Source organism: Sceloporus occidentalis, unplaced genomic scaffold (genome assembly GCF_023333645.1).
Source record: "Sceloporus occidentalis isolate IW3139 unplaced genomic scaffold, rSceOcc1.0.p SCAF_107, whole genome shotgun sequence".
Taxonomy (NCBI): domain Eukaryota; kingdom Metazoa; phylum Chordata; class Lepidosauria; order Squamata; family Phrynosomatidae; genus Sceloporus; species Sceloporus occidentalis.
This window is the reverse complement of record NW_028317087.1, coordinates 1,048,660-1,192,838: the sequence shown is the minus strand read 5'-3', so window position 1 is coordinate 1,192,838 and position 144,179 is coordinate 1,048,660. Positions and strand designations below refer to the sequence as shown.

General features: G+C 39.9%; 3 protein-coding genes across 6 annotated transcripts in view; 2 read left to right on the top strand and 1 right to left on the bottom strand.

Annotated features, from left to right (window-relative positions):
* The window catches only part of LOC149283244 (DCN1-like protein 4), a 25,891-nt gene extending 11,192 nt beyond the window's left edge, over positions 1 to 14,699 (top strand). Inside the window, exons 3-11 of one of the 4 annotated variants that reach the window (XM_089497773.1) lie at positions 1,045 to 1,084; positions 1,300 to 1,387; positions 3,259 to 3,350; positions 5,715 to 5,785; positions 6,313 to 6,404; positions 6,912 to 7,020; positions 12,289 to 12,393; positions 13,875 to 13,977; positions 14,644 to 14,699. In XM_089497773.1, coding sequence (XP_089353899.1) covers positions 1,045 to 1,084; positions 1,300 to 1,387; positions 3,259 to 3,350; positions 5,715 to 5,785; positions 6,313 to 6,404; positions 6,912 to 7,020; positions 12,289 to 12,393; positions 13,875 to 13,977; positions 14,644 to 14,699 — 756 coding nt within the window. Of the gene's footprint in view, positions 1 to 1,044; positions 1,085 to 1,272; positions 1,388 to 3,258; positions 3,351 to 5,714; positions 5,790 to 6,312; positions 6,405 to 6,911; positions 7,021 to 12,288; positions 12,394 to 13,874; positions 13,978 to 14,643 lie in introns of those variants that run through there. The other 3 variants (XM_089497772.1, XM_089497774.1, XM_089497775.1) reach the window with 3 other exon arrangements.
* A 13,425-nt stretch (positions 14,700 to 28,124) lies between these two features.
* Positions 28,125 to 45,740, bottom strand: LOC149283243 (beta-sarcoglycan-like). Its single transcript, XM_089497814.1, has 6 exons — positions 45,720 to 45,740; positions 39,567 to 39,773; positions 31,890 to 32,075; positions 30,292 to 30,483; positions 28,836 to 28,967; positions 28,125 to 28,328 (listed from the first exon to the last, which is right to left on the bottom strand). Exons 1-6 carry the CDS (start codon positions 45,738 to 45,740, stop codon positions 28,125 to 28,127), a joined length of 942 nt encoding a protein of 313 aa, XP_089353940.1.
* A 7,104-nt stretch (positions 45,741 to 52,844) lies between these two features.
* On the top strand, positions 52,845 to 128,324 carry LOC149283242 (mitochondria-eating protein-like). The gene is made up of 16 exons (XM_089497785.1): positions 52,845 to 52,931; positions 55,846 to 55,951; positions 56,507 to 56,616; positions 57,545 to 57,663; positions 58,156 to 58,251; positions 58,832 to 58,960; positions 59,482 to 59,716; positions 59,884 to 60,042; positions 60,343 to 60,518; positions 60,626 to 60,749; positions 60,949 to 61,023; positions 61,776 to 61,862; positions 65,056 to 65,157; positions 68,621 to 68,689; positions 122,283 to 122,702; positions 128,265 to 128,324. Exons 1-16 carry the CDS (start codon positions 52,845 to 52,847, stop codon positions 128,322 to 128,324), a joined length of 2,154 nt encoding a protein of 717 aa, XP_089353911.1.
* The last annotated feature ends 15,855 nt before the right edge of the window (positions 128,325 to 144,179 follow it).

Genomic DNA, 144,179 nt, shown 5'->3' with positions numbered 1-144,179 from the left:
TTTTATATATATATTATTTTTACACAGAAATGGTTAGAGGTCCTCCTAGGGACCTCCTGAACATGCCAGTGATGTCACAATGACATCACAGCTCACATTATAATTTTTTTTTGTATTATATATATTATTTTAATGATTTATTTAATATTATTTTTTAAATGAATTAACTTTTTTTTTTTTTCTGCTTTTCTCTTTCAGGACGGGAGGGGGAGTGAGAGAGATGGTTTCTCACTCCCCTCCCCGCGATCCCCCTGCACCGATCACACTGTGATCTCTATGCAGGTCCTCACAGACCTGCATAGAGATCACACCGTCTCTGTGCCTCATCGCAGGGGATATCCTGTCCTCCGATGACCTTCCGGGTTACGTCAGCAGTGATGTAACCCGGAAGGGAATGTCCGATCGCGCGTTTGCAACTGCGCGATCGGGCACTTTCAACCGTAACAGCTTACCGGCTTTCATGCCGGAAGCTGTTACGGGAGATAGGGCAGCAGAAAGCCGGCGATGCCGGCTTCTGCTGCCAGGGGGGAGTCCAGGCTGTCAAACGACAGCCTGGTCTCCCGTGCAGCGGCAGGGATGTGTCCCTGACGCTGCACGGAGTGCTGGACGTACCGGGACGTCCATAGGGGTTTCTTTTTGGGCGTTTTTTGGACGTCCCGGTACGTCTATAGGGGATTGAAGGGGTTAATACAGACACGTATCTGTGATAACAACAAGGCATATAAACAAAATTATTTGAGGCTTGACAGGCAATTCATTCTGGATCAAGAAAATGATTAAGATGAGTATTAACATCTTAAAGAAGAAAAGAAAACCTTGTAAGTTATCATGACCGCAGTGCACATTCTGGTGAACGTAGGGAGTGGGAAAGCGCATGAAGACGTCTCATAGATATGGCATTTGCTGTTCCTTTTTAACCATTTTGGATTAGGAGCTTCCAGATTAGTTTAATTAGTTTATTGGTTCTTGTTTGTGATAAAATCAAGAGTGTTAGATTTGTAATGTAATTGTCTATTAAAAATATCTGGTATTTTTCCTCTACAGAATTTGACTGAAGACGTGGGCCAAGACGATCACCAGACCGGTACCTCAGACTGTATTTTTTTTTCTTAAATCTAAAATTTTATCTGGTTCTGATTTGCCACATGAGATGTTTGGATTGCTGCAATTTACTATTTTCCCCCCTAAAATATGAAGTGTCTTTTTCTTGTTTGAAAACACTGGTAGAAATCCACTCCTAAGTCTAATTTTATGCTTGAATTCTCTTTTCAGGGAATCTTCGCTCGTGCAGTTCATCAGACTGCTTTAGTAAAACAATGCCGCCAAGGAAAAAGAGGAGACCTGCTGCAGGTGATGATCTCTTAGCTAAGAAAAGTAGACATGATGGGTAAGAGACTTTCCAATTACATTGTACCCAGTCCTTTTAATCCATTATTAAGTGTAACTACTAGTTGTTAGTTAACCTAAGATCTTTGTAGGAGATTATTCTGTCAATGGCTTAGCCTAAACAAATGTTTTGTGCTGCTAGAATAGGTCTTATTTGTGAAAGTCTTAAATTATTTCTGTGTGTCATCATAATGCATATTCCAAAATGAGCTGTAATATACTTAATGAACAAAATCAGGATGTAGGAGTTCTGTGCAATGACTTTTCACTTCATGCTTTTCAGCTCAATAGTGCTGGATATGCTGTCTACAGTGCTGTGAAAAAAGTATTTGCCCCCTTCTTCTGATTTTGCTTGATTGTTCCATTTAAACATTTCAGATCATCCAGCTAATTTTAATCAAAGACAACGTGAGTAAACACAAAATGCAGCTTTTAAATGATCATATCATTTATTGACGGTAAAGAGGTTAATAAAGACCTACATCACGTTTTTGAGCATGAACTGCCTTTTTTTAAGGTCATGCCTCAGCATCTCAATCTTATTCAAGTCAGGAGTTGGGCACTCCAAAACTTTCATTGTGAGCCATTCAGAGGTTGACTGGCCCGTGTGCTTCCGATCATTGTCCTGCAGCAGGCAAACTGATGGCCGGACGTTCTCCTTCAGGAATTGTGAACTGATGTTGACTGAGGAAAGTGAGGCCTGCAGTTCTTTACATGTTAGTCTGGGTTGTGTTTTCTTGTGCCCTCCAGGATGTGCTCTTGGAGGAACTTTGATAGGCCGGCAACTCCTGGGAAGGTTCATCGCTGTTCTAGGTTTTTTCCATTTGTAGATGATGGCTCTCACCGTGGTTCACTGAAGTCTCAGAGCCTTAGAATGGTATCCCTTCCCAGACTGATTGATGTCAAGGACCTTGCTTCTCATCTGTTATTTAATTTCTTTAGCTTGCAGCAACATTTGCTGCTTTTTAAGACATTTTAGCCAACTTCACTTTACAAGACATGTTCTAATTGCTGTTTAGATTCGACAGGGCTGCCAGTAATCATGCCTGGTATGTCTAGTGAAATTGAACCCAATTATCTATTATATTTGGTTAATTGGTTTAGTAACTAATGGGGGGGGGTCGCTTTTTCACATAGGGCCAGATAGGGTTGCCCATTCAATACATACTTATAATTTAATAACTGCATTCAAAAACTTATATTAAAATTTGTTCTGAAGCATCTACATGTGACAAATATGCAAAAATAAATTAAATCAGTAAGGGGCAAGTGTTTTTTCACAGCACTGTATAGGATTGCATTTATATTTTTTGTATGAACTATATTTAAGGGAACAGTAGACATTTACCTGCAGACCTCTGCTTTTAATATTTTATGTTATTCTGGTATACCCTAATCAAAAATCACACCGAGTGGTTTATGGTAAAGCCTTTAAAGTCATTTTTCTCCTTAGGCTGTCATTAGCTACAGGTTCCAGTTGTGTGACTCTGGATACCACGAGACATTATTATAAGGACTTTTTTTTTTGTCTAGTAAATTAGGTGTTGAAAACAGAACAGGAACATGTACATAAAGCTAAATATATAGGTGTCAACATCAGAATTAATGAATGAAACCTATAATTGTTTGAAGATGGGGAAAACAGTGTTTTGAGAAGCTGTTTTGTGAGATTTGCATGCTGTAAATACACTGAAGTCCAAGTTGCATAAACATCATCTAATGCAGCGGCTTCATTTTCTAGTGTTGTATGTTGAATTTTTTTCCCTTCCAAATGAAAAAAAAAGCTGTACGCAGGTTTTATAAATATTTCACTACTATGCTTTTGACCTTGTCATCTTTGATTAAGTGATACATGTTTGTTATTAATTTAAGAATGTATAAGAAATACGACTCTTCCAGAATAAAATCTGAAGAAGAAGCTTTTTCAAGCAAGAGATGCTTAGAGTGGTTCTATGAATATGCAGGTATGTAACCTCTGTACATCTTCTTGGAAGTCACACTGACTTATGCATTATATATATAATATATATATTTGCTACCAACCAGCTTTTCTGAAGGTAACAAAATAATCCTCATACAGAGTAAGGATTGCAACAACAGGAGCCTCTCATGACACCCACAATATGTGTTCTATATGCCCACATAGAAGTAAAGGTCCCAAGATTTACCTAATAATCCATGGCCCAATGTCAGTTTCACAGGACATATACCATATTGGCTCGAATATAGGCCGCACCCTAAAGTTAGGTGCTTTTTTAAAGAAAAACATTTCTGCCCCCCCCCCCGAGATTTGCTGCCACTCTATCCCCCTTGAGATATGCTGCCACACTGCCCCCAAGATGTGCCCCCCCCCCGAGATATGCTGCCACTCTGTCCCCAAGATGCCCCCGCCACACCAGACTTACCGGTGCAGACTCCGCGGGGCCGGCGGGGGACATCTACGCATAACGCGTATTCAACTTCCAGTGCCGGCACTTCCGCCGTGGGAAGTACCGGCAAGGAAGATTAACGTACATCGCGCAGACGTTCACAACCTCTGTTCCGTGGGAATTCCTGGCAAGGGAGATTGTTAAAGCACATCGTGCAGACGTGCCGGCAGCAGAGGCTGTGTACGCGCATTGCCGGTTAACGTCTGCACGATGTGCTTAGACAACCTCCCGTGCCGGCACTCCCCCCATGGGAAGTGCTGTCAGGGAAGGCTGTCTGAGCGTATCAGAGAGTAGGATGCAGGTCCCCTTCACCGCTGCGGGGGATCTGTACCCTAACCCCGCTGCCTGCCCGGCACTCGGAACTGCATGTCCCGGGCGTTGGGCGCTAGACCCCGAATATAGACCGCACCCCCCACTTTAAAGACTTAAAGTGGGGGGGATAAAGTGCGGCCTATTTTCGGTCAAATACGGTACGTCTTTGCCAGATGAAACTGACTCTGTTCATGTGCCATCAAACATACATACATTTCTCCCCTTTTCAACAAAGGATGGGGCTTGGCCGTTGTAAAGTCCGACTGATATGGAGTCATTTGGCCCTTGCTGAAGCTGGCGTGTACAGGGAAGCACACATCATGCCGTGCGTTAATTCTTGTTTCCAGTAACCTTGTTGCAAGGAATATCAGACGGGCTCTTGGGGTTGCATTTTCTTGCTTTGAACAGCGATAGAGAGCTTGGTGCAGTCACCCATCCGAGATTTAACTAGTGTTAGCATTGGCTGAAAATCAATGAATTGGGATTGCAAGAGCAAAAAAGCTGCATTGAAAGCAAAAGAAACGCAATATACCAATGGAAATGGGCTGAAGCCAAAGAATTTAGGTCTATTCACAATTCACTATTTCGTTATGAAGAGCCAACCAAAGTGAGTTTGGAAGTGCTTGCCTGGGACTGTATAATGTATAGTTATATGGTCTCCTCACACATTGAGTTATGGATTATACAAGGCTGGTTTAGCCCTTGCTGCAGAAACCTGCCAGTGTTGACCCCTCGTAATCAACTGTGAAGTGAGAGAATGAAAAGCTCAACTCTTCCTTTAGAGAATAAGCCCTGTTAATTGTAGCATAAGAAAATAGCCACTATGTTACACTCCCTGTAAATTATATGAAAAATAATTATGTATTTGCAAACCACGTTGTCGGTCTCTTCAATAAGCATTGCTTCTTATCCAATCATACATTTACACTTTTTTATTGCAAATTTTGACACATAAATGTAATTATTTCTTTAGAATTTATTTTTAACTGCATTGGTTGGTACATCTTGGTTGGAAATGCATACATGTATTGTATTTAATTCGTATTCTTTTAAAGAGGCATCAAAAAAGAATCGATGTACTCGCGTTGCAGGCTGCACCCCATTGGCTGTAATGAGTGTATGTTGTGCCGATGTCGATTAAACCTTTCCTTTTAAACTTGGGGTGGTTTAGACGTGGAATGGGGATATGCTGGTTGTGATTATGTCATATGCTTGCTAAATGTGCATTTAAGCAGCCTGCAATCATTTCTTGACTTTGTTCCTTAGAAGTTGAATTGCTTACTTGTAAGTGTGACCTTGGTGTGGCAGTTTTACTTTTCAGGGTTAATTTAAACCACTCCAGGGTTTGGTTAAATATCTCCTGAATGAAGTGTGTTAAGTCACATTGTGACTTAAGATGAGAATTCTAGTGACCCTGGTGAGTGCATGTAGGGTAGGTTTATAGATTCTGCAGTCCTTTATTTTTCTGTGGCTCTCACACTCAGTTCCCATTTGCCTTCTGCTCTGCCCTGTTCTGTTTTCTTCTAACATTATTTTCTCTGTGCCACCTTCACTCTCTCAGAAAGCAAAACATTTATAATTTTTTAGGGGCAGATGATGTTGTTGGTCCTGAAGGCATGGAGAAGTTTTGTGAAGACATTGGTGTTGAGCCAGAAAATGTAAGTCAAAAATCCAAGTTTGAAATGTTTTTCACTTATGGTCTTATTTTGCAGCTTGTGGTAAAGCACTAGGTATTTATGATTAGGCTGTCCGTACAGCTTGATGGTACTTCCTGGTTTAAAAAAACACTTGACAAAAAATCCAATGATACCAACTGACATTTAAGGTGGGACAGTCTTGTCAGGTAGCTTGAAGACTAGACCCACTGAACTTTTGTTGTACTGATGTGAGCCGTTTTCTCAATCCTGATATTTTACCAAGATCCGTCCTGCTGACCAAGGTGGGAGAAATTTCAAGCACTTGTAATCCCCCTTTACCACATTAAAGCCCTAAACTGAGCAAGTGGGGGAAGGTGAGTTGGCCAATGCCAGCCCACCAGCAAAACGTAAACATTCTTTCCTTCAGTTATTTTTTATAGAAAACTCTAAATATAACCCTGTGCATGATTTCAGATGTCCCAGTGCAGTTATGGTGTGTATTCAGTGCTTATAATTCATTACATCGTGTGTTCTATTTCTCTCGTTAGGTAGTAATGCTCGTTTTAGCTTGGAAATTGGATGCACAGAATATGGGTTACTTTACCCTACAAGAATGGTTAAAAGGAATGACATCCCTACAGTAAGTCTTTATGTATTGTACTCTGATCATTTACACGATACCACATGGTGTCTTCTGTTAGCAAGCATAACCACCCGTTAATGACGCACTGAATGTCTACGTAGAGCCACCCGTTTCATGTTTTAGTGTGTATTTCGGTTTTTTTTTTTTAAGACTGTAAAATATAAAGCACTGATGAGATTAAATAAACTCGTAAAGAAACCTGAATAATGTTAGTTTATCTAAAGTACTTGTGCTCACAGCCACTAAGATGTTGTTCCACTTATTTTAAATACAGTGTTGAAAAGTGGATTTTTGGTACTATTCTATACCCAAATCTTTACCAGAAATAACCCTTTAGTGCATTTTTGCCTCATTCAAGTGACACAAAAGCCAGTACTGAAAAAAGCTTCTTAAAATTAGTGGTTGTGAAAAGTCCTTCAGAGAAAGTAATTATGTTTTTCTCAAGTCAGGTTACATATATGTAGCTTTTTGTGTGCTTTTTTAACTAATTTATTTTTTTCCCAGATGTGATACAACGGAGAAACTACGAAATACTCTGGATTACTTGAGGTCTTTATTAAACGAGCCAACTAATTTCAAACTTATTTATAGATATGCGTTTGATTTTGCACGGGTGAGTAAGATTTAGGAGGCTTAGCTTTTGCCCTGCAGCGAACCTTACATTCCTCACCATTGTATTTTATATATAACGGATTGTTGTGAGATTTGGTTTTGGTTAGTGTTATTGCTGAAGTCCCAACCTGTTTAATAGGGTAAGCAAACAAGCAGAATTACGGTAAAACGTTTTTTTACTTTCGGTCACATGCATATTTGCTTCTGAGAAAGAAGCATCCATGATACTTGGCCAGAAACTGTGCAGCTGAGTGTCATAGGGGATATAGTTCCACCGAGCTGTAGCGTTTTTATATTACAAATTGCACTCTGTAAAGATTTTCCAGGCCAGACCAGGGATTCTAGTGAGATCAGATTTGACAGGGTTAAATGGAGTTCTAATCCACGAAACTGATTACATGTGTTGTGCTGTGAAAAAGTATTTGTCCCTTCCCAATTTCTTCTATTTTTGCTTATTTGACAAATTTAAATGTTTCAGGGAAAGACTTTGTGAGTAAAAACGTAAATAATCATTTAATTTATTGATGGTAACCTACATCACCCATGTGAAAAAGTAATTGCCCCCTAAACCTAATAACTGGTTGTGCCACCTTTGGTAACTGGCATTGAGTCTTTTACCGTGCTTTGGAGGAATTTTGGTAAGGTGGACTTACTCGTGTGCTTTGGATCATTGTCCTGCTACATAACTCAACTGCACTTGAGCTTTAGGTCACAAACTGATGGCCGGACATTATCCTTCAGTTTTCTGGTAGGGAGCAGAATTCCTGGTTCCATCAGTTATAGCAAGTCGCACAGGTAATGAAGCAGCCCCAGACCATCACACTACTACCATTGTGTGACTGTTGGTATGATCTTGTTTTAGAATGCAGTGTTCGCTTTACGCCAGATGTAACAGGACCCGGGTCTTCCAAAGAGTTCCACTTTTGACTAATCGTTTCACAGAATATTATCCCAACTAATTGGAGGTCACCAATACGTTTTTTTGGAAATGTGCGATGAGCATTTGTGTTTATTTTGGTCAGCAATAGTTTCCACCTTGCAATTGTCCCATGAATGCCATTTTACATATTGGATGAGTCGTCGATGTCCTCTTGGGAGGAATATTGGTCGGCGGCCACTCCTGGGAAGGTTCACCACTGTTCCAGTCAATGTTTAGATTTGACATGGCTGAGTAATCATGCCTGGGTGTGTCTAGTGAAATTTAACCCAATTATCAATGACTTCAGGTAGGGTTGGATAGCTTTTTTCTAGGGCTGCAACAACTAATCGATAAAATCGATATTAATAGATAATGAAAATCGTTGCCAACGAATTTCATTATCGATTAGTTGAATCGATTTTTATCGATTATAAAATGAGGGTTTTTTCAGAGCAAACGCTCTGAAAAATACCCCTCATTATATAATCCGTTTAGTCTGACTCACAGCAGCAGCTCCTACTTACCAGCCCCTCCCTGTAATCACTGTGACAACTGGCCCCGCCCCCTACCTTCTCCCAGAAGGCCAGAACCACATGGCTGTGACACTCATCTAACTGTAAGTATAAAATTAATATTTGGGCTGCTGAAAGTTAGGGGAGGTGGGGGTTAATTTAGGGGCAGTTATGGTTAATGGGGTGTTTAGGGTTAATTTAGGGGAAGTTATGGTTAATGGGGTGTTTAGGGGCAGCTATGGTTAATGGGGTGTTTAGGGGCAGCTATGGTTAATGGGGTGTTTAGGGTTAATTTAGGGGCAGCTATGGTTAATGGGGTGTTTAGGGTTAATTTAGGGGCAGTTATGGTTAATGGGGTGTTTAGGGTTAATATAGGAGCAGCTGTTGTTAATGGGGTGTTTGGGGTTAATTTGAGGCAGTTGTGGTTAATGGGGTGTTTAGGGTTAATTTAGGGGCTGTTGTGGTTGATGGGGGTCTTTAGGGTTAATTTAGGGGATGCTGTGGTTAATGGGGTGTTTAGGGTTAATTTAGGGTAGTTGTGTTTGATGGGGTATTTAGAGTTAATTTAGGGGTAGTTATGGTTAATGGGGTGTTTAGTGTTAATTTAATGATGAGGACTGAGGGTTAATTTAATTAAATTTAATAAAGTTAACTTAAGGCGCAGTTTGAGGTAAAGGGGGGCAGACTAAGGGGAATCTAAATCCTGGGGGCAGTGAAGATTAACCCAGTATTTATTTATAAAAGTATGGTGTCAGTGTGATGCGAACAGGTCTGTGACTCTGAGGGGACTATGAGATATCTGGGGGTATAAGGCATATCTGGGGAGGATGGAGTGACATATCTGGGGGTATAAGGCATATACAGTATATAAGGCATATGTGGGGAGGGCAGCGTGGCATGTCTGGGGAGGATGGAGTGGTGTATCAGGGGGTATAAGGCGTATCAGGCACAGTGGCATATGTGGGGGTAGAGTGGAATATGTGAGAGGCAGCGTGGAGTGGCATATGTGGGAGGCAGCATGGAGTGGAATATGTGGGAGGCAGCGTGGAGTGGTATATGTGGGAGGCAGCGTGGAGTGGCATGTCTGGGAGGCAGCGTGGCAAGCCTGGGCTCAAATGTGCATGTGGGAGGCAGCGTGGCATATGTGGGAGGCTTTTGGGGTTTTTTTTGTGCTTCTTCAAAGAGCTTGGCCAGAACATCTAGAAACTTCTTTCTGCCTTTAACATTACAGACTGGGAGAGACCTTGTGTCTTGTTACTGTGCTCAGTCTTGGCATGACTTTTGATGTTACACTTCAACCTCAGCTTGTTAATGAGTTTGGGTGTTAGTCACGCAGTTTTATTCCTCCTTCACATCTGTTTCAACCTACTTATTAAATTGATCATCTTTAGCACCTGTTTGGTATAATTGTTTAAACATATACCCAACTATATGCCAACAAAAAACTGACAACATGCAAGTGTGAATAAATGCAAAAGCCAGCTCACCTCCCTATATATTCGTCTGCACGGATCCGCACGGACTCGATGCGTGGAATAAACACAAAGGAAAAGAAGGGGTCGATCCAGCACTTGAATGAAAAAACTTCCAGCTTTTATTTTACTTCAATATTAAAAACATAGTTCACACCTGAGTGCACCTAGGTGCACAGGAGACCCGAAATCTGACAGATGCATGCAAGTGTACCAAGACTGTCTGTTTTTGAAAGCATTCTTAATTTATGGCATTTTTTCCCTTTACCTGCCTAAAACTTTTGCACAGTAATATGTGTGTGTGTGTATATATATATATATATATATATATATATAACACAAACGTGGAACTAGGACTGTCCTTGCATTGGAAACTAAAAGATCGGACCCGTTCTTTATTACCATAGAGAATACTCTAGTGTAGGGCTGAAACAACTAATCGATTATTAAAAAGAGGTTTTCTCAGAGCAAATGCTCTGGAAAACTCCTCTCCTTTATATAATCCGACCTCGAACAGAGATCGGATTATAACACTAGAATCCAGATCCCCCGCAACGCTGCAGGGGACCCTGATTCCCCTCACTGTCGGCCGGTTGGTGTCCGTACGATGCGCACAGACAACTTCCGTCTCTCCCCTCCATTTCCATTTCCGGTGGGGGTCTGCATTGCACAGACAGCCTCCTTTACTCACCTTCACTTACACTGAGGCTTCTATGAAGCTGCAGTGAAAGTGCCTGTCAGCAGCGGAGGTTCACAAAACACCAGAGAGTCGGGAGAGAGGCAGAGCGGTGTATGGGAGGGGGGAGAAATCAGAGGGGTGTATGGGAGGGTGGCTCCCATACACCCCTCTGACTCCTCCCCCTCCCATACGCCACTCTGCCTCTCTACCCGGCTCCCTGGTGTCTTGTGAACCTCCGTTGCTGGGAGGAGGCACAGTGGAGTATGGGAGGGGGGAGGAGCCAAAGTGGTATATGGGAGGGGGGAGGAGCCAGCGTGGTGTATGGGAGGGGAGGAGCCAGCGTGGTGTATGGGAGGGGGAGGAGCCAGCGTGGTGTATGGGATGGGGAGGAGCCAGCATGGTGTATGGGAGGGGGAGGAGCCAGCGTGGAGTATGGGAGGGGAGGAGGCAGAGTGGTGTATGGGAGGGGGGAGGAGGCAGAGTGGGGTATGGGAGGGGGGAGGAGGCAGAGTGGGGTATGGGAGGGGGGAGGAGGCAGAGTGGTGTATGGGAGGGGGGAGGAGGCAGAGTGGGGTATGGGAGGGGGGAGGAGGCAGAGTGGGGTATGGGAGGGGGGAGGAGGCAGAGTGGTGTATGGGAGGGGGGAGGAGGCAGAGTGGGGTATGGGAGGGGGGAGGAGGCAGAGTGGGGTATGGGAGGGGGGAGGAGGCAGAGTGGTATATGGGTGAGTTATAGTGGTGTATGGGTGAGTTATAGTGGTGTATGGGGGGTATAATGAATTTCAGGGAGGCAGAATGGCATATCTGGGGGAGTTAGAGTGGTGTATAGGGGGAGGTAGAGTGGTGTATGGGGGTATAATGAATTTTAGGGTGGTGCAGGGCGTGGCATATCAGGGTGCACAGTGGCATATAGGGAGGTATAAGGCGTAAATGGGGGCGAGTGGCATATTGGAAGTTATAAGGCATATCAGGGGGCACAGGGGCATATAGGGGATATTAGGCATATCTGGGGATAAAAGGTATATCAGGGGGGCTCAGTTGCATATCACTGGCATATAAGGAGTATAAGGCATATCAGGGGGCGCAGTGGAATCTGGCATATAGGAGGTATAAGGCATATATGGGGGAAGAGTGGCAAGCTGGGGGTCAGATGTGCATAACTGGGGGCAGTTTGGTAAATAAAAGAAAATATAAACGCTTTTTTCTCATAGTTTTTATTAAATATGAAAAATAGTTAACATATGAATTAATATTTACTAATAACTTTGTATTAAAACCTAGTTTGAGAAACACTGTGTTTGGGTTCTTGTAGCTTTTATTATTATGTCAGTAAAATAAGAAGGTGAATAGAGAGGCCATTGTGATAAAGAGATGAAAGTGTAAATTGTACGTTTTTTTTATTACATTATTTTAAATTTAAAAAAATTGCATTTTTTTTTATTCTATTAATCGAAAAAATAATCGGCCAACTAATCGATTATTAAAATAATTGTTAGTTGCAGCCCTACTCTAGTGTTATAATGTGAGATTTAAAGCTTTCCCTAGTTGAGATGCCGGTCATGTTTTTAATGAAGTCCTATCCTTTTGTGTGTGTTTTGTTTTACGTGCTCTTCCATAGGCTTTTGTAGATGTTTCAAGGGTGTATTTGTGGTGCATGTAACACTGAATTAGTATATATTTCTCTATAGGAAAAAGACCAGAGGAGCCTAGATATGAATACAGCAAAGTGCATGTTGGGTCTTTTACTAGGAAAAATGTGGCCACTCTTTCCAGTGTTTCATCAGTTCCTAGAGGTATGTCGGGCTATCCTACCGCAGCTGCTAACCTTATCTGAAAAAAAACATTTCATTAAATTTGTGGCAATAACATAAAGAAAAACAAAGGAACATATTAAACATTAGGCAACACATATAATTTACTGATATATTTTTCAGCAGAGCTAGCCTTTAGCATCTACAACTAGTATCATTGTGATCCATGTAAAGAAACGCCGGAGGTTACAAAGAAAAAGTGATTCTGGGGGAACGTTTAAAGTGGTCTTACCTAATTTAGTGTTTCGTTAGTAAGGCCATCCCAGTGCACCACAATCACATTGTATTTTACAGAAGGTGGCTACTAAATGTGGGGGAGAGACGCAGAAAGTAACTTGACATGTATGAGATTTAAAAGGTGAGGTCCTTTTCAAATTGGGCATAAAGTGCAATGTTATATACAATGCTATGTATGTTGGATTTTTCAAAAAACTTTTCTTTTTTCGGATGGCTTTCTTTGTGAAATCAGCACTCAGTTAATTCTTAATGGCAATGCAATGAAGTCTGTTACCGACTTTCATTAGTCTGGTTTGATTTAAACTGAGCCGTTCTATAATTTAGCACAGGCAATATGATAACTAGTCTCTCGTGTCTCATAGTTTGGGTTAAGATAGAGCTAGAACATTATCTTCAGGATAAGTGTCATGCTACGTATTCCCACTAACCCTGTAACTAGTATTCATTTAGATTTTATGGTTAATGTATATTAATGTGTGTGTATATATATATATATAATATATATATATATATATATATATATATATATATATATATATATATATATGATACACGTTGCACTGGATATGCCATTCTTTATGGAAACTACCCAAGTAGCTATATGGTTATAATAATGTATTGTAACCTTGATTGTAGAACTGGCAGATACTTAACATCGATAAAAAAGTTCTATGCAAAAAGGTGCAGTGATGCAAACCATGACTCCTTTACTGCATTGTTTCAGTAATTTAGCCATTGAACCCATTCATTCAGGAACATCAGGCGTTGTCTGTTAACCCATTAACGTTATAAGCATGCTTGTGCGTATATCTATTTGCCTTTGGTGTCAGAATAAACAAGGAGGTGGCGAATAACTGCTATGCGTTGCGCTTCTGTTGGGAATATTATAGCTTCATTTTAATTAAATAAAACAGTAGTAATAAAAAAGAGAGCTAAAGCACATCCAGATGACTAAAATGCAGTTGCCTGAACACATTATATAATCTGACTGGAGGTGAGTACATCACGGGCAGGGAGATGCATACGGCTGAATGCATCTTCTTCTTCGGGGCATTTAGCTGGGGGTGGGGAAAGGGGCAAACGTTTTTCAGGGAATTCTGCGGAATCCCGCCATGCATCTGCAAAAGGACCCAGCCCTTGCAAAAAAAGGTGGCTTTTTCCTTTGAAGCAGAATGTGAATGTATTCTTAAGATTAATAACAAGCATCTCATAAAATGTCTTTTCAGCAATCAAAATATAAAGTGATTAACAAGGACCAGTGGTGCAATGTACTAGAATTCAGCCGAACAATAAACATGGACCTCAGCAATTATGATGAAGATGGAGCTTGTAAGTAAACTTTACGTGCTCTTTTTATTGGCCCCGTTATACCATATTGGCTGGAATATAGGCCGCAATTTTTCCACCCGACATTCGATGGCTGCCAGAGAGGAGGATTCCCTGCAGCCCTGCAGGAGACTTTCATCGTCCTCCATCGCAGACAGCAAACGTCCGTGTGATGCGCATAGACAGCCTCCGCTGCTGCCGGGGCTTCTATGACAGAGAATTGTCGAGCAGAGGCAGAGGTTGTGTACGCGCATCGCACAGACGTCCACCGGCTGCCCCCGCTAGACACCAGGGAGTCTGGGGATGCATTGGTAAGTCGGGGGGGGGCAGAGGGGCATATCAGGGCATTCAGATGGGCATATCTATAAGTAAGGTGCATTATTAATTAAGGGGGACCTTAAAACGGCTATTGGTTTTCCATATTTCTGTTTTTATATAACCTATGCTGACTAACTGCATAATAGATACCAAAAATGTTAAAATACATGTATTCCTGTTCATTAAATAAAATGTTTTACCATTCCACTAATGTGTATTTTTTTCTCTAAAAATAAATTTTCTTTAAAATAGCACCAAACTTTAAGGGTGCGGCCTATAATCGAGCCAATACGGTGTTTGTATGTATGTGTATGTATAAGTATCACTTATTACACTTGCTTGTTTCCGCAGGGCCAGTGTTGCTTGATGAATTTGTTGAATGGTATAAAGAAAAACAGATGGCGTGAGAGATGTACTATGCATAGCAGCTGAAGAGTCCTTGTTAACACACTTTAACCATTAGACATAAACTGCTGTTTGCATCGAGGTGCATGTTGCTTTTTTGCACAGTTTTTCCCTCTGTTTGGGATCCCGTGGGTGTTCTCTGTTTGACAGGCCATGCTTTGTGTTGCATTGTTCTCTTAAAGGCTGCTTTGCATTTTTTATTCACGCTACAGATTGGTGTACTTGCCAACGTCCTCACTGTGATATTGTGTATATTGCTGTTCATTAATGTTATTTTTTTGTATATGCTTGTATATAAATGCTCCTCTTAGGGATTTTTTCTTTCAAAATGTATTGTAAAAACTAATTCCTTGCACATTTCTAGTTTTATATATATATATATATATATATATATATATATATATATATATATATATATATTTCTTTTCAAGGAACAAATCTGTTTAACCTAGTTACAAGGAGTAACTGTGGCCAATTTTAGCATCTTTTTAAGTCAGAATTTGTGGTTTCAAAAACACCTGTTCACAAGTAAATACATTCTCATCATGCCTGTCTAACTTTTTTTTCTTATTAACTTTACCACTCCTTCTGCTCTCTTAGTTTGGGCTGCTAAAAGCTGCCAATCACCAAGGAAAGTGCTCACTTTGGAAGCAATCTAGTTAAACCCCCCTTGGACTCTCATTCATTTGAAGGTGTCACTACTTGTCTTGTTACTTACGGTGTTGTTTGACTGGCTTAGAAAAATAATGTGCCCCTTAATTACCAATTCCAAAGCAGATTTCCTGAAGCATATACCCCCTCAGAGAAATATATATAGAATTAATCCCTAATGAAGTATAAAGGCAGGCTAGGATTCAGGCGATACATCGCCTCTAAGTACTCTATGTATGGGATTACAAATTGTGAGAGTGGTAGTGGGTACTCATACCTTGCAGGTATTTGAGGACAAAGACGTCCAGCTTGACCCGCTAGGTAGCCCAGACAAATCTGGGAATAAGTGAAAAATTGTGTGAGACCTTGTTAACCTCTTAATGAACAAAAAGGTACCACTTATATAGATAATTACTACAAATGTCTCTTTGTTCAAGCTCCTGTTTTGTTGGGATTCTGTAACTTCTGGTACCCTAAGAAAAACATTGCAAAGAGCTCCCAAAACTACATAGGGGTATTGAGATAAACAGGGGGTGTTCTTAGCTCTGCAACAAGAGGAGCTTCTGGCAGTAAAATGTAGAGACAGGAAGGATGTGTATGTACTGACCTCCATCCACAACGATAACACGGGCCTATTACTGACCTGCATCAAGGCCTACAACTTCTGCAGCCATACCTCAGTATAAGGAAGACTAAAGCCTGGTATGAGAACGTTCTGATCTACATGATGCAGATGGCAACCTATAATGTATTTTTTTTATTTTTAAAAAGGCAGATCACCAAAAAAAACTTTTATATTTTCAGCATCAGTTGGGAGATTTTAGCACAAGATGATCCTGTCCTTCACTATCTCCAGGAAATCTTGCAAATGGGGCAAGACATTTTGCTTTCAGATTCCCTCCACAAAAAAAAAAAAACCACGGTGCAGCGTGTGCAATGCTAAAGGATACAGGGAGGACAAAACCTCTTATTGTCCTTATTGCCCTGATAAGCCTGGTCTGTGCACTGGCAGCTCTTTTAAAGAGTTGTCAATTACAGAAAATGAACATTTTATTTAGTTGATGTATTCCTTTTACTACACAATCATATGGTTAATGTTGTTTGTTAGTTTAACGTTGCTTCTTATGGTTAAGGTTATACCGTATTGGCCTGAATATAGGCCGCACTTTTCCCCCCCACTTTAAGTCTTTAAAGTGGGGGTGCGGTCTATATTCGGGGTCTAGCGCCCGAAGCCCGGGACATGGAGTCCCAGGTGCCGGGCAGGCAGGGGAGTTAGGATACAGATCCCCCGCTGCGGTGCAGGGGACCCGTATCATACTCTCCGATACGCTCAGACAGCCTCCCCTGCCGGCACTTCCCACGGGGGGGTGCCGGCACGGGAGGTTGTCTAAGCGCATCGTGCAGACGTTCACCAGCACCGGCGATGAGCGTGAACGACCTCCGCTGCCGGCACGTCTGCTCGATGTGCTTTAACAATCTCCCTTGCCGGGAATTCCCACGGGGGGAGTTCCGGCAAGGGAGATTTTAAAGCACATCTTGCAGACGTGCCGGCAGCAGAGGTTGTTTATGCTCGCATCGCCGCTGCCGGTGAAGGTCTGCGCGAACAATCTTCCTTGCCGGTACTTCCCACGACAAAAGTGCCGGCACCGGAAGTTGAATACGAGTTATGCGTAGATGTCCCCCGCCGGCCCCGCAAGACCCCGTGCAGTCTGCACCGGTAAGTCTGGTGGGGGGGGGACATCTTGGGGACAGAGTGGGAGCATATCTCGGGGGGTGTAGAGTGGCAGCATATCTTGGGGGGGGTAGAGCGGCAGCATATCTTGGCAGGGGCAGAAACTTTTTTCTTAAAAAAAAGCACCTAAGTTTTAGGATGCGGCCTATATTCGGGTGCGGCCTATATCCGCGCCAATACGGTATTTTTCAGCTTACAATTTGCTATTAATGTTACCACTATGAAATACACACTCACTGGCCACTTTATTAGGTACACCTGTTCAATTGCTTGTTAACAGCTAATCAGCCAATCACATGGCAGCAACTCAATGGATTTAGGCATGTAGATGTGGTCAAGACAACTTGCTGAAGTTCAAACCGAGCACCAGAATGGGGAAGAAAAAGGAATTTAGTGACTTTGAACGTGGCATGGTTGTTGGCACCAGACGGCTGGTCTGATTATTTCAGAAACAGCTGATCTACTGGGATTTCCATGCACAACCATCTCTTGGGTTTACAGAGAATGATCTGAGAAAGAGAAAATATCTTGTAAGCGGTAGTTGTGTGGATGAAAATACCTTGTTGATGTCAGAGGAGAATGCGCAGACTGGTTTGAGATGACTGAAAGGCAACAGTAACTCAAGTAACCACTCGTTACAGCCAAGGTATGCAGAATACATCTCTGAACACACAACCGGTTGAACCTTGAAGCAGGTGGGCTACAGCAGCAGAAGACCACAGCGGGTGCCACTCCTGTCAGCTAAGAACATGAAACTGAGGCTACAATTCACACAGGCTCAGCAAAAGTGGACAATGGAAGAACGTTGCCTGGTCTGATGAGTCTCGATTCCAACTGCAACATTCAGATACGGGGACTTTGGCGTAAACAACGTGAAAGAATGGATCCTTCCTGCTTTGTTGTGGTGCCCTCAAAAGGGATCTGCTGCACATGAGTGCTTGCATGCAACACTGAAGATTCGCCACTAGAAGGCAGTAGAGGACCTCCACCAGGTGTCTAATGAAGATCCCCACACTTGGTGTCTATACAGCAATGCTGAGTGGGGATTGAGCCCTGCTAAGGAGTCCTATGGCAGAGCCATGTGAGCTTTTCAGTATGACCTATTCTACTGACCACTGTGGTTCTTGAGGACCATTAGTGGGAAGCTATTGGGAAAGTTAGGTAAAAGTGAGGAAACATTTCCCTGTCTCAAATAGTTTTTTCCCATAAGAAGATCCTAGAGTAGTGGCACAACGGGGACTGCATTATCTTCATGTATATAAATAAGCAAATGGGCTACAAACATTTCGGACAAATTTTTCGGTTTGTTTTCCGGCAATACATTTTGTTCCCTGCTCCCCAGGACACAATGTAAAAAAAAAGCCTGTATCTGCAATCCACTCAAGAGTTCCGGGGACAATAGATAATATTTTCTAAAATGGCATGTCATTCACTGACTGTAAAGCTAGATGATATATCACAGTAAAAGTGCAAGAAATTCCACCAGAGAATTATTTTGCGCGCACACACAATTATAGCACGCATTTTAAAATGTGCTGGGGGAAAAAAACATCGTCTGGCAGACTTTATCCAAAAACCTGAAAATAAATGCAGAGACAACTCCTTTATTTTTATCACAACTAATTTTGATTTAATAAAATTTCATTAATTTGAGTTTATTACATTATAATAAGCGTTACATAACAGGGATTGTTTGGCATATTTGTAGACAGTGGCACAAAGATCTATCTGTGTATATATGTTATGAGTATGAGCTAAACCCCCAAGTCCAAATGGGAGCTTCCACAGAAGGTTGTGGAGAATAGCAGGGCTAAGATCCTGTTAGACTTCCAGATTCAGACAAGATTCAGATAGACAAGAAAGCACTGGCCAATCAAGACGACATTGTGGTGGTAGACAAGGACAAAAAGACAGCCGTGGTTATAGATGTGCCAAGTGACAGCAACATTAGGAAGGAGTAGTATGAGAAGCACTTGGGGTTGTGACTCCTAAGCAGGGGGAATGGCTACAACAGATTCCAGGAACAACATCAGAAAACTTTGTCCAGAAGAGTGCAGCGCTAGGAACAGCTAAGATACTACGCAGAACCCTCAACCACAGGTTGAAGAAGACATACTACCCATAGGGGTGGGAAGGGAGCTATATATATATTTATTAAATAGGTTACATTTTAATGCATATAAAGTGCCACCATGTGACTTTTAGACCAAGTGAAACAAAAGTTTATATTAAGTTCTCTCCGGTATTCAGAGATGCAGAAAATGCATCAAAAACCTTCCTCCTTTTTACAAAATATGCACCTGAATTGTCTGTTGATTTAGTAGTAGGTGCCTCCATTTGCATATAAACAGGTAGGGGATTCACTGATCCACCTATATATTTGTCCAAACCCATAAACGGTGTCTTAGTGTTTGCATCATATTCCACATTTTTGTAAGTTTTGGGCTGAGTAATGTTAAGGGTATCAGAAGAGTCTGCTACGATCTGCATTGTTTTTCCTTCATGGGAGTTGATGTTGAGTAAGTCCTCTTTCGCAGAGGTTGTGATCAAAAGATCTTCTCTGTTGGATATAACAGGTGGTATTAGCGATTCATTTGTAGCATTTCCACTAGTAGCTGTTTCCAGCCAATAAAGTACAGCTTCATTTTTACAAGGATTTTGACCAGCGTCTGTAACATCATTAGTTGGAATCTGCAAGTGATGTGGCACATCAGGTTCATCAGGAAATTCGGCAGTATACTCACTAGATGTACTCAGATCTGAATAGTCGGTGGCTCTGTCTAGGTGTATTTTATTATTTGACCGCTGTGACCAATCATGATTGATGACAACTTCACTGTTCCCTTCTGACTTCTTTGAGAATGAACTGGTATCTGATAAGTTGTCTGACGAATAATTCAAAGGATCTATTGGCTGTATGTTGGTTTTATCATATAAGTTAGATGCATCTAAGTCACTTCCAGTCAAATGATTATCTGTGCCTTTGTTTGATTGTGATTTGGAAAGGTCTGACACAGTTTTCATTTCACTTTCTTTGGTGAGTGTTGGAGTAGTTTGCCTTGAGACTGTAGGTGTGCTAAGATTACTAGAGCTGTCACTGGTGTGTTCTCCTGCAGAATGTGAAGGCATCATGTTTCCTCCTGGTACTTCTGCAGTGGAGTGCTGCTGAACATCAACTTTTTCATCATCACTGGGCAAATCAGGAAAATCTGTGGTTTCGGACAGTGAATTTGAAATACTAAAACTGAAGATTGAACCGTCATCGGTTGAACTGGTGTCAGATGGTGTAGTGATGCGTTCTCTGTTCCGCTTGTGGACAACAGCTGTGTGTGAATACTGTTTATTTTGGATAGATCCCGAATGTCTAGTGCTTAATGGTTTATGATTTTCAGCTGTGGGCATATCATCATCTGCATGGTATGCTGCCCCTTCCTGTGTGGTCTCTGGTGATGGAGATTGATGCAAATTTCTAGATGAGAAGAGTGTCTTAGGGCTCTTGACTATTTCAGTGATGGTGGTGGGAGCAGCAGGTTTTTTAATTGTGGCCTCTGACTTAGGAGTTAATTGAGGAATGACATTTTCATACAGCAATTTATCTGTATTCCAGGCTGTACCATCTTTAGTTTTATGGAGACCGGCATTGAGTGTAACAATCTCTCCATCTGAACCTTGATCATTGTCATCTGTTATTGTGTAAGTTCCACGTCTCTGCAGTTGAGAACTGGTGTGGGCAGGAATATCTCTGGAACACTGATGGTTTCTAGTAATATTTTCCTCACTTTTTGGCAGAGTAGGATTGGCATAATATAGTTCTTGGCTTTCACTATCTTCCAAGTGATTTCCGGTTACATTGACTGCTACCTTGTCTTCACGGGGTGTACTACTTCCAGAGGAAGACTCTGTCTCTGATGCATCTCTTGATTTATTTTTTCCAACATATTCATGTGTAGAACACCAGTCTCTTTCATCTGTAAATCCCTCATTGTCATAGACTGTTGTAGAATTTTGTTTTTTCGAGCATCTTGACTTACATTGTTTCTTCCACAGGTTTTCAATAAAAGGCCTGGCAAATAAACCAAGGCAAAATGCAACTATGAACGTGATGATCACTGAAAGGCAAACCGCCACCGTGAACTCTCCCTGTGTTCTCCCTTGAGCTCGCTCAGCTAGCGTATTTCTGGTTCTTCTGATAGGTACTGACTCCCTAGTATGTACATACACTTGGTACAAAATCCTGTTCTGAGTGACGTCAGAAACACAGATGTATAATCCTTCATCAGAACGATCAGGCAAAGTGAGAACCAGGTTTTTCATGTGGTCAATGTAATGAGTAGAATACTGATCATCTTCAAATATCCATCCCTTTGGAGTCCACCAACGCACTTTATGAGTACCTTTAAAAGTAGGAATAAAACACATGAAAACTTTCTTCTATACACATGATCCACATTCACAACAAAGAAAATGTAAATAGGGGCAAAGTGTAAGTAGTAGAATTAAGCAAACAAGCAGTTATTTGCATGTGATTCAAAAAGAACACCACATTCTAATTAACTAAAGTTAAAAATAAGAATATACCCTTAAAATTAATTAACATAAATTAATGTATACATTGTATAACTACATTAAAATATCAGTTATAGCTATAGTATCTAATGAGATTAAAATATATTCTCTATGGCAATCATGAAAGAGGAACATGTTATGCTGAAAAACACCCAAACAGAGAAGGGAAACACACACACGCATATATATATATGCATAGTAAGTCTACAACTAAAGCTGCAAGATACTTTACATTACATTACATTTATTTATAAAGCGCCGGCCGATTCCGTAGCGCTGTTACATTCATGAGAACAATTTATAAACACATACAATAACAAACTTTACATTGAGGTTGTTTTTATTAATGTGTAATACATATCTACTCTATAATTGGCCTAATGAAAATGTGGGGGTGTGTTTTATGAGTATTATTATGGCCCACCTGGCATTATTTGTATGGCTGGTGGGCCTGCTTGGGCTTTGGCAGGGCTTGAAGTCTGGTCTGACGCATCTTTATCGCTGGGAACTCTCCGGGTTTCGCCCAGAGACTCAGGAGTCTCCGGGTCCTGACACGCCCAATAACCTGCCCATTTTTTCCTTTAAATGGGGGTGTTTCCCGTGACAACAGCGGAAATGCCCACCGTCGTCAGCGGGCAGTACTGGCCGGGTCACGCAACAGTAGGCTCTGGGTAGCCAGAGCCCACGAGGTTCCAGGGATGCCCATCTTGTCAAAGTGGAGGAATGAGATATGATGCCAAGCCAACTCAAACTCCTCTTACATATCCGGCCTGTATGGATACATATGAGGACTCTTGTCAGGAGAGTGCCTTGCTCAATGAGTTGCACCTCGGGTCTGGCTTATATTGCACCACTGGACAGCTCACTCACCTCTAATTATATGCCAGGTTTTACAGTAAAGAACTATTTTTCATCAAAAGATTGATTGAAAGAGCTTAGGTAAATCATATTCCTGTGATATCGTTTAGTTATTATTATTAATATCAACATCATTAGCCCATATCACATACCAAAGGAGTCAGGAACATCACAGGATAAAAGTGTCTCTTTTCCAGCCACAATCATTTCTGGTCTCGCATTGGTGGAATCCATAGGCTTCACGCAAGTTGAAGGAAAATTAATAGTAATAAGGTGTTGTCCTTTGGTTCTTGGAGGGCTATTGCAGGTAACGTTCCACATTTTGCCCACATCCTTGGACTGGATTGAAATAAAGTGCTTTAAATTGCGCATTCTGCAGTCACATGCCCAAGGATTATATGATAAATCAACTTCAGCTTGCGTGACATGTGCATACATGAAGATCATCCATGTGATGGTAATCATAGCGTTACTTCTGAGGCTCAGAAGCTGAAGAGAAACACAACATTGCAATTAGAAATAGAAAAAGCCCCCTTTTTATTTGGGGATATATTTTCTGGAAGTGTCTTTGATCCGGATAGAAGAATGGCATGCTGCTTTTGGCTGCCTGATATATAGGACGTTGTTATATGTTAAGTATATGTTCCATGTATAAGTTATATGGAATGGAATCTAAACATATTCTTTTCAAAAAAATAATAATACTGAATATGAATTACAGTTTCTTTAAGAAACAACCTGAAGATTCTTGGTATCTCTAAATGCATCTGGGTGTATCTTGTAGATCCTGTTGTCCCCCAGATCGATTGTCCTCAGTTCAGTGCAGTTTGCGAAATCATCTTGATGGATAAACTCAATTCTGTTGGCTGATAAGGAAAGAGTCTGTAACGATATTAGCTCCTGCAGTCCTAGAAAGTTAAATAAATGATGTTATTAGTTCAGAAATAAAAAACTCATTTAGCTTTTTGACTCTATGTTTAAAGCGTATGTTGCACTATTTTGCAGAGTAATCTAATGTATGAATCACAACAAAACAGAATATTTGGATGAGGTAATGGTTGGGATTAAATGTATCTATACCATTCCTATATATATATATATATATATATACACCAATTAAGATCCATATAACACATATGGAGTTTTTTGGTTGAAGTTGATACCTTTTATTGGGTTCACATATGTGTCCAACCGCCAGCATCAGCATGCTTGTCAGCCAAACTATTGATCACCGTTGGAGACCAGATCATTGTCTGCAAGCAGAAAGTACTGGCCGACCTAAGAAAGCTGCTTGTAATTTCTAAAGCACAAGCCGCTTTCTCACAATTTTGGAGGAATTATGGTGTCATTTTAACTTCACAAATCATTCCAGGTAACACAACTCACTCACATATGTAATGCAAAACCAGGTCTTGGAAATGCTAAACCAGGTCTTGGCTAAGTTAAACAGTATCTCCCATTGCTTTTTTTGTCTGTATACTATATTTTATATAATACTCCCTATATATATTACATACTCTATGCATACATGTGTGTAAAAGCGCTTCCCTGTTTCTTACCTTCTGGAACAGATTTTAATTGGTTGCCACTCAGCAAAAGGATTTTTAGTGATGTTAGAAAACCCGTAGACACTTTGGCATCCGTCATACCAGGCAATCTATTTGTTTTCAGCGAAACACTGTAGATGTGATTATTGCTCAAATTCAAAGTTTCCAGTAATGAATAGTTGTACAATGTTCTCAAATGGAATCTTGAAATTGTATTGTTGCTCAGATTTATATGTTTCATGGTCCTCCAAAGACCCACTGAATGGGGCCAGAAGGACCTGCTTATACCAGGTGGCCAGACTACTGTGATACCAGTGGAAGAACAATCCAAGGTCGTTCCCTTATCCCAACGGCATTCAGAATCAGGAAAGAATGACAGCTCAGTAGATCTGGCTACAATTGTAAAGGCAATCACAAAAATGAGGCTCAAACTTGTCATGGTACCTAAATCAAAAAAGGAAAGAAAAATGTACAAAGCAAACTAAACTTTGTGCATAAAAAATCAGTGCAGCCAGAGTATAACACGGATATCTGAGAAATGTTCCTGCTGATTAGATGATTGGGTTGCTATTAGGACAAGAGTACTTATTGTATTAGCTCTAGAATCCCGTTGCATCAATACCCCAAACTTTTATGTAATCACAACTTATTGGCAGCCTGAAAATAATCAATGAGTTTTTATAGAAAATGAAATCGCTTTACGCTATTTTCTGGTTGCAGAACATATATTTATTTGATTTATATAGAAACCTGTATCTTTACAGATCCTACACACCAGTTCTGCTCAAAGCAAATTTTATCTAAAAAGATCCGCTTCTTACCTTTAGATTTTCTTAGATTTAACAGCAATTGGCAATTAAGCAATCCAGCTGCTTAATTCGTACACATTCAATACATGCAGCCCATGAAAGTATTATGTTCGAAATAACAAAAAATATTCCAGGAAAAGAAAATGGTTGTACGGAGCGAGCGGAGCTGGGGAACAGGTTGCACCTTTAGTCACAATTTCTACCCCTGCTTATTTTACTGCTGATCAAAGTCTAAAGCACTAATTACTACAGGATATCTACTGAATGTGCAATCAATTGCATAGTTTAAGCTAATAAACCACCTCATACTCTGTGTGAATCACGTAAATTCCTCCTTCATTAGTACATTAGCTTGGTTTAGAGCCAACTGAAGCTACTTAATGCGTTGCTAATGTTTATAGGGAATCCTGGGATATACTTCAGAATCTTGTACAGAGAGGTGTATATGTGACATTTAGCACTTTAGGAACATATTTTTAGCCCAGCTTTTTGTTACTATATTAAAAAGATATGTCTCAGTATGGATGGTCTTAATCTTTGCTGTGTTTGAGTGAAGAACACAATTAATTAAGAGCACCCAGCGGTCTTGGTTGACATTCAGCTCCCCACTTGTTTGCTGAACATCAGTTAATGCAAAACACTTCCTTATTTATGAGTTAAGTATGGAATGTATAGAGAATGAAAATGTTCCAAATGTTTTCATGAACAATTGTCAGTTTATTTTATAAGCATTTTTACAATAATAGAAAAAAACAACACATCAAATTAGACTTTAGCACAAAATAAATATAATAAAAAGGCACACGTAAGCATCAATGTATACACAATTTACTGTTAGGCTGATGTCCCTAACCAGTGAATATGTTAATGCTGTGTCCAAAAAATACTGTCAAGGGTAAACAATATATTTTCATACAACAATCATTGCACAGGATCTATAATCCCCAAAACACACAATAAAACTAAATGCATAATAATACCATATTACATATAAGTGTTACTCAGATTCCTGATGAGGATGGCCTTATACTGAAGTTGGAGAAAATCCAGTCCCTAGGAGGATCTCCCCAAGAATGATTTGTGATACGGAGGTCTGTGCCAGAGAAGGCTCCCTTTTGTGCCAAGAGGTAGACAACATAGTGGGGGCTCCAGAACTTATTTTTATTTTTAAGTAGGAGGAGTAGGAGTGATTATAAAAATGGTACAAAACAAGATGGAACCGGATCCAAAAAATATTAAAGGAGTGGAAGACAGAGGAGGCACTGAAAAATGAGGGTCAAAGAGTGGGGAAAAAGGGGCATAAAAAGAAAAGTAAGTACTAGGGCAGGGGCAGAGAGGGATAAGGAAAAGAAAGGTGGGAAGGCAGACAGTGAAGCATTTACCTCCGATATTGCCCCTCAGCTGCCCTCTCCTAGACTGCTGGTAAGTTGGCATGCAGCGCCTTTTGCCGCATACAATGGAGGCTGTGTAAATGGGCCATTTTGGAGAGTTCAGAGAAATCCCTCATAGCTAACCCATTGAGCAGAGGCAAAACGGAGAGCCTGACTGACCAAGAGGGCAATCTGTCCCTTAATTTAGCTGCTCCCCTGGGTATAATATGGTGCAAAACAGGTACGTAAAATGTCTATCTGTAAATACACAGGTCTCTGCTAGTGCGCATGTAATGTGCAAGTGAGGACTGTGGAGTAGGTGTGTAGTGTTTCTGTTTGAAAGGGCATTTGCTCAAATAGCCCTTTTGCGCGTATATGTGCCTTTGCTGCATATGGTAGTAACTGGCTGCTTTTTAGTGATAAGCAGTAATTGCTTAAAAAAATTATATATATATATATATATATATATATATACACACACAAAAATACATTTGTACATACTATAATGGCTTCATACTGGATGTAGCCTAAAACTCAAAAATATATAATGCAACAAGATATAATATCACTTTATCAAACAAACCAACATAAAATTCAAAAATGGTGAGTTTTAGCAGAATAGTAACAAATGCTCCACTGAGAACAATAGTGGCAGAGTGCGATATGTACATGTCATCGGCAGCTCACAAGATTCTGAACTAAAACAAATAATGTTGGACTGTAGTGGCAAGATTTGCATCCTTGTCTGGATAATCCCTAAATATGCCTTTGAAATGTAGAGGGTTTCAGGGTGTTCACATGTGGCACAGGTTTTTCCATGAAAGCCAGTGATTTATCCCCATTCAGTGTGTGAGGGCAAGAACAAAAAGTAATTTTGTAAAAAATCAACGAAGCTGGTCTTTGTGAAGCCTTATTTTGTTTTAAATTCTTAAATAAAGCAAATTACCTTAGTGCAGGTACAGCCAAAATCTACATAAAACAATACATAATTTAGCTGGATGAATAACACTGTCAGACCCATTCACCCTTTTCAATCCATTTACACCGGGTACACCTTAACTACTCCAGGTTTTGGTGTAGCTTTATAATGAGTAGGAGTGTCTAAGAGGAATAGCTGGCTATACAAACTCTGTTATAAATTTAATTCCCCCCCAACCTCCCCATCCACAGTGTTTCTACTGATAAATACTCTCAGAACTCTTAAAAACACAATTCAGCAAAGTGCCTCCCCAGCTTATCATTGCTAAACTGAGTCCCAAGGGGGAAAAGCTTTAAAAGTATAGGCACATGCTCCATTTGTACAGATACCCAGATATCGGCAGAAGCATTACTTACTAAAACAGGGATCAATGAAGCAAATGTGCTTTGCTTTACTCAACCAAGAGAAGAGTGACTGTCCATTTAATGGAGACGTACAGTCAACACAACTGCACATTAAAGATATATAAAGAGTGTACAAATTGGGACATTTAACCCAATAATGTATCTATCCCACTTCCATTGTGTACTCAGCTGATCTTTCTTTAAAACTCCTTATCACATGAACTTTAATCATTCTGGCCTCATGCAATTTTTCTGTTGACATAATTTAGTAGCGCTATAATTTATGTATGAATAGCCAGTGAGACAAAGAACCAAATTGGATTAATAACGAATAAAGAATTTGCACATGACACGGAGCTGTTGGGATCACTAAATTAAACTGCAAATGCATTTGGTTCAAAAGTAAGTGATAATATGTTTGCTTGCATAACTCGACTTGCAAAATATATTAATACTGTGGTTAAAAATGTTGGAAAGACACATATCCTTAAACCGTTGCTTTAAAAATACATTAACCTATAAGCACTTTGCATACAACAGAAAGTTTCATGAAACAGCTGGTTTTGTTTTTTTAATATATCGCCCCACATGGGTTATTGGATGTCTGGCACCCCATGTTCCGGCTTTCCACCCGAACTCTAAACAGAGTCCCATCTGCGCACATGCACAACTTATAGCGTTCCCATCCATCATCGTACAGCAGGTCTCCCGCAGAAGAGCTAGGTAAGCGCGAAGTACTGACCATCACTGTGCCATTCAGGATTATACTTTCCTCCTAATGAGAGAGAGAGAAAAAAATAATGGTACTGATGATCAAGATTGGCTCGTAGAATCATCTGACATATAATAAATTAAATAGTTTCCATCAAGATCATGCCTACTTGTCAAATTCTGTGTATTTGATATGGTGTTAGGCTGTTAACTTCACTTATGCAATATAACAAAATCTGTATAGAACATGGTTGAAAAAAACTCGACAAATATTTGGGGTTGCTTGTGGAATAGTATTTTGACTTACCCTGAGTTGGGTCTCAAGATGGACATATCTGCCCAGACAAATACAATCCATTTACTATTAAACTTGGATTAGATTAAAACTAATAAAAGGCAATAGTTCTCAGCCTGCTGCCAAAGGTGAGATAACCGAAAGCCCAGTAAGCAAAAGATCTGTTGAATTTTTTTTTAAGGGTGATAAGGAACATTTATTTTAACCCAACATTTATTTTTTAGACAGCCCTTTAGTAGACTTGATAGAATACCAAGGCCCACTAGGTGGACTTACTGCTTTCAGCTCCATGTCTCCACCCATGCGGAACTCAATGGTCTTTCCCATAATATATACACCTTCGTTCCCACGTACAGTAATGCGCCCATCAACTTTTATATTAAGGTCACTGGTAGCATTGCTGGTTATCTAAAGGAAAATAAAGAGACAGTAAGAAAAAGAGTGACAGTTGCGATACTGCAAATTGAAAGGATGTAAATGATTACATTTTAAAAGCATCACTAAGTCTCTACCGTTACACATTCATAAAAGTATGTTAGCTATTTGATAACGCTACAATGTGTAATAGGTACATGCTTAAAATTAACACAAAAATAGCTTTGAGGTACTGGATTAGAGCAAGTAACTGTATAATCTCCATAAAAGAAAGGATCACTTAACCTACATCCACAGCACAGAATTCACATAGAATAAGCGCTGCGTAAATTGTTGGCGCTATATAAATAAAAGATAATAATAATAATAATAAATCAATGCAGAAATACATATAAAATAAGCCACTATTAACACAGAACATATTGGAGTTCTACAACTTATATATTACCTTAGGATCACTGCATGTGTAACATTTTGTTAATGATTTTACATATTGCTGTCAGAACAAACATACTATTAAAATATATGTAAGATTTTAATTTGATTCACACTTTCTTGCAGATCTGACTGCAATACTATTAAAGGGACAAGGTAACTGGGTGGAGGAATCTAGTTAATACATCTATATAATAGAAATCCAGTATTGTAAATGTAAAACAATAAAGCTTCTTAGACATACTGAACCAAGATCTGAGTGTGAATAAAAAAAAATATAAGATATAGTGCGGACACAAAGGTTAGGATAATACCCACGTTGAAACAGTCCTTAAGATGCTTCTTCTAAGTACTCAGTTTTAGTAAGTAAACATATTAGAAACATAATTCATAGTACTGTTGAATGCACAAAGCTTTCCCATTAATAATATTTTTATTTGTAAAATTGTGCTTCGTCCATAACACTTTTTATGTGGGGAACGCTTGTCATGTGACATAAAAGCAGGCACCCATAGGTTGTTGCCATAGCACCTAAAAAAGCTTGTTAAAAGTTTCTGTGCTGCTTTTATGAGACTAATGCATAAGACAGGACATTTCAGAATGTACCTGCTTCTTTCCTCTTTACATTTTATTCACAATGCATACATTTACTGTCGAATGTACAGACAAATGTTGCACCTTGATAAATTAATAGGTAGTACAGTACATTAGCGACACTGTCAATGCGGTTGGCATCGCTTTCTTGGTTAGGTTTACAATAGCAAGACAGACCACCTAGAGATGCCTAGAGAATGGCTCTTTACAGTTTACTATATCTAAAGAGGTAAGTGAATTTCTCTTCATATAACATACATGACTTCCAGTCGGCATTAGAGATATGAGAGAAAGCAAACATTAACCAGATTTTCCCTCGATCTCTTACCCGTTCTGTAGATGCCCGGAGGACATTTAAGGTTTTCACGCCTTTTGGTAGACGGAATTCATGCTTCTCATAGTCTGTGCTGAACAGTGTATTCTGAGTCCGAGGATCAACAAATTCCATGCCAACATCGCTTGTGATTGAAGTCTTATCTTTACCTACGCTAAGTTTGGTTGAACCCCGCTGAAAAACGACCTAGGGCAGTGGGAAAAAAACCGGAGTTCATGATATCTATTTGCAGTACTCGCTATGGACATCGAAAACATAGAATTTGACAGCAGATAAGAACCATTTGGCCCATCTAGTCCGCACGTTTCAGATGTAAAGACTCGGACCTTAATCAGTCACTGTGTTAAAATGTCACACTTTTGTTTTTAGGGTGTGTTACAGCCATGGCTAAAAGGCAGAGTTTTAGTAAGACTGTATACGTAACTTTGTGACTGACTCTTGACTAGTTATGTAAATAAGTACAGCATTTAGGAGAAGAACAATGCAAATGTTTTTCTAAAGATTATTTTGTAGAGAATTGTTCCATTATAGCATTGTGCAATAACAACAACAGATCAGATACCGATTTTTGTATCGGTTTGTCTTAGTCTGTCAGTTCTCGTCTTGTCATACCCTTTGAATATATGAATTGTATTAAGGGCTGCGTAAATGGTTGCCGCTATATAAATAAAAGATAATAATAATAATAACTACTGACCATGCACACAAGTGATGACAGAGTTTGCCTACTGCTTGTGTTACTAAAATGATAACTTTGCAATGCAATGGACCAAAAAACCCTATTATATCTAAGACAAAGTGGAGTGTCAATAACTGCAGTAGATTTAATGATTTAATTACTGTATTGGCTCGAATATAGGCCGCAATTTTTCCCCCCACTTTAAGTCTTTAAAGTGGGGGTGCGGCCTATATTCGGGGTTAGGCAGCGGGGTTAGGGTACAGATCCCCCGCAGCGGTGCAGGGGACCTGCATCCTGCTCTCTGATACGGGAGATTGTCTAAGAGCATCGTGCGGACGTTCACCAGCAGCGGCGATGAGCGTAAACAGCCTCCGCTGCCAGCACGTCTGCTCGATGTGCTTTAACAAGGGAGATTGTTAAAGCACATCTTGCAGACGTGCCAGCAGCAGAGGTTGTTTATGCTCGCATCGCCGCTGCCGGTGAACGTCTGCGCGAACAATCTTCCGCCGTGGGAAGTACCGGCACCAGAAATTGAATACGCGTTATGCGTGGATGTCCCCCGCCGGCCCCGCAAGACCCCGTGGAGTCTGCACCGGTAAGTCTGGTGGGGGGGGGGGGGGACATCTTAGGGACAGAGTGGCAGCATATCTCGGGGGTGGGGGGGGTTAGAGTGGCAGCATGTCTCGGGGGGGTACATATACGGGAAAGAGTGGCAGCATATCTCGGGGGCGCAGAAACTTTTTTCTTTAAAAAAGCACGTAACTTTTAGGGTGCAGCCTATATTCGGGTGCGGCCTATATCCGAGCCAATACGGTATATATATTTTTCATGTTTGAGCCCTCTTCACATGGAAACAGAATGTGTGTTGTGTGTTGCGGGAAATAAATGTATTTGCATGCACGTACTAACTTACAGGCTGGTTGTTGCCGGTGATCACAAGATCTTCATTCTGTCTTCCTCCCACAGTACTCTTATATAACGGCTGTATTATTCCCATGTCAGAGACTTGTTTAAACCGGAGCAATCCACTCTCATGGAACTCCATGCTCTCACAGCCATTGGGACCAATGCGTATCACAACCCATATAACCAAGGTGATCTGGAACAGCAGCAGAATCAGGACGATTTATTAAGTGCTCTAGAAATGACAACTTAATACAACATTATTTTGCACAAAACAGGAATGCTGATGTATTAAATCTACTGAGTTATTGGTCTACAAGTAGTTTATATCTCATGAATTCACTTCACTCAATGTCGGTGTTACAGAGGTATGTTTATTGCCTGCGTTACACAAAGCCTCTTCAACTGTCTCTATTGTTATATTTTTTTAGAACACTTAGTTCTCTGCTCCTGTTTTTGGTTAAAGCTTCCCATAATTTTGCAATTTGAGCGCTGGTAATGTGTTCATCTTTGCTTATATAGCACAGTACACCACCTTTGTTACATCTAAGCCAACAACAACATATTGTGAAGAGTTCCATACATTAATACACAATCAAATTTGCACAGTTTTGAATGACTGCATTTTATCTACCGTATTTCCCGGCATATAAGACGACTTTTTAACCCGTGAAAATGTTCTCAAAAGTCGGGGGTCGTCTTATACGCCGGGTACTGAAACGTACTTACCAAGCCGATTCCCCACAAAGCCACGTATCTCTAGGGGAGGGGCGAGCGGAGAAGCCGCCTCCCCTGGGCCGGTCTTTAGGGCCGTGCCGAGGTAGGTGCAAGATCATGATCTCCCCAACTAGCCCTGATTAGCGGGCGCCCGATGAGCAGGGCTGGTTGGGGAGATCACGACCTCCCTCTAACTAGCCCAACATTAGGGAGCACGAGGTCTGGCACTTCAGACCTCAGCTTCCCTGCTCCCTAATCACTACGCGCCCGCTATTGATGCCGAGCGTGGGGATGACATCATGTGTGTGTGGGTAAAGGCAGGGGTGTGTGGTGAGGGCAGTGTATAAATGTGTATGTATGGACAGCCGTATGTTAGTATGTGTATGGACAGGTGTGTGTAAGGGCAGTGTATGTGTATATGTGTGTTTGTAAGCTGGTGTGTACGTGTATATGTGTGTAAAGGAAGGGGTGTGTGAGGGCAGTGTATGTCTATACATGTGTGTGTGGACAGGCATATGTTAGGGAGAGCTGACCCACCTAATCCAAGCAGGCTTTGTATACAACAACCAGCCAATCACCGGTAAGGTACATCGCTTGCCGTGATTGGCTGGTTGTTGTATACTGCGTAGAGGGGTAGTCTTATACGGCGAGCATAGCCCAAACTCTATATTTTAACTGGAAAACTTGGGGGTCGTCTTATACGCCCAGTCGTCTTATACGCCAGAATATACGGTAACTGCTCTGTAATGCTTTCTCTGGTCTTATCTGAATTATGTGTTATAGAATAAAAGGTCACACATGTGCTATTCGGGGTGTTATAGATAAGGTATAGACAAGGCAGACTTGGCACCTGTTGGCTTGGAGGAAGGTAACGTCAAGTGCCCCCCTACTGTTACGCTGGATCAGGCACCACAGGAGGTGGACCCACGATGCAGAAATGTCTCCGAAAAACAAGCCGGGATCGAGACAGGCAGCACAGGAGCGTGGTAAATACAATAGCCGGGGTCGGGGCAGGCAGCACAGGATCAGGTTCAAATGACAAAGCCGAGGTCGGGACAGGCAGCGCAGGATCAAGGTCAAATAACAAAGCCGAGGTCTGGTACACGTGGAGATCAATCAATAAACAGGAGCACCCAGAGAACATTAACATGGACTCGTTGAACGGGCAAGGAAACAAGGAACCAAGGAACCAGGAAGGTTTAAATAGAACCAATGGCGGGAGAGCAGGTAAGATGACGTCATCGCGACCGGCGCAATTAGCGTTGTCGCGATGGCAACAACAAACAAAACTTCCTGCCTGTGTTACCTCCGTGAAGGACACGGAGGAGCCACACAGGCAGGGGAGGAAAACAACCTCCGTGGACATGCAGCGGCGATCAAACACTTGATCGCCGCCGGCATGCCCGCGGCGGTACCCAACGAGATCCTCTCTGCCTGTGTTGCTGCCGCGAGCGACGCGGCAGTGCCACACAGGCAGGGAAGGTAAAACCACCTCCGTGGACATGCAGCGGCGATCAAACACTTGATCGCCGCCGGCATGCCCGCGGCGGTAAACTACGAGTTCCTCTCTGCCTGTGTTGCTGCCGCGAGCGACGCGGCAGTGCCACACAGGCAGATGAGGTGCTGGTCGGGTACCGCGAGCATGTAGCGGCGGATCGGTTTTCCGATCGCCGCTGATATGCTGCGGCAGCCCGAACAGAGCTGTCAGGAACCGGGAGGCGTGCCTGCTCAATACGCACGCCCCCTCGTGTGCGTGTAGAGCGCACGTCAATACACGAGGGGGACGTGCGCGAGGGACGCCGTGGGACCCCGGCCGGACAGGTAGGTGTTACACCTACCCTGTGTACATATGTACAAACCTTATTATCACGGGGGAACATAACATCTCTAACAGTGGTAGAGTATAGACACAAAGGGCACAAATAAATTAGGTGAAAGATCCTGCTCACAAAATCATTAATTATTCCACTTTCCTTTCGAAAAAGTTTCAGGAAAAAAGGAAATTACATTACAAATAAACAAAGTTCAACTTGTGAATTTGGCTGAATGTAAAATTTCAGTGCCCTTTCAATCTCTTAATTGAAAAAAAAGATTAGTGATTAGTTCACCTATGACCGTGCACAACAAAATGATACTTTCAGTAAATCCTATTTACTAATTCACAGTGTGTCGCTGGGTTTGAGTTTTACGTGGCATTCATAACTATCATTGATTCATGAAAATATACATTATGACTGCGGATAAGAATTAATTGGATCTAGTTTGCTTAGTTCTCTATTTAACTTAAAGCTCAATCTTTGCAGCACATCCCTAATTCCAAACAGACACTAAGTATTAAATTACAAAGTAGCTTTGTACGCAGCTATTGCGAAATACTTAATTCATTGTCACCTACAGCATGAAGTAACAGAGGCGTACCTAGAGCATTTGGCACCCGGGCGGATCTTGTATGTGGCACCCCCTAACAAAAAAATTAATGTAGGCTAGAATATTTATTCCACAAATTATCTGTATGTCAACTGGAAAAAACTAGAATTCTGAAAAAATAATTAACATAAATAAATTAAAATGTTGAAATAAATAACATTATGGAACAGATATGGTACAACAACTCCCATCTCTATATACTGAGCCAGACAATATCTATACAAACCCAGAGTGTTCCCAGGTATGTTTATAACAAATAAAACAAATTTGAGATGCATCAACCAAGATAGGACAGCTGCTTCATAGCTTGGGAACATCTCAAGTTTTAGCTCTCGTGCCATTGCAGAGGAAAAAACTCCATCTACATGGGGCGGTCAAAAACCCACATGTGACTCAAGGGAACCCACAAAGAGCAGACATATGTTTTGGCCTTCATGGTCTCATCAGTGGGGTATGGTTGGTATGGTAGGCACAAGAGAGCAAGGAGCTCTCAGTCTGGGCTCCATTTGGAGTGGCCCTTAAAGATCCCAAAGAGCAAAATATCAACAAAACAGATTAGAGACACATCCACTAAGAATGCACAGCCGCTTCATAGCCTGTCCTACGGTGTCCCTGCTGGGGAGCATGTTTAACAAAAATAGGGATAATGACAAATACAGATCTCAATACAACACAGTAGGGACACAATATGTATATAGGTTGAACTTGATGGACTTTGGTCTTTTTTCAACCTTATGAACTATGTTACTATGTTATGAACTATGTTACTGGTTGTTTACTACTCGGGTATCTAGACCAACATATTATGAAAATAAAAGCCACACAGGTATAAACATTTTGGGAATTTTTACAGCCCTGGTGCGATGTTAACGAAACTTGGTGCCGTAGAAGCGTTAATGTAATAATAGTTGTCATAATCTGGAACTATAAAGATTTCATCTCAAGGTAAAGGACAGATTAAGCCAGGTTGTCGGGTCTTGCATAGGAAATTCTGGACCATTGGTAGCTATGGCAGGCAATTACTCTCAGAGCCGGTCACTACATGCGTGTCATCTCTAATTCTAATATAATCTTTTCATGCCAATAAAATATAAAAGTTTTGGTAGAAACACACACGGTAAACTAAACTGAAAATACAAATCTAAAATGTGTCTATGATTTAATCTAAATGTTGTTGCCCTGCTTTTATAACAAAAAAAAGCCACATAGGAAAGCTGGAGCTTTAAATATTTATTTATGCAAGCAATTGAATCTGTGGGTTTGTATATGGAGCTCTAGGGCCGTAGAGAACTCTGGAGAGCTGCATCAACCATTTATGGAACTGGAAAACAATGGGTTAAAACACATTTTATTTCCTCAGGTAAGAGACACTTAAGCCAGATGCAGTTTTTCCATTTAAGGCATGTTACAGCCACACACACATTACATCATAATGCTCAGCAGGTAACCATATAAGGCATGTTACAGCCACACCCACGTTACATCATAATGCTTGCTCTGTCATAATAGCTCACCAGCTGTAAAAGCAGGTGCCTGAAGCGGGTGAGCACAGTTAGGATAGAGGATCATGAATTAACTAGACCAGCAACGTCTTAAGAGGTCCGCTTCTCAGCTTTTAGACAAGGTCAAGAGGATGCCTGTGAAGGTGCGAGGCTAAGTTAGCCTAGAGATTGCTAGGTGCTTCCAGTCCATGGTCCGAGTCTGGGTGCAGTGCATGGGAGGTAATTGTTAAACACTTTTCAGTTTTGTACTTGGCATCCTAGACCCTTCTAAGCACTTTTATTTATTTTTTTGTCACTAGTCTTCAATGCTGGACCTCTGCACCATTTCTTTCACAGAGTGATGATTTTTTTATTTGCATCAGATGAGCAACTGGGATTTTTTTGTTTTGAAAATGCCATAGTGGAACCAAGAGTTTTTTTTTGTTTTTTTTTTATCAATTGCTGATTTCAGTAGTCCTTCCTATTGCAGGGAGGGTCAAGGAAGATCCGGCCTTCCCACAGGCCTTCTGACTGAGGCAGAGAAGTGGCCGCCAATACCTTCAGTTAGTGCAGCCCCCCCCCTTGACCTGGTGTACGGTGCATGCAATGTTTAATACACCAGTGTAAAGGGCTGGGGCTTCCATGATGGAGCTCTGCACTGTTTTTTTCACAGAGCACTTTTTTTTTGGAGTGTTGATTTTTTATTTTTACTGATCTAACGGCATCAGACGAGCAACCAGAATTTTGAAAATGCCATGGGTTACAATGTTTAATACACCAGCATAAAGGGCTGGGGCTTCGATGATGGAGCTCTTTATCTGCACTGTTTCTTTCACAGCGCACGTGCTATTTTATTTTTTTTGTTTGAGCGATTTTGTTTTATTTTATTGATCTAACTGCATCAGACGAGCACCCGGACGATTTTTTGGCTTTGAAAATGCCATGAATAGCAAGAATTTATGTTGGTTTTTTTTCTGTCGAGGAGCGCACTTAAGAGTTCTGTGGTCCATTTTTGATTCAGAGAAAAGTAACCGATCGCCATTTCAAGGGTTCAGGAAGGAATTTTTTTGCTTTGACTACAGAAACAACCTTTGTCCTCCAAGTTTTTTCACCTTCCTCTGGATCACTGATAAGGACTGCAGACTAGGACTGGAAAGATTTGTCCCTTTTAGGGCTATTTAAGTGCACTAAAGATTTTTTTGTTTCCTTCCTTGTCACTATTTTCTGTTATAACTTAAATAAAATTTTTTTTTACAAAAATGTAAACTCTCTTGTGATTTCATTTGAATCTGTTAACATTAAAATAGTGTGCAGGATAAACATTATTATGATGTCACAGTACTTATCACTGTCAGGGAGTGAAGATTCCACTCATTACAAGTAACCCCTGGAAAGATAATTGATGAAGGCACCGATAATATATTTTCGTAATTACTATGTCATTGAGTGTCATTTTTATGTCATCAGCTAAAGCACATGAGAGGGCAAACAATTTGGAAGAACTTTATCTTGGAAAAAAAGACTAATATTCATAATGAATGGGGGATTAGCAAACACTTTACTTTGCTTTAGAGATAAAACCCCACTCTAAAAAAAAAAAGAAAAAGAAAAAAAGGCCAGGATGGCAACAGTTTGCAGTGGACTGAAAGACTTATGCGGATTTTACTGAAGGCTTTCACAGTGGGAATGCTGGCAGCCTACTGGAACAAACTTGTTCTCTTTAGCCCACAGCTAACCACACTGTTCATTGAGAAGGCCTTTCGGTAACTGCATCCATTGCTTCTGCCATGGGCAGTGAGGAAGGAAATGGAAATACAGAAAAGGTTGGAATCTCTACCAACATCAGCTGTATACTCAGAAATATAAATCTGTTCTTTTTCCATATGTATCCTCTGTGCAAATTGTATGTTGTGGCCTCGGGGGGGGGGGGGGGGTTGTGGATCATAACTGGCCTTCAATTTCATCAGAATCAGAGCTTCTTCCCTAAGCATACAAGAGGCACACACAAGACTACCCTTGATGAAGGCATTTACCCAAAAAGTTGAGGTTCTCTGTGTTACCGCTCTCTTCTCACAAGTATTGCTTTTTATTACCATTTAGGGCTGCAACAACTAATCGATAAAATCGATAATAATAGATAATGAAAATCGCTGCCAACGAATTTCATTATTGATTAGTTGAATCGATTTTATCGATTATCAGAGCAAATGCTTTGAAAAATACCCCTTGTTTTATAATCCGGTTCATTCAATGTCACTTACAGCAGTTACTACTTACAGTCCCTCTCTGCAGTCACTCTGATGATTAGCCCTGCCCATTTCTGCTCTCCAGTCCCTCCCTGCAGTCACTCTGATGATTAGCCCTGCCCATTTCTGCACTCCAGTCCCTCCCTGCAGTCACTCTGATGATTAGCCCTGCCCATTTCTGCTCTCCAGTCCCTCCCTGCAGTCACACTGATGACTGGTCACGCCCCTTTCCTTATAGCATCCACACTGCTCAGCAACTCATCTAACAGTAAGTATAAAATTAATAGGGGAGGTGGGGGTTAATTTAGGGGCAGTTATGGTTAATGGCATCTTTAGGGTTAATTAAGGGGCAGTTATGGTTGATGGCGTCTTTTTTTTTTTTCTTCTTCCCTAGATAAATTGGAGGCAATGTCCTGATATCTAAGTAGATAAACTCAAAATGGTCTATTTTATTCTACCAATAATCAACAGATAGAGAATTTATATTTTCTATGAGGCCAAAAATAAACCTTTTTGAGTTTATCTACTTGGCACCCCAGCCTCATTTTATGTATGCTATTGTGAAGTAATACTGTATATGCTACCAGTAAAATCTTTTTCTAATGCTAAATAGCTTTTCCTGTGAGCTCCTGGCAGAAATTTTTGTTTACACCATGACGAAAAAAATGTATCGTGTGTACCATAACCAGTGTAAGCATGGTAATTGTTCCAAAAACGTTCACCCTACCTTTCTAGGAGTAACTTAAGGCCTACGTTAGAACTTGATCGCTATCTATACAACTATACCTCCACAGCACGGTGTTGACTTGTACTTACAATTAAGTTTATGACAGCCAAGATAAAGAGTAGGACAATCACACAAATCGCTAAGTTGCCCTTCCGACCTCGCAGGCCAGTTTTATGCAGACGATCTTCATCGATGGGAATATATCCAGCTTTGAAGTTACTGTTGTGCTCTTTATTAACATTTCTGCGTTCAACAGCTTTCTCTCGCATTGATTTCTTGACTGGGCCATTAGAACTCTGCCAAAGCAAGCAAAAGAAAGCAACATTAATTTCCAACAGAGTGACCATTTCTCATTTGCAACATGTTATCGCTAGCCTGAGATAAAAATAAAATATATTGTTAATATCTTCCAACTCATGCTACTGTGTCTCTGAAACTGTTACCTGGATGCCATCTCATTAAAAACAGCTGAACACCTGAATGACGGCGCTACTGAAGAGTCTTGGGTACCTGGACTTTCCCTCATCTATCTTACCACCTCAACACATTCCCTTCCTGATATCCTAATGGCCGCGTACACGTTAACTCCTCAAACATCTAATTACTGAATCCAGTGCCATGTGCCTTCACAATTTCTTATCAACTGTCTTTAAAGTCTTTCATTCAAATATTTATTCACTCCCTTATATCCTGCATGGTTTACTTCCAAATGGGCCACTTTGTCCCTTCCGTACTAATGGATGAAAAACAAAATTTTTAACCCCTTCGTGACAAAGGCTGATTTTACTTTTTGTACCCTTCGTGACAATGGCCGTTTTAACATTTCTGCGCTGCTCGTGTTTAGCTGTAATTTTCTTCTTTCCCGTTTACTGAACCCACACACATTAGATATTGTTTTTTTCAGAACAAGAAGGGCTTTCTTTAGATGACATTGTTTTGATTGTATCATATTATTTACTATTAAAAAAAGTATAAAATATGGTGAAAAATTTAGAAAAAAATGACTGTTTCTAACTTTTAGTTGAAAAATCTTTTACTCATCTATAAAAGGTAATAAAAAAAACCTGCTAAATAGATTCTACTATTTGTCCTGAGTTTAGAAATACCCAATGTTTTTATGTTTTTTTGCTTTTTTCTGCACGTTATGGAGCAATAAGTACAGGTAGCGTTTTGCTATTTCAAAGCCATTTTTTCCAAATCTGGTAATTCTTCCCCCCATGTGCCATTTCGGGTATCTTTGAAGCCAGCCAATGCAATTTACCCCATCAAATCATATATTTTTGAAAACTAGACAGCACAGGGTATTCCAAATGCTGGTATTTTAACCCTTTCCAAGCACGTATTCTACCATCAGCCTTTGTCAAACTTTATGGTAGTAATTTTTTTGCATTTGTTTTTTCACACACATTTTACTTTAGGTATAAATAAACAGGTTCTGGTATATGTCACTATCATAAAACACCCCAATATGTGTTTAGCAACATCTCCTGTGTACAGCGATACCGCACATGAATGATTTTGCCTGGCTGGGGGCAAAAGGGCCACATTTGGGGCATGCACATTTTTCAATGTTGAACTTTGGCATTTGGGGATCCACTGCCCATGCCCTATTTGGTACATCTTTGAGCCGGGCCATTTCAGTGTGCCCAATAAAGCTATATATTTTTGAAAACTAGACACCCCAGGGTATTTCAAATGCTAGTATTTTAACTCTTTCCATGCACCATATCTACCACCAGTCTTTGTCAAACTTTGTGATAGTCATTTTTTTCCATTTGTTTTGTCACACACATTTTACTTCAGGTATGAATTAAAAAGTTCTCGTATATGTCACTATCACAAAACACCCCAATATGTGTTCAGCAACATCTCCTGAGCGCAGTGATACCCCACATGAATGATTTTGCCTGGCTGTTTGGGGGCAAAAGAGCCACATTTGGGGCATGCACATTTTTCAATGTTGAACTTTGGCATTTGGGGATCCACTGCCCGTGCCCTATTTGGTACATCTTTGAGCCGGGCCATTTCAGTGTGCCCAACAAAACCATATATTTTTGAAAACTAGACACCCCAGGGTATTTTAAATGCTGGTATTTTAACTCTTTGCATTCACACATTTTACCACCAGCATTTTTTCAAAGTTTGCAGTAGTATTTTTGTGTGTGTATTTTTCCCACACACACCTACTTTATGTATGAATTTACAGCTCCTGGTATATGCCGCTGTCACACGACACCCCAATATGTGTTCAGCAACATCTCCTGAGTACAGTGATACCCCACATGCATGGGTTTGTCATTTTTGGGGGGAACTAAAAGGCCACATTTGGTACGTGTGCATTTTTCTAATTGGAAATTAGATGTGTGGCCATCCTTCCCCCCGTGTTAATTGGGACCTTGTTGAACCCGGCCAATTCAATTTACCCCATCAAATCATACATTTTTTAAAAGTAGACAACCCATGGGCATTTTATATGCCAGTATTTTAACTCTTTCCATGCGAGAATTGTTTTAAGCTAATATGCTAATTTTAGGACTTGCTCACAAAAATATATTTTTTATATATATATATTTTTTTTTTGCCTTTTTTTTAATTTTTTTTTTATATTTTTTCAACTTGAAGGTTCCCCTGATAGTGACATCAGTGGGAAATTATTTTTACATTTTACTGGTTTTTTACTATTTTTTTTCTAATTATTATTAATTTTATTTTATTTTTAATTTATTTTTTCTAATCACACTGTGATTAGAAAGCTGAGCTCCATTGACTTGCATGGTTGAATGCAGTACCTATATTCAACCTGCAAGTGGAGCCAGAGTTCTCTAGAGGGTCTGGAGACCGTCTAGCGAACTTTTTAGACTTTATTGTTTTTCTGTATTGAATTTTCCTGGACCGCCGCCATCTTGCAGATGGCGAAGATCACCGGCAGCTGCGGCTGTGACCGCTCTCCGGAGCGGTCACAGTCCATCCCCAGGTAAGTGTTTGGTGTCACTGGATGCCTCCTGATCGAGGTAAGTGTTTGGTGTCGCTGGATGCCTCCTGATCGAGGCATTCCAGCGACACCATTTAAGTTTAGGAGGCGATCGTTGACAGGTTGGCAAATAAACAAAAAATTTATTTTTCTCAATCATAGTTTTTATTAAATATGAAAAATATTTTACATGTGAATATTTACTACTAAAACATTCTCCTATAGGGTCAGGCTTTTTATTTTTTCCCCTTAGTTAATATTCAAATTTTTTTGGGGGGGGTCGTATAATCAGGGTCGTCTTATAATCATACTGTATATTATTTTAGATTGATTTACAATTTTTAAGGTCTGGTTTTGCACTGTTTTCTGATCATACTTCAGAATGAGACCAACGGGGCATATAAGGTTCTCCTTCTGGGTATGTTTACATAAGGTTCTCAGGATTGTTGACACATTACTTCCCTTTAAGTGTTTCTGCAGACAAACCCAACACTACTTCAGCCAGTCTGCGTTTGTGTTAAAGGTACTGCTCCACTTGGTCTGCTGAATTTTTCACCTGAATCGTCATTCTTAGTATCACTGAATATCCCTCTTCTCGGTAAACAACTTGTTTTATTTTGTCTCAGTCAAAATTGTTGCTGGGAACACTTAATTGTCATGTGACCCCAACGCAGGCACTGATAGGTTGTTACCATACAGACTGAAAAAAAAGCTTCTGTTTTGTTTTTATGTTATTAACCCTTCAGGTAAAATAACAAAATGGCAGATCTGTTATGGTTTATTTGTGTAACATACTAGAGTTTAACAACTATTCTTCACTAAGAGGAACGGCATAGTTAATGATTTATCTGTATGCACTAGGAAGGCAGTACTTTTTAAAACTAAAGAGGCTTAATTTCCATCAGACTTTACGTTAAAAACGTGTGTAACAAGACAATAAAACATAGAATCTTGTACAATTTCCTACAGTGAAAACAATAAAACAATGGTTTCACATCACAAGTTAACTATTATATACATTATACAGCCCAACGCAATGAGTTAAGCAGAAGCATTAGAAAATGAGCAGTTCTGAGGTTTAAGAGAGCAGACGTATTAGACTGCTTAGAAGATAGCACTTATTGTATTAAAGGTTTGCCTGATTCCCGTCTGGGCAAAGGGAGCCTTATCTGCCCAAGCTAACACTATGGTAACCCACTATACAAAGTCCCTTAGCATTTCCTGTATAACAGCATTGCAGTGAGTCTAATCCAATGCCTCTTTATGGTAACAATATCTAAATGTAAATTAACAGAGATGTCTACTGCAATCATGCTAATTTGTAGTTTGGGCTAAATCTATGCTAAAGAGAGCTTTTAAAAGGTAAAGCGAGTGTAAGTTTTCCTGCCAAAAGTTAAAAGATCAGAACTTTATGGAAAGAGTTAAACTGGTTGCTATGATATCTGGAGCTTTCAAAGCCCTATGTTCAACATTCCAACAAAATTCATCAACAAATACGATGAATCTTCTTCCACCAAGGATCAGCATGGTTACACAATATTTTCAATGGAAGCTGTGATCTGCAATCTACTAAAGTATAACCAAGCAATACACATATTTACAATATAAGTTACACAAACTACAGAACGCCTCTTAACAAGACCTGACAAAATGTATACACAGTGCATTCTCCCACGAGGATGGTGTTTAACTCATACAGTAGGTGCAGAACATTATACAAATGATAAAACATAAAACTGAATGACTAAAACATAAGTGTGATAGCTGATAATTACCGTCCATTGTGCTTAATAGGAGCCTAACTTACTCTGCAATCAGAGCCAATACGAAGATTTTAAGAGACAAAGACGAGAATTTTGTGTCTCAGTAAGCTTTCGACCCAAAAATAGTGTATTGATCTTACCAACGGCTTGACTTTTTTTTAATTAAGAAATGGCAAAATACTAAGAATTTACATGACTGTTTTTAATAAACTGCAGCAAAGGTTACACAAAACAGCATTGTAGAGAAAAGGCAACACAAACGTATTAAAACATTGAAACAAAAGTATATTACAAGATTTAGAGGTTTATGTATAGCACAGTAGCTCCAACAATTAACAGACTGTTTTAACTATTTTGACACTTTGATTAACCCCTTCAATCCCAGGGGTTTTTGGTACCTCAAAGCCCGGAGCAATTTTGCAATTTTTGCGCTATGTCGGTTCAGCGATGATTATCTTTTCCTGTGAATAGTGCACCCATGTAAAACTATATATTGTTTTTTCAAGGAGAGATAGAGCTTTCCTTTGATACCATAGTTGGATGATTAGCTGAAAATTTTGAATTAGAAATTTTAGTAAAAACTAGCAAAAATTAGAAAAAAACATCTGTTTTTTTTACAATTTTCCCTCTGAATCCTCACAAAATTAGGTAAATCCAGATTTATCAATTCAGGTGTCCTGATTTCAGAAATACCTAATTTATATAGATTTTCCATATTTTCCCAGCACATATAGGTAACATACTATAAGGTGTACATTACTTTATACAAAGCCGTTAAATTTTTACATTAGGTATGATGGGACTGCAACTCTAATTTGAAACAAATAAAACAAAAACACCCACAAAAGGTATATATTTCTGTAAAGCAGACAATCCAGGCTATCCTATCAGGGGTATTTGGCCACCAATCACTGTCAAAGGTGGCCACAGAAATTAGTTACTGCACTTTTTTAACCAACGCGTCTTAGTATTTTGTAGTATTCTTGGGATTTTTTGTACAGGGTATGTGTTACGGCAGAGAAATCTATCCTAAATTGTTCAGCCGCCTCTCCTGATTACGGAAATACCCCACATGCCTAGTTTTTTTGTGGTTTTCTGGACTTTACAGGGCACAAACGGGACCATGCGCGTTATAGATTCCAAACGTGAAATTTTCACATTTTGCTTTAGTAGACCTATGTTTCATTTGGGGCTGCTTAGCACCCCCCTAATTATAAATACCCCCATAAAAGTATATATTTCTGTAAAGCAGACAACCCAGAGTATCTCATCAAGAGCATTTGGACAATTTCCATGCAACCATTTGGCCGCTAATCACTGCCAAAGTCAGCCGTTGCTCTAATTTTGTGCACTTTTTCCACAAACACTTCTGTGTTGCTGAGGATTGTTGGCACAGGGTATGTGTTACGGCAGAGAAATCCAGCCTAAAGTGTACAGCCGCCTCTCCTGATTACGGAATTACCCCACATGCCTAGTGTGGGGTAAACAGACCCTGCTGGGCACGAAACGGTTTTCGTGCCGGAAACCATTACATCTCCCTCATCTGAGTGATGGGGTAGCCCAGCAGGGTCTAGACAGACCCTGCTGGGCTACCCGATCCTCCCGTGAACTTCCAGGTCACGTCCGTAGTGACGTGACCTGGAAGGGAAAGCCCGATCGCGCGATCGAGCATTTCTATCTGTAACAGCTTTCCGGAGATCGGGCAGCAGAAAGCCAGCGACGCTGGCTTCTGCTGCCAGGGGGGAGTCCAGGCTGTCAAACGACAGCCTGGTCTCCCGTGCAGCGGCAGGGATGTGTCCCTGACGCTGCACGAAGGGCTAGACGTACCGGTACGTCCATAGGGGTTTCTTAGTGGGCGTTTTTTGGACGTCCCGGTACGTCTATAGGGGATTGAAGGGGTTAAAAGGTCCAGGAGGACTTGTGTTTTTGTTTTATATACCCATATCGATTGATGGCTTTTTCCGCTTCTTATCCAGGAATGTTTGCTGCCTTTACTCTCTCGTTATAGATTTCCCTATAGCATGCATAGGCATTTCGTATCAAGCTGTTGGTCCTAGTTCTGCGTTCAATGTTGGAATCTATTTCTTCAAATATTGCCATGGCAGCTTCCAAATGTCTGAAGGCTTCCCCCAACTGACCAGTTGTCTGGCTTTCCAGAACAGGCAACTCCTCTTCATCTTCCTGTTCCTTTAGTTTTTGCTCTTCAAAAAGAAGTTCTTCACTAGTCAGCTCCTCTGAAGATGATACAATAAGCTCTTCTATATCATCTGCATTAACTTCTAATTTTAATTGGCTAGCCATCTGCACAACATCAGCTGCAACCAGATCCATTGGATCTTCAATTTTTTGGAAATCACAAACAAATTCTGGACATAGTTTTTTCCAACCAGCATTGAGGCTGGATTCGTTCACTTCCTTCCAAGATAGTCCTATGTTGTTGACTGCATCCAGGATATTGTAACGCTTCCAGAACTCCTTAAAAGTATGTCCACCTTTGTTTTCTGTTGCACGGATCGCCTGCGCAAATGTTCTCCTCAGATAATATGTTTTGAAAGATGAAACAACACCCTGGCACAAAGGATGCAAGAATGACGCTGAGCTCGGGGGCAGGAAAACCAGTTTGATGTTGGGGTCTATGTCTCCTAGGTGTGCAGGATGACCTGGTGCACTGTCTACAATTAGCAATGCCTTATATTCAAGTTTGTTCACCTTACAGTAATGCCTAACGGCTGGCAAAAAATTGTCAATAAACCATTCTTCAAAAAGGGTACTGGTTACCCAGGATTTACCATTTGATTTCCAGATGACCGGAAGTTTGTTTTTATCATGCCCTTTAAAAGCCCTGGGATTCTCTGAATGGTAAACAAGCAGAGGTTTAAGCTTGAAATCACCAGTCGCATTTGAGCCCAGTAAAAGGGTAAGCCTGTCCTTCGAATCTTTCAACCCAAGTATGTTTTTTTCATCTTCTGCAACGCTTGTCTTAGAAGGCATTTTCTTCCAGAACAACCCAATCTCATCAACACTGAATACTTGCCTGGCACAATAACCCCCTTCTTCAATGGTTTTGGCAAATATCTGAGTAAACTCCAGAGCTGCAATCCGATCAGCATTAGCAGCTTCACCATGCGCCATGATGTTGTGTAAGGCATATCTGCCTTTAAACCGATGGAACCAACCTTTACTGGCCTTAAACGATTCATCCTTTGATGCTTCACCGTGCTTTTCCTTTATTTTGTTAAAAAGGCTTAATGCCTTGGTTTGAATAATGGCTAAGCTTAAGGGCAGACAGTGCTGATTTTGCTCGTGAATCCACAAGATCAGAAGTCTTTCCATTTCGGCCACAAGTCCAGAACGTTGTCTTATAATAGTGGACTGTAATGGGGCGGCGCTTCTAATTTCACTATTGATCTTATCCTTATTAATAAGGATAGTTTGCACAGTAGTACGGGAAAGGCCCAGCCGTCTGCCTATCTCAGTCTGTGACAAGCCTGTTTGTCTAAGTTTAAGCACATTTGCTTTTACCTCTAGTGTAATGGCTTTTCTCTGTTTCTTAGACATGTGATCACTAGGTAATGTTAACTTTCTTTTATCAGCCATGGTAGCATACAGTAGCAGTATGAAAAGTCTCAATATATTCAAGCTGTAAAAGTGCCAGGGTTATTTTTACATTTTTTGAGACCTCAGGCAAATCCTTGACTGATGCTCCCCGATATCATGGTATTGGAAGCAGGTTTTTCATAAATGATATTCAGGGATTAGAGGCTGGGCCAGATACGTGTCCGCCCAACCTCCTCCGGGACCTATATTGCCAGGGTGTCCTTTCTTTACAAGGATGTGAGGGAGACCTGGTCATTTGCCATTTAATGCAAGTCTGAGTGTGGTGTATCCATTCCCCGGGGCAGTGATCCTTCATGCAGGTTCTTACTTTCCAAACAGCACCTTGAAAGAAAGAGAGCAATATTAAAGGGGCAGTCATGCCCAGAACTTTTATTTAGTGATTTAGTGTTATCACTGCTTCCTTACTTTCCTGGTGGCTGCTTCCTGACGTTAATCAGGTAGTCCTATTGGGTCTTCTGTGCACATATGTGCATGAAGAGGCATTTGGGAACACAAGTTCAGCAGCTCTCAGTGGATTATCCCCTAGCAGCTGGTTTCAGGATTGTGCCCAGCCACAAATCTACGCAGCCGGTATGTAAAAATAGTGACTTGACTGTCCTTTTAATACCGCAAGATACATTTGGTACCGTATGCTGACATTTTGCTTAAAATATAGAATTGGACAGGAACTTGGTATCATGATAAAGGGAGATTCTCCACCATTTCAAGTGATTAACCACATATCAGACCTCCAGAAAACATACAGGATGCCCACAAGTTTTTCAGCTACCTCCCTACCAGAAGTGTTATATTACCCTCCTCTAGAAAGAACATAATAAGAGGAACTGACAGACATTCCACACATGGAGCAAGTTTGTAACCCACTGTTTAATTTGAAAGGAATCATATTTTTTAAAGTTTTGTCTTTACCTGTAGCGTTTAGCGAGTGTCCCTAACCCTGCCGTTCTCTGGGTGTGCTCTGGTTTGCATATCCATGTTCCCCAAACTGTACTCATTTTTATGTTACCTTTGTAAACACATCGCCCAATGCAATCCTTTGTTATACGGATTCTCTTGTTTCAAACCAAATATTAAGAGTTGTATTTAAACCGTTCGGTAAATCTGGTGCCACCAAAAGACATGATGGTCGGAGTTCCAGAACCATACCTCATCTTTTAAAGCATGAAACACACATACTTTCCTATGAAAATATTTACGCATCATAGCAGGTGATTGAGTTTGTGAAATGTTCACATAGCTTCTCACACTGTGGTTCACAGACCTAACCCCCGGCCCTTTTCTACGATGCAAGAAGTGAGGTTTATTATGCATCATTGCAAAAATGCATTAAAAGAGAATAAACAGTATTTAGGATAAAACGTCCACGCTATCACTATATGTATATATTTGCTTATTGATGACGGGAAATAGCATATAATAGGTAGGTGGTTTTTAGGTCCTAATTTCTGTCTGAAATTATGTTTTTGTCTCTACACACATCATGCAATAGATATAGGTATACTGCATGCCGCGGGCATTTGCTGGTGACATGTTAAGATATGACATAGTACAGTACAATAGTATTACCAACATCTCCTTAAAGGACTTGCGGGAAAACACAGTAACGTTAAAAAGTTTGGGGTCACTTCATGAAATGGATCAGAAACACAGTGCAGACATTGTTCATGTTTTAAAGGACTATTGTAGCAGCACATTTTTAATGGAATATCTTCATAGATGTAAAGAGGTGTTTTATCACTCCTGTGTTCCAATGGCATACTGTGTTCACAAATCCAATTTTAAGTTTAAAAGGCTAATTGATCATAAGAAAACCCTTTTGCAATTATGTTACAGCCAGAAATGTCCTTTTCTTCCATCGAAACAGGTCAGTGACCCCAAACGTTTGAAAGGTAACGTTATGTTCTGCAATATCTGCAGAAAGCGATGCAGCTTTTTTTTTTTTTTTAGACGACACTCTTGTGAGTACCATGTAAGGTGGGTATGACAGAGCTCCGTCCGTGTCCTACTAAGTGCTAAGAACATCTACATTTTGGTTTTATTCCATGAATTTTGGAAAGCGGAAGTCTCAGTTCATAAGTGCCTTGAAAATAAGGCACATCCTATCTGGAAAACCACCCTTTGCAAGGACAAATATTAACCCCATTATGCGTATAATTCTATGACTATGGTTTATAAGTTTCATATTTTTGGTTTTAATTCATTGTAATGATCTTCCAACATTATTTCATTTACTTTTTTTTTTTTATTTACTTAAGTTTATACTGCATATATTTATATTATTATTTTGTGGCCTTGAGATCTGTGGAGGAGCAGGTAAAATGAGCAGCGGGTTTGCAGTGATTGTAAACGGCATGCATCTGCGTAACAAGGGATGTGCGACACGTGGAATATCAGCTTCTGTAAATGACATTTGCCAAAACAGCCAGTGCCCTCAGGCTGCCATATTTCACTAAAACAAAATGTTACATCCATGGAGTATTTCTGATAAATTGGGAAGCTACAGCTGACGGTCATGGCTGCAGGTAAGTATGCGGATATAGAAAACAATAGCAATCAGCATAACAATGTATAATATATATATATATATATATATATATATATATATATATGTTGTGCTACTGAGTTCACTACCACAGTGTACATTAGAGGACTGCATTGGGATGCGGGTGCCGCGGGCGGTCAGACAATGTACCTGCGGGTCCGGGTAATCCCGGGCAGTCTTGCAAGGCTGCCTTCGCATTGCTCCCTCACAACGTCTCTTCTCTTGCTCCGCCCAGGAACCCAGCAGAGTCACGGGAAGTGACATCACATCATGTGACTCCACTGGGTTCCTTGGCAGAGCAAGAGAAGAGACGCTGTGAGGGAGCAACGCGAAGGCAGCCTTGCGGGACTGTGCGGGAAATCTGCAGTTCAGGTAAGGATGTGGGCGCAATTGGCCACATATGTGGCGGGAGCGGGCGGGATTGGCCACACATGTGGAGGGAGTGGGACACACATTGCGGGAGTGGTCACAAAATCAGCGGGAGCGGGAATCCCGAAATCTGCACATGCTGGTTCCTGAGTACTCTTGATACGGCCCCCTTAGGTGCAGGGTGCGCACGCACACCCACACAGCCTGCCCCTGTTTGATCCCAGGGTCTTGTACACGCCATGGAGCACACAACGTTCTGTGACGCTGCGGAGATTACACGTGCATCCCACCCAGCAGTCATATTTACAGTTTTTAGCTTTATGCCAGATCAGTGTCTGCATAAAGATAACAAGAGGGGTGATTTAAAGGAATATCCTGGCCAGATGGCTAGTATGATGTATAGATGACAAGGAGCCAGCGGACAGTAAGTATAGCACCTGCAGGGAGAAGTTGGGGAAGGGATGAAGGGGGTAAATTCATATGGGGGATTCAGCAGACCCCCCCCCCATGTATTAGCAAGGGGGCACCACCACAATTTACAGGGACCAGGCTGCTATCATATGCATTAAAGTGCCTTTGGTGAAATATCCAGTTTCTATCTGTAACTCGGTACCGAGGTCCTCCGCTTCCAGTAACATTCTGACACTTTGTAACCTGTGACATGACAGCTCCGGTAAAAGTAATGGCGGAGCCCCCTCACTGGGTATTTCTGGTACAGCTAATAGTAGCGACATGTATAGTGAGGGCTCCGGTGCGTCACCGTGACCCCGAACAGCTGCTCCTCTCTATAAATGACGCTGGTGTGAGTTTATATGGGTATACTGTATACCTAAACCGTTATATCCCACCTCGTGCTTCCGCCCCATAGACACTGTACACAATAACTACTAAAGCCTCGATAAACCATGCAATGCCCTACTGGCACCCGCACCCCGGGGCATGCAGGCAGCGGAGCGAACACTGACCTGCTCTGCTGCTGCCGCCGCCATGTCTTCCCTCCGCCGTGAGTCTGACACCGGAGCGAGAAATGGGCGGCTACAGACCCCGGGCTCCACCATTCCCGTATAGAGGGAGGTCACATGGCTAAGAATGGGCATTTCTACTTTAGTAACTACCGATAGCTTAGAAGAAACAATGCCCAGTATATGATATCCATGGTTTATTGGGCTGTGTGCAACGGGAAATTATAAAACGCGTACAAAACAGTTTCAAGTGCCCACCCCTGCATGAAGTGTTGGTTTTGTCCTGCGGTGTTCTGGAATCCGCTGGAGCACTCCGTGCCGAGTTTCTAATTCCAGCTTGTGTCGCCCGGCTTTATTTAGCCTGAGAGATATATGCCAGCGGAGCCATTTTGAATTCACAGCAGAAGCCAGTTTAATGAGTTTGGCAGCACCGGCGTTCGGTGGCCGCTTGCCTGTGCCGTGCCCACCGCTTGGCATGCCTATCCCCCCCATGCAAAATGCCACACTTGTTGTAACCCTTTGAAAGGAAGTGACATGACTAGGATAGTTACAATAACGTATTTGTCCGTTTAAATATATATGAAAATATCCATACACCCGTCCCCTGCCGTGTCTACACACTTTATTGCGAACTTTAGGGCTGTGAAGCACTGCGATACACTCACACCCGGCAAACATGAGAGGACACGAGAGAGACTTGGGTCCGTTGGATGTACGGGCCGGGTACGCTCTGTCACCGGACATATCTTTACAGAGTTCACGCGGTTCTTTCACCGCCGTTTAGCCCGAAGCCCCGTACACAGGTATATCCTGCCTGATGTCCGCGGCCTCTGCAATCACATTTGTTGTGTCACAGACGAAGTCACCCGCAGCCCACCCAGCCGGCCACTAGTAAAGGGGAGGAGAGGCCGTTTTAGGGAGGGGGCGGGAGAGAGGCTGGAGTGAAGCCGTTGCTACAACTAAAAGATAAAAAAAATCAGTGTACAAAGTGTGGCGTCCCTGACACCTGGCACCGCAACCGGCCGAAGCTAATTACTGCCCCGGCCCCTGTATATAAAGCGAGGGCAGCTCATCCCGGAACAGCAATCACTCTGCGTGTACCCAGGCAGGAGTACCCACCCAGAAGTACCCGGGGCTAAGAGATGGCAGACACCCTGAGGAGGCTGACCAACAGCGAGACATGCAGACTCCTACAGGACAAGCTGGAGGACTGGTACAAGGATTACCATGTGAGTGACGGCATCATCACCTGCACTCACTCACACACACACATATATATATATATATATATAATATACATACACACACACACACACACACAGTGTCGGTTCCCTGTGTAGATCGGGGCAGTCACCAGTTTAAGGACTATAATAGGGATATTGTGGAGGGTCTGTGAGCCGTGATCTCATGGACATGCACATGTAGTATATAATAATGTACATTCAAGTGATGACATCACTTTCCTTATGTATCGATTTTATTTGTAAAAGTCAGGCATGTTGGTTAGAACTGATACTATAACTTATTAGCACAATATGCCTTTTTTTTTTTGTTTTTTATGCACGTTCCAATATGTTTCATCCAGTAATGCGATTCCCGCAACTTCATAATACCGTGTATAAATTCTGATTGTTACAATTTTGACATCAGAGGCACACTGGTACCCAGACTGTTGCAATTGCTCAGTGTTCCATGGGTGCCTGTGTTCCATGGGTGCCTGTGTTCCATGGGTGCCTGTGTTCCAGGGATTGAAAGGGTGAGGCAAACCTTGGTAACTAAGGACGCCTGTTGCCATGGAGACAGAAAGCCCATTCAGGGAAGAATATTTTTCCCAAGCCAGCAACTCCTGTTGCAACATAACCTGCGCTCCCTATTTACTTACTGTCCTCTGTAAACAACTCCATTATTACTACTGTATTCATGAATGTAGTGCAACACTATTAATGGTTTTTTATTTACACTACTAATTTATTATATTACGTTTTATTTAACATTTTAAGCACTCGCTGAACATATGCATTATATATGCAATTTATGTTCTGTACAACCTCCTTTCTGTGATGTGCATGTTACTTTAAATTCACCTTATTTCCATATCTTTTATTTAGACTTGGTTCAGTTCTAATGTGTTCATGTCATGCTGCCTGAAACAGCTACAAGTAAAAGGGTTGTCACGGTAACCAGACAAACTTGACATCCCAATGGCACCAGGCTATGAATCCCACTCCTCCTTACCTACCAAATTGAATGAGGTCTCTAATGGAAGACAATTATCACAATCTTTTATTGTTACATTACAGCAAACAGACCCCCCCCAGCAACAATATATTCAGATTTTTTGTAAATGTTAGCATCTCTAAATAAATACCAAAGTCATTGTTAATGAGTAGAGTTTTTCTCTGTTTAATGTTGAAGAAGGCATTTCTGTGTGAAAAAGCTGCTCCTAAAACATGCTCACAGCAATATATATATTTTTATTTTTTTTTTGTATTTTTTTTTATCAAATGGAAAGAAGTATCACAAAAAGCCATGATTTAGTGTGTGTGGATCACATAAGTAACTTTTCATTTAAAAGAAATTGAAACTATCAATGGATAATATATTTTAAATTGTACAAGAAAACATTTGTTAGTTAATGGTAAATGTGTATGTACATGATTACATGCTAACGGCCCTTATTATTATCAATATAATAATATTTAACACATGACAGGCATGTGAGCTAAATCTCTGCTGTGGTATCTACATAGGCAGATGGTCTACCCACAATTCTGAGGCATCTGTGCCCTTTGGTTGGTATTTTTGTCGTTGATCTTTTGGATCAGCAGCAACAAATTAACAGATATAGGAAAGGCTGAACTTGATGGACGCAATGTCTTTTTTCAGCCTATGTAATACCAAGCATTTCCATAGCTCTATGCAAATGTCAACGTCAAAGTCTTTCGGAAATGTTCTTGCAGTACAGTTAGTGCCGAGCCTAGGGCCACTGACACCTGGGTGAGAGATGCTATATTGATAACTCCTCCTGTTAACAAACATAACACTTCTTACAAAAATCATTTTCTATGACAACCACTCTACCTCTTTGAGACACAGACTTCACCAAGTAATGTGTCACTCACTTGTTACTCTTACAAGCAGCCTGAGGACGGTGGCGTCTCTGCCCCCAAGCAGCCTGACGACGGTGGCGTCTTTGCCCCCAAGCAGCTTGCTGGTGCCATCATTGCACCAGCTTGTCATTGGCATCTTTGTGCTCTTACAGCTTTTTAATGCCTTTTTTTGTGCTCAAACAGGTTGTTAGTGACACCTCTGCACCCAAACAGCATTACACTGTAAGTGTTAGTGACAAATGGCATTCCGAATAAAACCCCCAGGGCGAGGGGATGAAACCAACACAGACTTCACCCCTCGCGCTGCGCTGTCTGCCACATGCGTCCCTGCTGTTCAGATCACCCGAGTGCGGTGTATCACGTGCAACCTCCTAAGCTCTGCAGTCATGTATATGCAAATTGTTTTCTTATGGGTATTTACATTCAGACCAACTTGGTGGTTTTTTACCACCTTGGCCTAACAATTCTTGCCATGACACCAATCTGGAATCAGCAATCTGATTGATCAATGTTAAGGGAAGTCATAGGACTGCCTTTGTGGAAATTCAGTGGACTATAAAAAAAAAAATAATGACGGATGTAGGATTCAAGTCTGCTCATGTTACCAGGATAACATTTTCACAATAAACTTTTTTCTTTGTGCTAAATGTGGGTTTGTAAAGTGTTATGATTTACTTATGAGGCATTTCCGTATTTTGTAGTATTGTTACAATAATAGTTAAAAATAAGTAAAATAGGTAATAGGTACAAATTTCTTAATCAGTTGAAGGCCCCCGATTTGCAAACTATAAAATATAATATTATACATTTTTTATGTATGCTTCACAAAATGCAACGTGGGTCCAGTTTATTAAATTTAATAAAATGGGAATTTCTTGCTTTATCCAGAATCTAAATCGTATTTCTCTTTTCAGCTTTCTTTAAGTATCACTTTCTTGGCTGCTTTATCTTGTAGCTTTGGTGCAAAAAAATCAATGTCTGAGTCTTAAATGCTCTCGGAGGGGAAAAAAAAGTATGTTCTTTTTCTTGACAGATTAATTCATGTGACCACAATCTGAACATTTGCTGTGAACTTATTGAGTTGAACTCCAAGATTCAGGGCCAACTTTTCACGATCCTCAGTGTAACAGCTCGGGAAGGTAAGAATCAAGACTACTGAACTAAGCTGTAGACTATCTCCTCTTCTTTAAACCACAGGGTTACCAAACCAGTTCGAAACAAAAATATCAGTGTCATACACTCCATATTTCATTTACTGCATCGGTAATCTGAACTAAATAGCCAAAATGAACAGCTCTTACCTGGCCTATTATCTTACCCAGTCCAAAAAAAGTTAGTTTGGCAGGATCGCAATGTGGTAAACCTGTGCTGTTTCTGATCACGCAAACTTCCAGATATTTAACAATCCTGTGAATTATCATGGTTTCCATTAATTTACCAACTACTGATGTAAGACTTACTGGTCTGTAGTTGGGTGAGTCTTCCCTGCTAGTGGTTTTTGTAACGTGGTACTACAGTTGCCAACGTCTGGTCTTCTGGAATTACTTCTGCCAATAGGGACTGGTTAAATAAATCTGACGACGGTTTTGCCAGGACACTTGGAGTCTCTTTTAATAATGACAGAAGATGAGTATAGCAGATCATTTATCACGTAAACATTTCCATATTTTGAACCATTTTGTATGATTTTTCAGGTGGTCAGTATGCTGGTGTGGAGATTCTTAAAAGTCGTTTCCTGCCATGGCTGGGAACCTGCTTTACCACAACGTCCTCAGGTGCCGATACCAGCTTCTCCCTCCTTCAGGTATGTACATAACTCTCGTACCCCAAAAAATATTATTGGGATTATACTGCACATTCTGGTTTCTGTACTGTTTTAATTTGAATAAATGTTTATAGGAAAGAATAGATTGACGGGCCTGCTGAGGTTTATTTTCTTAGGAAAGTAAAGCGAGCAACTGATGTTTTGTCTAAGTAAAATAGTATCTTGTAATGGCAGATATTAAAGTGCCTTGCAGAAGTGTTCACACACTGTAGCTTCTTAAAAGGGACAGTATAATGTCCCTGACACCCCTTGTAAACAACAATGCAAATTAAAGTACTCTAAGTATTTTGATCTGCGTTCTTGAAAACTTAGCAGCTGCACTCCTCCATAAAGCCATGATTGGATGGGTTTTGTGTGGAAGAACTTGACGGGCCCACACAGACCCCTGACCTCAACCCCAATCGAACACCCTTGGGATGAACTGTAACGGAGATTGTGAGACAGGCCTTCTCGTCTAAAACATCAGTGCCTGACCTCACAAATGCTCTACTGGATGAATGGGCAAGAATTCCCACAAACACTCCAAAATCTCATGGAAAACCTTTACAGAATGCAATGTCTGCTCGGCAAATAGCTGGGTGGTGGAGGGATGGTTATTACATATGAGGGATTTCAGACACTATGGGAATTTAAAGGTGCCATGCAGATATCATATGCCCTTTAAGGGAAATATTTTTGCTTGAAATATAGTGCATGCACTATGGTGGGTGCTCGTACCTTGTGTCTCAAAGGAGGAGTACCCAGAACACTGAATACTCACCGTATTGCATGGACAGAAGAGACATCTGATGCAGGTTTATTCACACAGAAATGTGTTTCTCTTGTGGGGGCAATGTCATCTTTCCGGCAGACCTGTTTAAGTTATTTTAATACTGAAGGAGTTAATAAGATGATCGTTTTCAATCAGGAATCACTGGAGAGAGACAAGAAGTTAAGAGAACTGTCCTCTTCCCAAGAAAAAGAACTGCATAAAATGGAGACCCAGATAGCATCTACACGCCGAGAACTTAGCTCAGTCAGACAAGAGTGAGTAATTTTCACGATTATGAGCTGTGAAGGGATGTTATTTATAAGTATTGTTGTTTATACTGCTTCAGTTGTAGTGAGTTTGATACTGCAATATACAGAATTGTTCTCTGCCCCATGGGGGGCAGTTTTCCCAACTCCCACCACATTCAGGCAGTCAACTGTAATTGTAACCCAACTCTTCCACAAGATGTATTTATTGCAAGTTTACTTTCTTCCCCAAAAATTAGGCTTATTTGTTACTTTTGGGATTATAGTGATGTTGTAAGACTGATAAGCAGGCATTTCTGTTTAGAATGGGGATTAGCATACTGTTTCTCAATTAAATTCTCCATAAAATAAAATAAAAAAAATGCAAAATCTTATCTGAATTTGGGTTGTTAATAGGAGTTGGATATTGATGTAATATTTGCTATTAAATACAACGTTAAAATAAAAGTGTGAATAATGGTTATACTAAAAACATATTTAACTTTTTTGTTTTTTACGCAGACTGATTGAATCACAAATGGAGCTTGAAGACACAAAAACAAAATCAGCATCTACACTTCTAGCCACTGAAGAGGAGATTCTTCAACTTAGAGCAGAGTATGACACAAAAAAACACATTGTTTTATACATTTCCACAAATTAGATAATGATATGTAGGCTCAGACTCTAAGTTGTATATGTATAATGTGCCTCAAGTGGTAAAGCAGGTCTACACAATATAAGATTTTAATTTTTAAAAAAAATAGCTAATTAGTGGTCAAGATTTCGAGGCCAACCATTGCAAAGGTTATATTATGCACTACTTGTGTTGCACTGTTTACCTGTTGTATAGCCCTGTAGAATATGATGATATTTAATAAATCATTAAATACTAATAATTTGAAGAGTTCCAAAAATGAGAGATCATGGACTATACAAGAGTAAATACTTTCCATGAGCTCACCCTTAACTTGGTGCTTCCTTTTTGTTAGTCACTTCACATTAACTTGTTGGAATATCTATCCCTGGGAAGTCTCTGAGCTCACCCAGGGTCTCCAGGTTAAACAGTGTCTACCTTCTTCAGGAAGTGGTGTGTGGCCATGTCAGCTCCAAGCCCATGTTCTAGCCACATTCCCCGCTTGCCTCCAATGAATAACTGTGGAAAAGAACCTTAAAATCTTTAATCCCGTTCATACAGGTTGAGGTCAACCCAGGATAAGTTAGAAATGAGAAAGCTGGACTCTGTGGATGATTACGAAAGACAGATACGACTGCTAAAAGATGAGATCTCCGTTTTGTCAGCGGAGAGGAGCGTGCTTCAGAGCAGGTACTGAATATCTGCCTACCTATACCTCAAACCTTTTCAGATTTTTATGAATATATTTGTAATATTTTTAGAATTAATATGAAAACTAGCAAAATAGTTACACCAGATATATATCTGTATGAATAAAATACAAAGTCTGTATGTGCATGGCACCGAAGAAAACACAAGGACATGTGTCATTGGCACACAGCTCTGACTAGATTGACATCTGCATGTATATACTGTATTTGGATCCAGTGAAAAAATGAGATGTATGTATGTATGTATATATATACATTTGGCAACACTGATGCTGATACGGTGATTTGACAGATATGCTATGAATTGGATGACCAGTGTCTGAGGTTTTGAGCTGATGATTGTCTTTCACCATCCTGGCACAAATGCAAAAAAAAATTGTGTTCCATGAACAGTGTTATAATCCTCTGATATACATTTATTATCTATAAATATAGATAACACCAACAGTGACTTTTTGAAGAAGCTCACATATTTTACAAATTTATATCCTCTTATTTCAGACTTTCCCGAAGCCGCTCTCCCAGCCCCTTGCGCCATTCCAGCCGATCATCAAGTCCATTCTTACGGTGTGAGTCGCCTACCTCTGCCAGGCTGACCAACTCCTCACGTCATGCCCGCCTCATCTCCAGGTTTAATGACATCTTTGCCAATGATCGTTTAGATGCCCAGAATCTTCTCAAACGTTACATTGACGACATAGAGATGGTCCAGAGGATCATTTTTATTGCCACCGTGGTACGGAACCCTCTCCTTCAAATTTATCTTGCACTATAAGACACTCTTACAGCTTAGCTTTGTTCCCTTTCTTTCCCTGATAATTTCACCGTTTGTTCAATTCTAAGAGCATGTTAAGAAAATACATAGTGAACTTATGCATAAGCTCATGTTGTGCTTTTATTTAGGAATCATTCCATGCAGCCAAGATGGCATTCAGACAGTTCAAACTGCGTGTAAGGAAGTCTCTGTCTCCATCTCACATGGGGCCCGAATCTCTGGAGGATGCAGTCATCGACTACATAGTGCGCAACCTGGATCTCTATGATGTCCAGTCCAGTGTTAATGTAAGGTTCGGCATTACCTTTTTTTCTGCAGTTTAAAATGATGGCTACTTATCGGCTAAGTATTTCTTATGGGTGTTTATATAGTAATATGGTTTCTCTTTAGGGTTAGACAATTGCAGTAAAGGTTATTGCTATTTAGTCATTTGTATGTCAGGTGAGGCAACAAATCATCATGGTGTTGGTTTGTCTGTAATCAAATTTAACCAACGCACACAATAAGGAGCCAACAATTCCAATACCAAGATCATTCTGAGCATTACTGGTGTTTTATTTTAAGCAATTTTATTGTTCCCCCTTTAGGAGGTGATCAGTGCCATGAATGTCAATCCTAAAATTTCATTCCCACCAGAAGTTGACTTTATTCTGATCAGTGGCTTTATCAGGGAGGTGTGCCGCGTAGCATTTGCCATGCAAACTCTAGAAGCACCATTGGACATAGGATTCGCTGTTGATGGAGAGCTTTTTAATGAAACCAAGTAAGTAAAGTGGTTATTTTATAAAGATATTGTTTTATAACTAAACAGTAGTATGTTTTAATCACTATGTTTTTACGCTTGCAAATTCACTACTGTTCTCTATCTAGATATCGTCATTCCTATGATTCTGAGCTCACCGCTCCTCTCGTTTACTACCACGTGTGGCCTTCTCTGATGGAAAACGATAATGTCATTGTCAAGGGAGAAGCAGTGACAAAAAGAGGTGCTCTGGTAAGAAAAGTGTACGCTAGCATATAAGGCTTAAATGCCTCAATAAAACATTGCCATTCTAATGAATTATCAATGCAAATATGTATGGACTGATATTAAAAACATAAACACAGTATGTAACTGTACCGTATGATACACATCAGCTTTTCCTCTGTGAGGACTTGTTCTTATAGGAAATTTCCTTCCATTTTCTTCACAGTGGAGTCCAGGAAAAAGTAGAAGTAGGAGCTGTAGCCCCATCCGTTCCCGCTCAGCTAGTCCAGGGCGAACCTTGGTAAGTGTCCTTCAAAACATGGCAATTAAGTTAACACCATTTTAAATTTTAAAAGCTCCCTGAGATTAATGGATATTTTATCTCACATAAACTTAACACCACTTGGCTAGGTCATTAAATACAGGTTTGGAGGGTTTAATTGCTTGATGAGGACAGTTATGCATAAAACTGGAATGTAGTCTATGATTAGATTGAGGCATATAATGGACCAAAAACAATTCAGAGGAATTATTTGTTTTGTTTTTGGTCCGTATGTTTTTCGGACAATGAATTTAGTTTCCCTTTTGGTTCATACGAAAATTCTGAGGGCTTTTTACATTCGGAAACTCTCTCTCTCTCTCTGTCAATGTCTCTCCACCTTCTCCATCGACCGGTCCCATGTCCCTGTCTCCTTGCTCCGCTTCTTCTGTTTACGCCTGATTCCCCGTGAAACTGGCCCCCTGGTGAGCTTCCTTGCCATAAGGGTTCACCCACTCCTTCAATTGGAGGGATGGGGAGAGGCTGCACCGAGAGGCCAGAATTATGCAGATAGATTTGCAGAGAAAGATGTGCTGAAACACTTCTTTCTCTATTACAAGTCACATTTGAAGGTTTACGTTAATTGTAACTGGAGGACGTTCCAATATAAAAGGGTTAGAAAGTGCCATTATGTATTGTGCTAGGAGTGGAAGCACTAGATTCACAGTCTCTACTCTAAACTGTATGGCCACAAAGTATTGCTGATACCAACTATTTATTTCTCCTCCCAACAGGCCTCTAGAAGCCGGAGTCCATCCCCACTTAGAAGAAGTGGAACTCCAAGTAAGTTGAAGGGTAGTCAATGGCTGAGAACCTCTATGGTAACTGCATCATAAACAATACCCAACTGATGAAGACTCTGCTTTATTCATTTGTGCATTCTGAATAAAGGGCTCCAAACGAGACCTAAGTCTCCACCTAAAGCTAAGAACCCTAGTACCTGCAATCACTAAACACAAATACAGAGCTTCACGTTCAAATCAGTTTGTATGTCTATTTCTTTCGTCATTAAGCTATTGATTTGAATTAAATCTATTTTCAATACGCTTAACCTAGGAAATTTCCTAGAACATAAAACTGACACAAAGCCAGGAAACAGGGACAAAATGTATGTTCCACAATAACATCATGAATTAGACATGATATTGTGGTATATTTTAATAAAACTGAAGGCTAAAGGTAAAACTAAATGTAATGTTATATTTTTGGAGCTTACTGTAAATTGCCATTCCCTACTAATGCTGCCCTAGCCCTCTGCGCTCATTTGACTTGATGTGCGTTTGTCTTCCATAGGATTCTAACAGGCTGGATGTGTGATCTCTATCCACCAGGAATCAGTCTGTCAGTGGTGCTTCATTGTTTCTCCAGAGTACCTCAGACCTTCATTGTGATAATGTGAATGGTTCTTTAGACAATGTTTTTTTTTTTTTACTACTACTATTATTTAGTGTGTTACATTTTTTTGTTTTAATTTCACACTTGTATTATTTTTATGTACAAATGAATGAAACCAGATTAATGCTGTAGTGTGTGACATCACAGGAGTCATCATCACAGTAAATATTACTGAATCTGATCATAATAATCTAATCCCTAGTGGCTGTTTGAAAACAACGAATTCTGGCTCAAAATAAGAGTAGAAGACGTTGGCCAACAGTAGAAGACAATTGTCTTTCCCTGACCCAGAACAAAGTAAAAAAAAAAAAAATGCTGTTACATATATATTAACTTTTGGATCCACAATGCATTGCAAACATCTCGGACACTGAAAAAGTTAACAGATATTTGTAATATTGCTATTATAACCAATTTTTTGTTTGTAAAGTAGTATTCCAAATGTGTGTGTATTTATATATTCACATATATGCCAACCCTTCTTAGTCTGCACAGAAAGCCATTAAAGCGAGCCAAAAGGACCATACATTCCCATCCTTCATCTTAGTTTATATATCATGGCAGTATATAATTTTCTGGGGTCAAGCGCATAATTATCTTGTTATATGGGCAGATATAACCATGTCCCCATGCCAAAATAATGTGATTCTGGCAATCATCAATGTTTTCCCCCAATTAATATTTGAATAACGTGCCTTTTAAATGTCTGGTATTTTAATACAGATATCTGTGATATTAAATATAAATGGCACGTTTGTACCCTTTAATTGATTTGGTTTTGCTTATGCTGTATATATTTAGAATTGCTTTAGGAAATATCTCTAAAGAGCAATAAAGGAACTGAAATACCACCACATAAATGTACTGTAAGTCAATGAAAACGTATAATTATTTAGATCAGTTAGCAAACACAAGCTGATATATTTTAACAACGGAAATCCTGAGTTATTCAAATACAAACATCATTTTTGTAGATTAATCCATTAAATTTAGCTTTAACTTGTGATCTTGAGTGGAGATAAGTTTGCAGTGGATTTAGCTTCATGTATTGTATCCTGCACGTTTGCACTTTTCAGGCTTCCCGAATTAAAGGTTGATTTGCAGATGATTGTAGTTAAATAATTGGCTGCATACACCAAAGTAATTGGTTATCTTGATAAAATCATGAAGGAGATTGCATAAAGATGTCCCAAATTTGCTACTTGAGATATATGTAAACTAATACTTTTGCTCATCTTATTTCCAAATGAAGGTAAACATTCCTACTCCAAAGACTGGGACCATGAAATAAACATCTGTTATATACTTGAAACACACAATTTAGTGTTGTAGTTGTCTTGGGGTGTCTGTCAAGCTCATCAAGACACAGAGTTAAAGTTCCCCTGTACTTCTTTATTTAAAATTTTTATAGAATAGGACAACATTATGGCTTCTTTAACCAGCAATGCGTACAGAAAATACGTGGCAGCTGTGCATGATACAATTTTAATATGTTCAAGGGATTAAGAGTCATCAGGTCACCTTTCCACTACTACCATCCACACCTGATATGTCATTTAAAACTAGATACCGAGGAACTTTACATGCTGCAGGGCAGTTTTTGTTTAGGCTGGCAGTATGCAAAGTCAATTATAATTAGAAAAATTAGAATAATATGTAATGATAATAAGTATCATGCTGCTAAAGTAGATCAATATCATGCAGTAGTATAAGTATCATAGTACCGGTATATGACGGAAGCATGAGAATTTTCATTCTGTACAGCTATGTCTAGATACTGTTGACATGAGAATATGATGCTAGCCACCGGCCTATCCATGTGTTCTACTGGCTTTGTCAGGTACCTTCATCAATTTCCAGAAGTCAAACAATCAGTGGTGCTTTTAAATGTATTTTTTTTTGTGTGTTTTTACAACAATTTGTTTTATGGCCCAAATGTCCACGTTTGGATTCTGGCTTTACAATTTCCAATCAGGATGCTTGTGAATATCAACAAAATGTCTAGATTTAATTACGTGCAAGTCAGTAAGATGTGCAACTATTTTTCACAATAAAATTATACGTTCTTTCTGCTTTATAACTTCAGTTCTGTATAATAGGAGCTGTCCAAAGTAACACATGTCCGTGCACGGTTATTCTCACTAGACTTGTGCATTCGTATTCGGACGAACACGAAGGGTGCGTTTTCGTTGTTCAGCCCGAATACCAAAGACACGAAAATGGCAGCAGCAAAACGCACATGAAGACAAAAACCAACAACACGAAGAATCTTCCTGTTCTTCTTTGTTTACTAATCTCCCTGGTCCCTTCCCCATCTAGCCTCCACTCTAATGGTCGCTCGTACGGACCTTTAACTCCTGGAGCGAGGAGACCAGTGGTCTCCCCAGGCCAAGTTTTGAGTTGCAGGTGCAATTCATTGGTTGATGACAGAGGAGGCCCCTACCGGCGACCAATAGAATTGCTCGTACTTTTAAGTTACTCGTGGCGAAATTCGGCCACTAGACTTCAGGTCACAAATGGTGAGTTCCCAAGTATGCCTATTCGTATTATTGTTTTATATAGCACCATTATATTCCATGTAGTTCAATGACCTAAACGTTTTTACATCACATACTGCAGGTGCTGGTCAAATGGAAAAAATGGCAAAGAACCTCTAAAGTGGTTTGCCGTAAACTGATGATATTTTATGTCTTTGAAAATAGTGCCAGTAAAACTCTTATGGTAAATAAGGGCAAAGTTTAAAGCGTTTAAATTCCATTGCTCGTACATATAACGTCCAGGCGCTAGATGTCACTGTTGCTTAACACACACACATACATTTTTACTTTTAACATTGGGTGAGATCATACGCCAGATTGGTTTCATTTAGCTACGGGCTAGTCATTGCTCACTAGCATTCTGTAAACATTGGTCAGCGAAGCATAAGTAACAAATATAGAGGATCATATGTTCCACTTGAAATGTATCTACTAATTCACCAGTTTCCCTAACCCTTGGAGTGCCAACCATATATAAGATATATGGTTGGTAAAGTGGGCTCAGGAGGCTAACTGCATACCTTATATGTGGTGGCATCGCCCTTCTTCCTCGAGAATTTTTTTCTGAATATAGTGGGGTGTTAAAGTGTTTCTGCGTAGCACTTTCTCTTTGTTTCTATACGTTGAAGCTTCGCACTCACATTTAAAAACACACACATACATTAAAAAAAACAACAAACATACAACACATCTTGTTAATTATTTCACAATTACAAAAAAATGGGTAGACAAGCTCTTGTGGACTAGAACTCATATAGCCCTCAGCTAGAATGTTGACGGCCAACAAAGCAGGTGCACTAAGGGTCCACTAAGGGAAATGTATTCTATAACTATATTGCCTTTCTTTGCTATTTTCAAGGCATGTGTACCTAACCAGGAATATGTTTTGTACGCTTGAATACACGCAGGGCCATCCATAGTGGAGTGCTGGACCTCATGCAACTTTGCAGCCCACCTAGCCCTCACATAACTGGACACATAAACTGGTGACACCATCAAATAATTGGAGTGATAAAAAAAACACTGAAATCACTCCAACAAATTACCCACAGTTTAAATGTGGCAGTTAACATATACATAACCAATATAAATCAATACCTATAGATACATCAGGAGTTGGGAACCCTGCCCATAAACTGGCCATCTAACATACACTCTAACACCATACACACCATACTCTGTAAGTACTTTAATATGCATTAATTAAACCTAGTAATAGCCAAATAAAAAATACTTACCTTTAGGAGAACCTTAGGTAAGTGTAACACCTCCTCCTTTGGGCCCATTTTCATAACATCATCTCTGCTCAATGTCCCCTCTGTGGTCCAATTTTCGTGTCATTGATTGGCTGCTTAAAGTAGCCAATCGATGGCAGGAAACTGCTTCCATTATATTTAAGGGTGTTGAACTGGTGTACAAAACGGTAAATAATACTGTAATGGTTCTGAAAATAGATCTAAAAATATGCACATTGCTGCTTTCTTATACAATATTTATTTGTACAATTAAGTAAAATAACCCTGAGGTGAAAATTCACCCTTGTGTGCAAATCATCATGTGGCTCTTTTATTTCATTTTTTCCTGTTGGTGTAACGGTCAGGTGTCCCAGTACTTTTGTCCATATAATGTCGGTCAGGTTCACCATCATAACACTAGTTTTATAATTAACATTGATAACATATGCTCCAAAAATGATCATTTAACATTAAAGAAATCTAAGTTAAAATGAAATAAATGCATCTGCAACTATGGTTTTAGCCAGAAGCGTGTTTGCCTTTTACTGTATCATTTAGCATGAGTTCTGTGGGACATAGTTATAAATGTACAGTCTGCTAGCTTGATATACATCTTAAGCATAAACCTGTAGGCAAAACTTCTAGAAAAATAATGTCAGCCAAGATATTGAAGGTCGTGGTGTTAGCAATTAGTATGGAATTAAAGCACTGGATTTAAAATGCATGTTTTAGAGAACGAACTAGATACTCTCTTTTTAAATTTCATTTATTTCTGGTCACAAGTGCTTGGAAGTTATGTTTATAAGCATATGGAAAATTAATTTAATGTACTCTACTTTGTATGTCTGTTGTGAGTATATTAAAGGTACTTTAATATACCTTACTTCGTAAACCATCCTTTGCTGCTTGATATAATACAGATTACCCATGATTATTTGGATTGGGGTATTAATACTCTACAGGAGTAAGCAATACAAACAGATTTAAGAAGCATCTAAGCCTAAGTATACAGTGTATGTGTGTATCTATATCCAAACACCTCAGAGAACTAATATTTTACACCTGCCTAAAACCTGCACAGTACTGTATATATACCAGTGCAGGTTATTCTACAGTGGTCCAATATACTTCTAATGAATTCTCTTGGTCAGAGAGCACTCTGGAGAGAACCATTTCAAGTTAAAGTAACAAATGATTTTCATTTAGTGGTATGTCTGCATAAACTGAGTGGACAATATTTTGAGACCAAGACTCAAGACCTTTATCTGTAGACTATTAATTCTCTTAGAATAGTAGTAACCTTGGTGCTCTCTCACGTGAAACCCATGTAACACATTTGATAGTAACATTAAAAAATGTCTTCAGGTCAGCACAACACATACACATTCATACTAACACACATTCATGCCCACATACACACAGTTAACATTCATGCTAATGCACACACATTCATGCACACATACTTAGGGTTTATTTTTATGGGTCATTTTGAAATTAGTAACATGTTTATTAATATTATTATTATTATTATTATAATACTGTGTATTGTGCACAGGCAACGTGATAGTTAGAGTCTGGGGGGGTGGACAATTGGTTATCTTTTAAGGATATGTTTTCAAGAGTACCCTTTGCACATCATTAAGGGCCCTCTAAAGCTACATCCCTATTCCTGGTAACAATCAGGAAGTGTTGTCACCCAACTTAACATAGTAACATAGTTCATAAGGTTGAAAAAAGACCAAAGTCCATCAAGTTCAACCTATAACTTGCATAGAGTATCTCTTCTCCAGTGACTGCGGGCTGTAAAATCCTGGGACAGTAACTCTGAGCTTTGCCATTTCCTTACAAGCAGGCCATGAAACTTTTCACTGGCCGATCCTGTCATTTGACATTTGCCTTCATTGATCATACAGAAATGGAGTTAGTCTATGTATCCGGAAATTACCATGTATGCAAAAGAGTGACTGTATGGACCACTTGGGCCCCCATCAGAGCTCCCACATTACAAAATACCCATTTTGCCCTAATTGTTGTCCCCTTAATACTTAATCTTTTCAATAACAAATGAGCTACTGTTTTTTTTGGAGATGTTGAAAACATGTAACCCATTAATAAACTAGAGACCACACCAACACATTTATATTCCTCACACCTAATGGCATTATCTGGCATGCTATCCACATAGAGTGGTGGGAAAAAAGGGTGCTTTTGATAAAAGTAAAAGCAATAAGGAAACATTTTTTTTTCACCTGCATTTTATTGAAATCTTCGCAAAGTTCATGTTATTGTACACGTTTCTTTGAGAATCCAAAAATAAAGATAAAGATGTACGCATACCGCGCTTAGGTTTGGACAATAACAACAAGATGTAGAAATCATTTAACATAAAAGAAAACTTTTTTTTTTAATCAGTATGATGAAAACCAGGGAATGAAAGAATCAGCCATATCATCTGTCTACTTGGCCGATAAAATAGGAAAGGTAATCCTGTTTCACACCCTGTCTTCAGTGACCATTCGCTGGTGAACGAAAACCAAATACCTCATGGTAAACATGGAAGAATTGGAACAATTTAACATTAAAAGCTAAATTAAATTTGATTGCACACACCATCTGTTTTGCTAGAACATTCTTCTAGTTTTCCATGAAATTCAAAGCAATGTAAATAAACAAACTATGATTTCTTTTATGAAAGCCATATTTTAAATGATTCAATGAGTGTATGTTAGGGCAGTAGGCAAGAATCCATCATTTTGTTTCTTGAAGGGAAAAAAAACTAAAACAAAACAACAAAAAAACACATTTTCCAGATAGTTTGTATGTGATTTTTGGACAAGTGAAATATGCATTTTAGCAAATTCCTATAAGTGGACTTTGGAAGGAGAAAAGGAATTGATAAGTGGAGATAAGAATGTTTCCTGTAAGACTAAGCAAAAAGCTCCTCATTCTTTTAGAGCAAAATTGAATAGGGGTGCAATGTTTAAAAAGGCAACATTATTATTTGATCTGCTCAGTACAATGAGATTTAACAAGGGTTGTGCTGATTTCATATTTTATATTTTGTCTTTATGATAACACATATATACAAATGTTTGAATCAACTGAATCATTATATTACATAATTGCTGAGGGTACAATAAAGGTGAACTTCCATCAAGCTTAAAGGGATAGTTTAGTGTCCCATGCAGCCTCACCAACAAAGTGCTGATATGCATTCTTCAACAAAAAACTTAAAGAGAAGCTACAGCTCCAGAGCTGCAGTGCACTCTATGGCCCCACTGAGGGTGAGTAAAGATGCAAATGCATAGGACAGATTCTACAGAATCCCTCCATACATCATTGTGAAGGTGGAAAATGTTTCTATAAAGGGACCGCTTAGCAGTCATATACATTACAGTACATGTGGTGGGCTAGAGTGTCCAGTGAACCACTCACTCAGTTATCTCTTTATTATTATTTATTGTTTTTTATAGCGCCATCACATTCCGTAGCGCTGTACAATGGGTAGACAGGACATAACAGGTAGTATGTCACATAACAATTTGACTTACAGAGACAACAGGTGAGGAGGGCCCTGCTCAAACGAGTTTACAATCTTTGGCTAAACAATCTTATTCTGGTACAAAGTTTGAAAAGAGCGATACTGCTGTAACAACCAATTGAACTGTTCAATTGACAGAAAAAAAATCACTTGCTGATATGGTAAAAAATCCAGATTGTTCATCATTAAATATATATATATATATACATACATACAATCTCTAAATCAGCGCACTCACATCAAATAGGTTATAAACTCTCATGACTGTAGTTAAAGCTACTTAAAAACACCTTTCTAAGATGACAAAATTGGAGTTTTAGTCACATTATATGGCCATATTATGCTAAGCCCACCACTACGCCAAAGTACTCCAATGTAGGTGGGTCCTAACCTAAATACTGTTGCTTATATGGAGCTAAATCTTTTCAAGTACCTTGCTTACCAGGAGCCAAAAGGCCTTCCTAAATACAGACACTCCTGCAATTTATAAGTTTCCAAGGACCTCACAAATGGAGCACCTGTGGTGGGGAGGGGTGCTGAACCAAAAGCCTGGTCAGAGCTTCAAATACAAACAAATACAAAAAGGAAGCACTCACCTGAACTAGCATTAATTATAATGGGTGACCAAAGTCATACACAATCTCTAAATCAGCGCACTCACGTAGTGGCCATATAATGTGACTAAAACTCCAATTTTGTCATCTTAGAAAGGTGTTTTTAAGTAGCTTTAACTACAGTCATGAGAGTTTATAACCTATTTGATGTGTGAGCGCTGATTTAGAGATTGTGTATGACTTTGGTCTTCAACGGCACCCCCTTATAATTAATGCTAGTTCAGGTGAGTGCTTCCTTTTTGTATTTGTTTATATATATATATATATATATATATAGTTCAATATTGTATTATATATATATTATATGTTCAATATTTATTAGCTGCCCTTGATAAATGAATGATTAGTAATGGGGAGCCAAGCATTTGAGATAAACCAATAATGCCTCTTATTCTAGTAACTCAACAGCTTAGTGGTCTTTAATGCTGCAGATAGACACAGGGCACAATTAAAGTCTATTCAAGATTGCTAACAAAATGACCTTAGTATAATGCCACATTTTTCATAATGATTTCTGCAACTTCATTGTAGAATTGTGGCCCCCTCCTTCACTCCCTGGCTAACACATACAAGGGAAGGCTGGATCTTCTTGGCGTCCCTCCAAAGAACTACTGAGGTCTTCAATAGGGAAACGGTGGCCAAAAGGCCAACCTCCTTCCCCAACCAAAAAGCAGAATATTCAGGGACCTGGCTCCACTGTCCCATACATAATAAATCACTATTTTATGTACCTTAAAATCAGCACAATTCTAGTGATCAGATCAGCCAGTTTAAGAAGGTTTCAGTAAATATGATCTGCTGCAGCTTTATCATAATCATGGATGTCCACATGTCACTTACAACAGTTCTCTGGTATTAACAAATATGTCTGTAAAAAATATTTTAAACAAACATTGCATAGTGTAATCTACATAATTGTAGGTAGCCATCATTGTTTTTCCTATTTTTGTTCAACTTGGTAATTGGTTAAAAAAACAATGAAGTGTGTGTGATGTCATTTGATTGCATGTTGGAACGTAGACATCTCCAGGCTGTTAGATTCAATCAGGTTTCACAGAGTCTTGATCTAAGCAGATGTTTTTGATAAGTATGTTTGCAGTCATTGTAGCTAATGAGAGTCTGAACGGTAATTAACATAGATCTTTTAGCTGCAGGTTTATAGCAGATTTGTCTTATATGTACAGTGCTATGCTAGACTATATATCATCTGGCATACTCACTAGCTATAAAATGTGTATTTATCTATCAATTTCCTCCTTCTAAACATAAAAAGTAGAACAGAGAGCTTCTAAAAAGGAATTGCCTCCTTAACGACTTGATAAAAGGACTTTTCTTTTGCTGAAAATACTTTGTGTAGCAATCAATGAGATTATTAACTCTCTGTCCTCACGTTTTCGCATTTGTCTTTTGGACAGCACCTTGATGCCATCTCAATGAGCAAGAGACAATGTCTTTTTCAATAACATTTTTAATAAGCAAGTTGTTTGCGTTGTATCTTTAGTGAATAGACCTGATAAACGTATACCCATCTGTATATTCTGGGTCTGTCTTTCTTAATGTATAAGAACAAATTGGCAATTTGTGATGGACAATATAATGGCCAACGAATGTGTCTCAAACCACTGTTGCCCAGTACACCTACTTTGCCAAAATTCCTGATAATATTTGGAGGGCAGAATAATCAGGAACTCTGTTTTGATTTTCAATTCAGATCAGGCCTGGACTGGCCATCTAGCACCCTGGGCATGGCGCTGGCCGACAGCGGGTGGTGGAAATGCCCGGCTGCACCTGCATTACTAGGCGTTAAGGTGCCAGGACTATCAGCCCTGGGACCGATGTTCAATGGAAAAATACGATTTTTCTTAATAACTTACTCACTTGGGGTTTGGCATGCATGATTATAATTACTTCTTGGAATTTGACCACAGGTGACCAGGCTTAGAAAGGGTTGGGGAGAGGTGCCATCTCTTCAATAGGAAATCAATAAAAGTTTGTACTGATATATAAACTGATGAAATATAACCAAATATGTTACACATTGTTGGAGAGTTGTTAAATGATTGGTTCTTCATAATTATAATAATCACACCGAAACGTGCCATTATAAGGGAGATATAGCTTGCAGACTTTACTACTTAAGCCTTTCTGGAACCTGTAGTGTATATAACTGTTATTACAATGAACATTTTCTAACCAAAATTAGTGTTTGATGCAAATTAGCTGTGAGGCATCAAATGCAGGCCATTCCAACAAGTCTGGGTCTTTTTAATTAACATTTCAAAACAAGAGAGTCAGATAATCTTTATGTTTGGAATTAGAACAAAACAGATTTCGTTTTTTTAAAGTTTCCAGATGTAATACAATACATTACAATTTATAAACACGCACTTTAAAGCTTGTAGCCGGATCACAAACTTCATTATCCTTGTTTATGCCATGAGCATTCCAGTATTCGCTGATTATGCCATGAATACATGAAATAAATATACAGAAATTGTCAGAGCTGCAGTCCGGTGGATTTTTTTTTAAAGTAAAGGGGGTTTAGGGGGAAAAACAGCCATGTATATGAAAAAGTTGTATACGTTTTATTTTGTTATCTTAGTTTTTTTCCTGAAAATAATTAGTAGATATATCCAGTGAAATATTAAGATAACATAATATGTTTGGAACAGTTGTGTGGTGACTATCGTATTTGGGTGAAATTATTAATTTATGTCACCAATATTTTCGTTGCCATTTTAGCTCCTGCCCCTAAAATCAGTTTGTATAGTGCAAAGATATATTTTGCTGACCCTCATATTACATGCATACCTGGGAACTCTCCTAGTCGGTTTCTTCATTCTCAAGCCAGAGGAGCGGCCATGATCACTCTGTGCCCCCCCCCACACCATAGGCTGTCTGGGACTAGCCTTGCCACATCATGAAGCTACCTCTCCAGAAGAGGGAGAGCTTCACGTACCCTGCCTTATGAAGTTTCCACTTATGATTTTATGAAAAATGATTATGTGTTATAAAATCCAAGGTCTTAATCTGGATTCCTAATTTAAAATGTATAAAGTTATGGTGGTGTTCCCCGCGAACTATTGCAGGATAACTTTCCTGCAATATTTTGTGAAAATGTCATTTTTGAATTTTACTTGCATTATTGAAAAGCTTGAATGTGCAGCATATACCTCCCTGTTGCTAAATATGAAGAACATAGGGAGAGGGAGAGGGGGAGAGAATGTGGAAGAGTTTGGTTAATTGAGTCTATCGTGCACTTGAAGTACCCTCATCAGATTCAATTTATTGCTTTTGAATCTTTTTTTTTTGTAATGTAGAAAAGCAAGGGAAATGGTTTAAAATGTGTATTCAGCTATCTTACATCCCTGTCATTACACTGCTGTTTTATAAAGAGTTTTGTCACGAAATAGGATTCTTTACTCATGTACAAATCTCTGTTTCCCAAATATTGTAAAAACATTTTTATGTTGGTTACATAAATCATCTTTTATTTTCTTAAGTAGAAACATATATCTAATTACATGCAGGAAAATAAATAAGCTGACCGGGGCTTAGTTACAGCCTTTTCTTATTTCATAAAGAAAAGTAATTTGTTACCGTAACTTTGCTCTAAAATGGATTGAATATGTACACTTATATTTAATCATCGGCACTACACGGTAAAGAGAAGTCGATCATTTTTGTATGTGTTGAAAGCCATATGATAACGCTTGCTTTTCTTGGCTTGCGCTGCCACACAATCCCTTCCGGGAGAGAATGCACAGCAGGATCAGAGCGAAAAGAAAGAATATGCGAAGAGATCGAAATCAAATAACGTTCTGTTTCCATTCTGCGAATGCCAAGTAAATTCAGCTGCAGGATCCTGTGTAGTTTGGCCATTTGCAAAGTATTAGGACTGGCACGGCATTAAAGTGAAATCCAGTTTACAATAAAGAGAGGCCTTTGTACCAGAGAACCCGCATGGAATGAAGTACATTAAGACACACACATATATATATATATACGTAAACTATATATGTGGCTGGTTTTTCTTGACTTTTATCTAAATTACTCGCAAGGAGAATGATCTGAGATTGACAATTGTTTGGCAGATGGATAGTGACTGTTTAGGCTGGAATCTCACATTTTGCCGGCAAGTCTGTTTCTTGAAGAGTCAAGCATTTAAGACGATTCTTTATGCATCCAGCACTTGGCAGAGCAGACCGTAGTATATTTTGCCACCCCAACAGTCCTAATGTTTATGAAGCATTTAACGCTTGACCTCGTTGGCTTATTTCGATATACTGTTACTAGATGTTTGTACATTGTCACGAAAAAACTGCTTACCTCTTAATGTTGTGAATTCAATCTCTAGTCTATATTTAAGCAACATGCTAGGGGAAAATACAGTTCAAATGCCTAACTTTTAAACATTTACTAGATATTTTCTTCACGTGCTTCACAAAACAGCACTTTTTGTGGTCACCAGACAGTATGATGTCACAGTGTTTCGAGACAGAAAACACAGAGGCACAACCTATGATCATATCACAAAGGTGAAAGTGCAGTTATACACTTTTTAACCCCTTAAGGACAATGGGCGGTCCCAAAACCCAATGAAAACAATGCATTTTTTTGAGCACGTACATGTACAGGCTTTGTCCTTAAGGGGTTAAAACATTTTTAAATAAACCTAAACTAAACAAAAAAGTATGATACAGAATAAACTAATGAAAAGAAGCTATTTGTTCAGTTCTGAAGATATGTGCTAGTACAGAACAGAAGTGGGAAGAACCATAAACTCACAACAGGGCATATGTCTGAGGGTTTGATGAACTTTTCTGATTACGTTGTCACTATATATTTATTTGATCTACATTTAGAGCTTTAGGATTGCCAAGAAGCACATTTTTGTTTTCTTACTGATTTTGCATTGTAATGCTAGTGGCAGGCAGTGCAATATTATGGAAAAAATGTGTTTCTGATTAATGTTTTTCTTTTCACTGAAGACTAAGTTTCAAAGTATTACCAGACCTATATGCATACATGAAACAGACTTGGCTGGGGGTATGTGCACGTGGTGCCAGATTCACGTACCAGGTGCAGGGCCAGCCTCATAATATAAGCCAAGTATGGGGTCTCTTAGGGTACCAAGCTGGTGGGGGGCTTGTGCACAAGGTTCATTTGCCTGTTGGAGGGAAGATGCTCGCAGATCATGCATGAATTCTCTGCATGGTATGAGAGATGTAGCATTTAGGTAGCAGTGTTCTGGTGAACATGGGGCTTAACAATGAATCGCAGAGTGAGATGGTAGGGGGCATCGATGGGGTGTATTGGAAACGTTATTCAAGCCCCTAAGTTCCCTTAGGACCTGCCCTGTTAAAATTTCCTGGGCCAATATTACTGGTGTCCCCTAAAAAAACCTAAATGGAACAAATAATACTGTCAGTGCTGGGATTCATTATCATTTGCATCAGGAACACGGTATTCATCAGGGATTTCCAAGACAGACAACTAGTGTTTAATGTCTGTTTAAAGCCAGTAATTAATATAATTCAGTTGGATAGAGGTTGTATAAGGCCAAGGGTCCAGCCCAAGATGTGGTATGTTACAGTAGAATTTTCGTTATAAGGTTATTGAGTTTGAAATCTGTCACTTGGGGTATATGAGAGCAAAATGCTTGAGAAATTTCATATCAGAGAGTGCTATTAATCTGAAGAAAAATAACACTTAATGGCCAAGTATTCCACAAGATTCATGTTATGTATACTAGATTTTCTAAACTGCAGATGCTTTATGAATGCTAATAAACCTCCAACAATAACAATGATGAAATACGGAACAGTTTGGAGCACTGAGTAATTCACATGATACTCTCACACCTGTGCGTTAAACATTCCACGCGCAATCATGTCCGCGTCGGACCGCTGAGGTTCTTTTCAAACAGAAATGTAAATGAGGAATGGCGTTTTTCCTAAGATAACAACAGTTCTGTGAGAAGGGAGAATCAGAAGAATTCTCGTTCTGCATACCTGCTGAGACTTTGAACTGAGCGTTCCAGTAATGCTCTCTTTTAAATATTCTGCCACCTTTAGGTTCAAATCATTTCAATGTTTCCTGACACCTTTCATTTCCTTTTCCCCATCCTGTGTTTACTATGAACTTATTCAGAGAGGCTTTCACATGTGGCAAAAAGAAGCAAGAAAATACAGATAAAAGAAGCGTATCAGCTTACATTTTTTCTAATAGATTTCCATATCAGACTGTTCTGAAGCACATTGTTCTCCAAAAATGCAAAACAGGTAACACTAGGATGAAAAGAGCACAGAGCCAGACTTTTAACTGGAGGACAGGGAATCAGTCGAGAAAGACACAATAAATAATCAAACTCAGAGGTGCTTCAGGCACTTGTATGTCTGTGTTTGGCTACTGACTTTTTCTTTCTGGAAGTTAAGGACTTTATAATAGGAACAGAGCATCCTCAACTAGTGGGTGGTCTTCCCATTATGAGGGATTGGTACAGAAATACATTGGGGGGCCTCTCTTTACCAGATCACTCTTCGATGGATTACTTAAGGTTGCTAGGTCATAATGTTCAACATGGCTGGGGCATATGAAAAAAATGAAGTTGGATGCTTGGAGAAATTGCTCACAGAATATGTTATAATATGTGTTTACACATTTAAACCCAATTTCTAGTGTATTTTTGATACCTAGACTAGAGGTCAGAGTTAATAAACATAATTAATCTTCTGTTTAACTACTTTATGCCAGGGCTGCTGGGATTTGCTGTTAGATTGTCTGGACAGTCTGAAGTTGGCACAAAAGTCCAAGTGCAACCACCCGACCATACACATTTCGGATGTCCCAAGCCAGAATGAGTGAAGTGCTGCCCTGCAGAATGTTGGGTGTATAAAGTCACAAAAGGGCACCTTCATGCCAAACACATATGTATCTTGGAAAAAATGGCAGATGTAGTTACCCTACCCCAGGTGGAGAGGCAGCAATGACAGGTCAAACACATGGAGCATGAAACTTATTTTACTGAAAACAAGTTGGATGGATTACTACTTGCCAAGAATAAACCTCACATAAAATCACTGTTGCCCTTTTATTTCATCCGTACTGTATATCATGTCATTTTTACTGTTGTTTGGGTAAATCCAATGTTACTTTCATGTCTTGTGTTTTCTGTTTGTAAATTAATTCTTTGCTGGAGAGAAACTGAGAAACAACTTTTGTCAGGACACAAGGTCTGACATTTAAATAATCTAAACAGCAAGAAAAAAATCATTAAATCGTTTATGATACAAGTTTAGACCACACAAGAGCTGTATTTATGACTAACAGACCCACTCCTTGTTGGATCAGTATTACTTCCATTGAACATAAGGGATATTATTATTAGAAAATAAACACATGATCTTTAACCCTTTGTGGCAAATAACAATGCTTGTGTGATAATCAGAATAAATAGGTTCTCTCCACTTTGATTTGAATCTAAACCAAATTGTTAACTTACCTGACAAAGAACAAAAAACCTCTTGAGATGTAACCATACATTATCAAGCAACACTTTCTTACCTTTACTATATGTTCAGACTTTGAAATCCCGAAAGTGTTGGGGGGGGGGCACATAGGAGATCTTGAGTTAGGTTTTTTAAATGATGCCTTTAAAACTGAGCATCTTTACCAATTCTTTAAGTGAATAGAATACCAAAAAAATAAGAAGTACTTTTAAGATGCATTACAAAAGCTTTAATTCAACTTTTATTTTTCTACTTTTTTACAATTAGGCATCACTAGTGACAGATTATTTCAATAAAGTAACCCAGAGCCCCCAAAGTAGATCCTATTGCTACCCACAATGGCACTTGTTTCCCACTGATTGATATTAACTTCCAGAAAATAAGTCTGTTCTACGAAAAAGCCCTTAAAAAAGGAGCCTAAGGGATACACACACACTTATACATATAATAAAAAACACACCTAATAATGTGTGCCAAAGTACCCTAATCGGCTTTGGAATTATTAATGTTATTTATACTGTGGGACACTAAATTTGAATTTTAATATTACATTTCACACATTTAAAGAAATAACTGTAATATATATATATATATATATATATATATATATATATATATATATATATATAAAACTGGATTTTATTTTGGTAAACAGCTGAAATAACAAAACTTGTGTCAGTGTCCCAACTGTAAATAAATGTAAAACAATAATTAATCACTTACTTATTTAATGCATATATAATTTGTAAGCTAATTTGATTCGTAAGCCAATTAAAATGTTGCAAAGATTGATAGTTTGTGTTTGGGAATGTAAATCATATGAAGCATAAAGCACCATGCCAGTATAACTGGCATTTACGCTGCTATAGGAATGCCATTATGGGGCACTGGTGACATCAGTAGAAATCCCTGTGGCAATAGATGACCATCATGTAACAAACATAATTAGCAGAAATAAAATTAATATGATTTACTGATGACTTTCCTGGGTTAATATAAGCTTGAGGCTTTAACCGGGTAACAGATTTAAAAAAGAGTTTTAACTGACACATATTACATTGTGATATTTTGTAATGTATGTATGTATTTGTAGTTATTCAGAGTTAATAGATTTTCTTAGCACTTAACCGTATAACAAACTGGATGCACAATAAGTGCTGTCTAATAATAACATAGTCCACAGACCTTTTCATTAGGGTACAATAGTAATGATACATTAAGAAGGGAGGTCCCTGGCCTATGGAGCTTACAGTCTAAGAAATGACCAATAGAAAATATTGACTTTACAAAGGGAAAGGTAATGATGGGAGAGGAGCAACGCATTTAATTAATTTATTTAGCAGCATTTCGATGTGTATTGTGTGGCTGAGAGTGGTCAGTATGGTTAACAGTAGTCAGCTGGTTTGAGTAAGCACTGGTATCCCAAAGAGTGGTCAATATGTGTTGGGGTTTGCATTTGACAGTGTGGTCAGTCCAAATGTGGTTCATTGTTAAGAGAGGTCAGTATGTTGGTGTTTAAATGGCGTGTATGTGAGAGGGTCTCATGAAATGTTCCCCCCTTCTGTAACTATTCCTATAAGAATATTCAGAACTTTGTGCCAAAAGTGAACTATCTTTTATCTCGTCTCCAATGTAGCTTAAAAAATAACACAGAACACAGTTTGATTTTTTCCCTTGCACCTAAAGGAAAATAATTGGCAGTTCCAACTTAATATCCTTTCAGTTTTTCCACCACCACAAACTGGCCTATTATTCTCTTTTCATATCCATATACTAAACTGGACCTGACCTCAGTTTTCCATTCCTATTATTAGTCATCTTCCCTATTTGATGAAAATTGTTTGCTAGAAGAAACTCAAAATGCAACGAGAAGATCATTATGTAACAGTTAATGTAATTTATACATTTTATAGTTTTTTGTCATTCTGGAGCTCTGCACACAGGGAAAAGCATGTGTGCCTGACTGTTCTACAGTATATCAGCTTACTCCACGTAAAATAAACATACTGTATACTCACACGTACCACCTCTATCAGCTTATCTTTGAAGCCCCTGGCTCCTTTTCTACTTGTATGCGGTTACAGCTACAGTGGTAATAGTGTATGGTCACAAACAGCGCATGACACTGCTGGGTATCCACCTGCTAGTCACATTGGGCCAACACTGCTTGATGAATCCAGACTGGACCTGGTGCAGGATAGCGTGACCCTGGCTACAAAAGGTACTTTGATTTTTGACATGTAGTAATTGAAACACATGAACCAGTCAGTTATTGCAAAGGAGTTTTCTGACTGGTTAACATTTTAGGAGTACAATTGGGAATGCCATCTGTGCATGTCTACTAGCTGAGGCATGTATTGGCTAAACACGATCCTCAATGTCCAACTACAGTTTCCCATCTGGAGTCATACTTTTTATTATTTGACCCAGATGACTAGAATTTTCGGCACACGCATGTCGACCAGAAATGCGGCCCAAAAAACCAAATGGACTTTGTTCCCAAAACTATCTCTTTTAGTCCTGGTGGTATAGTCTGGTGTTAAAATACGTTCAACATCAGATGACTGAAAAAGCATGATTAGCAATAAACTCAACAATAACGTTATCAGTTTTATGAAGGTTTCTTCTGGGTGGCTTAATTTAAGCTAGAATTTTGATCCTTCACTCTATTTCTTATAATGCCTTACAAGGGAACATAGTTCTTATCTGCTGTCAAATTTGGCCCATCAAGACTGTCCATTTCCCTGATGTAAAGGCTCCCTGGTCCTCGGTTCTGTCTTAGGTAGCCTTATATCTATCCCATGCATGTTTAAATTCCCTCACTGTATTAGCCTCTACCACTTCTAATGGGAATTTCACTGTATTAGCCACTTAAAATGATACACGATACTAAACTTCATGTATACATATATATTAAATGAAGGTGCTCAATTGTGGTAAATTACAGCCACCTCTTTCATAATTTCACCTAGTCATCCAATGTAAATGGACAGCATGCATGGTCTTTTTAGGACATTTTCCACCAAACAAGTGAATTGGGTGGATTAATTTACAAGCCTTTATGTGGGAGGCCAGTCCACGCTGCCATTTCCAGCTGACAAAGCCTGCACTACCCTTGGACTTTGCGGCTTGGCCTGGTGGTGATAGGCAGAGTATACCCATAGAACCTAGAATCTTTTGGATTTGGTCAGTTTCCTATAAACAACAAACTGAAAACAAGCTCCTAGTAGCAGACAGTGAATGTTTCAAAAGATACACATTCAATGCAAATGCTAACTGGAAGTGGTCCAACAATAAAGATTTTTATAATAAATTATTTTATAGCAAACCACCATGTTTAATAACATCTGCCTAACAATAACTCAACAACATTGAAATGAGCCCAAAGCTCATAAGCATCTCCCCATTTTTACCTAGCCTGTAAATATTACAGAAACTAACATGCGTCAATACAGAATCTGAAATAACATTTTAAGCCTTTGATCACCTGCAAGATGTAAAGAGGCTCTCAGCACAATCCTTTGCCCAGTTCTTTTGTGCTCAGGGGGTTACAGGTACTTAGAAGAGATTAGCATTTCAGAAAATTGGTTTTGATGGGTTATATATTCAAAGCTTAGAAGAATCCACTCAATATTGTGAAGTAAACAGGAAAGGTGGACAGCTAAGGGCCATCAATAAATGACGTTAAAGATTTGGGCTAATTAATATAAATTGTTCTAATATGTGCAGTCAACAATGGCATTACACTTTTGCAATACATTGTGCCTCTCCATTAGACCACGGGCAAGATGTCATTCTGTATTCCTAATCCTTTCTTTGTCATGGAAGTGTAATAGACATGGGTGAAGGTGCGTTACTGTGTTATGCGGCCATTCTGATTTCATAACTGGCTGTATTGTAATAATGGATTTTACTCATTCATAAGCCAAAGAAATAAATTTGCAACAAACAAAATTTTGGATTTATATACATGTATACTTTATTTAATAAATGGATATTTGTGGTATACCTCCAATGTCCCTTTGTCTTGAAATACTGTGTTCTTTTTGCAATAGATTTGCTAAATCTTTAATTTAGATCAGGGCCGAACTGGCAACTTAAGGCCAGCTGACGCCTGATTATGAAGGCTGAAGGCTGGACATGTGTACACTTTATGTGTTTATGCTCATGTAGCTCGTGGCCAGGCAAATCGGGTTGTAGGAATATGTAGGTCACGCTTTGTGATTCTTTGGTACAATTGTGGTATTCTATGTGTCCAACTTGTGTATGGATTTTGCGTGCAATCACCATATATGTATAACTACATATATTAGATATGACCATTATATCATGATATGAAGCATGGCTTGCCTTAAGCTAGTTATTTGAATAAAGTAACCTGTCAATCTACTTGTCTGTCAATCTATCTACGTACACACGTGTTTTACTGGGTAAACAGTCAGCTAATGATAATTAGCCTGCCTCTCATAGGAAAAAAATGTATTAACTGATGGCAAAAAAGGGTTAATAACAAAATAAATGCTCTAAGCACATAAAATATTAAGTTCTGACTATTTTATATTCTGTTACTGCCAGCCAAACATCTGGATGGGAATGGGGTCCTCAAAGCTTAGACCCCTCAGGGCTTGACTTCGCTATGGAAAACAGGAAACAATATTTGTCATATTATCTATTGCTTTTCCAGGGAAGGTCTCCAGATGTGAACATTAGATTTGTTTTTCTTGACTGCAGTCATTACAGTTGCATTTTACCAATAGTTAATAGTAAAGGGTTAACATAAAATATTAATGTGTATTTGTGTATGTTTATAGAATGATTTCACAATTTGTAATATGTTATTTTGACTATAAAATCAAGAAAGGAAAGAAGCAGATAACGCACCATGATATGAGGTCACACTTGTATTTTTGGATATGAATGTTTACCATAAATGACAAAAGTTAGATCAAAGCTGTAACATCTGTACATTAGTTACTGCTGTTACCGAACACTACCCTGCACTTACCCAGCATGATCACTATGTACATCTGGAGACTGGAGCTCAATATAATTGCTGGGTATGAGGGTATCAGAGTGTTCTACAGCCCTAATGATCATAATAACGTACAAAGAAACAGCAGATAATGTTTTTGTAAATGCAATTTTGTAACTAAAATACATTTTTCTTCTACTGTGCTAATTATTACTTTATAGATCACCGTTCCAGGCCAAAGCTAAATTATTTTATAGAGTACTTGAGACTCCAGGTGATGAGAGTCAAGATCGAGGGACCTAAAATGATGCATATTTTGTAGGTTTTTTTTAAATTAAGTTCTTAATGCCATCTGTGTAAATGAGCTGAGGGGCCTCTTTCATAAGTGTAGAGATGATGACAGTCTCTGATTCTCTGGTTTATTTGAGAACATGAACACGTGCACTGTTGAGGAGATTAAAGAACTAAGTGCCAGAGGTTTCCAAACCGGAGCCCTTCGAGGCCATTTCAGCGACTGATCCACCTAAAGAAGGGACACTTGGGGGGTATGGAATACCAATAAAGAAACAGAAAAAATGTACTATTGCCACGTAGGACATGGGATTCAATGAAAAGAACACAAACAATACTACATCAATACCAGATACTCACATCAACACAACTAGACGTTCAACACTAGCACACACTCAACCTAGCACACATCCAGACACTAATAAGACCCTAAAACACACACTGAGACACACCCATACTCCGACACAACCAGATATACACACAAAAACACATTTTCATACACTAAAATACTCAAATACACACACTAAAATACCCTTACACACATTTAGAAACATACCCAAACACACACACACCCCGACACTTTCACTTATATACCCGAAGACATATTCACACACTAAAATACCCATGCACAAACATACCCAAGGCCCTCACGCTCACAAGATACCCAGATAAAAACACATGTTTAAACACCAACATAGCTTGACACAGACACACTCTTACACACGTTCATACATTAAATATATAAACATGCTAACATACCCAAAGGTACGTGTTCACACAAACATACCCAGACAAAATTACATGTTTATAAAACACTATTTTTCTACATTTTTTATTCCTCTCTCAGTACTGTATATTTAAGTCCTCCAGTAGAATATTTAAGGTGACATATTCCTTTGTAATAATTTAAAAGAATAACTCACAGACAAAAAAAATTGGATACTAATAAAAGTTTATTAAATCTATGTGGACAGAAGCAAAAAGTACACATTTACCTCAAAGGAGGTAAAACATGGGGCCACCTTTGGACTCACAAAGAGTCATTGGAAATCTCTGGGGACCATGGCTGAAAGAACCGCCCTTCCCTCTGGGCACTAAGAGGTTAATATAAAACCTACACTAATAAAAAAACTACACTGCACTTTTTAATATGCACCGTTTCTACATTTATTATGTTTTTCTTAAAGGACAACTGTAGTGTGGGAAAATGTTTCTTTAAATCATTTAACCCATCAGTCCCCTATAGACGTACCTGTATGTCATAAAAATGCATTTAGCAAAGCCCTTTAGGACATACACGTTCCTGCCGCTACACGGGAGATCAGGCTGTCATTTGGCAGCCTGGACTCCCCCTGTCAGCAGGAGCCAGCCCCCCCGAATGCTGTTCCTGAATAAAAAAATGCCCCCTCCCCAAAAAAAACCATTTTGTCTGCGTCGATTATGAACTGTGTTGAGCAAGCACAGCCTCCCTATGATGCAGAAGAAGGCCCGTTGTGTCAGATGGTCAGTCTGGGCCTGCTCTATAGTAAGGTGGGTGGTTGTGGAGGGAGAGTCTGGTGGTGCTGTCCTGGGTCACAACTGTTAAATCCACCTCTGCTTAATTGTGGACATACCATGTGTTGCCTGTTCTTTGTCAAGCTAATCCAAGCAAGGCTCCTTTCCCTTTATGAGAGTTACTAATGATTAATACCTTGTGCTGTATAAACAGGTATTGTATAGCATGAGCCAGAATATACTGCATTTTATTATTCCATATAAAAAGATTTTAACATTAATTTTTTTCCCCATATTCCGTCTCGCCTCCTCAATAGATTCCAAAGATGAGTGTTGATCTCTCTGTAGGGTTGGTAGCAGAATGGCGTGTGCTTCTCAATGGCAGCTGGTGAACTTATTGTAGTTTGAGAGCAGTTAGAAATCCAAGCCCTAACAGCTCTACTGAGGATAGAAGCTTTGTAAAGTGATCAGATGACATGAATGGTGGTGTAGTACATCAATAAATGTAACGTAGTAGACCAATAAGTGCATTGTTTTTGCCATAAAGGCTGTATGTACAGTATGTTTCCTTAAACTGAATGACACCTGGCCACATGCAGCCTGAGTATAAACATGTACAGTATGCCGCACGTACAACTAACCATAAATGTTGGGAATATGCTTATAGCTGTTCCTTCCTTGCGTGGTAAAAAAGGCTTTTTTCATATCATAAATATTTTAAGAGACAAGAAGAGCGACTATTGGGGGTAGCATTTAGCCATGCCCACTGTCTGACATCTATTCCTCCCGCTTAGTGCTGTTTGGGGCCCTGCCTCTCATCAGAAGAAAGAGAGAGCTCCATGGAAGTCTTCCTTCGGACGTTCCCCAGTTATGCCAATCAGCGAATACTGTAGACCCACAAAATGTTAAACATGTTAACTTAGTTATGCTCTCGCTGATGCACTCAATAGTTTTTGTCCATTGGAGAGCAGAAACATTTTACCATGTAAGGTATATGAAAATCAAAAGAAAATATTGTAAGCTTTGAACTTTAAATTAGTGAATGAAAAACCTCATATCAAAAGAAATATGGTATCATTACAGTAAGCTATTAAGTGGCAGTTGGGGAATTTTAATACGAAGCTCCAAAGTTAAATGCTTTATAATTTTCACATCATTCTGTTGGAAGCATGTGCTTGGAACAAATTTAGACTTAAGGAGAACACACAGCAGTAAAACAAATCCCAGTAGAAGCGAACAATGTCTGGAAAGCTTTACAAATGTGCAAAATAATAAAAATTGACTTCACTGACAGCATATTTTGGTAAAAAGTGATTTATTTGGAACACATGTGCAGAACTTGATATTATACATATCCCTGTTTTGTACTGGAAAAGCGGGACAGTGGTGACCGGGCCCAATAATTTGGACTGTCCCTAAAAACCTTGTTCCCGCATCTGAGTTTCCACTAACGTGACATATGTATCACTTATGATTTCCGTGGCACACAAACTGAGTGGGATTCCCCAGCTACAATGCTTGTTATTGTTTAGGCATCATTTATCGTGGGATCAAGTGGAATAAAAGACTTTTGTGGTACCTCCTGGAGCTCAAAACACTGCAGTGATTACGTTGCATGCAAAGGAGCATGAAACTTACTCTCACGTAAATACAGAGACCACAAATGGCATCCGATGTCCCATATGGAAGCCTTCTATTGCTGAAAATGTAGCTTTATTTTAGCCAATACACAGCTTCACATGGGGGGTGCCGATGTCAGTGAAGGACAGTACCACCTCATTTGGTCCAAAGTCCAGCTGGTAAAGGTGACAGTGGAGCTCTGTGAACACAAGCGGAACCAGGAGACCCACGGAAAACATATCTGAAGTTTTTCAACACAATGCTTCAGCTGACACTAGCTAGTTAAGGACCAGCTTCATACTGACTACATAACTATACCACCAGCAATAAAGGGTCCCTTTACAAGAAATGCAAACGCCTCTCCTAGCCTTCACCTAGGGCAATTTCTACTCAGCCTAGGCCAGACTACTGTATCACTGTATGTATTTATACTATAGCCTCAGTTGCTATGGGTCTGTTTGAGTAACAGCTCAAGGTGGAGTTTTGTGACTTGATAAAGAAAGCAAACAAAAATGAATCTGCACCTGTCATTGAAAAATATCTAATATATAGATACTGACAACACAGAGAAAAAAATGCAAACGTGGCTTTTAGATGTGCTGCGCTCACTCCCAGAATCCTCTGCACCATGTTGCAGAATGCAGTGCATGCATCCACATGCACAGAACTCTAATGTAACACAAGTGGCCATATCGGACAGGAGTAGTCTTCAAATTGTCCAGAATATTTTCAATATTCAAGGAACTAAAATAATGTGCTAGAGTATTATTATACAATAAATACTGCACATTCTCAAGAGTTGAACTCTTGGCACTTTAACATTTGTGTTGTCAATATGGACACCCCCTCATGCCTTTATATGAGATATGTCAATAATTAATTCGATATATCCCATATATATATATATATATATATATATATATATAAAACATACAATTTATTCTCAGTAATAAGTACAGAAACAGATTTTCTATGCTTGGTCATATAAATGTGGTAAAATTGAAGTGCCCCCAGCAGAGGGCAGTAGAAGACCATTGTGTCCTCCACTGAATTTAGTATTATTTTGCCTGTATTGGGCAAACAGTATAATTTTTATTTTATTCTTTGGAAAGAGCAAAAGGTCCATAAAGTAAAGATAAAGGAATATTTTAATGCAAGTAAAAAAATATATTTTAAAGAGCTTCTTGAAATCTTTGTTGAAGAAAGTTGGCCAAGAAAGTATCATAAATGCTAAATAACGGAGGCACTCCTGTGCGGATAACTCTTATAGATCACCAAATGTCTCTAATTACAGAAACACCAGCAGAACATTAACGATTATCTATACACAACAATAATCATATCATTTGTCCAAAATCTGGGAGCAGAGTGATATATATCCCATATAAAAGAACAGAAACATTTCATACTATTATGACGTCAACCCAGCAAGTTAAAATTGTTTAGATGTCTGTAGAGACCATGACAATCTTTCACTTTATTTTTTTTATTCAAAACGATAAACATACAAATAGTGCTTGATAATAAAATCATAGACATCATTCTACTTGTTCTCCAATTCAAATTCAAATAAAAACCTGCAGCAGTGATAGAAATCCATAGTGACATGTGCCTGTATTATATCTGTCAATACCAATGGCTCTAAACAGGGGGGCATACAGTGTATTATTGATTTTTATGATAAGACCAGACAGGGAAAATAGATAAATCCTTATTGGTCCCACAGATTCTTAACCTCTGCGTTATGGTGACCCATATATTATTTGCCCAGTATCTAGAATTTGTGTGATATCCAGTGCAATATTCACCCTGGACATGCCCATTATTTCTAGGATATGTTCGAGCCAACAAATCTCTCGCTTGGCTCTGAGAATGTGCGCTATACTCGCCGCGAGGCAGCTCCAGCACTGGCTCAGATGAGAGTCACATCCGCGGAAAGACTCCCATTAATTTCAATGGGATCACTTTCCTTCCACCGATTGGCTGCTTCAAGCGGGCGAAATTTGTACGACAATGGGACCAAGGAGGATGAAATTTATGGCTGCAGCTTTTCCTAAAGGACTTTTCTTTTACAGGCAAATAATCCATATCATAGTACTTACAAAGTAAGTAGGACAGGACAGCACATTTTTTCTTCAATTTAGTGGCCCAAACCAGACCAGGAGTCTAATGCCTCTCTTGCCTAATTTCTCACCACAGAAATGAAGTACATATTGCGTAACATTCAGCTCAAAGACAGAAAAAAAACATTGGTAAGAAATATATAAATGCTATTAACGAATGTATGGATATTGTGTTGGAATATACATTTTTGTACAAAGACAAAGACTGCATTGAAAGTGGTCACTAGGTGTCCTCAGGAGACAAGTTTTCTCCTGTCATGGTAAACCAATTTATTTTTTTAACTCAGTAGTCTTAATATATAAGAAATCTAAGATGCAAAGTTAGGTTATTCTTGTTATGTATGCCAATGGGTTTTGTTAATAAGCAAAACTTAAGACAAACTAACATTTAAAAGACTAAATAACATTGTTACTGTAACCCAAACATATGATGCAATACTTGCTACATCCCATTTACCCAATGTACAGCACTGCAGAGTATGATGGAACTATACAAATTTATAAACAATTATAAAGTAACGCAACACGGTATCTGAGAACTAGGACATCTGTCTGTTCTTGATGAAAGAATATATCAGTTACAGCAGTGTGACATTATTACATATAACACTAATAATAATATAATCCCTCTAGATTGTAAACTTGCGAGCAGGGCTCTCTCCACCTAATGTATCGGTTTGTCTTAGTCTGTCAATTCTTGTCTTGTCATACCCCTTGAATGTATGTATTGTATTAAGCGCTGCGTAAACTGTTGGTGCTATATAAATAAAAGATAATAATAATAACACTATATATGAATATAGCATATTTTCATCCATCCATTCTGGGGGATAATTAAAGGGATACTCCAGCCATAATGTGCACTTTAATGCATATGATAGTTGTGTTGTTTATAAATTATCATGGAGCCACCTTTGAAAATGCACAGGGGGTTCATGCGGATGGGGTCTGAGCATTACTGAAACTGAATGGCAGGAGGATGAGGGCAACTACAACTTATCTTTAAGGTAAGTGCCTTTAAAAAAAACAACTCATCTTAAAATACTCAGATGTTCTTTCTGACGAGGCTCTCAGGACCATTATACTGTCTCTTTAAATCTCTTAAATTGTAGTAGATTTAGCAAAAAGAGTGGCTAAAATCCAACAACTGTGCCGCTACATGTCATAGATCCAAAGGAGTGCTTGTAAACCATGTAAGAGATTTGCTAGATGTGGGGTAGAATTTATTTATAATGCAGCATTGTCCCATTATTGAGGTCAATATACACTGAAATCACCACATTCCATCAATTATGGCTCTGTAATTCAGTGGAATGCAGAGCTAGTGATATGGTTGCTAAGGATCTGCATAGGGTAATTTACTAAAATTCACTTAAAGTCAAAAGCTTTAGACACAGTGGCTAAAAGCCTGAGGCAGCTTTTTATTTTATGCTCACTTAGCTAAGAAGGATTTGATATCTATCAGTGATTTTCAATATAGCAGAGACCTTGAAGTAGCAGATTGTTTTAAAGTAACCACCTCTGGAACAAGATGCTATATGGCTCCTTTAAGCACAAATATAGCTACAGTATATAGTAAGGCTAAACAAACAAAAGTCTACTGTTTCTTACCTAAAGCCTGATATACAGTGCTACTCTTACCAAATGAAGACAAAGGGGTGAAATCCAAGTGCCAAACTGCAAAAAGGCCCCAGAGGACCACGGGTGCCAATATTCTTCTGGTCTACACTTCCCAAAGGGATATGCAACCCATTCCTTCCCTCCTCAGCCAAAAAAGAGGGCAGGATCTTCTTTATCCTGCTCCAAAGATGGGAACCATTAGAGCATTCAATGCGAGGTGGGAGCCAAAAAGCCAAACCACCTCCAAACCTAAAAGCGTATCTCCTAGAATTTTGTTCCTCTGTAGACTAATTATTTCAAACACATCTGTCCTGCAACACTAAGTTATTGATACGAAAAAGGCCAATAACTTCACCCTAATATTGTAAGTCTAAATGTAAATTATATTTAAAAACCAACTTTTTCCTTTAAATACCTATAAAAGATGTGTACCATAGTCTACGGCATTATACAAATCCCCATCAGTCAATTTTATTATAATGCTACCCTAAAAATGATTATAGATACATTGTTTTTTTCTAACAAATACAGTGCATTGTTTGTAGCATTTACTGTTCATTGCCTATAACTAGGTGATAAACATAAAAGTATCAAAAGTTACCCTGGATTTGATTTTAAAGTTATGACAATAATAATGCCCATTGAACATGATATCTCCATACCAGGGAACTCTCCAAGAGAAGCACCTCCGCCGCCGCGGGGTCCGCTGCCGCCCCCTCTGCACCTAAATGAAAACATTGTTGTTTTTTTTGGTTGTTTTTTTTAAACTTTATTTAACATCCTCCATGTTAAATAAAGTTTTTTTAACTTTATTTAACATGGAGGATGTTAAATAAAGTTAAAAAAACCAACAACAAAAAAAACCAACAATGTTTTCATTTATGTCCCGGGCAGGGGCGCCGAGCGGTTGCTCGTGAAGTTCTCAGCAACCGCTCGACGCCCCTTACTCTCCGTGACTCCGTTGCGGTGCCGGGATCTCATGAAATGCCGGCAGGACTCCTCAAGGTAAGTTAGGATAAGGAGAAGTAGGGAGAGGGGGGGGGATAGTTTGAAGGAAGGGGCAGAGGGGGTAGTTTGAAGGGGCAGAGGGGGGTAGTTTGAAGGGGCAGAGGGGGGTAGTGAGGGGGGGCACCAGAGGAGTAGTTCGCACAGGGCGCCGGAACACCTAAGGCCGGCTCTGCCTCCGGGTCATGGGAGCAGGGTCTTGACACGCCCCACTCCCCACCCAATTCCCCTTTAAATGTGGGATATCAACAGGCACGCCCTCTGATGTCAGAAGGCAGTCCTGGTTGAATCCAGCAAGGGCAGGCTCCGTTGTGGTTGTGAGGGTCGCAATCTGGAACCACTTGTCCGCGGTAATACCCAGAGTTAGCTGCATGGAGAGTATCCGATCGGATTATGTCTCACACTTTCACCGTGCATCCTCTGTTTGACTGATCCAGTGGTAGGTGATGCCATCACATCCACTTCCTGCATGCTGAATCAATCTGCAATCAGAACCTGTTTGGGGGCAAAGATGGCAAGGGCAAGCTGTTTGGGGAACTGACAAACTGCGGACAAAGATGGCACAGACAAGCTGTTTGGGGGCACTGACAGGCTGTTCGAGGACAAAGATGGCGGAGTCAAGCTGTTCGGGGGCACTGACAAATTATTAGGCAACAAAGATGGCACAGACAAGCTGTTTGGGGGCATAGATGACACTGTGGGACATTGCTTGTAGAAGTCCTTCAGACAGTGACCTCCATTCATGCCACTGTCCTGCAGACTCGCAGCCTGGAATGTGGAGAGTGTTATTGTGTGTTGCTTCTTTTAGTTATTATTTTATTTGTATGCCAAACCATTCCAATGCTTAAGGAACATTATATATATATATATATATATATATATACACACACACACACCGTATTTGCTCGATTATAAGACGACCCTGATTATAAGACGACCCCCCAAAATCTAAAAAAATTTAGAAACCAAAGAGCCTGAATATAAGACGACCCTATAGGAAAAAAAGTTTTACTAGTAAATATTAATTCATGTAAACAATTTTTTGATATTTAATAAAAGCTATGATTGAGAAAAATATATATTTTTCTATTTCCTTTTATTTGCCAACCTGCCCCCCCAGTTATGCACATCTGCCCTCAGGGTTGCCACTCTGCCCCCAGAAATGCCTTATACCCCCTATTTGGCACTCTGCCCCATGATATGCCTTTTACCCCCTATATGCCACTATGGCATATAGGGGGTTAAAAGGCATATCATGGGGCAGAGTGGCATATAGAGGGTTAAAAGGCACATCATGGGGCAGAGTGGCATATGGGGGGTTAAAATGCATTTCTGGAGGTATATATATATATAACTGCTAACAGCAATCACACTCCTATTAAGCCAAGGCAGCCAGTACATGCTGGAACCTGGGGATGATAGGAGTGTGAGTACAGCCTCCCTATGCCATGCTACTACCACCACCACCACCCTTACACATCCATGCTATCACATACACTCTCATTCACAAACATTTAAATACTCATTCATTCCATTAATAACACATACTTGCTCAAAAACCCTCCCCCACCCCCTTACCTGAACTGCAGATCTCTCACTCGAGGACTTCTGCAGGGGTCCGGCTGTGCGAGCAACTTCTCTGGCCCCGCCCCCAGAGGAAGGAGGGGGAGGCAGAGTTATGTGACACTCTTCTAGCTTCCCGTTCTCCTGCTGCTCGCGACCAAAGCACCGGTAAGCAGCCTGGCCCCAGCGGACATTTTGAGGTCTGATTAGAAGACGACCTCGATTATAAGACGAGGGGTATTTTTCAGAGCATTTGCCCTGAAAAAAACCTTGTGTTATAATCGAGCAAATACGGTATATACACACACACACACGCTAGTTTTAAAGTCATTTATCTGTTTTTCTAGTGTTGTGATATAGGGCTTCTGTACCCCTATCAATATATTCCATTAAAAATTTCCAGCTACAATAGTCACTTACAACATTAACAACATCTACTCTGTATTTCATACACTGTACGCTGTATATGATGTGCTTTTCCATCAAAACAAAGAAAATTTCTAACTGACCCCAAACGTTTTAACATAAGTGTGTGTGTGTTATATAGATAGATAGATAGATAGATAGATATACACACACACACATATTATATATATATATGTAATCTCAGGTCAAGAACACACTATTTCTTTTTTTCGAATGAGCCACCTTGTCTTGGGTTCATATCGCGAATTTTTTGTACAGAAGATAAATTCATTATGATGTTTCATAACAGAGAGAAAGCGATACAGTGCAGAGTGTTTGTAACTGAAATAAAAGTACTGCTACATTTGAGACATAAGGTATGTTGGATGAGCTTTGGTATTCTTCTGCCTGAAGACAAAATACAGCTTGCCTTTATAATCAACTGACAAAATGTTCTGTTCTGTAGCTCCTGGGCACAGATTAAAAGAAGACTTTTGCTACACGTGTACTCGCACCTTCACAGCATATCATACGCTTAGTTAGACACTGGATCGTGCCAGCATAAAACTCCAATAGGGAAACGCCTTCATTCCCCACCTGTCGACAACAATTAATTGTTAATTGTTTACTATAGAAATAAAGTAGCTTTTATGGTATACAATGATTCTTTTGCTTATATGTTTTCATTCTCTATGTGCATAAATATAAGGTTTTTGTTTTTTTTAACAAAGGAGGTACAGTAGCCTTGTCCTGGTATATAAAGTGTTTTCTATAATGATGAAAAGTAAATGTTACAGTTCACTAGGTGGAACTCGGAGGGAAGAATCAACACGGGGCAATGAGAGTGGCCAGAGGCAAGCCAAAGGTAAAACCAGAAATCATATGACAAACATATATATATAAGGATTCATATATCAAGTGAAGAAACAAAGTCAAAGCAAGTGATCAGATGGTAATTAAGCATAATCACATAATCAAAGTAAAGAACAAGCCACAGATAGAACCAAAGATATAGGATAAACTGGGGCAGCAATCCTAAGAAGTAATCAGGAACAAGTCCAGAGACAGGGCTGGAGGAGCAAGCTGGGATCAGCAACAGGTCAAACTAAGGATTCAGTGCGCTGCCAGTTCCCTGCCAGCCTGACCACGGAGAGCTTATAACAAAGCCTGAATCCTGCCTCTACTATGCTTCTCCCCCCAAGTTTATATCCTGCTCATGCCCTGATTACCTATAGATAGTGTCCAAGATGAAGATTAGGGCTAAAGCGGAGAGCAGCCCTAAACTGGATCCATCATCAGTCAGCCTTCGGCCATGCTCTGAGTCTAAGCCTGCCCCTGCTATCGATACTTCTACCTGATCCGGCACCCAGTGCCCTCACAACACTAGTCATGGCATCAGGGGCGTACCTAGAGTATTTGGCACCTGGGGCGGATCCTGTATGTGGCACCCCCACACACACACACTTTAAAACTGCATAGCTTCTACCGTTATATACCGGCGCAGACACTGAAGGTGCTACAGCATAACACTTATCTCTATATACTGAGGCAGAAATTGACAGTGGTACAGCATAACACCTATTACTATATACCGAGGCAGACATTGACGGTTGTACAGCATAACACCTACCACTATATACTGAGGCAGACAATGACGGTGGTACAGCATAACACCTATCACTATATACTGAGGCACACATTGACGGTGGTACAGCGTAATCCCTATCACTATACATTGAGCCAGACATTGACAATAGTGCAGCATAACTCCTATCACTATATACTAAGCCAAACATTGATGTGGTGTAGGCCTACCACTTCATTAGTAGTAGGGATGCACCGAAACGAATTCTGGACTGAAACCGAAAATGCAGCATTTACCTGGTCGAAACCGAATATGACCCCCATACCATAAAAAAAAAATCTAAAACTTTTATTTAAAGTAACACACCAAAATAGGACAAAACAATTAAATAACATAACATTATATATATATATATATATATATATTATTGTTAACAGCAATCACATTCCTATCATGCCCAGGCATACCCAGATTCCAGGATGTACTCGCAGACTTGGCATGATAGGAGTATGATTGCCCTATCTACCCCTTCTCACTCCCTTCTGCCCTATCTACCCCTTCTCACTCCCTTCTCCCTATCTACCCCCTATCCCCCCGTCTCACTCCCTTCTCCCTATCTACCCCCTACTAACTATCTACCCTCTCTCTCTTTGAAGTTCACTTACCTTTCAGGAGTCCTGCGGTGGGGGTGCAAGGCCTCTGTCTCCCAGCTCTGCCACTGTATGGAACAGTATAGAGTGATGGGAGTTATGATGTACTTTAGAGCATAATTATATAATGAAAAATACATAGGAAATGGTACAGCATAACACCCATCACTCTCACACATTTACCAATCCACACATTTACCAATCCACACATACGCTAATCCACACATACGCTAATCCACACATATACCAATCCACACACATACACCAATCCACACACATACACCAATCCACACACATACACCAATCCACACACATACACCAATCCACACATACCAATCCACACATACCAATCCACTCTCACTGAATGCTTTCCTACCTTTCCTCTTTTCTCCTTACAGCTCCTTTTCCTCCTCTTCCCTCCTCTTCTTCAGTTCTTCTGTCTTCTTCCGGTTCAGAGGTCACGGACAGCGGTGGGCGCGGCTTCAGTGTTGTGCGCCGGGATCTGACAACAAACCCCGGCACACAGCAGCTGTTGCCACGCGGATCGCAAGGGAGCGGTATCGGAGGTCTTTAACAGACCTCCGGCTCCTTTGAGTGATTTTAAGATGGGTTCAAGGGAGATCCTTGAACCGGCTTAAAATCACTCAAGGGAGCCAGAGGTCTGTTAAAGACCTCCCATACCGCTCCCTTGCGAGCCTGCTCCTCCAGCGACGGACATTACTGTCCGTCTCTGGAGGGGTGCTGGGTGCCGGCAAGTTGGCACCCCCCTGATGAGCGGCACCCGGTGCGGACCGCCCCCCGCTTGGTACGCTACTGCATGGCATACAGCGTTCTATGACTTGAGCACGACTTTTCCCAGCCTCATGTATGTGCTTAATGTACGGGAAGTGCATCTGTGACTGATGGCAGACATTTGCAACCCGAACATCTCACCTCAGCCATACTGGTGACCGGAGAGGAGGTCCGACAGAGCATGCCGACCAGATACATGAAAAACTACATACCACAGAGCAGAATGCAGTTGGGTCGGAAGCAGAGTTGTATTGCCAAAAATAAAACTCACATGCAGCAACACATTTTAATGTGGGCACTCTTTGTCTGTACTGTTTTGATGTTTGAGTTTAGAAACATGTAATTGATCAGCAATGTTAAACATATTTTGTGAGCTAGTGTTTGATCTCAAAGAGAGCAAAGAACAGATGAAGTAAAAAAATAAAGCCTTTCTTCCTTCTTTTTCATGTGGTTTGAATTCTATGGATTATATTCAAACAAAATCAAAGCTATAACACCTGATGTAAGGTGAAAATGTGGGCAGCTGTAACTTTTCTCACTTCATGATGATATCATGACATACTGCCTTCTAACCAATGGAACCATCATGCTTAACAGGATCTGGTGGATCAAACATGTAGGCATGTGAATATTTGTGTGTTCTTGATGACCTCAAAATCACTGTGATCAGATATTTTTAAATATATGGTGCAGTTTAAAACAGCAGTCATGTTTGCATAGTGTTTTCAGATAGCTACTAAAATATCTGTTCGAACTCTGTTATCTTAGCCCAATCTACTTGACAAACACCCTGACTACTTATCATACCGCTTGTAGTAAACGGAATGGTTCCATCTTAATCACCCGGCCATACGCTACGACACATGTTCACACACTTTCATTAACATACCCAGACACACATGCTGTCAGGAACAATCCGGTAGGATGATAAACAGGGTAACGGAGCTCAGTATGGATGAAGAGGCACTTAGTGGATAAGGCCCATGCAGAGTCAGGATAAGCCAAGGTATGGTACACGAGCAGGCAGCGAGGTACAAAAGGGTCAGACAGATGCAGAATCAGGACACAAGCCGAGGTACGGTACACGAGCGGGCAGCGAAGTACAATAGGATACACGCACTCAGGATGTAGCAGGTAAGCACAATAACTGAGCACTGAGCATACATACCCAGGCAGACGATATTGTGTGACCCAGGCAGACGATATTGTGTGACCCTGCCTCCTCCAAAAAGTTAGGGAGATAGAGGAACAGTATCTCACATTTCTGTAAAAATTTCATTATATCTTTGCAGATGACAACACTGCAGTAATGACACTGCTACAATGTAAGAGTGTACAGCCTGTATAACAGTGTAAATTTACTGTCCCCTTAAAATAATTCGACACACAGACAATGTCTAAACCTTGGCAACAAAAGTGAGTACATCCCTAAGTGGAAATGTCCAAATTGGGCCCAGTGTGTCAATATCTTGTGTGGCCACCATTATTTCCCAGCACTGCCTTAACCCTCCTGGGCATGGAGTTCACCAGAGCTTCACAGGTTGCCACTGGAGTCTTCTTCCACTCCTCCATGACGACATCGCGGAGCTGGTGGATGTTAGAGATCAGATCATCAGAAAGTTCTTTGCCTGGAAGTGCCATATTGAACTTCCAGTGATCAGTATGAGAAAGTGTGAGAGTGATATCACCAAATTTAACACACCTTCTCCCCATTCACACCTGAGACCTTGTAACACTAACGAGTCACATGACACCGGGGAGGGTAAAGGGCTAATTGGGCCCAATTTGGACATTTCCACTTAGCATTTTTGTTGCCAAGGATTAGACATTGATGGCTGTGTTGTTATTTTGAGGGCACAGCAAATTTACACTGTTATACAGGCTGTACACTCGCTACTTTACATTGTAGCAGAGGGTCATTTCTTCAGTGTTGTCACATGAAAAGATATAATAAAATATTTACAAAAATGTAAGGGGTGTACTCACTTTTGTGAGATACTGTAAGTCCAGGTGTTGGGACTTACCTCTTTATCCATACTCCTGTCCTTGGGGGGGGCGCAATTGCCCTGCCCCTCCCCCCGACCATCACAGAAGTGGTCATACAAAATATAGAGAAGAACTGATGAACACTTTCCCAAAACAAAAAATAGATGCAGTAACAATCAACTGAACTTTCCCATTGACTGTTTCACTTTTACCGCTTTGCACCAGAACTCTTTCTTATACATTACTCTTATATCTTAAAGACAGGTGTTAAAGAAAACCTTTGTAGGTGCCAGGTAGGAGTAGACTTAAAAACTCTTTAAAAAAAAAAAAAAGGCATATTTACATTTATATAATGTAACTATGGTACTATACTTTTGTATTCATTATTCATCTGTATTTGAAATTCATTCCATCACTAGGCATATGAGTTCAGTTAAACCAAATTACAATGCGTTTACTTGTTTGAGAATATTCTACTTAAATCAGTACTTACAATAACAAACACAAGAACCACTTTTTACAGATTCATTAGACTTACGGCATGCGAGTCAACACAATCCTTTGGAAAGATAAACAGCCCATCCTGAAAGAATGTGTTGCAAATAAATTCTCAGCAGTTTTTGGAAGTGTGAAAATAATAAACATGTTGCATTGTTTTAGAGGAGTACAAATTACCTTTTTGGATAGAGATTTACTGGTACTTAAAGTCCCAGCTGTGGTAAATGCCAGTAAGTTAAAGGAATTTCTCCATTCTTTTTTCTTGTAGCACATGTGTACTTCACCTCTGACAGGGTTAGCACACTTGGGCTCCTCTAAACTACTGACTGTATTATACTCTAGGGTAGTTCATGACAATAATTTAGTGACTTAAACAAAGTCTTGACTGAAATCCTATCCTTGATGTATACCAGTAGTTTTTTTCTTTCCAGTTTTAATTACAGGGAAAAAAAAACAATTAATATATGGAACAGTATTCTTTTGCAATTCTATTTCAGAAACTAAATAATCAATATTGCAAAAGTTTTCACACATTGCCAAGCAACTGTGGAGGAAATCACTTAAAAACAAATCCATGCTCAGTTCAAATACCATTCTGTGCACCTCTGTAGAGTTGTTTTGTATCAATAATCTCTTCCCTCTTTTGCAATCCTAAACAATTCCACCCTTAACACTCTCCACCATCTTCCTGCACCTTTATCTCCTTCCAGCTTCTCTGCCCAATACCCTGCTAGTCTTTAAAAGATAAAAAAGGCAGCAACAGGGATAACATCCTCCCTTATGGTGCTACAGTACCTCAGCCCCTCTCCTTACCAGAAAACACTCTCAACTGCCTTTGTCTTGCCACCCTAAATGGGATTTCTGTTTGACTCTTGTCCTCCTACTTCACTACCTGCCCACTTGACCGTTTTCCCTCAACGTCTACTACCTTTTTTCCCGGTGCTCTTACAGCCACTTCAACTATTTGATTCCTCTTTCCACTGACATGGTCCCATCCCCTTCAAACATGCTTATATCTTTCACATTTTAAGGAAACGTCTTATATTTAATGCATCCCTCTATAGACTCTTTTCTGTATATAGTCTCCCTGACAGCCAAACTACCAAAACGTTTAACCTTCAACTGTCTTACCCTCTTTCTTTCCTCTCTCTCCTTGACCCTTTACAATCCATTCTGCTCACAACACTCTACTAAGACCAAACTCTACTCCATCAAAGCTATTAATGATCTTCTCATCACTAAAACAGGGTCACTTTTCCATACTTAACCTCTTGGATCACTCTGCAGTTTTTGCCACCGTTTATCACCCCTTCTGCAAACCTTCCATTTTTTTGGCATCAGTGACACAGCTCTCTGACATTAAGCCTCTCCTTCTCATGCACTTGTTCCTCTCCCCTATTCCTCTTTATATGCCCCAACATTCTTCTGGGGCCCACTACTCTTCTCTATCTACATCTCATGTCTTGAAAAAAAAATATCATGTTAGGACTCCAACCCAACATCTATGAAGATGATATGCGAATTACTCCTTCCTCTCCTGACCTCTCATCCTTTTTTCCAACTTGCCTCACTAAATGTTTCTCTGAAATTGCATTGCATAAATAGTATGCCATTACCTGAAGCTTATCATCTTCAAGATGGAACCATTGGACACTCTACCATCTCTTTTATCCACAGTGATTTATATTTCCATCACTAGTGAGAATTATGCCCAACAGCCCATATTTGCTGCCTTGACATTACACTCGACTACACTTTTTCCATTACCTCATACATCCAATCACTTATCAAATTCTGCCACCTTCACCTGTGAACTATTTCTTGAATTCATCCTTTCCTCACAAAGAGGCTACTGAAATACTATTTGATTACCTTATGATATCTCATCTAGATTTTTGCATCTCCGTACAAAATGTCTTCCCCTTCACCCATCTTTCACCATGACAATCTATCCTGGATACTTTTGCCAGAATAATTGTTTATCCCATCCCTCTTCATTTGCTGCCCCACTGTGTCTTTGACAACTTATTAAAGCAGCTGAAGCAGTATTAATGCAACACATTGTATAGCGTGTTTAAAGGCACGTGTCTTTGCATAACCTCCAAGAATCTCTTTGTGTTGCCCTAGAGCCCCAGTTTATGGGTCTGACAGTAAGCTTGTCCTCTGCCTGAACTTTCCCATAAAGACCCCTGGAGTTGGCAGACAGACACGTGCTAAGGATAAAATATGCGTTTTATGGAATTTAACCTCTGCCACCAAGTTGGTCTTCACAGGCATAAACAGTAATGAATTTGGAATAAATTACAAGCCTTTACACTAAGATGCCTCTATGTACTAATAAAATATGAACCAACCACCATGGGCAAAACGGACAAGAGCATTGGGCTAGCCGGTTATTGTCTGCGGCTGATATGTTTCTGTGCAATTAATTTATAATGATGAATTCATTGTGTTCATATTGTAGCCATGCATGTCTCTCCACTAATTACCTGATTTCATCTTTCAACACCCGTATACATTTTGATATGTAGTATTAACTATTTTTTTAAACATTTATAAACATTTAAAAATCTTCAATACAAAATAATTAAGCTTTGATATTTAATATAATCCGAAAGCTACATGTGTACAATGTAGTTGTCCTGAAAAAAGTAAAAAATTTTATTTTCCATTATTTTACAGTATCGAGCACTTTAGAATGGGGGCCCTTACAAGTTCATCTTTCTTCTTTTATGTGTGACCAATAGTGTTTTCCATGGCATCTCTAGCATGCCTGAGCCTTATCTATTGATTTCATTAAAGGCACTTTCGAATGTGTATGAAAATACATTGTAAGCACAGTTAGATGCATTCATTTACAAAAGAAAGAAAAATAGTACTTACCTCACCCACTGTGATCTGCGGGTTCGCTGACCCAGCGCTGGCTCTTACTGTCGGTGAGTATATTACGTGCCAGAATGTGTGTTCTGCGCGATAAATAACTGGGTGGTAGGAAAGGGATACATTTATTTGGGGCATTATGCAGAATCCCCCCATGCATTGGCAAGGGGAGCAGAAAAAAAAGTTAAAGGGATCTCTCATCTATTATATGCATTAAAGGGTCTATGATGCTGGGGTGTCCCTTTAATTAGTAGGAGTTCAATTGTTACCATGACAACAGATAACTTGTATCAGTCCTTAAGTTATTACCCATCCAATTTAGATACTAGTTGCTGCCAAGTTAACTTTAATATGCATGGCAGAACTAACCCACAGTACTTTACATTAATACAAATATTTTACACAAAAAAGTTACTAACAAATGTTTTTGCGTTTCCTTGGTAACCCGTACAACAGCAGGTATGTTGCTACTTGTCGGGCAAATTCCTTTGTAGACTCCTTAAAGCAGGCACAGTGAATTCATAATTTACCCTTTCCAACCTGCTTCATTTGTCATTTCCAAAATATGCCTTTGATATTCTCAGAATTTACATTGCTAACTTTGGTTTAAAGATCTTTCCTTGCCAACTAAAAATTTTAAACTTATTGGAGGCAGATGTGTTCTGTTAATTTTAGTCATTCCTTTTGTAAAGCAAATGAAGACACGAGGTTATTTATGGGAAGGAGGAGTTACTAAATGGTTGTAACTTTAACCCTCATAAGAAAATCTCAGTATGATTTGTAGTAAAGGAGCTTTGTTAGAGGATAAAGGTCTGTTCAGGTTGTGTTTCACAGGTATTCAGTTATGCTTTAATTGTTCAGGTATTATTATATACATTTTCATTTATTATCATGTAGTCTATGTGGCAGTGGAAAAAAATGTGCGGATAAATCACATTTGGGTGACAGAAGAACTCACGGATGCTCAGATAATTTGCAGAGCGCTGGAAGCAATAATGGTGAGCTGGTAAGAGAATATGGGATTTATTGAAGGAGCAGTATGGATACCATGGAAAGCAACCCAAAATATTTGATATGGTTTGCTCTCCCAGGAAGAACGAACGGGGGGAGAAGTAAATTCCACTGAAATTTGTGGTTTGGAAAAGATAAATGTGTCACCAGCTTCCAGACGCACCCCTGGGGCGGCGATTCCTGTTGCGCTCACTAGATGGATGCACATGTGAAAAGAGAGAGGTGCCATATCTTTATTCTCAGACTACATGTACTCAGCGAAACGCTCAAAAGCAAATGTACTCTTTAATGCAAATATACATAAGTATTATTACTAATATCTTCTCTGCTACTCAGATAAAGCAGACAGATTATAGCAGAAGTAACAATGTCTTTTGTGTAGATACCACTGTCTTTAGGACTGTCCATGCAAGTATTAGATGCTTTCAAACAATATGACCTAAAGTCTAAATCCATGCATACAGGAAAAACTCGCTAAGCAGAAGTGGACTTGCGTACTGTGTCATGGCACATGGACTCTGTAGACCGTCTGCGTCCCACCTACCTCCTCGACCAGGCCCAGTCACCGGGCTTGAAGCCGGCTTCAGCTCAAAATTACCAAATGAAGAAAAATACACCAAAGCTTTTAACATTCAGAAATATCACTAACGTACAATCTATGTTTGATTTTTTTGGGCAAATGTAAATACACTTTTGGCAAACTTTAAGAAAGTGATTTCACTTTCTAATTACACTAAATCTAGAAATGTGCTTGTTTACACAGCAAAACCAGTACAGCGTATTCCTAAAGTTAAATGATCCCCAGAAACTTAATTATACATAGCTAAGGCAGACACTAGAAAGCAGATAAACTAGCTGTCTGCACACAATGCGCTGGAGATGGGGGCCATGTGTTCAACATTTTCAGTTTTATCACTGTTTCAAGAAGTTCTTCTTGATATAGTTTTTCTATAAGTTACAACAAGCAGGGCTTAGACGTGTGCGTAATTCATATATATAAGGAGTAATTCTATTGCAAAAATGTAAAAGTGGAGTAGTTGTCAGGGACATTTCATTTGTCGCTATGGTGACTGCACCACATTTAGGTGTTTCTTTGCATCTAAATAAATTAGGAAACAAACTGTTTTATAATATGTAAGATCTGATATGAAATAAAAATACCAATATTAAATAGATTTTAAATAGATTATGAACCAGATTAGCTGCATTATAAAAATTAGGAGAATTACACCAAGTATAAAGGTTGCTCATGTTGGTGGTGTTGTAAGCAAAGTAACATTCAGTTTGAGGATCATTTACCTACGTACATTGACATTTCAATCTCAAATATACCAACACGTTACTAGTACGACCTGTACAACCAATAAAACTAGCTGAGAGTAGTCTAATGTGGCTTCATATTCACCAATAAATGAGTTATAAAATATAACTGGAAAACCAGTTGCCTATTGAATATGTTCATCATTTTAGATAGACATCATACATACTTTGGACAGTTTTATTTATTTTTTTTATATAGTGATTGGCACAGAGGAGCAGCAGATAAGGAACGGTGACAGAGAAAGATGAATCTTGCTGCAGTGCTGAGGACGGATGGGAGCGGTGAAAGGCGGAAGAGGGGGAGACCAAAATCATAGGAAGCAGTCATTCCAAAAGCCTTCTGCGCAAATCCAAAATGCGGGAAATAAAACATCTTTATTGTTACTATATATACTTTATCCAGAGCTCCTGTTTAAAGTACATTATGTTCATTCACCCTTATTCAGGCAAACCACTGCATTCCTATCTGTGCTCACACACACACACACACACACACTAGTCAGCGGATGTCAGCCTTGCATAATGTCATTAAAGTAGCTCTACGCCATCTCTAAACACATCATTGTTTTATTTCTGTTGGCTGAAATCACTTGTTCTGTATTATCTGACTCTTTTCCAACAGTTGGGAAGCTAAGCACTTTGTTTATACATACTATATGTTAGGAGAAAAGTTAGGCATGCCTTTAATAACTCCAAATTAATGTCTCAAAGATGGTTTGCCCTGGTTTGTGCTAATTTTTGGGGACTTTGTGGTTAGTCTGCTTTAATATTTACACACATCAGCCAACCTACTTCCCAAAGTAAATTCGAAATACCGGGTATTGCTTTTCAGAGAATTATGACGGGATTATGCCGGAGACATAGATATTTAAAAATACACCAAGCCGCTTTTGGAAGAAGAAGCAAGATTGTTCCCTGTTGCTACAATATGTCTTCAGATCTTGGAGTGATTCATGTGATAATGCCAGGTAATAATGGTGTAAATATAAAGTTTGCACATGGTGCAGGTTGGATTGTGTCCCAAATCACAGGGGGTACTGGAGCAAGTTCTCTTTTACCCTTTGCATGACCCGTTATTCCAGCCTGTCCCTGCATAACCCTGATACGGCACAAAAAAAGCATCAGTACTCGGACACCGGGGTCTGTGAAAAGGCTTGTGCAAAGTTTGAGGGCACCGAGGATGAGTGATCTGTGCTGTCCTGAGTTCTCCCAGAAATTCCCACCCCTTGGTTTGAAGATAAATGTAGAGGAACCTATTCTATTACTAAAATAAATTGTTTCTTGATTACATTTTTACTAAGATATAGTCCACAGAGATGGGCCAAACACTTTAATAGTTTGGTCTTCATCTAGGACACATGCAATTAATGGATGCAGTCACTTTCCTGCACGAAATTATTTGCAGATAAATTTGAAGCCAGGTTTCTCACATAAGACTGACCTTTTGTTTATGCTTAAAAAAGGAGCCCTATTAGGTTTATCTAAATCTTCCCATCAAACTTGTAATCTTATTAACAAAACCCCAAAACAACTACAATGTTGGTTGATTTCACACCATAAATATGTCTGCTTGTACTGCATGTGTTCTATACACTATATAAACATATGCAATGGTGCTTACAGATTATTAATACATATATTTTATGTTAAACACCTTACTCTAAGTCTTCTTACTATTGGTTCAGGAAGACTTTACAGAGTGAGGAGAAGAGAGAGAACTTTAGGACAAGACATTGATAATATATGCTAGTTATGCCACTATCTCATCTTGAAATTTTACAAGTTAAAATGAATATATCAAAAACAATAGCACTTGTCAAACACACACACAAAAACACACAAGTTATACGTAGTTTAATTATTTATGTTTATGCTTAAAGCTATAACAGATGGTTTATTGCAAATTTGTAGGGTGGGTTATAGTATTTTAGTATTAGGACACACATCACTGCGACCAGACTTTAATAAACCTTTAAAGTACATCACTTTTTCATACGAGATTTGTGACATTTTTACTTAGATTTCCATTTGGATCCACTCAGAACATTTCTATAACAGCTCCTGACATGCTTTTATTTTATTAGCCGCTAAAAAGAGGATCACTTTAACCTTGGCAATGTAAGAAGATGGATGGACTATCATATCCGCATACTGATGGTCGGGTCAAGTAGAGAGGGTTGATATATAATGCACAGAGGCCGAGGTCATAGAACGCTAATGTGACATAAAAGCCCTGCTAAACACAATGAGGGAAAATGATTAATTTACTCAGAATCCATACTTTGTCTTGGACAAACACTGAAAAAGCTAAATGTCCCAGCATGATTTTTAAGTAGTTGTGTTTTAGCCACAATTAATTACCATGTCAACTGGATGAAGCTAGGGTTAATCAAAAGGATACAGAACATCTGGTTAATTAGATGGGTTATCCACAGTCAACTAAGTGAACAGAGAACACAGTGTCATGAATGTGAATAGAATTTATTTTATAGATTATTAATTTTGTCATTGAAAGCATGCAGTAGGGTTAGAGGATGTGATGGACTCCCGTACTCAGACTGAGTAGCTCCGCCGTAGAGAGCTTCCTTGCCACTGAAAGCTCAATTGCTCAAGGGAATAACCCCTTATATTTCGCCCAAGCACTAGCCAAGACTTAGCGTAGGGTACAAACAGAACTGAGTTTATTGAAGACAGCACAGACATTTATACACAAGACATGATAGCATTAAGTGTATAATCTCATAAACCACCAGACAGCCTGGCGCCGCCATCCAGTTCTATGGCCAGCAATGCCCACCTGCAGGCCCGGACTGGGACAAAAAATAGGCCCGGGCATTTCAGACTGCGCAGCCCATTTTTATGAAAAAACATATACGTACATACATATACATAATACTTGGTCATTCAACATGGGAAGCCTGAAACCACAATTTAGTACAACTAATCCTTTAAAAAAATATTAGAGTAAATAACACAATACCTTATCTTTTCCACTAAATGATTTCAGGGCCTTGAATGTTTTGTCCCCTGAAGTCACTACAAATTCAGGAGGGCATTTTATCTCTGGATAAGTAAAAATGAAATAGTTCCCACTGTAAATTAAGGAAACAGATAAGCAAACACACACACCAGGACAGGCTTTTCCACACTGACTCCCAGACACACACACCAGGACAGGTTCTGCCACACCGACATCAAAACACACACACACACACACACACACCAGGACAGTTAAAAAAGAAGAAATGGTTCAGCACTCAACTCCCAGGAAGCTGGGAGCTAGCAGGAAAAAAGGGGCAAAACAAAAACAGAAAGCATAACAAAAATAGCAACGTTTGGCCGAAACATTGCTTTTTTGTTTTGCTTTCTTTGAATAAAGTAACCTAAGGATTGGAAGCTGATTGGAGTGCTGGGGTTCTTTTCTGTGTTCAAACACACCAGGACAGGCTCTGCCACACCAACACCCAAACACACGCCCCAGGACAGGCTCTGCCACACTGACACCCGAACACACACACACTAGGACAGACTCTGCCACACTGACACCCAGACACACACATCAGGACATGCTCTGCCACACTGACACCCAGACACACACACCAGGACAGGCTGTGGACAGGCACACCGACACCCAAACACACCAGGACAGGCTCTGTCACACCGACACCCAAACACACACACCAGGGCAGGCTCTGTCACACCAACACCCATACACACACACCAGGACAGGCTCTGCTACACTGACACCCACACACACCAGGACAGGCTCTGCCACACCGACACCCAAACACACACACAACAGGACAGGCTCTGCCACACTGACACCCAATCACAAACACCTGGACAGGCTTTGCCACACTGACACCCGCATCCGGAGGGTTTCCACGGACGGTTTCACTCAGCCTGCCTGTGGCATCTTTGTCCCCAAAACAGCTTGCCTGTGGCAACTTTGCCACCAAAACAGCCTGCCTGTTGCATCTTTGCCCCCCTCTTACACATCCATGCTATCACACACACACATATTCATTCACTCTTTCACAAATATTTATTCACTAATTCACAGATAATCATTCACTCATTCAGATATTAATTCATACATTGATACTCATTAATTCCCTCATTCAGATACTCATTAATTCCCTCATTCAGATACTCATTTACATATACTCATTCACAAACATTAATTCACTCACTCCTTCACATATACTCATTAATTCATTATTTCATTCAATCTCACATACTCCATACAGCCTCCCTCACCCCTTACCTGAACTAATGATGTACGCGCCGCTCGCAGACTTCTGCAGATCTGCACAGGGGAAGCAGACGCGCAGCAGGGTCATGTGACGTACGTCACATGGTTCCGTTGGATTCCTGCATCCCCCTGGCGGTAGAAGAGATGCTGCTAACGCGCGTCTGCCAGGTAAGTAGCAGGCCCGCTGCTAGAGTTGCGGGCCCGGTCGCAGTTGCTGCCGGCTTAAGGGGCAGGTGCAGGGAGTCACTATTTCTGGGTGATCTCGAGGGAGCAGCGTCAATCCCAGGGTACCAAGGATGTTATGGTCCAAAAAGCGCCATGATTCAACATCGTGACCCTTAGTGGCAGTGTCGGAAACATCCCCGGGAATAGTCCGCACGGTACCCGGGCCAGAGTTCCACAGCCGTGTCTGGGTAACCCCGGTCCTAGAGATTGGTAATAAAACCAGGGTTCCCAAAGAAGCTTCTCCTCCGTAACCACCACAGAGTGTTCCCCACCACATGCTTAATGTACCCTCAAAAGAGCAACGTGGTGGGGAAAAGGGTGTCCGTAGCGATGCAGTTTCAATTGTTGGCGGGCATCACCGCGGTTCCTAATACACTTCCTGTATTAATTACTTAGATATCGCAGCTGTACCATCTAGTATTATTTTCTACAACGATTATATATGGAGAGACATTTATCAAAATCCCCTTTGTATGTCAGATAAGTTAGATAACGTATCTTGCTATTTATTTTTTACAGTTTTACATCATACAAATTTAATTACTATTAATTATGAGTCCACTTTACATAATACCAATAATTTTTATTCCGAAAAATGAATTACACAAAATTGGAAACCCCAGATACCAAAACGGTTTGATAAGAAACCTAAAACTTGACCCGCATGTGTTTTAAATTATCCCAATTATGCTGACACATACTATGCTGCAATCTTGTTCTTGATACACCGGTTGCTGACCCCAAAGATTTCTTGGGTCACTATGTACTTGCAGGGGAAGTTCCAGCGAGTGGAATTTACTGAATTAACAACTCAGTTGCCTTGAGAATGTCCTGAGTCTAAACAGTGCCAAGAAAACGTTTTTTTTCCTGTAAACAGTTTCCTATGTACGCTTTCTTTGATTGTAAACAGTGCTTCATCTACCAAGCTTGCTTCAACAAACTATATCATTTGAAGCATATATTCAGTTTCAATATTTCATAAAGGCCGGGCGTCGTTACATTTCACTAACATGACCAATCGACCAATGTCAGCTTACACTTGGCTCAACGACTCGCCTCAAGGAAAACTAAGCGGCCAATGTGCTGTTGAACTTTCCTGTATGAAGCAACCTTCCCACACAGCTGACTTTGGACTCTCCTAGATCTAAGACAGTATGTAAGCAGACTAGTTACATGAACCCTTCAGGGTATGCCACATTCTACTCCAACTATATGCTTAATCATAATATTAATAATAATATAAAAAAAAAATAGAATTTGACAGCAGATAAAAACTGTTTGGCCCATTTGGTCTGCCCATTTTTTCCTTGGGTATCCCAGAGGCTCTACTAATGGTTATATAGATATTTATTATAAAGATAGATCTCAAGTGTCTCCAAAGTTTTTGTTAAGTTCATTTATGTGACTTGTTGATACTTGTTTATATACTTTTACAAAAAGAACAACAACCAGAGAGAGTGACCAATAATATTTTCATTCAACGGGAAAACTTCTACAAAACAGATTAACTGGCAGTGCCATTTAAAGTAATAAACACTACTAAGTAATGATGTGATACAGACTGCCTATTTTGGTTATTTTTTCTGGTATGGCTTTTTTTTTTTAGTTGAAAAAAGACCAAAGTCCATCAAGTTCAACCTATATACATATTGTGTCCCTACTGTGTTGATCCAGAGGAAGGCAAAAAAACCCTTATGAAGCAGATGCCAATTGCCCCATACCAGGGGGAAAATTCCTTCCCGACTCCAAATATGGCAATCAGAATAAATCCCTGGATCAACGTTCTGTCCCTATTAATCTAATATCCATAACTTGTAATATTATTGCTTTCAAGAAACACGTCCAGGCTCCTTTTGAACTCTTTTATTGAGTTTGCCATAACCACTTCCTCTGGCAGAGAGTTCCATAATCTCACCGCTCTTACTGTAAAGAACCCCCGTCTGTGCTGGTGTAGAAACCTTCTTTCCTCCAACCGTAGAGGATGTCCCCTTGTTATAGATACAGTCCTGGGTATAAATAGGTCCTGGGAGTGATCTCTGTACTGTCCCCTTATATATTTATACATAGTTATTAAGTCCCCCCCTAAGCCGTCTTTTTTCCAAACTAAATAACCCCAATTCTGATAATCTTTCTGGGTACTGTAGTCCTCCCATTCCCCTTATTACTCTGGTTGCCCGTCTTTGAACCCTCTCCAGCTCCACTATATCTTTAAAAGCTATAATTGTAAAGAAAGACACTACTTTTAGAGGGACTTTTATTTACACCAAAGCTATCATTTTGTATTAACATATTAATGATGCCCACGGGGGGCCAGCATGGGCTACAGTGGGCCCTAAGTGTTGTGCGGAGGAGGGGTAGGCTTTTTTGGCGGGAATCTCGGGGGTGGAGTTGGGGGAAGATTATATAAGTGGCTGCTTTCCCGGGCTTAGGAACCATTTTTGTGGTTAGCTTACCTGGTTGCGTGTCCCACCCTCCCTCCCTTTTTTCTTTTGTTCGTTGGTTTGTGTCGTTTTGTCACAGTCTGTGGGGCGGCAGCTTGCCAGGTATCCAGGGGGTTAATGTGGTGGTAAGTGAATGGTTGGTAACATCTGGTGGGAGGATCTTGGCTGTCAGTGCTGGGAACCTCAGGTCAGGGTGGGGGCATCTCGGTATGTCCCTTCCTTAAGTGGTGTTTGGTTATGGTACCTGGATTACTTGGCAAGCTTGGTGTGTTTATTGTATATATTTACATGTTGGTGTTTTGAGTCATTGTCCTTGTTAACGCACCTATGTTTATTGTTTCAGGTTTTGGCGTGACAATGACTCTAATAAATAAAATTGGCTGTGGCCTTTTCTTATCCATATTCTATGGTGTGGTGTGGTGTCATTATTGGGGTTTTAATGGGGAGTTAAGCCTAGCCCGGAAAATCGAAGCTACAACAGTCATACATTTACAAGAAAAAGATCACCGGGACTGTTAAAAATTGAAAGGATCCGACTTTGTCAAATATTCTTGAACCTGAAAGAAAAACAAATACAATTAATTTGTCCATAAAGCTTCAGCATAAAGAGTAATGATAATGATAGGAATGTCAAGGTGTGCAAGCAACTAAAGAAAAGAAAACGAAAACTATACAGGTCATTTTACAGTGCTGTGAAATGTTATGGCACAATATAAATCCATACATTATAATAATTAAACAATATAAAAAGCTTCCAGCAAGAAAAAAATATATACAAAGGAGTGTGACAATAACTCAGTCACAAACATACAATACTTGTCTTACAGAATAGAAATCCTTGTATAGATTCCCATATTTACTATTCGCGTGAGCCCCTAGTATTTTCCGATAGAAGGTATTTAGAAAATGGTGTGAGAATGGGCAATGGTTTAATAACTTGCCCTATGTCTCTACTCGGAAGGGTCTCTAATTTTGGCTTAATTGCACCAAGTTAAAACCCCCTTCCCCTGGCATGTACAGCGGTAGCTGATGTCTTATCTAAACAGTTCTGATCTGGAGGGCAATAAAATACAAAGTATAGCATTTCAGACTATAATATGCTTTTATATATACACTATATTATTAAAGATTCTAGATTGTCCACTTGTCATCAATTCCAATTCTTATAACCATTTACAACTATGTCCAACATATTGATGTTTTTTCATTTCAATTAAGCATGAATAAAACATTTTTCAATTTCTTTTTGTTGCGATATTGCCTAGCATTAGAAACATGTTCTTGGCCAGCTAAAAGAGTTCACATGGAGAACATCAAGCATGCTACAACCTCCTACATGCGCTGAATGTAGGCAAGATCACTGGAGGATTATGGGAAAGGAAAACACATGATATGCACTGGCTATACCTTGATGGAGGCAGAAGGTGATATCGGAGGCTAACGTCAAATACCAACGGAACAAGTAATTTTACTATATATATATATATTTTTTTTTATATTATTTTTGAGCCAACAATTTACTCAGCGCTTACATTTGGCTAGTACTAGTATATTCTCTCTGTCAACTCCTAGGTTAATATTCTATATGGATATTATTATAATTTTCAGCTGTAGCAACCCCAGTGAGCTTCTGCTGTAGGAAGCGTTTGGCTGGCCCTGCATAATGTATGGTTAAATCAGTGCCGTTTCCTTCTCATTTATTGAATTATGCATCATGCTGGGCCAGCTCAGGCCTTCTTGTTGGAGATTTGCCAGAATTGTCCCCATCTTAATAGTGAAAAGAAGGATTTGAAACCACATCTGTCCTTTTAATGAATAATCTTCTTTATGTATGTGGCTGTTTCCTAAAACATCAGGTACACATCTTACCTCTGCACAATCATACTGCGACTCAAACTTCGAGACTAGGGTCAGTCTCCTTATTACATCAGTTGTGTTTTGTTTAGTCATTTCCATTGTCGTCTGAAAAACACACATACAGAAATGAACCTAATTAGGTTGTTAAAAAGACTTTCACTTGGTAAATTTTGCACAATGACAATCTATAGCCTACATTTTAAAATTACCCTGCTAATTCTCATCTGTATAAATCCAATAGCCAAAGTGCTTATTGTCTAGGATTTAATGCTGCTATAATACGATGAATATACTTTCCTCCGCTTTATTGTTAATAAAAACTAACTTAATTCCATCCATTTTAGTTTTAAATCGACAAATTCTGTTACACATCATCATATTTTGATCCTAAGCAATATTAAGATGTGTACTTTCCTACTGAATATTATTAATATTGGAATACAAATAAGCAACACTGGATCTATGAATCTGTTTTTAAGAGAAAGGATTATGACATCATTTAAATTCTAATGTTAATTTTATAAAAGTTCATTTATGTGTGAATTCATGAACCAAATTTGCTTTTATTATTTTGTTTCTATCTGTAGAAATGTTTTGGAAAAGCGAATGCCCAAATTCCAAGAATGTTATTCCAAAACGCAGCATAATTATTTTTTTTCTAAGAAAAGCAACCCTTCTGTTGGCTTCCACTGGCTTTCAGAATAAACGCTTTCTCAGAGCTCAATCATCATATAAAACGTATGAATTTTACTAATCAAAACATAATCTGTTTCCTAGAGACTTGAAATTATCTGTTGGAAAGTCAATTAGAATTTTCTAAAAGGACAAAATGTACTTTTTATACAGAAGTTTCAGTTCTGAATTGTGAATAAACTGCAAGTGGCTGAATTTTAAAAATACTTCAGCATGAAAGTCATTTATAGACCATGCATGGGCTATGATAACGCAAAAGGCTGATTGTAGTAATGTATACACAACACACTTCCTACAATTACCAAGCAAAGCTGCCAGATTAATGTCCATCACCGATAAGCACTACTAAAGGTGTACTATGGGTTTATTGGTAATATTAGCTGGCCTTTAACTTCATTAAAAGAGTCAACCTTAAAATCATTTTCATAAATATAGCTAAAACTTATGTTTTTTGTTGAAGGAATTACATTGCAATTAGTGTTAATGAGTATGTTAGCTCTCACGTGGATGCACTGAGCAGGCTAGATACTGAGCCATGTTGAGCAGAAAAGAACTGTCAAAAGAACCGCGTGAGAAGGTAATGGAACTTTATAAAGATGGAAAATGACAGTCAGTACTGTTCAATCACTTATTATTATTATTGATTGTTTTATATAGAGCCATCAAATTCCTTGGCCTGATACCAAGCCAAGGTCAGGTAGACCAAGAAAGATTTCAGACACAATGGCCAGAATACGGTGGGGTTGTTTCAAGGGCACAATATGACGATACTTGAACAAAAATGAGCTGCATGGTTGAGTTGCCAGAAAGAAGCCTTTACTGCGCCAACACCACAAAAAAGCCTGGTTACAATATGCCCGACAACACCTTAACTATAAGAGATATCACAGGCGAGCAACAGTTCAGCTTGACTATTGTATAGTACAACAGTACAAAAACTTGGATTTAAATCCCAATCCTGCCCCCAGCCATGCCTTCCTCCTGGGGTCAGCCTCGCCCCTCTCTGTCTTTAGCCGCAACACAGGTGTGCCCACTATGGACACCTGAAATGTGTGTGTGTGTGGGGGGGGAGGCAATATATTGTGTTTTTGCCCAGTGTTGAAAGCACCGTTAAAAGCTGGAGTCTACAAAATACCACATGCATTATTTTAATAATATTAATTACACTTTCTCCAAGGGCTCTATTTCAAGATTACGTAACTATTTTCGGCCTTTTTTAAAACATCTAAAAAGGAACGCACGTTTGTGATTACATATTAATGTTTAAAAAAATACACTGAACGCTGGATAGAGAAAAAGTATTAAATATTTGGAAGTTTTATATAAAAAGTATTGTGCACGTGTACATTTTCGTAAAAAAAAAAAAGTTCTGCATGTGTTTTTAACACTGTTTAGCAATGACAAAAAGAAGTAACTAACTGAAGATGAAGAAGAAAATGGTCTAGAAAATCTACATATAAAAACACTTTTGCCCCATACGAAAAAAAGGTCTTTTGAATTATAATAAAGGTAATATGATTGACATCACTGATTAAAGGGAATGAAAAGATGGTACAGATGGAACAGGTTCTGTTAAAACTGTCAACAAAATTCAAGCTGTAAAAAGCAAAATTAGGAAAACTTAAGAAGGAAAAGAAATGTTTTAACCAGGTCTCAATCATGGCAGATGGACTTAAATGTAGGTCAGTAATCACAAATATTTTACTTAAATTATCTAAGACAAATTCTTAGACTTATCAAAAGGTGAGGTTGTTATTAAACGGTAGAAAATCTTTTATCCATACTTAGTACTTGTTTGTTAGCCTAACTGATCATTGATACATAAAGAAAATCACAATGTGAGGTTCACACCACTAAATTTTATTGAAAAGTCCAAACATGAGCTGATTTTATAATTAATTATATATACATACATACATATATATATACACACACACACACACACATATACATATACACACACACACACATACATATACACACACATACATATACAAATAAATATAGCCAGTGATGTATTTATCTTTGGCGCTACCCTCAGCCTTACCCAGGGCACAACCGGCGGCTTCCCCCCCCGTTCCGCTCTTACTTCTGGGCATTGTGATATGAAGTCATATCCTGATTATTAGGGGTTTTTTTGCTAGATTATATAAAAATCAATACATTTCTTCAGCATATTTTGACGATTATTGAAGAATTTATTATCTATGATAACTGGCAGTAGACCGTCTCTTCATCTGGAAAGAGAGAGAATTTCATACTAAGCCAGTGACGATCTGTTGCTTCCAAGAAACCAGAAAACATTTGGCTAATTACAACTTCATCATGAATGCTGGGAAAATACATAGAAAACAGTCAAACAAAAATAGATATATTTAATATTTAATGAGGTAAGCATTATTATTCAAAAGCTACGATCTAGCTCATGTTCAAGTAGGGATAAACGAACAATCATTTGTGTGCCTCTCAAAGGGGAAACTGCTGCCTTTACACCCTATGGTTAGCAGTGCCTTGGTGTAGTATTTCATTGGTGCCCTTCGATAATTAAAACGCATTCGCGTACCAACATGCAAACTTGCCCTTACACCATAGACAAGCTATCTCATTTCTCGCACCACTAACCCTAGGCTTACTCCTGACACTCTAACAACATGCGCTGAAACAAAAAAAAAAAAAAAGTACTTACCTGACAAAGTAATTGCTGTCCTACTGCAAAAGCTGCACTCTACCTCCATGAGCTGAAATTTCTAACACTGATTGGCTGCTCAAGGCTGTCAATCAGTGGCAGGAAAGTGTCCTTATTGAAATCACTTTGCACACATTTGCACTGGGCCTGAACAGACACCTGAGCCGGGGCTGGATCTGACTGGAGGCAGGTACATCATGTGCAGGGAGATGTGTTTGCCCAAATACATGTTCTGCAGGGCATTTAGCTGGGGGGTGTTGAAAGGGGTAAATGGATTGGGGGGGGTGTAGAATCCCACCATGCATTTGTAAAACAGGCCACAAGGAAATATTTAGGGCCCATACTGCTATAATATACAATAAAGTGAACCTATTGGCTGCATTGCCCCTTTAAATGTTCTCTAGATAAGTAGACCTTACATGCACTGCATTCACTGACTACTATTTAGGTGATAGTTCCTCTACAGTCCCGATCACTAGGCAAAGTTGGCTAAGGTGATTTCATACTTTTAAGCAGCAAGAACTTTCACACATATTTTCCACCAAATGCCATTTTTAGATTGTCAGGCATTATTCTTTAGAATCATAAAAGAATAATTTATGGCATAAACTAAGTACCATATTAAAAATAGCTCTGCTGCATTATTTCTTGCATCATCAACAAAGAGTACTAAGTAATTTGTGATGGCCTAGCAACCCTAGTGTTGCCGGTATCTGTTTTAACAACTGAAACTGTCTCTTAAATACTGTGCTGTATACAACAAACGTGTGGCTGATTTCACAAGACTTAATGTCCTATTCTTAGGCAGATGCAAGTGCAGTTTAAACTTTGAGGATGTGACAAATGTTCTTTTCTTTTCATCTGCATGCACTGAAATCCTTTAAACTGAACTCTAATTTCAGTTTTTAAAGTATTTTGGTATATATGTTGGTGCTGCCAAGAAATGATTTCAATTTAAAAGCAATCTGCTGTACTGATCATTCTTTATATGTAAGTAATGCTAGGGTTTACACAATAAATAGCATATTTTTTATTAAGAGACTATTAAATTGACAATTGTATGTCCTATCACAGACCCATTAAATGAAGAACGCATATTAAAGTACTTTGAAACTACTATACTATGCATTCTTTTAGAAAAAAAGCTCATGTTTAATGTTAACAATCTACAGTTCCATGGCTGCAGCACATCGCCAGTTTTGTGCCAGTCGTGACTTTTTGAAGCAGCGAGCAGCTGAGTGTTCTTATGGCGGCCCTTTCCGCACATGTGCACTGGGGTCTGAACAGATGTAGGATTCACTCAAGCCAGCACTGGATCTGACTGGTGGTGAGTACACCTGAGCTCCCCCTGGAAATCTTCACTTAGCCCAGTATGGTTGGCGGTTGGAAAGAAGAGCTCTGTGGGTTACTTCTGACCAATACTTGCAACATAATTAAAGCCATTACATTGTTTGCAGAATTTAAAAAAGAAAAACAAGAGTAGAGAGATCTTGGAAGGCAACGACAGTCTGCATAAACCAATAAATTGCTTGGACCAGTGTTTAATTTAAGATAATGCAACATTTTGGCGAAGTAGGTCTGAGATTATCTGGATTAATTTTCTGGATGGGCACAGTTCGGCTCAGGTTATAAAACATATCGATTGATAGTTGGAAGACTCTATTTGAGATGCAGAAGGCATTAGCTGTAGTAAGGAACATGTATTAAAAAGTTAAATGTATACTTTTTTTAGTACAACTTCTCCCATTGCATGTTATTTCCTTTGGGTGATTTTCTTCGCTTAGCTATCACAGTAATGTAAACTGGAATGTATTCTTGGATTTATTGTGATGGGTAAAATATGCTTGTCAAGGGTACTTTTAAAGTTTATTTACAATAACTGGGTTTTCTCATTGTCACGGAGCTGGCTAGTCCGACCGACTACCTCCGCTGTCTTGTGCTCCCTTAGCCTGGGACAACACACTTTCCCCGGTTCTCAGTGTAGGGTAAAACCAAACGAAGACCGATTTATTTCTCACACACAGGACTGGATATATCCAGCAAAACACACATTAACATAAAACAAGATATTGGGACACAAACCGCTCCCTTAATCTGCCTCCCAGAGACAACAGGGGCAGTAACGGGATTAACAATACAATAGGGGGGGGGAGACTGATTTATATAACATTAGACTGAAACAATGGTGGTCACTCCCTGGTGGCAGATCCTGGCTGTCTGCTGGAGATAATCCCCTCAGCCAGTGATGAGATGATACTGCTGGGGGTAGCCACAGAAGTCTCTACAAACCCAGGGCCCATAGTCAATAGGGAGGAGGCTGGCAGTCAGGCTTCTCCAGTGGCCCCAGTGATGGAGGCTTCCGTCACACTCATCCTCTGAAATGTATGGACTCGCTTTCCAGTTAATTGAATTTTTTGCAGGACTGCTGTGTCCCCTTTGACCATAGGAAATATTTATTCATATTAGACGGATTAGCCAATGGCCTGGATAAGCACAGCCAATGGTCTATGTAAGCAAAGAATGGCATGTACTAAAATATTGAGATGGACTCTTTTCTAATCTCACATAGTTTAACCTAAACAAACACAGTCCAGACCAAGACTAATAGTTCAAAGGCTGAAATATCAATTCCACACATAAAGAAAGCCTTCTGGACAGAGTCGGACAAATGGACAGAGGGGTAGGCAGAATAATCTTGTCAAAAGAAAATAAAATTGAGAAAATGGGAGAAGCACCATGTGTTAGATATATTAAAGAAAGAATAGAAGGTAATTTATGTTTTGAAGGGCAGTAAACGTGGCCTTGGGGATTAGACAAATTATTCACTGTGTTATGAGGTAGTAAACAGTGATGTATCCTGGCCTAGGTTCGGCTAGTCCCAAGCCTAGGGTGGTAGGACCAGGGGGAGGCAGAGCACCCTCTTTTTCAGTGGATCTGTCTCCGTTATTCTGGCTTGGTGTAGTAGTTCTGCAACACGACTGAGCCTTGGCACACATGCTAGTGTGTATGTTACCGGGGGGCTGAAAGGTGCCAGAGGCCCACACTCAGCTGTACCTGCTCTCTGGCTGGAAGGTCCACACTTAATGCTCCTCTATAACATGGAAAGAGAAGTAATTTAAGTCCATGGAAGAACCTAAGGTTGAACCACTGGAGAACTGCTGCATTGTCTGCACTAAACCCTTCCCACACAATAAATAAATGTTCCATCTAAAGTACAATGAAACCAAACGCAGAATACAGAGTAATTGATCGCTACATTTATTGTTTAGTTAAGTTGACCCATGTGTTGAACTTTTGCCTTTAGCCATGAAATTTGAAGCTACACTTTTGGAAGTATGGTAACCTTGGTTCTTTTTAATAGAGACTTCTAAACATTTTATAAGTACATAAAGTGAGACTTGAAGTCTATACCTTACATATCTTAACAATTAATTGCACTTATCTGACTTACAGAAAATACAATGCGATGTAGATTTCAAATGAGGAATAATAAAATGCTAGTGTGCATTTCCTGTCTAAACAAGGGTATTACTGGACTAAGAAGTTTGGAGAATGGCTTAAGTAATAAAAAATTTAAATGTATTTAGCTTAAGGCTGTATATTTATGAGGTCTTTTCTGAACCATTCTGAAATATCTCATTAAGTGAAGACAGAAGAGAGAAAACTTAACATGGCCAATGCTTTATTTTCAGGCCCTGTAGATATATTGTAATGTCTTAAAAGACAATGAATTCAAATCAAATTCTCAATTTTTAAAAAGAAAAGCTGGTCTTAACACAGTATACTAAAAATGTGCTGCATAGTAGTCATTGTGTCACAAACCCAAATCAATTTGGCAGATTGGGGTTTATTCACTAAAGGGAGAGCTGACAGGAGAGTTGTGTTTCAGCTCCTTATCTTCAGTATACATTTTGAAGGCCCAACCTCAGTGAGCTTCTGGAGCAGGGAGAGCTTGGCTGGTCCTGAGTAATGTTTAGTTAAATCTGTAAAATGGTATGACATCACTAGAAGTACATAATCTCAGTGACTAGCAATGTCACCAAAAAGAAGGAGCACCAACATAAACCAAATAGAAAAAAAATGATTTTGCCTATTGATGGTTCTTAAGACATAATGGAAGAAAGCTACAAATTGTTATTTTGTGAAAGAGATAACCATGAAAACGTATGCAATGAAACATGTATGCAATAAAATGATTTGTATCGGTTACAACATAATTTAATCTAAATCACTGAATAGAAAAAACAGCAAGAACAAACATGCTATAAATCACACTGTAAGGTACGGCATGCGCACCAGCATATACACTGCAACAGTCAAATCCATCACATGTACCATAACTATTAAGAAACATATGCTGCTTCCTGTCCAGCTTAATTATTCCACATTTTAAATTTTATTGTGGGACAATTAATAATTTGCTAAATATCTAACAAGCAGCCATCCCTTATATCTGGGCTTGGCAAACTTGCACTTAGATGGAAAGCTGCCTGTGTCTCCAAATCGACAATAATAAGTTTACCAAGGGAGTTCACCAAGGAGGGCAACAAGGGACGACAAAGAGGAACTTATTGTAATTGTATTGTGTTTTTTTCACTACCATTTCACTCCCATTACCATCATTCTCCAAGTACCATAACCACACTCCTATTGCTGCTATTCTCCCTTGCATCTATTGTCAATGGAACTTTAATCTCTTTCCAGCCACCAGCACCACAACACTATATCTGTATTGCTCCCTCATTTTTTTCTCCCCTTCTCTAATCCCAGGCACTTTTCAACTTCACCACCCTTATCTCCCTCTCCTCTTTGCTCCCTATTCCCACCGTCTCACTCTTCTACTTTTAGTAACTGGGAATATCTCCCCAAATACTGGGCCTCTTCCCTTTCCCTGCCACTCATCCTACCCTAATTTTACCTTTTGCGCTCTGGAATTCACATTGTGTGTGTATCAAACTAACAGCTACACTCAACCACTTAGCCTCTGGCTAACCTCTTGTACAGCTCTGTGGAATATGGTGGTGCTATAATTTTTGTTTTATGTAACGCCATCATAATCTGTGGTGCTGTACAATGGGTAGACCAGACATAACAAGTCGTTTACTGTATATCGTATTACAATTTGACTTACAGAAACAACTGGCGAGCTTACAATCTACAGGGAGTTAGGGTGTATTACACAAGAGGTATGTAAAACGATAAATAGTAATATGCAATAAAATAAAGGTCTATAGCCTCCTATATATTGTATAGTTAATTTCTTACGTAATAAGGCTGTTTAAATAAATTATAGTATTTGAACTCTTTAACACATTAATTAAATGCATGACACTTTTACAATGCAAAACGCCTTCCAGGAAACATTCCAAATATCTGACAATGATTTATTATTTTTTTATTTGGTCCCTAATTCTGAGAGCTTGTTATGTTTAGAACTACAGGCTAATGGCCAAAATATTTCTGTTTGTCGGTTTCTGTTAAAGTTGCCCAGAGTGAACAGGATGCTCTTAGCTTCTCAAGTTCATCAGTCCAACTGTATGCAGCTCACATGCTTTCTGCAAACATTGGGGTCTTTTCACAATCGTGATCAACAGAATGGTTGATTTTGCACGCAACTTCCATTAAATATCTACTAAAAAAGCCATCCCAAAGTTTTTAGCAGGATAAACCTTACATGGACCAAAGTCTATCTGCTCAGGACTCCTGGGATCTCTCGCCGTGGGACTTGACGTCATCAGCCGGCGCAAGGAGAAGGAAAGCCCAAATCTTGCGAGATCTCGGACGTCGCGAGATTTGGGCTTTCCTTCTCCTTGCGCCTCCACACACAGCCACAAGGGTGACCATTAAGGGCTACTGAAGAAGAAAAAAAACTTCTGCCTACCAAACACCTTGACAGGTAGCAGTAACTGCACAGACAACACACTGACAGGCAGACAGGGCTGTGCACTCAGGATACATTTATAAAGCAGGCAAGGGAGCATATAGGAATCTGTGGTAGCAAGCTGTCATACCCTTCATTAACCCGACTGTCCGTGCTATAATTCCATTTTCTGATGTGTTACTATTGCACAGCTTGCTATTGTCTGCCTGTGTTATGGTATATAGCAGTATCCCATCTTTGCTGTTCCACCCTCTGCTCCTTGTACTCTCTACATAACTTCTCCCCTTCTGGCCAATTTTTATAATGGCAACTACAAATTACCGAAAAGTTGACAGTGAGGGACGCCGCTTACAGGACAGGTGGAAAGTGGAATATTTTTTCACTGAAATACGGAATCACTGTGTTTGTCTGATATGCCAAGAGACTGTGGCTGTTTATACGGAATTTAATGTCAAGAGACACTACCAGTCGAGACATAGCACATACGACTAGCTAACAGGGCGCGACCGCAGTGAAAAGTTGAAGCAACTTGAAGCTCTTTTAATGTCACAACAGCGATATTTTACAAGAGCCCGTGAGTCAAATGAAAATGCCACAAGGGCTAGCTATGAGGTGGCAACGTTAATTGCTAAAAATTGCAAATCTTTTGCTGAGGGTGACTTTATCAAAGAATGCGTTATGAAAATGATGCAGAATATCTGTCCCGAGAAGAAGCACAAGTTTTCCAACATTTGCCTGGCTCGTAACACTGTAGCACGGAGAATCGAAGAAATTTCTTCAGATATTAAGAGACAGTTAACGTCAAAAGCAGTTGATTTTGACTTCTTTTCAATAGCCTGTGAAGAAAGCACGGACCTCTCTGACACAGCTCAGTTGCTGATTTTTCTGAGAGGGGTGGACGATGAAATGAATGTGACTGAAGAGCTACGTGACCTCCAGAGCCTTAAGGACCAAACAAGAGGAAAAGATTTACTTGTTTGTTCTGCCATAGATGACATGAAACTGCCTTGGAACAAAATTACTGGGATTATTACTGATGCCATGGCTGGTGAACCTAGTGGATTATATAGATGTGCCCCCCCCGATTTACCAAAGCAGACCCCCGGGTGTCTTGCGGGGCCAGCAGGGGACATCTACACAATACGCATAGACGTTCACCGGCTGCGGCGATGCGAGCGTAAACGACCTCCGCTGCTGGCGCGGCTGCTCGATGTACTTTAACAATATCCCTTGCCGGGAATTCCCACAGCGGAATACCGGCAAGGGAGATTGTTAAAGAACTTCGTGCAGCCGTGCCGGCATCGTGCAGACGGTGCTTTAACAATCTCATTTGCACCGGAAGTTGTCTATGCGTATTGCGTAGATGTCCCCTGCTGGCCCCGCAAGACACCCGGGATTCTGCTTTGGTAAGTCGGGGGGGGCACATCTTGGGGGCAGAGTGGCAGCATATCTCGGGGGGGGGGGAACAGAGTGGCAGCATATATCGAGGGAGGGCAGAGTGGCAGTATATCTATTCTATGGGTTTTTTTTACTAAGAAAAAAATTTCTTTAGAAAAGCACCTAACTTTTAGGGTCCGGCCTATAATCGAGCCGATACGGTATTTGTTGCTGCTTTGTGTGAGCCAAACACTGTGGTCACTACCCTTTTTATACTAAAAAAACAGATTGAAACTAAGTATCGTCAGTTTAGGTGTGATTGCTAATGTTTGCTGTCCTATTATAATAGCGCTATGGAATCTGCTGGCATTCTACAAATAAATGTATTGATCACAAGCTTAATAGAGAAATACCAAGGTAAGGTTCGCCTGATCTGGCGCATGAGCCTTCATAATACATCCCCTGCTGCTGGACTTAATGACTGGATTAAAGAGTATGACATGGTACATTGCAAGGGACTAAAACAAATCCTGAACCCCCAGCTTGGAACGGTTAACTGGGAGTGTGGCTGAATGACATAACTGTGGAAAGAAAGGCGAAAACAACGAGAGGAACATCTAAAATTAACACATAGAAACTACATTTTCATGCTGCTAAAATATAATTAGGAGACATTTTCAGATGAAACAGCTGGCATGCACCCATCCTTTTGAATTATTTCATGGATATATTAGCTACTACAATCACTAGATCCATGTTACAAGACTTAACAGTGTAGTTCAGGCCCTCAATGGCCATCTGGCAAACCGGAAAATGGCCTTTGGGTTGCTGGCCAACAGAGTAAGATCGTGTGCTGCAGCAATGGTCAGTGGTGGGAAATGCTTGGCCTTACGTACACAAGTATAAAGATGTCGGCCGCACATACGGCATCATCATTGCCAGGCCAGTCCTGGTGCAGAGCCGGCCTTAGGCGTTGTGGCGCCCCCCTTCAAACTACACCCCCCCCTCTGCCCCTTCAAACTACACCCCCCCCCTGCCCCTTCAAACTATACCCCCCCCTCTGCCCCTTCAAACTACCCCCCCCCCCCCTCACCTTGTTGCCAGAGTCCTGCGGTGAGAGCGGGAGGCATCCGTCTTCTCGCTCTGCCGGCATTTCATGTTGAGCGCCGGAATAGAGATGCTGGCACCACGACGGAGAGTGAGGGGCGTCGAGCGGTTGCTGAGAACTTCACGAGCAACCGCTCGGCGCCCCTGCCCGGGACTTAGATTAAAGCATCGTTTTTTGTTTTTTTTTTTACTTTATTTAACATGAATATTGTTAAATAAAGTAAAAAAAAAAAAAGATGTTTTAATTTAAGTCCCGGGCAGGCGCCCCTGCTACCATGGCGCCCTGTGCGGTCGCACAGGTCGCACACCCCTAAGGCCGGCCCTGTCCTGGTGTAATCACCAGTCTCATAGGAGTAAATGATATGTGATCACGAAGAGCCCAGCGTTGGTTCAGCGCTTCACGTCTGACAAAAAGATACTCAGTGTTCTTAACAGTGTTAGCAGTCAAAGGAAGACAATTCACCACTCACCTCCAGGATAATTTCTTCAGCAATAAGAAGGGCAGCACGATCGATATAATTTTCTAACGTTACTTTTGCATATAGCTCTCTTAAAGCATTTTAGTTAAGAAAAATACTGTTTAATACATGCATACGAATCTTGAAACAATAATAAACATTTGATATGGACTGCTTTTAAAGGGAGCTTAGAAAAATGGTTTGGAGATGGCAAGGCAGCGATAGGGGAGTGGGGATAGGAAAACAACCGGTGCCGGTAAAATTGGGTTCCTTCTCTGTGACGTTGCTTAATAAGTAAACAATCACACCGCTTCACGTAGTACATTAGGACATCGATGTCTACCTCTGAAATATGTATGCAGTGACAGCCATGCAGCTGTCTATAGGACACCTATAGATTGAGGTCCCTCGTTCAATGTTCTAACAGATTGGTTACAAATCTACACATACATAGTACATAATCAGTGTTAAGTGTATTGTAGGTCATTGATTGGAAAGGATACTTTGCAATGCCAGATGTCATTTTGTCGGGTATGTGGTTTAAGTGACCAGTCATTATCTCCTCTACTACATCATCCATTAGCTGTCCATCCTGAAACAGTCACAAAACAGGAATGACTATGACTTAATGATTTTTAAAATAAGTAAAATGGTCTAGGAAATGCTTCGCTCTGTTTTGTGGGAGAAGTCAACTTACAGTTTCCAAGTCTTTTAGCAGGTTAGTTCCAATTACTTTTGTGTTTTGATTTTCTTTTCTATAAAGAAATAAAAAAATATATATTTTTTAAAAAATTGGATATTGCTATGAATCCATTAATTCAGCTAATAGGGCAAAAACATCCAACAGAAAATATGTAAAAAATAAATAAAGGATAACAAGGGGCAGAAAATTCTGAAATGTACCAACGGCTGGCCCTATGTGCTAACACGTTGTTGCCAGGACACAGATAATGCCGACAGGTTTCTGCAGAATCTATGCAGAGAAAGTTTCATGGCGATAGATAAGTGGCAGAGGTTAATTTAGTCAATGAAATACATAAGTATATCCTGAAAATAAGGCAAGATTGTCAGGAACCGGGTCCATACAGACGACTGTAAAGACCCAGAGCACCCAAAGATTGTGTTCAGGAGTTGTTGCGCGGTAGCGGAGATGGACAGGGCCTGGTGCAGGGCGACTGCACCACTCCCGGGTGGGCATCTAGGGTTGTGCAGCCACATACCAGCACCCTGACATAGCAGCGGATGTTGTCCAGAACAGAGCAGAATGAAACTTGGCTGGATGTGGAAATCCGAACAGAACTTTGAGATATCCTGCAGGCACCCTGGAGCAGGCATGAAACATAGCACTGGAATCATGTGCAGGATGCTGCTGGCTGGGACTACAGAAGCTAAGCAGAGAATAAACAGAAATGTAGCAAGCAAGGAGGACAGAGCAAGGAACAGGGATACCGAGCAAGGAACATAACCAGACAAGACATACATGATACAGGGCACAACAAAGGACAGGGAACAAGGCAAGGAACACAGGGGAAGGAGTGAGGAGCCGGAATCCTCAGACGCTTCTCCTTTAAGCAAGGATAGGCCATATTAACTGGGACATGGGGAGAGGAGAGAGGAACCGAAATCCTCAGATGATTCAGGGAAGAAGGGCAAAGGTACATAAGAGACAAACATGAATACAGGAACTAGCCTAGGACTATGTGATAATAATTGGAGATTCCGTCACATCATATGGCCATAGTATGCTTAGCCCACCCCTACGCCAAAGTACTCCAATGACGGTGGGTCCTAACGCTAAGCCCTGCAAAGAGAAGACTGGAATCAAGGAATCAGAGGTTCAGGACAGAGCATACGGAAATCCAGGAGTGGACCACAGCAAAACATGGGAACTGAGGCAAGGCAGGGAAAAACAAACAGAGATATGCAGCTCCGCAGCCTGGATGGACCCTGACAAAGATCAAGGACTGAATAAGGTTCCAGGCTTCTACAACAGGAAAAATGATCAGCCAAATGGTTCTTGCCTGTCACCAGTTTTAATTCACCTGTATCTTAAGCTTTTCATATCTCTAGAAACCCTGTTCAACTACTGGTGAACGTTGGCTGCCTATACATTTTCTACGGGGACAAATAAGACTCCGGTCACCAAACCCAAATCCTCTAGGACGAACAAAATCTTTGACATACTGAATTAGATTGCAGAATGAGTGTGCTCTAGGCATATTCAGATGGGGAAAGAAAATTTTGGGATGATCGGAAATGAACAGAGCACTAGACCCACTAATAATGACTTCTCTGTGAACTCCTACTGGTTGAAAAACATTATTATTCTAGCTGTGGAGAACACTGACAGAAAGCAAGAACTTAGAGAGATAAAATGATTAGCTAATCACATGGATAATATTCAGGACTAGCCAGGGCCGGCCCAAGGCAAAATGCCGCCTGGGGCGAATTTTAAAATGCCCCCCCCCTTATCTACCCTTCCCTCCGTCCCTGCCGCCCCCCCCCCCTGTACTTACCTTTCAGCAGTCCTGCGGCGAGTCTCCCTGTTTGGTCTCGGTGCCGGCTTGTAATGCTGAGCGCCAGAAATCTTCCGGCACTCAGCATTACAAGCCGACACCGAGACCGAACAGGAAGACTCGCCGCAGAGGATGGAGAGAGGGGCGCCGAGCGGGTACTGACAGCTTGGTAAGCGAAAACCACTCGGCGCCCCTTTCTCTCTCTTTCGCTTTTAAAAAAAAAAAAAAAAGAAAAGGGCTTGGGGCGGCAAAGTGCCGCCCCTTCAAAAGTGCCGCCTGGAGCAGGTGCCCCACTCGGCTCCATTGTCGGGCTGGCCCTGGGACCAGCTCCCGCTTCACTGGAAGGAACCTACAGAGCTAGGCCCCATACCAAATCATTGGCATTTCCACTGGAATTTTAAACTTACACTTCCCCTGCTCATGTGGAGATTAACAAATGCCGACCTGTAGAATGACATGGCAGTCTTAGGACTCTGCTTCATTCCTAAATTGCAGAAATAAGGTATCTTTAACTACATTGTGAGCGCTTTTCATTCATCGCAAAGCAATGTATTTATTTTTAGTACCTGTGTACATGTGATAAAATCCATTCAAACTATCTGACATATTAATTAATGACTGTATAAAACTGAACTGAGAGCTGAACGCCAGCAAGATTAATAATGTGAAGCTCTTGTTTAAATTAATGAGGATCTTTGTGCTTTATAGAATGATTTGAGAACAGTCTAATGTACCCTGGCTCTTGTCCAGGGCTTTACTGTATCAAGCAGCAAAATTTGTTCAGCACAAATCTCCACATCAGATTTTCTCTGCGTTGAACGTCTTTGGACCTATAAATAGAGTTTCTGACTGGTGCCTTGGCTATCAAGCAGTAAGGTGTTGATGATTTATATACATAGGCCATTAAAAATCCATAAGGTAGGATCATACCTGGGAACTCTCCGGGTTTGACCCGGAAATTGCCAGGTGAGCACTGTTTCTCCGGTTCAAGACCCGAAACCTCTGGGTCGTGGGGTCTTGACACGCCCCGCTCCCCGCCCATTTTCCCTTTAAATGGGGGTGTTTCCCGCTGCCATCAGTGGGAACGCCTCCGACGTCAGCGGGAACTCCAACGTCGTGGGACCACTCCTGATGACTGATGTCAGTTGGCAGTCCTGGCCATGTCCCGCAAGGAAAGTCTCCAGGTAGCCAGAGCCCAGGAGTTCCCAGGTATGGGTAGGAGGCCCACTGAGTTTTTCGTTGGCTTGATTATTTGTTTTGTTATTTACTGTAAAGAATACACTGTCCTTTTGGTCTCATTTTTCTTCCCAGTAATGCAGGGTCTTTGATCTTCTTTCCGAAAGATAAATAAAGATATCTTGATTATAATTTATACATACATTTTATTAACATTTCTATTTTTCTATGCACATTGTCACTTTTAAGGCTGTATAACACTAATAAATAAGTCCCCAAAAGATTCTGAACTCTTGGAAAGTAGGCACATCAGGGGAACAATGAGGGATAGAAGGGTTTTGGATACCCAAAAGGAACCATCCTGCAACAAAAGGGAAACTTCGGAGGTATGTGTGTATAAATATATAAATTAGGGCTGCAACAACTAATCGATAATGAAATTCGTTGGCAACGAATTTCATTATCGATTAGTTGAATCGATTTTTATCGATTATAAAATTAGGGTTTTTTCAGAGCAAATGCTCTGAAAAATACCCCTCGTGTTATAATCCGTTAGTGTGACTCACAGGAGTCACAGCAGCAGTTGCTACTTACAGTTCCTCCCTGCAGTCACTGCCGATTGGCCCGCCCACTTCCTTTTTCCAGTCCCTCCCTGCAATCGCTGCTGGAGAAAGAAAGGGGCGGGGCCAATCGGCAGTGACTGCAGGGAGGGACAAGGAGGAAGAAAGGGGCGGGGCCAACGGCAGATTGGCTCCGCCCATTTCCTTAGCATCGCCATGGCTGTGACACTCATCTGAGTATAAAATTAATATTTGGGCTGCTGAAAGTTAGGGGAGGTGGGGGTTAATTTAGGGGCAGTTATAGTTAATGGGGTGTTTAGGGTTAACTTAGGGGCAGTTACAGTTAATGAGGTGTTTAGGGTTAACTTAGGGCCAGTTATTGTTAATGGGGTGTTTAGGGTTAATTTAGGGGCAGTTATAGTTAATGGGGTGTTTAGGGTTAATTTAAGGGCAGTTGTGGTTGATGGGGTGATTAGGGTTAATTTAGGGGCAGTTGTGGTTGATGGGGTCTTCAGGGTTAATTTAGGGGCAGTTGTGGTTAATGGGGTCTTCTCTTCAGGATTCATGCTGAGTACTGAGGGTTAATTTAATTAATTTAATAAGGTTAATTTAAGGTGCAGTTAGAGGTAAAGGGGGGGCAAACTGAGGGGAATCTAAATCCTGGGGGCAGTGAAGATTATCCCTGTATTTATTTATAAAAGTATTCGGTCTGTGAACGAGTCTGCAAATCCTATGAGGGCACTATGGCATATCAGGGGGGTATACGGCATACCTTGGGAGGACGGAGTGACATATCTGGGGGTATAAGGCATATAGGGTATATAAGGCATATGTGGGGAGGGCAGTGTGGCATGTCGGGGAGGGTAGTGTGGCATGTCGGGAAGGGTAGTGTGGCATGTCGGGGAGGGCAAGCCTGGGCTCAAATATGCATAACTGGGGGGCAGGTTGGGGAAATAAAAACAAGAAATGTTTTTTATTCTGCCGTTTGTTTTTAACATCCTATGTTACTTTATTAAATAATTTAAAATAAATTAAAATTTTAATTTTTTTTATCCGATTAATCGAAAAAATAAATCGGCCAACTAATCGATTATGAAAATAATCGTTAGTTGCAGCCCTAATATATATATATACACATACATATATATATATATATATACACATACATATATATATATATACACATACATATATATATATATACACATACATATATATATATATACACATACATATATATATATATACACATACATATATATATATATACACATACATATATATATACATACATATATATACACACACACACACATATATATATATATATATATATATATATATATATATTATTATCACACACAGTCTTCGAGGAGGCACGAGACACGAGGAGGGTTAAATACAAGGCTGGGCCTGTTTTTATTTTTCACCACAGGCATAACAGAAAAAAAATCAACAAATCAAAACAAAAAGCCTTGCTCTTGTGAGCACTAACTAATACAAGGTTCTCCAACCTAACTGCAGTTGGACGGCTTATCCGTTCCCAACAAACAAAAATAACCTGAAAGCCTACAAAGGAAGCAAGATCCCTAATCAGTGAGAATGTTGAAATTTCCCCCTAGTGAAAAGGGCCACTTAGGAGATGAAGGGAAGATGCCTTTACACATGACACAGTATTCATAAAAGGTATATAGCTAAAATGCTATAAAACTTGTAAAATGTGGTTATAAATATTATGTTTAATTATTCTTTTTATAACTTGTGTTAGAAATGTGGCCCCAATAAGTTACTTTGCTTAAGGTGCCTAAAAACCCACAGTGGTCTCTGATAGTTACTGGCAAAGAAACTATGAAAATAGCGATGGACTGCCTGGGAGCGAGGACCATTAAGGTGCTTTGCCCCCAGGTCCATCTAAAAGGGAAAGCATGCAATCTCACTCTACAGAGAACAAAGAGCAGCAGGCTGGGCCAACGGTGGAAAATATGGGGCAGAGACAAAGAGGATTAGGTAAATCAGATAGGTATTTAACATGGCCCTCGGGGCCAGGTCTGCATTACTCACTTTTTCTGCTTTGTTTCCCTCCCACCCATCCCGTCAGGAGAGACTCAGGAGCACCAGAGGGCGAAAGGCAATAAAACGCCAAAGAATTCACAAGCTACGCTAATGCTTCAATTGACTCGCCTCCCAGAGGTAATGCAGCCTTCTATCCTTCCAAAGTTGCCAGCAAACATCTATGGTTTCGATTCGGCCAGCCCCGGGCACTGACATTGTGGTTGGGCCCTGCAATGACATACGGCTGGGTGCAGGCATACTCCTCGGCTGACGGTATCAGTCAATGGCAAGCACTGACTTTGTGGTCAGGTGGTCAATGGCAAGCACTGACTTTGTGGTCAGGCTTGTTTTGCAGGGCTAAATGGGGCTTATGCCAGAGGCACGTCAGGGTGCGGATGGGGAGGGCCATTCCTATTATGCCCCGTTGATCCTCCGTGATAGCAGCTGGGTGGGGTGGCCCAGCTCGCTGTTTATCAGGGAGGGGTGTACGGCTAGTTGAGCTCCTAGCTTGCCCCTCGGACCCGCGTGTCACGTCAGATGCAGGTTGATCTGGACGCTGACTGGAGGCTGGGTACACGGTGAACCAGCAGCTGTCCTTGGGGAGAGGGAATGCCGCATTACACAGGGACTCGTTTTTTATGTGTGTAATAAATAAAGAGATTTCATTTGCCACAACTCTCGTTGTCTCATAGTGTTTATTATTTCAAAGTTGAGAACCATGCAAGGTTACATTGTGGGGCATATGCACCTTAGTATTATACCCTTAACAGGCATGATCATTCCTACCATTACTGTAAGTGATGTCATTGTCTGGCACCACATGCAAATGAGCCCAGCGACTCCAATAAATGCACGTGATCGTAATCAACTAACTTTTCCTTTATAGGTCAGTAAATCTCATTCAATTACAATAAAGTACACATGTGAAGAAATGTCACTAGTTTACAGCCATGTGGTACACTAGGTCAGATAAGGGGAAAAAACTATGATATCACCATGTTAGCAAGCAGGGGATATTTAAATATACCTGCTTACTCCTCATGGGCACATAAAGCAGTCCTTTCAAACAGCTCATTAATGTAAATTTTTCTACTGGCTCAGGACAAAATTGGAGCCCTGACAAATAAAATAATGGCACTGCCAAGGTATGTTCGTTATGTAACGATAAACCAGCCGCGTTTATTTTTACAAGACAAGACTTGCTTTAAAGATAGAAAATAATAAATGTATAATATATATATATATATATATATATATATATATATATATATATATATATATATATATATAAATCTCACCAAAGACAGGGAGAGAACAAAATGAAGGAGGCACACTCAAAAGGCATTGAGAGGTCAACGTTTCTGTCCATATCCAGTCTTTATCCGATATCACTTAAAGGAGCAACAGGGTGAGCCACAAAGTGGAAAAACATTGGGAGCTCACAAAAGGGTACCTGCCAATGCATGGTGCATGCGCAACAAGTCGTAAACAATGTTTGCCTCATTACTGTCCCTTTTATTTCATTGCATCTAATTGGTGCCTTCAGAAAGGTAAAACATTGCTGGGGGGTCCTTACATTAAAAAAATAAAAATAAAAATGATTTCCTTGTGCATTATGCACCAAGTTAAGATATAGTCAACTAGAAGTTGTGGTAAACGCCTTTATGTTACCTCTCTATCAATAGCTCTTGGAAAAAGTTTCTCTAGTAGAGTATTAGCTTCAGTCCATTGTTAAGGCCTTAGGGCACGGGCAGAAAATGCCTGCCCCTCCAGCTGCAGTGGATTATGACAACCACAATGTTCATGCTGGCCAAGCGTCTTTGGAGTGGTAGCAGTCAGCTGCTGGGACAGGTGGGTTGGCAAATTGCTGACTTAGGGTCAATACATTTTTGGAGAAAGATGAAAACTTGTCTTTGCATTTATTAGTGATTAGCATTAAACAATTCCTTTGTTTTGGGCAACGTGTTGCAACCAGATGATATTCAGCAATTTCAGGCTAAAGAAAAAAAATGGAAAATCAAACCTGATGTCGGAAAATTGCTTCATTGTAGGGGAGGTTTTTCTGTGCAAGCCTCTGCCTGTGTTTAGAAAACAAATGTAAATAGCTGGAATAAACCAGTGTGTATATACAGTACCTGTACATCTGCCTGCAATATACCAACCTGCCAAACCATTATTTTTGTGCATTTTTATCTTTAATTCCCAGAAACATTCTTTGGAGCAGATGCATCAAAGGGGTGAGGTTCTCTGCCTGGAGCTCAGGCAATTTACAAGTATCTAAAGAGTTTCACTGGTCGATGTGCATCACAGTCTGTTACAACTTACGTAAGTAAGCGTCAGTTCATTGTTGAGATTTTATGAACAGGCTTTTTCCATGTATTGTCAATATGTAAAATCAGTAGTGTACCTAAGGTAAGTGCCACTCATTAGGGGGTGCCACCAGGCCCGGTGAATTAATGAATAAGTGAGTGAGTGTATAAGTGTTTAGGGGCAGAAATGGGATGGGGGTGGCACAGGCAGGCTGCTTTGGGGGGCAGAGATGGCACAGGTATGCTACTTCAGGGGCAGAGGCCTCCCACGTCAATGTCGGGCTTAGTATATAGTGGGGGTTATGCTGCACTACCGTCAATGCCTGGCTCAATGTATAGTGATAGGAGTTAGGCTGTACCATATCTGTTCAGTAAATGTTTTTTATTTAATTTAAGTTCATTTAATTTTCTTTCCAGTTGACATAGTTAAAAAATTTGTGAAATAAATATTACTGCATTAATTTAATTGCACTACAAATAACATATTATTCTAGTGTTGCATGTACTACGTATATGATAGGCTTGGTCCGTCACTATTTATAAATCTCACCTGTAAATCTTCTAAAATAAAAATGGTCACAGACATAACATCACACACCCAGCTCCTTTAGGCATCTGCCAGCTGTCGAAGGACAAATCCCATCAATGGACCAAGTAATCTGAAAATAATCTTTCCTTGAGAACTGCACTTTTGTCTTTTAGATAGTTATGGATTCAAAGCTTGGTTGAAGAGCTGCAGGACACCTAACCAGGTTTGAGGTATGGGGCTACTCACAGAAGAAAACTGTTCCACTGGGAACATTTCCATGTTTGACTCAAGAATTACATACCAGAGTGGACATACTCTGTAGGGAAATAAACATTTTCTTGAGCTTGATCAGAGGACAAAAGTTCTCTAGACCAATCCCAATCCCTTGGATTTAGACGTGACAAAAATAATTCACGGTCAGTGGAAAAACTTTAGTTTACATAAAAAACCCTACTCTGGAAAAATGTACTATTCCATTTTATTTATTATAAATAGAGATTCCATTAATTCTTTATACCATTTCAGGGGTCTCTCCAGGACGACCATTCACTTAGGAACAATGCCAGACCTCATTAGTGTGGCGTTTTCAATCATGTTACAGGCTGTGTTTGGACATAGTAATGACATATTCATGTTGGCTGAATAAGACACATAGTGATATGGAAATATCTCCGCGTAGCTGGCTACTATAATTGGTAAAGTCATACCATTTCCAAAGAATTCATTCTGCATTTGCAATATCTTTAGTGCTTTCTTCAACTTTTCCTTGGCTTCAGCCAATCTCCTTAAGTAAAAAATATATAAGGATTATTTATATTAAGAATACTACAATAATAATTTTGACAATTCCAGAACTACACTGGTCAGTAGTAGATATTGTTTTGGTTCTCAAACCCACCACCAGTTAAAATAGAATTTAGAACATTGATTGTCGCTCCAATTCATGTAAACTGCAGCTATATTTTAGTGAAAATAAGATAAATAGTAAAAAAAAAAAGTTCTTTTCTTCTCTCTTTACCCACTGGCACTGCTGGGATTAAGGAAAGCCAACATAATGCTGAGCAAGTTATAAAGTTTGGTTTCAGAATAATTTTACTTGAATTTATTAAGCCGAAACCTGATTTCATCTTCATGATGTTTCTGTTTTTGAGACCGACTTATTTGTCTTCTGATCAAAATCTTGTCAATTATTTCCTGCCTCGGGGAAGAATCAGCAGCTCTGTGTGTGGAACCTATAATAAAAAATGGGGGTGAAAAGTATACATGGATATGATCCTGAATTTGGACAGCAAACATGTATTCACTGGACAAAATGCAAAAGTTTACTAGCAACTATTGCACAATTGCAGCCACTGTATACGATGGAGCCATAGTACAAAGATATTAGATCCCTTTCACGAGGCAAAAGGCATATTCACTAACTATTTAGGTTTCTTATGCAGAACTGTAGGTTAAACTTGGTACTTTCACTATAGTGCATATAATAGGTGAGTGCACCCTCAATTATAGTTTTCCCTTCCTTGTAAATGCATGGAAGAATCTCCCGCGAGCCAGCGCTGTAGCTGGCGGGTGCTTAGTATAGAACACGTACACACTGGTAAGGGGCTGATGTGTTTGGCAACCTTGAAGGCCAGGGATACAGTACAAATGCAATAGAAGGGATCTCTGATGAATCCCTCTATACATTTGCAAGGTGAAATACATTAATTTAAAGGGAAAAGCTAATGATGGATCGAGTGTGCCCTTAATCCTTTTATTGCCAGAGTCGGGACGTATTTTCGCTGAGCAAGCCTGGGACATTTTTCATGTTTTTTTTACCTTTAGGTAACAACCTTAGAAATAGTCTACCCTTTAACTAGGGAAACATGCCAGATAGTAAAAGTCATTCAAAATAAAGAATTCTCTTAAAAGCTTCCAACCCCCTCTTGGTAAACTATATTTGGTTGTACATATATGTAGACTGTACACATCCCATGTAGATCACGGCACATAAAATATTGTAGGCTAAGCATGTATGAGAAGGTTAAATCCCACAAACATGGTAAAGAAACTCAGTAGTGAATAAATGTGGGACTCTGTATTCTGTCAGAGCATGAGAATTTTGTCCAAAAAAGCACTAAAATTAAATAAAAGGCAGAAACCTAAGAGGAGGGATCTGATTTTTATTTAACTATAGTTTACTGTTAGTGAAGTTGTAGACTGATCAGCCGCTTTTTTATGTAGATAGATCTAGCCTTGCTTCGGGGAGGTTGAAGAAGGCTGCCTAGCGGCTTAGTAGCCGATCGATTTTGGGGAGACAATTTTAGTCACAGGCGATAATTATTTCATGTTCATTATGTCTTTTACTAGAACACAGTTACAAACCACCAAAATATCATATATAATATCAGCCCATACAATTCAATGACTTAATAACCTTGCATCAGTGGCAGAATGGGACACGTCATAATCCTGTGCCTCTCTAAAATTAAGAAAATATGAAATATTTTATTTCCCCCCCTGCACATCATGGCTAATATTTAGTGGGGGGTTTGGGGGGTTTTTTTGTTGGTTTTTAAGTAAAATGCATACATGCAGTAGATGTTTAGATGTGAAACACAAAACTATGATAAATGGACAAATGATGTGTTTAAAGAAATGCTAAATTAATTCCAAGTGATCTAAAGCGACATGTTGCCTTTTACAGATGATGCCATTAGAAAGTTTCTACCACACGCCTGCTTTAAAATAGTGTTGCATAGTGGCTATTTAAAACTTTACACTTCTGACATAAAATTAAATGTGTATATAAAATGCATTATCAGTCCGCCCTTATCTTCCTAGGCATTTGGAATGTTGGGGACCATGTGCTACACTTCCCAAAAGTAGTATTGAATTAAAAGCTACACGTTATAATGGTTAAGAATCCAAGAATAAAATCATGACTTGCTCCCAGGAGGCATCTTTCATAAGCCATCAGTTTATGCATACATAGTGAATACATAGTGAACAGGCAGGGAATTAAAGCAAAACAATGGGGTTGATTTAAATCTTTCATAGCCCCTAGGCAAAGAAACAATCCATCCAATGCCTCCATTGTAGTTGGACCATTGAGGGTGCTTGAGTCAGGATCAAAACCAGCACCTGCCTTGGCTCCAGCCCATAAAGGAGGACCAGATTTTGGTCCTTGTGAGCATACATATGGATGGTGCATGCATCTCTGCTCATAAGTGGCTCACCACACTGACCGTGGCTCTACTTGGATAACCCAACAACGGGTTCACTAGCCTCTAGAATACGTGATTAGCCAAATAAAACATCACAGCATACACACAAAATAACCTTCAATTTAAACACTGTCAGAACAAAAAATGATTTTTAAAAAGCTACTCCAGGGTTAATGTACATAAAAGTAGAATTTCCCAAGTACAGAACCGCGAGCCCAAACACTATGCTTTTTGAGTTGTGAATAAACCATCAGTTGAGGGGATCTTTTGGTCATCTTTTGTAAGAAAATCTTAAAATAAGAAAAATAGCAAAAACAGCAAAAAAAAACTTAACTGTTTCCCACTCTTGTTCTACACGGCTTCTGTTAAACTCAATTTGAACCTTTTGCCCCAGGTTTATGCAACAAAACATCTGTTTTCCGACCTTCACGGTAACTTTGCATCACTGTTTCAAGTGCTGAAGGACCCCACCGTTTAAGAACCTCTTTTTGCAACTGATTTCCAGCTGGAATTTTCTGGCCATACCGGAATGCTTTTCCTAAAGGATCAGCTGTGGTCAAGTTTTGGGATGTACGAATAGTAAGCTGTTGTGACGAGACAAAGAAATCACATTTTTTTTTAAAAGTTCGCCACTGGTCTCTGTGGTTCAGACATTTAACTCCCTAAGCTTATAAAGCTTCATCTAACACAAATCTAATGTTATAATTACATGCCATGTCTTCCCTTAATTAATTCCAGGTCTCTTCTAGTACTTATATCACTTGCAAACAATGTAAAGAATCTCTGTAATGGATAACGCTTAGACTTAGTGGCGCACAGAAAAACAGCAAGTCACATGAACTGTTTATTTGGCAGACACTGTATAATGTTTATATAGCAGTCCCTTTCACAGTACTCGTGGCCATGCGCCACTCTCGGTGAGTCATTGTATTCCAGTCAAATTGCATTTAATGGGAATCTTCACCAATAAAAAAAGTTTATTTCAAAAGTGTAAACCACTTCTTAACGTTTGTATTTAGCATTACTTTGGTAGCATAATATGACTTGTGTTAGTGTTAATATCCTGTCCCACATATACAGTAACACTTAATGGCTGTTTCTCTGACTTTGCAGTTTCAATTGTACAGGTTAACCTCTAAATGTCTCTTGTGAGATTGAAAGGACATTTGGTATTAATTGGATTAGTTATGTCATGCCCTGCTCTGTTTTATGTCTATCTTAAGGTAATGCTTAGAGGAAAGGTAGTCAGGACATCTGTAATCACCAAACCCCTCAATCACATTGAATTGATGGATTCAATTATCATATATTGGAGAGAATCAAAAGTAGTGGAACCTAGATTAATTGATCAAGATAAAATGTTACTTTTATCTTTACTTTTTATCCGATTTTTGTCTATTTAAGGTCACAGAAGAATAGGTCTTCGATCAGCTATTGTTTTTCCTATTTTCCAAAGCCCTGTTTATGTTTTGTCATAGTCAGTGTTTTTCTTTGTAGTATACACACACACACGTACATACATGCATTAAATGAACACACTGTGTATATCTATGAATATTAATAAATAATTAGGATACTGCAAGTAACATATTAAAGTATTTTATTACCTCTGGAAACATATGCGTATCTGAATCAAGCCCTAGTTTTTTCTGTAGGTTGTGCACCTGAGAATTGTACATGGCCCATCTTTGGTTCTCCTTGCCATCAATCACCTAAAAGCCAAAACAAAAACTATCATTGGTGACATACCATAAACATATCAAGAAATGGAATGTGTGGTACGACGATACTGAAAGAATAAAGCGATTTCACTTTGTTTTTGGAAAGACTTGTTAAGAACCAAATTTTCTTTAATATCAACACAAAAAAAAAAATCCAAGTGTATCACTTATCCCAAATAATGCCCTTGTGTTGCACGCCATGGAGCCAAAATATTGCTTCTCTGCTATATTCTGGCCTCTTAAGAGTACTTCCACGAAAGCCTTTTGCGAAAGTGCTCCAGAGGCCTGGTTAATGGAGCCAATACGTGGGAGAAGCGAACAAAGAAGGAAGACAGAATAACAGGAAGAAGCAGAGGTGCAAGAAAGGAGGTAGGGACATGAATATGAATTATATCACATATTACCTTGAATTCTTCCATCGATGGTAGTTCAAGCGTCTTCTGCAAAGTTTGGAGTTTAGAACTGTACCTCAAACAGCTCTGGATTAAATTGATTTCATTCATCTATACAGAAAAGAAAAAAATGCTGCTGTAAAAGTTTTTTACATACCAGAATTGTTAATAAGGTTTTTTAATCATAACTATGACTTTAATCGTTATTATTTGAGTGGTACAAAACTCATTTGTCTTAAGAAAATGTTGTTCCTCCTGAAAGACTACAGTCAGAATAATCATACAATCATTTCCCAACTATTACTTTTCATCCTTTTTGCCTTGTTTTGGATGTAACACAACAGGAAGTGTGATGGCCTAAACATGAAATACTTTTTCAAATTCATTTTTACTATGAAATGTAGTTCTTATATTTACTGAAGAATAAAAAAACATGTATAGTTTCCTGCATTGTCAGGCGTTCCATTTTATTATTTATCAACTTACAAGCAATGCAATAACTTGCATCTAAGAATGGCTCCTATTTACTGTTTTGTTGCAGCATCTATACCATCAATTTAATTGAAAACAATCGTGCCATTATATAGACTAGGTGGACATTTTTTAGTGCGTCTCCAATTAGAGTTTAGGGTCAGGCTTAGACTTCCTGCATTCCACAAAAGTATAACAAGTTAACAGGATTGCAGGCTCCGAAAAATATTTATAGTGTGTTTTTAACAAATGATGTTGTTATTGAAAGAGACTGTTATTAAGCTTTAAAGCTGTAGCTTGAGTTACCGTAATTACCCATTGGAAGCATGATTTATGTCAGATCAACTCTTGGCCTTGCAAAGGAATTTGTTTTAATCTAAAACTTTGTTTAGTAGATATACAAGTGCCTCTAGTGTGAATTCTCAAATGGGCAAGAGTCTCTTAAGGTTATAGAATGTTGATGGGCAAATAAATATCAACAGTGTATCTGATAATCTAGGCTTCAGTCTGGATCTAAACATTGAACCGTTCAGCCAAACAGATCATGTACCACATTGTATGTAGACTGAAGTATTCAACTGCACGCCATGATAATGGCTCCAAAACACTGAGTCACGATGTATGCCCTGATCACTCCAAGCATTTGATGCTCCTGCTGTGATATGATGAAAATGTAAATGTTAAATTCTCCATTAAGAAAATATGTATAGTGTTGTATTCCATAGAAAAAACAGTGATCAGAACCATTTTTCCCCCAAGGCCCGAGTTGAGATGATCCCCTTATCAAGTACCACAATTAAATTGTGCAGAAAAGGTTATTATGTTCTTAATTGACACGTATTCTATTGCGGTGTTTCCATCAATTTATTTTAGCATCGATCATTTGAAATACTTTTTACAGAATAAATAACTTTACATTAAATCCTATTGTGCTGCATGTTTGTTTTTTGAGCACTGGGACACCTATTTATTACTAATGGGCATGTGAAAATGTTTAAGATGACTAAAATATTTGTACGGCTAGTTTAAATAAACAGGGAGGAGATGTCAGATGCAAGAATGGCAAGACTCAATGAGATAGTTCTCTTTGGATACTGCCCTGGTTCTAAACTCTGAATGTGTTGTACTATACAGATACAGATCTAAGGAAACAGTGTTTGTACTTTCTAAAAGTGCACCCTGCATTATGTCATAAAAGTCTGACCGAGTTATTCATCACTACATCTTCCCGTCTTCTCACAAAAACATTTCATGTAAAATATATAAACCTAAAGCCCTACAACACTTAGGCAAAGTACGAGAAGAGATTAACACGTTTCGAAGCCCTGGGGAACATTCTGTGTGTGTGTATATTTTACTTTCAGTGCTTTCACTAAATCTCCTTGGCTAGAAATAAGCACTGACTAATCTAAGCAACAGAATATTACAGACACCCAGGGGAAAAATTAACCATTTACCACACAGTCACTAAAATAGTCATTGAACAGAGCAATTTTATGTATTGACAATTGTTTGACAAGGACGCCATTTTCATGGGCACAATGGATCGTTTCCCGGTAGATTTTCTAGCTTGACCACTTAAAACCAGATGCCTATGAATTCTACCTGTGACACATCAGTCTGAGAAATGCTTCCAAGAAGCAAATAAAACTCATACACTTTACACACATTGAACGCAGTGTATGAATTCTGCATACTGCTGGACAGCATTTGTCAGACACGCCAGCAAAGTGGAGAATTCGTAGAGATGCCAGGTTTAAAATAGCTGAGGTGGCAGCTATCTTACTCTTTTTCAGGGCCTTACCGGGACCAAAAATAAGCCTGGAATTGTTAAACATTCCAGCCAAGGGCATAATTGGGACAAAAGGCAGCCAAATGCTGTAATGTACAGGGGAAACCGGAGGGCACTCTTGCGGCTGGGGCTCACTCAGCCATCACTGTTATGTGACAGGATCCACCAGTAAGAAGTTTTTCTTAACATATGTTAAAGTCAGTCACAGAGCAAGCTGCAAGGTTCAGAGTTACTGTGTCAGGATCCTCCGGCCAGAAGCCTACAGTGACAGGAGCCGAGGTATTATGAGCAGTACAATGTGTTGTCTGATGAGTACTATGTTCGGACATTCAGTTACCTAAGGCAAATTCACACAGCTTGAAACCCTTGTTTTTCATGGTGGCCCTCTTCATGTTCCTTTAAATATAATTATATTGGAGGTGGTCTTGTGGATCAGTGTTGCTCTGGTTGCCCCATCTGATACTGATCTGTTCCTGACTTGTATCCACCTAGGATGCAATTAGATGCATGAAAAGGCCAAGGCCCAGTGTGCTATTGGGTTCAGGTGCCTGGTCCCAACCACTTACATGGGGCTAAATCTTCCCCTTATGCCCACTGACAGGCAAGTTGGTATGGGTCTTAGGGTCTAAGTGAACAAACCTACAGACAATATCACCCTATTCTGCATTGCTTTGCCAAATCTCTGTGGCGCTTGCTACGGTATTAAACAAACTGACCTTCATTACATAAAAAAAAAAGCACAAAACATTCCCGTGCTTATAACTGGAAATTCAGTCAGAACCGAAATGCGAGTTTTGTGAGGTTGAAAGCAGAGGAGACAATTTGTTTGGTTTAAGGGCATATTCCAGTTTATGATAGCTGCAAATATCTTGTGTAAAGGAAATAGTTTTAAATCACCCAAAGCAATTGAAACCCTTACTGGAAGCATGAGTAAGCAATCCAAGTAGTAGCTCAGTTAAACGCATCAAATTGTAGGTTGGCTCTAGAAATCAAACGCCCCAAGCAAGGTCGATGACTGAGAAGGAAATAGCGAGGGGCTACCTGGGAGTGAGCACCATTAAGGTGCTTTGCCCCAGGTACTCCAAAAATGGAGCTTAGCCTGGCCATTTGCAACTGTGGGAAAATTTGGGGCGCAGGGACAAAGGGGATTAGATAAATTAGATAGGTATTTAAATTGGTCTGTATTACTCACTTTTTCTGCTTTATCCCACTCACACATCCCATCATGAGCGAATTGACTCGCTTCCCAGCGGCCTTCCCTCCTCCTAAGGTTGCCAGCAAACACACTCTTCAGTTCGGGCCAGAACTGGGCACTGACTGTGGTTGACCCAGCTAATGGCAAATGACTGTCTCGTTTCTCAGGGCTGAATGGGGCTTTGGCAGAGGCACGCCAGGGTGCGGATGAGGAGGGTCATTCTGATAACGCCCCATTGATCCTCCATGACAGCTAGATGGGGTGGCTGGGATGGGGGGGGGTTAGTTGAGCTCCTAGCCTGCCACTCAGACCCACATGTCCCACTTGAGAAAGACCTGTGTGTCAAAACGTTGCCTGCGTGAAATAAACTCACCTTATCATTTGAGTGCTGAGCCTCTGTTTCTTTATTTTGGATTTGTTTAATAATATATGTGACGGCCCCGGGTTAATTTGTGCCGTCTGTGATAGTTCTTGTTTGTGATACCTGCAGTTCCCAGTATATGTTGTGATTATGGTGCGTACTTTTGCTCCCCTTGTTTGCTACCCTGTCCAGGTACCACATGTCCTGCCCCCTCCCCCCTTACAGAGACTACAGTAGAGACCCCCTACTGGGCTGAGTGCTAATAGTCATATGCAAAGGAGGGTAGGAAGTAATTCCCTTGTGTGTCTATTGGACGCAATTCCCTTGTGTGTCTATTGGACGCAATTCCCTTGTGTGTCTATTGGACGCAATTCCCTTGCGTGTCTATTGGACGCAATTCCCTTGCGTGTCTATTGGACGCAATTCCCTTGTGTGTCTATTGGACGCAATTCCCTTGTGTGTCTATTGGACGCAATTCCCTTGTGTGTCTATTGGACGCAATTCCCTTGTGTGTCTATTGGACGTAACTCAATCTCTTGTACGGTTTAAATACCCCTGTGTTCCCAAATAAAGAGTTCCTGTTTTCACCTCAACATTGTGTGCCTGATGCTTGGGGTGGGCTACGTCACTGAGCTACGGTGCAGCGACGTCCCCCCCTCTATCTACAACTCTGGTTCTGCCTGGCGCTGAAGGGGTTAATTGTTGGTGTCCCGGCAGGAGGAAGCAACGTTTGGCGGGAGTACCCAGTCGGTGTACAGGTTGGTCCCGTCGCATTGGTGGCAGCGGTGGGATGCTTCCTCAGAACCGGGAGATCCAAACCACCACCGGGACTACATTCCAGTGAATGGAGCATCGTTATGAGGGCTTGAAGAGGCAGACGCTGAAAGACTTATTGGAAGCCCGTGGGCAGACGGCCAGCAACAAGTCAAAGGCTACCTTGATCTCGGAGCTAATGGAAGGAGACCGGAACAGCCTCGCCTCATCGGAGGGCACTGAAACTTCAGAGCTCCAGCGAGAAATCCGGTGGCGTATCGGCCTCCTGGGACCAGAACCGCCACAGGCGCTCATCGCCCAGATAGTCAGCGAGGCCACCCAGCTTCGCATCACAGAGCTCCAGAGAGATAAAGAACGGGCACCCACGACAGATCGGAGCGGCCCCTCGACCAAAGCTAAACTACGACGCCATTCCCCGATTTCAAGATGGCGTAGATGAGATAGATACCTTCAGAT

Bases quoted from the DNA above. Each gene is read 5' to 3' on its own strand.
- LOC149283243 (XM_089497814.1), bottom strand. From the start codon at position 45,740: ATGGTTTCCGGCACGAAAACC. The intron at 28,968-30,291 runs GTAAGAGATCGA...ATTTTCCTTTAG, and splicing joins TCCGGGCATCTACAGAACGG to ATAACCAGCAATGCTACCAG. The intron at 28,329-28,835 runs GTAAGTCCACCT...CTCTCTCATTAG, and splicing joins GAGACATGGAGCTGAAAGCA to GAGGAAAGTATAATCCTGAA.
- LOC149283242 (XM_089497785.1), top strand. From the start codon at position 52,845: ATGGCAGACACCCTGAGGAGGCTGACCAACAGCGAGACATGCAGACTC. The intron at 57,664-58,155 runs GTGAGTAATTTT...TTTTTTACGCAG, and splicing joins CTTAGCTCAGTCAGACAAGA to ACTGATTGAATCACAAATGG. The intron at 58,252-58,831 runs GTATGACACAAA...CCGTTCATACAG, and splicing joins ATTCTTCAACTTAGAGCAGA to GTTGAGGTCAACCCAGGATA.